The sequence below is a fragment of the Cervus elaphus genome, chromosome 32 (genome assembly GCF_910594005.1).
Source record: "Cervus elaphus chromosome 32, mCerEla1.1, whole genome shotgun sequence".
In the NCBI taxonomy this organism is placed as follows: Eukaryota; Metazoa; Chordata; class Mammalia; order Artiodactyla; family Cervidae; genus Cervus; species Cervus elaphus.
In genome coordinates this window covers 31,538,435-31,682,613 of record NC_057846.1, presented here as the reverse complement: position 1 = coordinate 31,682,613, position 144,179 = coordinate 31,538,435, and the positions used below count along the sequence as shown (strand labels likewise).

General features: G+C 41.8%; 1 protein-coding gene, 2 long non-coding RNA genes and 1 other non-coding gene across 4 annotated transcripts; 2 read left to right on the top strand and 2 right to left on the bottom strand.

Moving 5' to 3' along the window:
* Positions 1 to 24,853: 24,853 nt before the first annotated feature.
* LONRF1 (LON peptidase N-terminal domain and ring finger 1) lies at positions 24,854 to 69,921 on the bottom strand. Its single transcript, XM_043893677.1, has 12 exons — positions 69,086 to 69,921; positions 46,781 to 46,899; positions 45,306 to 45,428; positions 42,194 to 42,343; positions 41,419 to 41,659; positions 41,221 to 41,317; positions 39,246 to 39,360; positions 36,133 to 36,254; positions 33,567 to 33,725; positions 33,291 to 33,453; positions 28,597 to 28,749; positions 24,854 to 26,215 (listed from the first exon to the last, which is right to left on the bottom strand). Exons 1-12 carry the CDS (start codon positions 69,804 to 69,806, stop codon positions 26,057 to 26,059), a joined length of 2,322 nt encoding a protein of 773 aa, XP_043749612.1. The 5' UTR covers positions 69,807 to 69,921; the 3' UTR covers positions 24,854 to 26,056.
* Positions 69,922 to 72,434: 2,513 nt separating this feature from the next.
* LOC122688020 lies at positions 72,435 to 92,447 on the top strand. The gene is made up of 3 exons (XR_006339304.1): positions 72,435 to 72,545; positions 84,403 to 84,580; positions 92,420 to 92,447. It is a non-coding gene; the product is annotated as an uncharacterized LOC122688020 (long non-coding RNA).
* LOC122688019 lies at positions 79,980 to 124,520 on the bottom strand. Its single transcript, XR_006339303.1, has 4 exons — positions 124,412 to 124,520; positions 115,835 to 115,890; positions 92,918 to 93,024; positions 79,980 to 80,165 (listed from the first exon to the last, which is right to left on the bottom strand). It is a non-coding gene; the product is annotated as an uncharacterized LOC122688019 (long non-coding RNA).
* TRNAR-UCU lies at positions 99,720 to 99,792 on the top strand. The gene has a single exon. It is a non-coding gene; the product is annotated as a tRNA-Arg (tRNA).
* Positions 124,521 to 144,179: the final 19,659 nt, after the last annotated feature.

The window sequence follows — 144,179 nt, the reverse complement described above, 5'->3', positions numbered from 1 at the left end:
GGGGGTCAGAAAATGAGGGCCTGGAGGTGGGAATATTCTCTTGGGATTTTTCTGGACATAGAGTAGGGTGAGAGACTAGACAGCAGAAGAACCCAAAACTTTTTCCTCTATCTTTTCGGCACATATGATAAAATTGGAGAGGGCCTGATGATTCTATCTTGCATCAATCAACCTATTCTTAATAAAATGTGTCTACCTAATTACATTTAATGCAACTTTATAAAACCCTGACCACATAACAAACTTCTTTTCTCAATGTTCCTCTTTCACAAACCTTCTGCTAATTTCTCTAGCCATACTTTGTCCCTTATTTTTTTCCCCATTCAGAGATAGCCAGTTCCAGGACAAGATCACCCTTTTCCCTTTCAACAAAATACGTTTCCTTTCCTCATACCTTCTTCTCTGAAAACACACACCCTACTTTCCTTAAACAACAGTGAACTGTCTTCTACATTAGCATTGTATAGATTGGTAAAAACATCTCAAGGTGACACAAATCATTTTTAGTTTTTCTCTCACAGGAAACAAAAGTTGGCAAATTTGGACCTGTTTAGCAATTAATATTCCCAATAATTTATTTTATTTGAAATGACCTGGATGCTGAATGAATTCCTATCATTTAACTTAATGTAGTTTCAGTTTATCAACATTTGAAAAGTATTTTAGATAATTATTGCTACAGAGTTCGCCAAAAAGTTCTTATTCCAGTTACTAAAAATTTTAATCATATCAGCTTATTTTCCCTGTTGACGAATTTCACAACAGACAGAATATGCATTTATTATACTCAGTAACCCTACATATGATAAAATAATTGTATTTAATGTTGATCACTCTAAAGTCAGGTCTGCATTAATTAAATGCACAAGTTTAAGCTAACTCTAATACCAGATATTAATTAAATGTTGGCTGTTTCCCAGATCACATGAACCTGAAATGTATCCTGGGAGCCACTTTTATATTTCTGAGAATGTATGTTAACTTTCCTTTTCCTTTAAACCAATTGAATACAACTCATTTAGAAGTTAATTTTTACGTAAAGACAAAACCAGAGGTCTCATGGTTTTCCTCCTTGTGTATAAAATGGCTCTTTTTTTTCCATCTCAGTCTGGGGAACTATGGATGAATCAAGTAGTTCCTGAGAGCCCAGGCAGAATAGTTACACAGGAAAAGCAGAGGAGGGATAAATGTAAGAACCTTACTATCTTTTTGTTCTCTAAAATCCCACCAACTAACTCAGGGCTGTTGTTGTTCAGTCTCTAAGTCAAGTCTGACCCTTTGAGTTCCCGTGTACTGTGGCTAGCCAGGCTTCCCTGTCATTCACTATTTCCTGGAGTTTGCTCAGACTCATGTCCATTGAGTCGGTGATGCTATCTAACCATCTCATCCTCTGCTGCCCGCTTCTCCTCCTGACCTCAGTCTTTCCCAGCATCAGGGTCTTTTCCAATGAGTCGGCTCTTCCAATCAGATAGCCAAAGTATTGGAGTTTCAGCTTCAGCATCAGTCCTTCCAATGAATATTCAGGACTGATTTCCTTTAGGATGGACTGGTTTGATCTTGCAGTCCAAGGGACTCTCAAGAGTCTTCTCCAACACCACAGGTCAAAAGCATCAATTCTTCGGCACTCAGCTTTCTTTATGGTCCAACAGTCACATCCTTACATGACCACTGGAAAAACCATAGCTTTGACTAGACGGACCTTTGTCAGCAAAGTAATGTCTCTGCTCATGGGCTGTTGAGTTGTGGCACGTGGTTGCTCTGCAGCATGTGGAATCTTAGTTACTCAAGCAGGGATTGAACATGCATCCCCTGCATTGCAAGACAAATTCTTAACCGCTGGACCACCTGGGAAGTCCCTGTCTATCCTTCCTGAACAAGAGCTTTAAGTCTTGGAGAGGCTCACTCAAAAAATCCACCTGGAGTTTTCAGGTTGTTCAGGGTCCTCCATGTCCCGTGGGGTCTCAGGGAAAGGGGGCGATTCACAGAAGAGCTAGAAGTGAGTCTTTGGATTCCTGTAACATATCAGTGGAGGCAGGTTTAATCCTGGGCAGATGAACCCAGCTGGTGGCTCCCTGCAGTGTAACTGCTGTCCGATGCTCAGCAGGACTTGGTAAGGTCCCTTTCATTTGGAAGGAGATACTGGTCAGGGAAGTCATCTTTCAGGTCTAATAGAGCACCTGTTCCCCAGGGTTTACAAGTCTAAGCAAGGGAATTATATACTTTTTTAATTAGTTATTACAATAAATCAAAAGAATGTCTCAAGGCTGTAAAAATGTTACCAGACCCACTCCCACAATTTACATGTTAAGATGACAGGATTAGAATTTAACAGTAGAAAGATTTTACCAGACCCACTCCCAAAATAGACATTCTAAGATATCAGGATTAGTCAGAAGGTTTTCAGGAAGGAGAAACTGTCCTCACTCAGGATACATTGTTGTTATATAATCCTTAGTACAGAGTTTAAACTGAGTTGTTGTGTAATCATCAGTTCTGGGCTTAAAGAAAAAAAACGATTTATGTGACTAAGACTAAGGAATGTAGAGGGAAAAAAAAAAGATGTTTGTCCTTTCCTCCTCCTTGAGAATTCCAGACCCCTATCTCCTCCTTGAGAGCCCCAGACCCCTTTTTCCTCCTCGGGGACCCTGGATTTCTTATCAACCTACCTAGGAATTGACTCTCTCAGAATGGCCTTCTATAGGTTGTTTCAAAGAGGCTTAACTTAGTGGTTGTTTTAGGGGCTGCTCTGACCCTTACGAGAGCTTTGACAGTAGGCGTTACCACAGTTCTGATGTTTCCTGACAGAGTTTGCCCAGGGCTTTCTTTAGAGTATGATTAGATTGTTAGATTTTTCCTGAGGACTGAGGTCTCCAGGATGAATGAAGGTGGTAATCTGTAAAAGCTGGTGGGGAATTTCTGTTGCAAATGAGAGTCCACCGTTGCTCTGAAGATGGTAGGCAAACGGAACCTAGGAATGATATCTACTAGAAGTGCTTTAGCTGCTTCCACCGCCTCTGTCCTAGTGGGGAGGCCCTCTACCCATCCAGGGAAAATGTCTGTAAAGACTAACAAGTATTGAAGCCCTGGGGCTTGTGAGGGAGATCTATTTGCCAGTCCTCTGCTGGAGAAGTCTCATCTCTGGACTGAGCTAACAGGATGGGGAGGCTTGAGGTTGCCTCCTGGATTATGAGTGGAGCAGAATCTGCAGGTTTAAGTATCATTTTGGTTACATCTGGGAGCCCTTTCCCTGTAAAAGGACAGATAACAATTGTAGACATTGCATTTCTCCCCAGATGGAATCATCTGACCCTTCAATAATTTTCCACTGGGAGAAAGAAGTATGAGTGATTTCTGATGAACATGTTACTCCTTAGTTCCTCCTTCATCTCATGAGCAGGTCTCTTTGGAAGTTAAGTATCTGAGAAAAAGGTTAAAAGGGGCAAGAGGTGGGGTCAGCGCCATTTCTGTTATGGGCATTAGGGCTGTCTTCTTTGCTTCTCAACCTGCCCCGTAGTTTCCTTGGATAATTTGAGAAGTTCCCTTTCGGTACCTGTGGCAGTGAATGAATGTTACCTGTTTTGGTTTTTGAGCTGCTTTTATGAAATGTAAAAATCTCAGCCTCATATTTTATACAGGAATTTCTTGTTCTTAAAAGTTATATTTTTTCCTGACAGCTGCATGGGCATGTGAAGGAAGGAAGGCATAATTTGAGTCTGTGTATGTATTTATAATTTTTCCTTCCTCTAGGGTTCAGGCTTAGGTGAGAACTATCAGGTCATCCTTCTGGGCTACAGTGTTGGGTGGTAAAGGTTTTGCTTTTCTGATACTATGAGCGCTCACAATAGCATTCCCTGCCCTCCTGACTGTGTCCTTCATAAAGCTGCCACCATCAGTAAACCATTCGTCTTCAGGGTTTTCTATGGCCTAGTCTGTTAGATTAGACTTACAGACTAATTTAACAGAACAGGCAGAACAGGTTCAAGGGTTCTGAGACAGGAGTGTGTTGGCTCTGGGCTCTCATCAGGCGTTAAGCGTAGCCAGGACGAGGTTGTGGTAAGTTTTGTAGGTTAGCTCTTGGGAGTGAAGGGGCACAGTGTGATGTTAGTAAGACGGCCTTCAGTTAGCCAGTTGTGGTGTTTAATCTTGGAAGCCCTTACTCTTGATGAGGGGTCTGGACTTCCTGTGGCTGTCCAAAAGTAAGCTTGTGAGCTTCTTCCACTAATAAAGTGGTGGCAGCTCCCGCCTGGAAGCAGCCAGGCCAACCTTGGGCCATGAAATCGAGTTTTTGGAAAAATACCCAATAGGCTGAGGAACTTATCCAGTTTCTGCATGAGAACTCCAGAACTGTGCCTTGCTTTTCAACTGCATACAAGATGAATGACTTTTTCAGATTGGGGTGACCGTGACCAGGGGCTCTGGTGACATCCTGGTTAATATCATTAAAAGGCTTTTCCTGTTCTTCATTCCAAAGTAATGATTCCTTATCTGAGTCTTAGTGATTTCATATAGAGGCTTCGCCATTAGCCCAAATTTTGGAATCCAAATTCTACAAACTCCTACCATGTGCAAAACAGTACAGACATGTTTCTTCGTTGTTGTTGTTTAGTTGCTAAGTCATGTCTCACTCTTTTGAGACCCTGTGGAGCCCAGCAGGCTCCTTTGTCCATGGAGTTTCCCAGGCAAGGATACTGGAGTGGTTTGTCATGTCCTTCTCTGGAGGATTTTCCTGACTCAGGGATTGAACCTGCGTCTCCTATATTGCAGGATGATCTTTGCAGTGCTTTAGCCTAAATATAGCTTGTTTTCTATATGGATATAACTGTCTATTTCTGTTTGTAATATATCCCAGATATTTAACTCATTGCATTGAGATTTGTTGTGCCTTTGAGAGGCTCTGTAGCCCCCCCAAAACTAAGGACTTAAGTGGTATTTTGATCTGAGACCTCCATGGTGAGGTACATATTATACCATGTACATACAGTAGAATCACCCATTCTTATAGGTGTGTCTCCCATAGTTGTTTTCCTGGAGCCTGGGGGAACCAGTGTGTGCTACCCTGAAAGCCCTAAAGTCATACTGTTCAGGGGTGCTGTTGCATTTGGCCTGAGTGGTGGTTAGTCCACTCGAAGGCAAGCAAATATTGTGAGAACGGACTAAGATCCAAAAGAAGGGATCCTTGAGTTCGAGCGCAGTAGCGCATTTAGCATCCTCAGGGCTCTGAGGTGATATTTTATGAGGATTGTGCACAAAGGTGTGTAGGGACCACAGCATCATTTACTGCTCTAAGCTCTTGTACCACTCAATATTCCCAGTAGACTTAACAACCGGAAAAACAGGAGTATTGCATGGAGACTGGCAGGGCATGTGTTAAGAATTTATCTACAAAGGCTTGTAACCCTTTCTTTGTTTCCAACTTTACTGGATATTGTCTCTTACTAGGGCAAGTGGCTTCTGGCCTAAGACTAATTCTTTCAGGTTTGGTATTTAAGGCCCTCCTGGGTCCTCCTAGGTCCCCAAAGGCAGGTTCACTCCTTGTAGAATATGACTGGGAATAGGACCTTGCTCTTGGTCTGATGTAGTCAGAGTCAAAATGTGGGGCTGCCATATGTCCTACTTGTTTAATGGTCCCAAGGGAGTCGAGAAGGTCCCTCCCCAGCAGTGGGTTAGGACACCGAGGTACAACCAAAGGGCATGTGGGATTGAAACCCTGTTCACTTTGTCAAGGGAGAGGACAGTGAAATAACAGGTGGGAGGCTTTCCATCGATACCAGTCCCTGTGCAGCTTTTAGAGGAAAGAGGCCCAGTGTGAGAGATCAGGACAGAGTAAGTGGCTCCCTCAATTAAAAACAATCAGTCTTCTTCCCTCCATGTCAGGGACCACCGGGGGCTACTTGATGGAGACAGACATCTCCCAGGCTGCCTTAATTGTGCAGCATCTTGCTAGTGGAAGCCCCCCACCCTTTCCCCTTCCAGGCCAAGGGCAATTCCTCTTCCAGAGACCTGCTTGTTTGGAGGCTGGGCATGGTTTAGGGGGCTCTTTCTGGCTTTCTCGGTTGTGCCAGCAGGAACTGTCCCTCAGGAGTGGAGGGGTCACTATTATTGGGGTCAGTATATTTTCTAAAAGCCTCCACAAGCTGTCCCTGAAAGAGGGCTGGATTTTCTTTTTCTTCTTGCGTCACTCCTTTAACCCTTTATGCTTCCTGACTCTGTTCCCTCCCAGAAATTATAATTCCAACAGGGCTCCTGACTTGGGACGGCATCTCCATTCATGACAGAATGTTTGGGTGGGCCCCTGCCAAGCTGGTCACAGTGCCCCTGGGCTACTGCCCATCTTCTCTGTTTTTCCTCAGGAGTATGACATCTAGATAGGACTAATTGGGCATCCTTCCAAGTTAAATCAAAGGCCAGAGTTAGGACCTGAAACCCTTCAGCCAACTAACTAGCATCTTCAGAAAAGCAACCCAGTCTCTGTTTTTGGAGGAAGGGAATGCATTTGAACGTCAAAATGGAGTAACTATGCCAGAACTAGGGCTTCCCCGGTGGCTCAGCAGTAAAGAACCTGCCTGCCAACGCAGGAGCCACAGGAGACCCTGTTTCAATCCCTGGGTCGGGAAGATCCCCTGGAGGAGAGCCTGGTAACCCACTCCAGTATTCTTGCCTGGAAAATCCCCTGGACAGAGGAGTCTGGCGGGCTACAGACCATGGGGTCACTCTTTGTGGACACAACTAAAGAGATTGAGCACACAAATCAGTTAAAGAATAGGGCACACGTACTCTGTCCCTGCGCCATTTGCCACTTCCCTAAGAGGTCATATTTCCCATGATCCTAGATGATACAAAGTTCCACTGCGAGTTACCCCAGAGGGACCCGTCTCTTCTTCTTGGGGTAATAGCCAGTCTGCCCGATACTGGGCGGAAGCTCCAAAAGTTACAGTTTGAAGGAAAAAAAAAAGTTAAAGTTTGGCCCACAAGCCCCATGCCCACACTCCTAGAGGTGGCCTTTGCGGTACTTAATAATCAAAACCATGCTGAGGAGGAAGAGAGAGTTATAGGGAGAGACATAGGGACGCGGAGTTGTGGATGGGTCAGAGGGGCCCAGCGAGGTGGGTGAGCCCAGAGAAGTGAGTGCTCTGAAGAAGGAGGGGTGCTTTCAGGAGTAGGGGGAGCTCAGTTTCTCCTCAGGAGTTGGGGGGAATTAGAAGGGGATCATCTCAAGAGAGTTTTCCGGTCCCCTGGGCTTTTGCTTATAAGAGTTCGGGCAGAATCTTGGCAAAGGGCCATGAGGGCTTCAACATAGGGAATCTCAGTCCACTATCCTATCTTTGGGCAATAAAGATCCAATTGCAGAATGGTGTTGTAATTTAGAGAGCTGTTTTCCAGCCATTTTTCTTCATTGCTGAACATATACCCAAGCAGTGTTGCAGCAGAATTTGTTTTCCCTCTTTTGTTGTTGTTCAGTCGTTCAGTGGTGTCCAACTCTTTGTGACCCCATGGACTGCAGCACCCCAGGTTTCCCTGTCCTTCACTATGTCCCAGAGCTTGCTCAAACTCATGTTCATTGAGTCAATGATACCCTCCAATCATCTCATCCTCTGTCATCCCCTTCTCTTCCTGCCCTCAATCTTTCCCAGCATCAGGGTCTTTTCCAATGAGTCGGCTCTTCCAGTCGGGTGGCTAAAGTATTGGAGTTTCAGCTTCAGCATCAGTCCTCCCAATGAAAATATTCAGGGTTGATTTCCTTTAGGATTGACTGATTTAATCTCCTTGCTCTCCAGGGGGCTCTCAAGAGTCTTCTCCAGCACCACAGTTTGAAAGCGTGTCTATTTTAAAAGTTCCCAGTTCTTATGCATACATCCAGAGGGATTTCTTCCAGCAGGGATGGGCTTCCTCCCATGTTGGGTAACCTGCAACTGAGAACAAAGGAGCTCTCATGGAATCCAGTGCCCTGGGAATGTCACGAGGAGGCACCAGAAGGAGATTCAGAGCATCCTCTACATTTCCTTTGATCTTACTGCAGACGGGATTTGGAGTGTCTTCTACTTCCCCACTGATTCCTAACTAGACATCTCCGGTCATTCTTGGTACCTTGTGCAAGGTGTCTCCTCATGTGGCCAAGAGAGGACATTTGAATCAGTGCCAATCTGTTGCCAGGATTCCACTGAGGATAGCTCTATTGTCTATAGACTTTATGTCCTATGACAAGTTTTCCTACACTGGGGTGTATTCTTCATGGTTAAGCATCTACCAAGTTTATAATGAGAACTTCTGGGCAGCGGCCAGCCTGATAGGCTAGGCATGGCAGTGTGTAGGCTGCCAAGGCCCCGAGTCTGACAGATGCCAAGAGGAACCCTTGGAGAAACTGGAGTTAGGTGCTATAGATGATGACACAGGGTTCAAGACCTGGGAGCTGGGGCGTAGAGAAATTCTCATGGTATGTATTTGGACACTGAGTGAGCTGAAAGACCAGATGGCAGAAGAACCCAAAATCCATGACCCTACTATCTGGTGGCTAAAATAAAATCATCAGGAGCTTCCTAATTTCATCTGACACAGGCAACAGTGATTCTGGCAGCAGCAGGGACGCAGTTTAGGAATAAGGTCCAGAAAATCCTTCCCTGAAAGTGCATGGGGATACAAAGTGAGAATACAGTGCAACAGAAAAGCACAGACAGGGTGCCATATGGGGCAGAGATGTGGGGAGAATTATACACAGAGAGACCCCTTGGGCTCCTTCCCAGTCAGAAATCACATTTCTGTCAGCTCCCAAAGGACAGCATCAGCAGTCACCCAAGTGTTGTTCGGATCCACACGGCCTGGGGGACATCCCTGGCCACCCTCAGTTGACAGGAGTCATAACATAGGGAGTGGGCTGAGATCATGCCCCGTGGGTCTTGAAAACAAAGCGAAGCAGAGCGTGAAAGAGGGCAAGAGCGAAAAAGTCAGGGGCCTTGAGCTACGGCCAGCGAAGCCCACAGTTTACCTTGGATTCTCAGCTTTTGGCACCACAGATGCCCTTGGGTGGCCTCCACCTGCCACAGCCTGAAGTGGGATCTCAGTATCCTGACCAGGGACTGAAGCCAGGCTTCCTCGCCACTAGACCAGGAGGGCCAGTGGCCAGTTTCAAGACCCTGGGTCATGTGCTTTGTGGAAAGAAATTTCAACAGAGATGGAAGGTAGTGAGACAAGTAAATTGTTTATTGGTGTTGGGGGAGTCAGGAAACGTACGTGTGGACAGACACGCGGGCAGACTCAGAAGAAGTTGCACTCTTAGAGTAGTTGAAATCACTTACGTGGGTCGGTTCTGGGTTCCCTCTGGCCAACCATCTTGCCTTGTCTAGCTCGGAGTTCATGTCTGGTCCACCTCAGGGTCCCCTCCTCATGCCTGCACATCTTTTAGCCAAGATGGATTCCAGTGTAAGGGTTTCTGGGAAGAACATATTATGGTCTGGTGCTCCCTGCTTTCCTTGACCTCTGAGGAAGCTTTCTGTGTATGTGTAGTTTGGGAGGTCTCCTTGACCTAAAGACTGAGAAATGTGTGGTTTCTTTTTCTTCTCTCCAGAAAGGACTCAGATCCTCCTTGCTCCTGCCATTATCTTTATCCTGGAGTATCTGCTCGCAGGGGACAGATTCCAGCTGCTCAGCCTGGGGCTCATTATAACTTCTGCCTCACTGAGAGTGGACATCCTTGTCTTGTTCGTGATCTTAGAGGGAAATGATCTCAGCTTTTCATCATTGAGAATGATGTTAGCTGTGGATTTGTCATGAAAGTGAAGTCGCTCAGTCGTATCCATTCTTTGCGACCCTATGGACTGTAGCCTGCCAGGTTCCTCTGTCCGTGGGGTACTCAGGCAAGAATACTGGAGTGGGTTGCCATTTCCTTCTCCAGGGGATCTTCCTGACCCAGGGATCGAACCTGGGTCTCCGGCACTGCAGGCAGACACTACCATCTGAGCCACGAGGGAAGTTTGTATGTGGAGGTAGTTTCCCTCTATGCCCACTTTCTGGAGATTTTTTTTTTTTTTTTTTTTCATCATAAGTGGGTGTTGGGACTTCCCTGGTGGTCCAATCGCTAAGAATCCAGCTGCCCATGCAGGCAATGCAAGTTTGACCCCTGGTTCAGAAAGATTCCACATGCCGTGGAGCAGCTAAATTTATGTGCCGCAGCTACAAAAGCTTGGGCTCTTGCGCTCCTAGAGCCCGTGCCCTGCATGGGGCCACCACAGTGAGAAGCCCGCACCCTGCAACTAGAGAGCTGTTCGCCACAACTAGAGAAAGCCCTCCTGCAGCAACAAAGACCCAGCGACAGCTGAAAATAAATGGGTGTCGAATTGTGACAAAGGTTTTTTTTGGCATCTGTTGAGACAGTCATATGGTTTTTATTCTTCCATTTGTTAATGTGGTATATCATACTGATTGATTTTGCTTATACTGAAGAATCCTTGCATCCCTGGGATAAATCCCACTTGATCATGTGTATGTTCATTTTAATGTACTGTTGGATTCAGTTTGCTAGTATTTGGAGTTCTGTGTCTGTGTTCATCAGTGATATTGGCCTGTAATTTTGTGTGTGTGTTATGGGAGGGGGGATTTTTGGCTTGGTATCAGGGTGATGGTGGCCTTAAAGAATGAGTTCAGGAGTGTTCCTTTCTCTGCAATTTTTTGGAAGAGTTTCAGAAGGATAGATGTTAACTTTTCCTAAATGTTTGTAGAGTTTGCCTGTGAAACCATTTGGTCTTGGGCTTTTGTTTGTTGGGAGTTTTAAAATTACAGTTTTAGTTTCATTACTTTTTATTGGTCTGTTCATATTTTCTATTTCTTCCTGGTTCATAAATTGACTTTTGAAGTGATCATTTTTAAAGTCAAGTATTTATTCTAATAGTGTTGCCATTCTTAGCATATTTTTTGTGCACCCACCCTCTACCCCTGTGAGATATGTTTAACTACTAGATAATATATAGTTATTATTTTCATCATTTTATAGATTAGAGAAGTGAGGCTTGGAAAAGGTAAATAACTGATCAAAGATTTCACATCTGGCAAATAGTAAAAATACTCATTTGTCATTCAGGCTTTAAAGATTATGGGTAAAAAGTGTTCCCCTTCTAATATGGATGATATTTTTCTGGAATAGAAAAAAACACTGTGGCCTTATGTAAGAGCAGGTGTTTTGTCCAAATGAGAAATCCTTAAGAACAGAGATCCAATTCCTACTGAAGCGGAGGTGACTGGCCTCATTTTATCTTCCGGTGAGGCAGCACCATCTAGTGGCGAAGAAAGACATAGCCCCAGTGAGTGGTTTTCCTCATTGGACAAAGTTAAAAAAGACAGTTGCTTAGTTGTATCTGACTCTGTGTGACCCCATGGACTGTGGCTTGCCAGTATCTTGTGTCCAGGGAATTCTCCAGGCAAGAATACTGGATTGGGTTGCCATTCCCTTCTCCATGGGATCTTCCCTACCTAGGGATCGAACCTGTGTCTCCTGCATTGCAGGCAGATTCTTTACCATCTGAGCCACCAGGGAAGCCCCATTCTTTGTTCTTCATTGGACAACTAACCCCATTTTTAAAGGTTACAGAGATTTATTTCAGACTTCCAATTCAAAGTAAAATGACCAAATATGTTAATCATTTTTACGTGGAAAAGTTTCCCAACGAATACTAAGAGGGGATGACTGAACAGAAGTTCAGGCCAAAGGCTTGCATTATGGGAGAACTGATAACTGAAGATGGCCCCAGGGGCCCACAGCTTAGAGGTGGAGGCGGTCTGGTCTGTGAAGGGAGGCATGAGGCTGGGGGCTGGAAATGGGGACCAGGGGGAATTAATACCTGTGGGAGTCAGGAGGGTTACACTTAGGATTTGATCCCAAGGTGCCATGGACATCAGACCCCATGTCGAGCAGAAGATAAATAGAGGAGAGGTGAAGAAAAATCCAGACCATGAACAATGAGCCCTCAATGTCATTCCCGCACTTGGCACCTGCCTTCTGCTCTGGAGACAGGAAGGACCTTGGAGAAAAATGCAGCTATGCAAATCCCTCAGGAAGAAGGCTGTTCGTCTGGTGTCTTCTGTGAAGGCAGTGTGGACCTGAGACAAACACATGGCTCTTTCTCCAAAGATAGGTTCATTCAGGATCAGCAGGGAATTGCACGTAAGGGGCTGCAACCATGGCAAACAGCATGTGAGTCTCCCACATGGCAAGGGCAGAAGAGCACTTTTACAGGGGGGGGGAAGAACGTTGGGAGGGCTCCAGCAGACAGAATCCACGGCTTTTCCTTTTTTGTTGTCCAGTCACTAAGTCATGTCCGACTCTCTGCTACCCCATGGACTCCAGCATGCCAGGCTTCCCTGTCCTTCACTCTCCCCCGGAGTTTGCTCAGATTCATGTCAGTGATGCCATCCAACCATCTGTTGTCCCCTTCTCCTCCTGCCTTCAATCTTTCCCAGCATCAGGGTCTTTTCCGGTGAGTTGACTCTTCGCATCAGGTGGCCAAAGTATTGAAGCTTCGGCTTCAGCATCAGTCCTTCCAGTGGATATTCAGGATGAGTCCTTACCAGGAAAGAAGAGATATTTCTTTTTCCTGTCAGAGTCTGCTCTTGTCACAGGACCTGAGAGCTTCCCTCCTGGTCTCCATACTCTATTTAATAGAAGTTTCTGTTTATTAATTTTTTATACCAGCCTTTAACAAACCCAGGACATGGGGTCTCAAAGAGTCGGACATGACTGAGCGAGTTCACTTTCACTTTTCACTTTTCAAACCCAGCCCTACTTGTTTGAGTCTCTCGAAAATATGAATGGATGGCCAAAAGTCATCACACATTCAAGGAAAAGCACTGGCATGAAAAATGAAGACCAAAACCAACAAATGGGGAAAAGAAGCTGAGTGGAAATAGGAGATGCAGGAAGGGAACAAAAGCTATAGTTAATAGTATCAGAAGAGAGTGTTGGGGGGGGGGGGAGGAGGGGGGAAGAAGAGGAGGAAGGGGAAGATAACAGGAAAAAAATCTTTGAAATTTATAAAAATGGTAACTGAAATAATTTGTGATTAAGTTTTGAAGGCTAATGTTGTGGAAATTCCAGGGATGTTGAACGTTAAGGAAAAAAGGAGATAGAAAATAGGAGACAAAAGAAAACTAGAAGTTGAGAACAAATCTAAGTGGAGAAATCCATCTAAAGGAATTTTCAGAAAGAGAAGCGAGCAAAGAGAGGTGATTGTGGTCCTGCAGTGGTGTTATCTCGGCAGGTCCTTTCCTATTTATTACGATGGGTACTTAGTAGGTCTCTCAATAAAGCCATGGGTTATCCCATTCTGGGAAATGTTCTGGGAGGGCTCTCCATGTCCACAGAAACAGAGGTTATTCTTTTTAAATGCTTCATAACATTCTGTTGTCCAGAACTAATAATAAATAGTATGTTAACTACCTGTTCTTCCACTGGTGAGCATTGAGGTGTTTTTTGCGTCTTGGCATTACAAACAGATTACTCTGTAAGCTCTCTCCTTGCAGATGCTCGGCTATTTCTCTTACAAATATACCTCAAGATTTCTAGATCACAGAATGAGTATTTTTAAGTTAAAATTCAAAGGTTGCCCCATATGACAGACCAATTTATGCTGTCACCAGTTAAGCTTGGGGGTGCCATCTCCCCACACCTAATAATGGATGCTAATGCTCTACTGTTTTCTAACCTAATAGGCTTAAAATGACATCTCTTTATTATCTTTTTTAAAAACTTTATTTTTGGCGCTGTTGGGTCTCTTATGCACAGGCTTTCTCTAGTTGCAGTGCACAGGCTTCTCACTGCAGTGGCTTCTCTTGTCGTGGAGCACCGGCTCTAGTGCAAGGGCTCAGAATTCGTGGCACACGGGCTTAGCTGACCCGTGGCATGTGGAATCTTCCTGGGCCAGAGGAAGACAAACCCATGTCCCCTGCATTGGCAGGCAGATTCTTAACCACTAGACCACAGGGAAGTCCTCTTTATCATCTTCATTTGCATTTTCCTGACGACTATTGAGGTGCCACAGTTTTATGTACTAGTGATTTGTATTTCTTCTTCCCGGAACTGGCCATTCATCTCCTTTGAATATTTATATTGGATTATTTGCTTTTTCTTACTGATTTATAGGAGCTATGTATATATTCTGGACAGAAGTTTCTATCTCAGAAGTTGTCAGTATTTTATTCTAATCAGTTTTGTCTTTTAACTTTGTTAAACATCCGAATTATAAGGAGAACTTCCTGAAGGCAGGGACTCTGTGTTACTCATTCTTGTTGCCAAGCATCTGGCCGGACACATTCGATGTTCATTGTGTGAATAAAAACGGAAGTGACTGTGGCTTCGCAGTCACCCTGAAGGGATGTTGACAGAGGGGGCTCTGTAGCCAAAGCTCTCCTGGGTCTCGTGACTTCTCACACTGGGGGAGGGAGGCAAAGACCGGCTTGAATTTAAGATGTAAGTGGATCACAGGTATGCCAGTTACATACACTCCCCATCGTTAAGAGCCACAAAGAACCATGATAGGCATGGATCGCTGAGAAAGCATCCTCTGGTTATCTTCCTCAGCCTAAAACCAGGATCTAGTCAGTAGTCTAACATAGTCCAAGGGGGTATCTGTGTGGTTTGACTAGCTTACAGAGATGCATATATCTTTAGCACCAGAGTCCTCATGGCTCAGACGGTAAAGAATCTGCCTCCCATTCAAGAGACCTGGGTTTGACCCCTGTGTCAGGAAGGTCCCCTGAAGAAGGGAATGGCAACCCACAGCCTGGAGAATTCCATGGACAGAGGAGCCTGGTGGGCTACAGTCCATGAGGTCATAAAGAGTTGGACACAACTGAGTGACTTACTGTTAAAAAGTTTGATTTGACAGTGGACTCATTGTCCCTTTTCATATTTCAACACCAACAGGAAGAAAAGTCAACCAAATGGGGGGAGAAACTGATAAAAGATTGTGGTGAGGGTGAAAATTCACTACATATAATCTTTATGTGGTATCGTTTTAATAGACAGCATGAAGTTTGAGATTTGGCATTTATTCATATGTTAGTGTCAATTGTTACAAATTTTGAATCTTTGAAAGCTCATGAGTGGAATTTTTAGATTTCTTAATTGAGACTTACTTCTACAACTGAGGAAATGTGACAGATGGAGCTTCCTGCTACATTGTTGTTGTTTTTTTCCAATTTTCTTCTAATTTAGCTTGAAAAAACCTCCAGCAAGCTTCTCCTACCTAAAAACATGTCCAAACAGTGAACAGAGCCCTTACGGAGCTGGAAAATTCGAATGCAGGGAAGAAATGATGAGGAAATTTTGCTTGTTGCTTATTATATGTATTACTTAATTTTCATATAAAAATGTGTTATATATTTGTAATTACATTAAAACCAAGCCACCAAAAACAATGATCTAAGTCTATATGGTGAGCAGTCAGCCTAACCCTTGTTTTAAGGTTTGGGCAGTATTCTTGGCTGCATTTGCAAGTCTTTCTGGTAATCACTGTGAGGTAGGAAAGGAGGTGTGAGCTTTGATATTTACAAGCAAGTCCCCCTATTTCTTTCATTTCCCCCCACAGGACTGTGCAGGAAAGTAGTCTAGAATGAGCCTTTCCTAAAACCATGACATCTCAGATTGCAGTTATCTTCTTGGCCACCAGGGGATGCTTATGTGTCTCTACAAGGGAAGAGATTTGAGTTAACAATCTAGACAGAAATTTTTAGAAATTCAGGATATTTAACAAATTACCAGATTATCCCATGCAGAAGTGGAGTATAGGTGTTCCTTGACACATCTTTATTAACAGATCAGAAAATTTTACCTTGCTAAGAAATTGTTTTCTCCTTGATTAAGAAAAGCTGGCATGGTGTTTCAATCTGAAGATCCCCGTATCTAAATCTAAACTCACAGTTAAGATTGTAGGTATTAGGTTAACAATCAAAACATGCAGAGTTTATGCATATTTATTTCACTCCAAATCGTAGGTTGACCCCACGTAGGTAAAAAGTCAGACATCTCTCAGACTTGCCCGTGCCTACAGGATAACTGAAAAACATTTGCTTCCTTCCTAATCCTGGGTTACATTGCAAAACAGTATTCCATTAATTTAATATAACAAAATGGCACAAAACCCAAGGCCAGCCAATCCTTGGGTTTTCCTAGCAGTCGAAAGTGATTCCAGCACACTTAGCCTCACAGCCTTTTTTAACCTCCCCAGCGTGTTTGTCTTCATTAAGATACATACACAAATGCATGACTCAAAATAGCAAAAAAAAAAAAAAACTGAAAATAAACCATGTCTATCAATAGTAGAAAAATTTAAAAATCGTGGTAAGCTCATAAAATAGTATGACAAAGAAAATGAAAAAACTATAATAATGATTGAAATAAGGCAAGCACAAAGAATAAATATTATGGAATTCCATTTATATAAATTCAAAAACAGTGGTTTTAGAAATCAGCTTCGCTGGTGGTTCAGATGGTAAAGGGTCTGCCTACAATGCGGGAGACCAGGGTTCAATCCCTGGGTCAGGAAGATCTCCTGGAGAAGGAAATGGCAACCCACTCCAGTATGCTTGCCTGGAAAAACCCATGGACGGAGGAGCCTCATAGGCTACAGTCCATAGGGTTGCAAAGAGTCAGACATGACTGAGCGACTTCACTTTAGAAATCAAGGTAGTAGTTACATTTGGGGAGGAGGTGAGGTAGCAATAATTTGGAAGGAGAGCAAGAGGCATTTCTTGGTACTAGCTTTATTCTATTGCTTAAATCAGATATCTTCATGGTGTGATAGTTCATTAAAGCTTTATATTTTTGCTGTGTACACTTTAATTTTTATTTTATATTGGAGTATGGTTAATGTTGTGTTAGTTTCAGGTGTGTAGCAAAGTGAATCAGTTACGCGTATACCTATCAGCATTCTTTTTTTAGATTCTTGTCCCATATAGGCCATTCCAGAGTCCTGAGGAGAGTTCTCTGGGCTGTACAGTTGCTCCTTTTTAGTTATCTGTTTTAAATATAGTAGTGTGTATATCTTAATTCCAAACTTCTAATTTATCACCCCCTTTCCCCTTTGGTAACCATAAATTTGTTTTCTACATCTGTAACTCTATTTCTGTTTTGTAAATAAGTTCATTTGTACCCTTTTTTCTAAGATTTCACATATAAGTGATAGCACATTTGTCTTTCTCTGACTTCACTCCAGATGCCAATCTCTAGGTCCATCTGTGTTGTTGCAAATGACAGTATTTTGTTCTTTTTTATGACCACTCACACACACACCACATCTTCTTTATCCATTTCTCTGTTGATGGACTTTTTGGGTTGCTTCCATGTCTTGGCTATTGTAAATAGTGCTGCAATGAACACTGGGGTGCATATCTTTTCAAATTATGATTTTCTCTGGATATATGTGCAGGAGTGGGATTACTGGATCATATGGTGGCTCTATTTTTAGTTTTCTGAGGAACCACCATACTGTTCTCCATTGTGTATGGTGTTAGGGAATGTTCTAATTTCATTCTTTTACATTTAGCTGTCCAGTTTTCCCAGCACCACTTACTGAAGAGACTCTCTTCTCCACTGTGTAGTCTTGCCTCCTTTATCGTAGATTAGGTGACTATAGGTGTGTGGGTTTACCTCTGGACTTTCTGTCTCCTGTTGATCTATATTTCTGTTTGTGTGCCAGAACCATACTATTTTGATTACTGTGGCTTTGCCTGTATCTTTCTGAATTATGATTTTCTATGGATATATGTGCAGGAATAGAATATCTGGATCATGTGATAGTTCTACCCTTAGTTTTTTTTCAGGAACCTCCATATTCTTTTAAAATTATTATTGTTTTTAATTGGAGTGTAATTGCTTTGCAATGTTGTCTTAGGTTCTGCTGTATAACGCAGTGGATCAGTTATATGTATACACATCCCCTCCCTCTTGAGTCCCCCTCCCACCCTCCAAGGTCATCACAGAGCAGCAAGCTGAGCTCCCTGGGCCACACAGCAGCTTCCTCCAGCTGTTTTACACTTTAGTGTCCATGTGTCATCCTAATCTCCCGCTCTGACTCACCCTCCCCTTGCCCCAGTGTCCACATCTGTTCTCTGCACCTGTGTGTGTCTCTTTTCCTGCCCTGGAAAAAGGTTCATCTGTACCATTTTTCTAGATTCCACATATATGCATTAATATATATTTGTCTTTCTATTTCACCCTGTATGACAGACTCTAGGTCCATCCACATCTCTACAAATGACCCAATTTCACTCCTTTTCTATTAAGGAAAAAATTTATATTGGAGTATAGCCGATTATCAATGTTGTCATAGTTTCAGGTGGACAGCAAGGGGACTCAGCCATACATACACACGTATCCATTCTCGCCCAAATTGCCCTCTGATCCAGGCTGCCACATAACATTGAGTTCCCCGTGCTATACAGTAGGACCTTGCTGGTTATCCATTTTAAATATAGCAGTGTTTACATGTTTATCCCAAACTCTGTAACTATCCCTTCCTGCCTGGCAATGTTCATTCTCCAAGTCCATGAGTCTATTTTCTGTTTTTCAGAAATCATTTCTTTTTAGATTCTGCAATTAAGGGGTGTTGTATGACATTTCTCTCTGTCTGACTTCCTTCACTCAGTATGACAATCTCTCGGTCCATCCATGTTGCTGCAAATGCAATTATTTCATTCTTTTTAACGGCCGAGTAATATTCCATTGTGTATAGGTATCACGTCTTCTCTACCCATTCCTCTGTTGATGGACATTCAGGTTGCTTCTCTGTCTTGGCTACTGTAAACCGTGCTGCAGTGAGCACTGGGGCACATGTGTCATTTTGAACGAATGGTTTTCTCGGGATATGCCCAGGAGTGGGATTACCGGCTCATGTGGTAGTTCTACTTTTAGGTTTCTAAGGAACCCCCCAACTGTTGTCCATAGTGGCTGTATCAGTTTACATCCCCACCAGCAGTGCGAGAGGGTTCCCTTTTCTCCACAGTGAGAGGAGGATTTTCTTGTCTGTGTGTCTCGTGTTCACTGGTTCTTCTGAATGGATCTTCCAATAGATGTTTCTGGAGTCTTCAAGGCAGAATTATTTTGAGTCTCATCTGTTGATTCGTCTTTAAGTCCCTTCCTTTCTTCATTTCTGGCAATTTTGCCTACAAATTTCCCAACTCTAGTTACTAGAATCAATTATGTCTAAAAGATGAAGTTTTCAGCCAGTTTCAGACCCACTTCCATATGGCTTTTGCATCAGAATTCTTGTCAGTCTGAATTGAATGCTGTATTAATGTCCTGAGATTGTGGTACAAACCATCACGAACTGAGTGGCTTTAAACAACAGAAATCTATCCTCTACATACTAAACCAAGAGAGCCATCTTCAGAGTTCATGATGGAGTGGAGCGTCTCCAACTGAGGGAGCCCAGGATAAGAGAGAAACCCCCTTATTCACCAGGTAGGTAAGCACTGAAAACTCATCCACTGCTATAAACCCAAGCAGCTGGGAAAGCATAAAACACCAACACGAACAAAAAGCCTCCAGCAAGCTGTTGTGATTTTTGTTAAATTTTAACAATTGTTAAGTAGAGCCTCGGTACTGAGTCAAAGGATGAACCGTAATCTGATAGAGACAGAAAGGGAAAGTGAACCAGAGAAGGTTATGACTCACAGGTCCTGGCGGAGGTCCACGGCAGCCTCCGGGGGCCACGCGAAGAGGCTGAGGCCGGGGGCAGGCAGAGCGCCAGCAGCAGAGGACCGGGGGCGCATGCCGTTATTAGGGTCCACAGGCGCAGTGCTTTGCAAGCCCTGGGCTAAGGCTGGATCATTTCATTCAAACCATAAACAGCAAGGTTGAGGTAAGTTCCAGGGGCTCTTAGGCACAAGTGGAGAAAGCTAGGAGGCAGGAAAGACTGTTTATCAGCAGTCACGTCAGGAACTTGTGACTCCAAATTGCTGTGCAGAGCACACACTCGTGGGAGGGCTAGAGTCCATTCAAGGCCCCTGCTGGCTGCTTAGCCACACAAAGGGATGCCAATACCCCAAGTGTGACAGAGTAGCTTAGTGAACCCCTCAGCACAAACCAATGCCCAAACTTCAAGACAGATCAAAGCAAATGATCTCAACTGAAACACAGAGGAAAGAAAGGGAAAGTACAACAGAGCATCAAAGATCTATGAAAGAATATCAATGGGCTAACATACATGTAGTTATCAAAAAAGGGAAAAGAAAAATGTACATATGGAAAGATGCATATATATATGTGTATATATATGATGTGTATATATATATGTGCATTGATAGCATAGTTTGATAACTTTACAGTGAAATACTAATACTGAAACTGAATAGAATTCAACTATTGTGCATACTGAGAGAACAGGGAAGTTATTAAAAAATTGAAGTGCCCAGGTAAGAGTCTAGCTCACTTAACGAACAGAAATTGGGTTTGCATTAGGCTTTCAGCAGCAACATACATGCCTGTGCCTAGTATGGGCTCTGGTATTTCAGAGGAAGCCAATCAAAGGCTGCTCACTGAGACCTGGTTATCGCCATGTCTATTTTCACTTGCCACTTACCACCCTGTCTTGGGCTTGAACATTTGAATCCAGGAGGTAATTCCTGAGTCTCTTCTAACTCCACTGATGTGGAAACATTCCCGGAACTAGAAGTATGTTTTTCTTTCACTCACTGGCTTGCCCAAGGAGTTATGACAACCTTTCACCTTGTCATTTTCTTTGTTGTCCTTATATAGATGTGTTCTAGCATGTTCCGCCGTTCAGTGATTTGTTTCTGCAGCTTGCCACACTGTTACTTCTCTGCATATTCAGTTTGTTAGTGATGATAAAATTTAATTCAGGAATCTCACATGCACACTCCTTCCTTCCTCCTTTCCTTCACTTTTTGGAAGGGTCCATAGACTTACCTTGGCTAATTTCAGTGACTCTGGTTTACAGTTAAATCAAATGTGTTAAGATTTGGGAATCATTGAATACTTAGCAACAAAGGTATTTCAAAGAATAGAGATGATAAGCATGGGGTACATAAATAAGTATATGAGATTTTTCCATTGTTCTGAGTTTTTAATTTGGGTCTCTGCTACTTGAAATAAGGTAGGATAAGAAAACCCCACAGGCCAACATTAGGCTGAAGATTGTTTTTCAGTAGCTAAGTTGTGTCTGACTCTTTGAGACCCCATGGACTGCAATATGCCAGGATTCCTTCACTGTCTCCCAGAATTTGCCCAAACACATGTCCATGGAGTTGGTGATGTTATTTCAACCATCTCATCATCTGTCACCCCCTTATCCTCCTGTCCTCCATCTTTCCCAGCATCAGGGTCTTTTCCAATGAGTCGGCTCTTCGTATCAGGTGGCCAAAGTACTGGAGCTTCAGCATCAACCCCTCCAATGAATATTCAGGGTTGATTTCCTTTAGGATTGAAGATTAAGAGCATTTTAAAGATCTGTGATATACATACCCTGCAATACTACTTTCTAAAAAGGTTGTTAGTAATTTACACTGCTCCCCAAAATATAGGGCTGAGCCTGATCTGGCTCTCACTATCTTGGTGAGGTGTTTAGACACAAGTTCTAATGCCATTACTGTAAAATGCACCCCTCCCCCGAGTGGAAAGCCTCTAAGTCAGAGAGTCACTTCAGTCACTTTCAGACCTTCTTTGATGTCTCAGAACTTGATGGTGGGGTTAAGGTTGAGCCAGACTGCCTGGGTTTAGTCAGTTCTACCATACATTAGCTGTGTGATCCTTTGACAAGTTACTTAACTACTTAAGTGTTTGTTTCTTCATCCTTACAAGGACACTACTTCACAGGACTTTTCTGAGGATTAAATGTTGAGTGTCTACCACATTTTGAAATGAAGCCTATATCCTTTTCAATATCCTACTGTGACAAAAAAAATTTCCTCAAGGATACATTTAAATTTTGGTGAACAGCCAAAAACTATTTGGAAGCAGGTCTCTAAGAGAACTCATTTATTAAGTTGGTCATAAATTTCTCTTTAAAAAAAATGTTGGCATTTACATGTTGGCTTAGGAAGAAAATTCATCTCATTGAGCTGGCCATCTCCCTGTGGATCGATGAGCCAATTTGAGTTATTGCTATTTTGTCTGTTCTTAGTCACCTAAGTTTGCCTTATTGTCCTATTTAAATGGATGAACTCCATTCCCCAAGAAAGCCCAGAGGTTATTTTATTACTCTCGATTCAATTACTTGTTTCTTCTCTGCTCTTCTTAAAGTTGTACAGATGGATGTGAAAACTTAGAATCTCTCTGCCACGTCTTGATCTTTCCCTCCTGCTTTGCTCTACTGACCTCTGCAGTGTGTTTTGGAAAAGACCCCAACCCACCCTCCACCTCATCCCTTCCTCCTCTGTCTGAATTCATTCTTCTGTTTAACTCACCTGCTTATTTTTATGATTCATTCACTGATTCAAAAAACTAGGCTTCCAGGTGGTGCCAGTGGTCAAGAATCCACCTGCTATTGCAGGAGACGCAGGTTTCATCCCTGGGTCAGGAAGATCCCCTGGAGGAGGAAACGGCACCTCTGTCCAGTACTCTTGCCTGGAGAATCCCAAGGACAGAGGAGCCTGGCAGGCTACAGTCCATGGGGTCACAAAGAGTTGAACACAACTGAGCACCTTCACTGCCTCTGCCCACCTCTGCACTGTGTTCTGGAAAGGACCCCAACCCACCCTCCGCCTCATCCCTTCATCCTGTCTGAATTCATTCTTCTGTTTAACTCATCTGCTTATTTTTATGACCCATTCACTGGTTGCCAAGGACTGTCTGAGGAACATATTTTAGATCCCCAGGTAGTTTTTGGAATTGCACGTCCTCCAACCAAAGGGCACTGGATTTGTCGCTTTGTTTAGAGTGTTTTTCCGCAAATTCGTAGGAGTTGACTGTCTGCTCGCCTTTGTTCCTTCCTGTGGCTTCGCTGGTTCAGTCCCAGGCAGCCTGCTTCTGCTGACCGTGGAGAAGGCTAGAACACAGCCTACGTGAGGGAGGTTGGTAGCTTGCTGTCTGTGCCTGAGGGCTCGCCACCCCATTGGGGATCTGTAGCTATTTATGGTTTCGTGGTCTTCTCTGGCCCAACGCCCACATTCAGTGCTCTGGCCTGAGAACAGCTGCTGTTGCTGCCTGCTGCCTAGGCCAAGTGGGGACAGGCCAGACTATCCAGCCATCTCCCCAAGGAATCTGCCCGAGATTCTCTACCAGTCTGGGGCTCCCCTGTAGTCCTCCATTTCTATAAAGCTATGTTCTCCTCTGGTCTTCTATATCAGATCCTGTTTCCAAATCTCAGAAATTCCCCCAGAAAACACTGACTTTGGTTTTGCAGCTATTATATTTCATTTTCTTTACTGTCACTGTTTTGAACTTGGGGAGGAAAACAAGACAAAGGTACTTTCTCAATCTAACCATCTTTATCCAACTTCCTTTTTAAATTGGCATTTATTTCAACTCTGTTGAGTGGTCAACCTATGTCTTGGAGATTAAGTCTGTCTAAACTGCTAGACATTAGTCTCAATACTCAAAAAGAGGCTTTATGTATTTAATTCCGGTATCCCCCATAAATGCTATAAGTAAAGTATAAGGAAAGTGTTATGGATTGAGGGTTCTACCTGAGTGAAGGCATTCAAATTGACCTTGAGGAATAGAACTGCACATGTAGAGACAGGTGTTTAAGAAGGGAAGCGCAACAACCAGCTACCTTGGCTTGAAATATGGAATTCATGACAAAAGTTAGTCACTTAAAGTGACAAGAGAAAATATGTCAGATTCTTCTGCTTTTTATTTTTCCTGATAAACTGAATGGAATTTATAGGAGGAAAAAGATTTCCAAAGATTAAAAAAAAAATCTATAGACATAGTAACTATCGGAGATCATTTACCACAAAACCAGGGTCAATGATAAATAAAACCCGTAAATTTCCATTAGAAAGCATGTGTATATAGACAGAGACCATGTACTGCTGCTGTGTGTGTGGGGACACACTGCAGAAACATATCACAGATGGAGATCTAACACCAGGCAACTCCTACTGCCATGTGATACATAATTTGAGAACTATATAGGTAAACTCTTCATTGATACCACCCAGACACTATTTAAGTTATTTAACAGACATTAGATAGTTTATTACAAGAAAGTTCAATCTAATACTTCAGAAACTATTCACATGGTACTTTTGGGAAATTGCTCATTCGTTGAACATTTTCTGTACAACTATTCAAGATTCTTGAGTAGCATAATTGTGGGGACAAAGGGTGGCCCTCTATCTAGGCAGTCATTTCTGCCTTTTTGAAAAATAAAAACATTTGATATTAAGATGACTTATTTATATTTGAAAAATTCTAGCTGAGAAACTGGAGACCAAAGGAGTTAAAACTGTTTAGTCGAGAGGAGTCAGTAAGAGTCTTATCTTTATCCTTAAGGGACATAGATATTTTAAAAAATTATTTTTAATTGCAGGATAGGATAATCGTTTTACAATGTTGTGCTCATTTCTGCCATACATCAATATGAATCAGCCAAAGGTATACATGTGTCCTGTCCCTCTTGAACCTCCCTCCCACCCTGACCCACCCTCTAGATTGTCACAAAGCACCAGGTTGAGCTCCCTGCATAATACAGCAACTAGGGACAGATCTTTTAAGAGGTTGCAAAATGTGTTTTAGAGGATGGGACTAGAGCTTCCTTAAGACACTTCACTGTTTGGTCAAAAGATGACCAAAAAAAAGTATTTCAAAAATATTTTGAAAGCTGTATTATTTACATCTCATAACACAAAAACAGTAAAGAAAACTCATGTTCTTTTTTGGACATTGACCTAATAATTAAGAAAAAAGTATTATGAATTTAGCTTTTATTCAAAATTAAATAAGCAAAAGCAAAATTTTTAAGAAACTTTTTACAAATTACTTACATAAAAGAAAGTTAAGAGGGACAGTCACAAGTCTGCAACAAATAATTACAAAAGTATCTAGGGCAGCATGAATACAGACCATGTCACAGCATAGTGACCTAACTGTGATATGAATAAGGCATAACTAACATTTGCACCAAGACCAGGATTAAAAAAAAAAAACACACATACTTAAAAGCTTAGTTCTACATTAAGCTTCTTCTCTTCCCTCAGATCCTTAATGGGTTTATACTATGTAATTTTTTTAAACACATCATGTCAAACTATAAATTACACAGATGGGCAGTTAATGTGAAAAGCCCCCCCCCCCCCCCGCTAAAATGTACAAACGAACTGGTACTGAACTGAGTTCTCCATTTACCTTTATGTACAGTTAAGTGTAAACCATATTTTCACAGTTTTAAGTGTTTTATGAATAGATGCACAGTACCAAGTCAGGTTTGCAGTTGTTCCTGAAAACTGGCTCTAGGTTCTGCATCCGATGCCCGTCGGCTGTTGGGATGCAAGTATTTACATAAATAAGAAACTGTGTCATAGTCAATGGTCAAGACGGTTCAGCAAGAGCGGTATTTCCGACAAAGAGTGATACTCGATACCATAGCTTAAATACTTGTGCAAAGTAAGCATTAGGACAGAGAAATCTGAGGCAAATTCAATTTGCAAAAACTTATGTATCGCTACTGTTGTAAACTTGGGCAATAAATGACCCTCGGCAAGTACTGCTCTCTATGGCTTTTTTTTTTTTCTTTTAAAATTTTAAAGCCAGAGAAAATGCACTCATACTACTCACACGTGCAGAGACACACACACGCACACACCCACCCCACATACACACACACAGTTCTCATTTCATTTAGAGTATGGTACATAGTGCAACTTCATCACAATGTAGAGGTTTAACACACATTCGGTGTGTGTTTTTCTGTGCAAGTTCTTAGTGGTCTAAATCCTAGTTGAAGGTATTCATTTGCAGAACCACATGACTCAGGAGGTTGAAGAAAAAAACAAAAAACGAACAGTTTCCTTACATTTCTTAAACCAGCACTGGATGTGCAAAGGCAGCGGACAACCTGGCCGTCACCCCAGCCAGATTAGGATAATTTTAGAGGAGGATCCAAGCAGTTGGTTACTTAGATTGGTCTCTGGAAAAATAAGTCAGTATATGCTGTATCTTTGTCAACCGTTCTTTCAAAGACTTCATTGACAAGACCGACAGCTGATAGCGGGGGTCAACAGGAAGGACAGCAAGAAGCCACCAACACCAGGCCGGTCCATTAGGGATTGCCTAAGAAGAACCCACATTTTATAATGTTAACAAAACAAGTAGTTATGTAGGCCCAGCAGCAACATACCACCACCAAGCTAATCTGGATTGAGCAGTTCACAGTGTCAGATTCTCTAAATAAAATCTCCCTACTGGTTTCCATCGTGGCTGTAGCAACTATTACATTCCCACCAACATTCCCTTTTCTCCACTCTCTCTCCAGCATTTGTTATTTGTGGCCTTTTTAAATGATGGCCATTCTGACCTGTGTGAGGTAGTACTTTTGATTTCCTCATTGACCGATTGGTTTTTTAGTAGCATACTGTTCAGTCTCTATTTAATCATTCTCACTTCTTTTCTTGTAGTTGATTTCTGATTTCTATACTCTTATTTGTTGAAAGAGGTTAGTTCTGTGCCCTGCTATGTGCACTTGAAGAGAATGAATTTTTTTTTTTTTTGGATGTCTATTCAAAGAAGACTTTTCACTATTTCTTTTAGGATAGGTTTAGTAATTGCTGTATTCTTTTTACTTTCCTGAGAAATTGTCTTTCATTCTATTCTAAATGATAATCTTACTGGGTCGAGTATCCAGTAGGACACCCAGTACTGGGTTGAGTAACCTTGCAGGTTCTTCCTTTCAGGGCTTCGAATGTATCTCGCCACTCCTTTCTGGCCTGCAGTATTTCTGTAGAGATATCAGTTGATAGCCAAATGGGGGGGGGGGGGGGGGGCGTCCCTTGTAATAAACTGTTTCCTCTTGTTACCTTTAGAATCCTTACACTTTTGCCATTTTAATTATAACATGTCTTGGTGTAGGTTTGTTTGGGATCCTCTGTGCTTCCTGTACCTGGAGATGTGTTTCCTTCTTTAGATTTGGAAAGTTTTCAGTCATAATTTCTTCAAATACATTTTTGATCCCCTTTTCTCTTTCATTCCCGCCTGAAATCCCCACTTAATTTTATCCCATAGGTATCTTATATTGCTTTTTTTTTTTCATTTGGTTTCCTGTCTGCTGTTTTGTTTGGGTAATTTCCATTATTCTGTCTTCCAGAACACTTATTCTTTTCTTATTCTCACTTCATGATTCATTCTGCTATTCATTGCCTTCAGCTTAGCTTTCATCTCAGCAAATGAGTTTTCTAATTTTTCTCAGCTCTTTATAGTTTCTAGTTACTTTCTAGAACAATCTGCATTTATGTTGATAGCCCTTCTTAATTCCTTCAATTATTTTCACTGCCTCCTTTCTGAACCTGGTGTCTACTAGACTGAAGAGGCCTCTATTTCATTGTTCTCTCAGGGAATTCGCTTGGATCTGTTTACTGTGAGTGCCTCCTCTGCGTCTTCATTTTACTTACAATTTCTCTTACTCTGGGTTTAGGAGAAACAACTAGGCACTGTAGTCTCAGATGGCTATTTACAAGTGGGAGCACCCCTGCACAGCTTGTGTGGGTTTAATAGATTTTGGCTGGAGCACTGTTTGGTTTGGACGCCCGCTGCCTCTTTCCTCAGGCTGACTGGTCGTCGCCCCTCAGTGGGGGCGCGCAGGCACGCGGCTCGTGGATGCTTCTGGAAGGGCGGGGGTTGGCGCCCAATCAGGAAACCCTCGGCGGCGGCAGCGAGTGCGGCCACCTCCGGAGTCCGGGACAGCGGTCGCAGCTAACACCCCCGGAGCTCGTGTAGTCAGCCCCTACTGCCTGAGAGAAGCTCCTGTGGTGGTCCTGCGCTCCCCAGCGAGGGCGCCCTGCCTCTCTGGCAGCCAGGCTTCTTTCTGTGCTCCCCCGGCAGGGGACACCACACCCCAGCCCCTTCAGGCTCTCCCCAGGCAGCCAACCGCCGTCCTCCTCGCAGGGTCTGACCTCCGAAACGCCCTCTTTTCCCCGCTGGTCTCCCTGCCACTGAGGGACCTCCCAGGAACCGTTCCTCCGTCACGACTCCCTCCCAGGGCCGCAGGTCCCATCCCAATTCCCTTCGCTTTTTTTTTTTTTCTTTCCTGCCTGGTTATATGAGGATTTGTTTGCCTCTTGGAAGTCTTTCTGCCAGCATTCAGTACGTGTTCTGTAAGAATTGTTCCATATGTAGCTGTAAGTTTGATGTGTCTGTGGGATCTTGATCCGACCTCCCATGTCCCACATTTGATTCCATATCCCTCCTTCTGAAAAATCCTCACTATAGGGGCTTTCTCCTTCTCTGACACTCACTCCTAACAGACATCTCAGCTCACACCTGTTTCCTTTCTCTTCCTATATAAGATGCAGTGGGTACCACTGTGCTAGAAATACACGGTCATGATTCTAACGACAAGACAAAGGAAATGTTGAATAAGATGAAGAAACTTAAAAATCTTCCAATTTAGGTTTACACACAGAGTGAAACTTTTGGAAACAGTATCAAAGTCATCCTACCTGGAGGTTCTCCTCCCGCCCAGGCATTGATCCAAAGTGCTGAAGAATCTGGCTTCGAAATCTGTCTCTTAAATTCTGAAACCAGCTGCAGGCTTGAGAGTAGACCAAATCGTGAAGCTGCCGGAGGTTCTCTATTTCATCTTCATTCTCAACCTAGAAATACAACAGTAAGATGTCTGTATTTAGTCTTCCCATCCACACTACCAATGTTATAGAAGTGGCGGGAAAATATTTAAAAAGGAATACCTGTTCCAATGCTGGATTAGAGTTATTTTTTTAAAACTTTCCATTTGTTTATAGCTGATTAACAATGTTGTGACAGTTTCAGGTGGCCAGCAAAGGGACTCAGCCATAGGTATACACATATCCACTCTCCCCCAAACTCCCCTCCCATCCAGGCTGCCACATCACATTGAGTAGAGTTCCCTGTGCTCTCCAGGAGGTCCTTGTTGGTTATCCCGTTGTAAATAAACCAGAGCGTACATGTCAATCTCAATCTCCCAAACTATCTCTTCCCTCACATTCTTCCCCGCCCCTGGAAACCGGAAGTTCATTCGTCTCATTTCTTTTTAGATTCCACATACAAGGGATGTCATATGATACTTCTCCTCCTCTGTCTGACTGACTTCACTCAGTAAATAATATTCCATTGTAGATATGTACCACTTCTCTGTTGATGGGCATTTAAGCTGCTTCCATGTCTTGGCTATTGTAAACAGTGATGCAGTGAACACTGGGGTGTATGTATCCTTTCAGACCATCTTTTTCTCTGGGCATATGGTCAGTATTATTCTTATGAACACTGTAAACCTCACACACCATACATTTCTGCCTCGCACAGTACCAATAGGCCAGACTAAAAAAAGACAGCAAGGCCTGACCTCCCAGCACTGCTAACCTGGCCTTGCTGAGTTAGCAGTACAACACTGCAGAACCCAACTAACAGCCCCAAGCTGGGAGGGGTAAGATGGAGAGTGAGTTCTCAGATAAAGGTCTACAGGGACTGGGAACTCATCTCTATGGATCAAGGGCCTTTGAAAGCAGTGGAACAAAAAAGCAGAAGAATACAGTTGCTACAATGAAAGGAAAGATTGGGGGAGGTCTCAGGTACAGATCTGCTGTAGCAAAAGTAGGAAGAGAACAGAGGAAAAGCGTAATTACAACTTTTACCAGGGAGTTGGGTCAAAAAAACAAAACAAAAGATGCAATAACTTAGCATAATAAAGCCAGAATATCAAACGATAGGGAATACATTATGTAATGATGAAATTCTGCTGTAAAGTCCTACCTTCATCCCCTCTGTATGCCCTTTGGACTACTGGTTCATCAAACTGCAAATACAAAATTAAATGCTTTGGCCTCCAGCCTAAGATCCAAAAGACTAGGCACATAAAACACAGGTGGGAAGACTGAGCATTAACTCATCCATCTCTCTTTAACACACACGCCTATCCCACTTGCTCTGTGCCAGAGAGCACTATATTTCACATACATTAATGCATCTGAACAAATACTGCCTTAGTCAGCCTTTCATATCTCAAGGATGACTCAGTATAAAAACAATGAGAGTCTAAAAAACATCCTGATAAAGGTAAGACTATAGTACACAAGAGACAAAAGAATGTAACTTTTTATTTTTCATCTCAAGTTGTTAAAAAATAACCAAAGATGAAAAAGCATCTGCTTTTTCACAACAATGTGAATGTGCTTAATGCCACTGAAGGGGTATTGGTACAAAAGCAGACATATGGATCAATGGAATAGAAATGGAGAGCCCAGAAATAAACCCAGAAACCTACAATCTTTGATAAAGGAAGCAAGGGGTATTGGAAAAGTTGGACAGCCACATACCCTCTCACCATACAGAAAAATAAACTCAAAAAGCCTTAAAGATTTAAACCTAAGACATGACACCATAAAATTTCCTAGAGGAGGTCATAGGCAAAACATTCCCCTAGGTGTTAAGTCAGTCTCCCAAGACAACAAATAAAAAGACACTCATCACTGCTAATTATTAGAGAAATGCAAATCAAAACTACAATGAGGTACCACCTCACACTGGCCAGAATAGCCATCATTAAAAGTCTGTAAATAAAAGGGAACCCTCCTTCATTATAGGTGGGAACGTAAGTTGGTACCGCTACTATGGCAAACTGTATGGAGGTTTCTCAGAAAACTAAAAATGGAATTACCGTATGATCCAGCAATCCTACTTCTGGGCATACCTCCTGATAAAACTATAATTCAAAAAGATACATACACCCCTATGTTCACAACAGCACTGTTCACAATAGCCACGACATAGAAACAGTGAACGGATAAAGATGTGGTAAACACTGCTGATGTATAACCAACAAGGTCTTACTGTATAGCACAGGGAAATCTACTCAATATTGTGTGGCAGCCTGAATGTGAAGGGCGTTTGAGGGGAAATGGGTGTATATATAGCTATGGCTGATTCCCATTGCTGTCCACTTGAAACTATCACAATATTGTTAATTGGCTATACTCCAAAATCAAATGAAAAGTTAAAAAAAGTGGTACATACACACAATACTACTCAGCCATAAAAAACTTAAAAATGCCATTTGTAGCAACATGGCTGCAACTACCGTAAAGTGAAGTAAGGCAGAAAGAGAAAGACAGATACCATATGATATCACTTACATGTGGAATTCAAAATGACACAGATGAACCTATGGAACAGAACCATGGATACAGAGAATACACTAGTCGTTGCCAAGGGAGAGGGGACCGGTGGAGGGATGAAGGGAGAGGTTAGCAGCGGTTAGCAGATATGAGCTTTTATATACAGAATGGATAAACAAGGTCCTACTATATAGCACAGAGAATTATGCTCAGTATTCTATAATAAAAATGGAAAATATTTACATTTTTTAATATTTTATGTATAAATGAATCACTTCACTGTTCAGAAATTAACACTGTAAATCAACTATACTTCAATTTTTAAAATCTTGATTAAAAAAATAAACATGTTACTTGTTAAAACTATTACAAAAGAAAAAAGGATCTAGTTTCCAGCCTTATAAAATTCAAGGGGCCAAACCATGAACTTTGGTAAACAAGGAATGATAAAAATCATGAGTTTGGTTAGAAAAAGGAGCTAAAAAGCTGGCAGAAGTTTTAAAGTTATGGAATTTCCTTGCAATAACAGAATCTAAAATGTTATTGAAAGACAGAAAACAGAAGTACAACACCAAGGGAAAAAATACCCTTGATATAAAAAACAAATTTGAGAAGCTTTCCCAGAATGAACAAGAAATCATTACACAGATGAAGCACTAAGATGAAGAAAAATTATTAGACATTCCTAAAACTACAACATACAGAATTCAGTTGTCTAAACATCAAATCCCTAACACTTTCAATATTCTATCATACTGTCATATTTGTATTTCATATACATATATGGTCAAGGAATTTTGTCAGCAAATACAATATATGGAGATGTAAATTAGTTTTACAAAGAATATCACCTTTAGGAAATGAGTCCATTAATCAAATATGCTAAGGCACAGACTATATCAATCAACTCAAAATTCCAACTCAATACTTCTAGCTCACTGCACAAAGTTTTCCCATAGCATCTTTATAATAAAATAGGATAGGCAGTATCAGATTTAATGAAGTTCATCAGCAGAGAAGCTTATCAAGAGTGCAATGATAAAACACAGCACTTGAAGCTAGAAAGCTGGCTTTAAATTATCGTCTTGGCCTGAATCCTACTTTCCTTACCTGCTATCTGACTTTTGAAAATTCAGTGAGCTACTGTTTGTAGAAATGCCCAATGCTAACACTCAGTAAGTGCTGCTTGGGACGATCAAGCAGACCAATGAACAACTGATAATACAAGATTTTCTGATTTTTATAATTTTCTAATGCCCTTCCAAAGAAAACTGCCTTTAATTTGATACTTATAATCTCTCAAATCATTTTTCTGGTACCTAAACTAACTGCAGATGCTAAAGCGGGTACTAGAAATATCAAAAGGGTAGCATTAACCCTATTCAAGAAAATTATTACACTAACCCTCCCCAGGTAAGATATCACCTATAATTATACTGACAGTACTGTATCTGTGATGGTCTATAGAGTTTGTGTGTATGTTATCACTGAGGTTATCTTAGGCATATCTTAATATATATAGAACCATTCAAGGATTTCATGTTTACCTTTACATCAAAGTTCAATCTACTGCTGACTGTATCAGCTTTGACTACCAATTAATTTAAAAGGGCAGGAATTAGCAGGTTTCATAAGTCAGATTGGAAGTTCCATTCAACACCCTGCTTTTGTTAAGTAACTACCATTCAGCTACACATGTGACTACATTCTAGGCACGGTGGTGGGTGTCAAGGCAGTAGAAATGAACAAAGTCTAGGTTATGGTCTCCCAAGTTCTCTTGGAACTCACAGTGATTAAGAGCAAGATGATATGAAGGTCCACCTGAAACTGTCACAACATTGTTCATCAGCTATCCTCCATCATAAAATAAAAAGTTTAAAAAAAAAAAAAAACAAAAAACGAGAAAAAGGTAACAGAACTAATTTGCCTAAGTACTGATGAGGGTCTCTAACAGGAAGAACTGGTTAACGTGCCTAGAAAACTGCAGGCCTGTACAATGCCTAGGACAGAGTACACCAATGCTGAAAAAGGGTAGGTTTTAATACCTTAATATCTTCCAGGTATTCAATGTCTGCAGTGCAATATCCATCTTTCATTCCTCTTTTTAAAACCCTAAACCGCTTTCCTCCAACGGTATCGACCACAGACCTTCCATCAGGCAAGAAATGTACATTTCTAATTTGTAGCATACAACCATAATCTGCAAAACTAAAAGAAAAACTCCAGTTAGTACCCAAAGTTCAAGCCACAAGCACGCATGTTCTCAGCAATATTCACAGATTATTCAAGAATCAATAAAAACATTTAGACAAAAAGCATACCTATTCTGTGTATCACTGACGCACATCCCAAACTGTTTAGTTCCAGTCTGTATACTTCTTCGAATCATCAATCTGTATCTTGGCTCAAATACATGAAGAGGGCAAGGCACAGTGGGATAGGCCATAGTGCAAACAAATATTGGAACATTCTTGGTCAAGCTGAAGAAGAAAATTGCATTATTGTATATCAGAAGATACAACAAAAATGAGCGAAATTTTCAGTAAGTAATAGAAAACAAAAATTTACTCTAAAAGCAGGTAATTTTTATTCTTGGAAGGAATAAGAATCAGCATCCCCTTCATTTAAACTTATGTTGATACAATATTAATCCTAAAACTGTTTGTAATCCTCTTACAAGTAAATTTGAATTTACAAAGTTATCACTCAGAGCTATGTACTTTTATGAAAAACAAAAGCAATTGATTATAACTATTTTATATTAAAAATCTGTTTAAAATATTTGTAACATGACAGAGTTATTATCCATAAAACACTCTTACTCTTAATAATAAGTGAGCTCCTGCAAAGGACAAAAACCACATCTTTAAAAATTTTTAGTCACTAACGTATTTTCTCACTAACAAAAGCAGGTAATTCAATGGCATAAATTTTTTTCCAGATAATTAAAATGATGCATTTTAATTCCCAGATTGGCAGGAAATATGAAGGATAAAGGCAGCGCTCAGTTTCTCATTAATCTAGAGAAACCCTTTAGCAAGGGTAAGGGGAAAAACTGGCAGCTGACGGGGGCAGTTTGAAACAGTACAACCATACCGAAGAAGAATTTGGCTATATACATCAAAAATTTTTAAAAATATTCATATCCTTTGAACCAACAGGTGTACTTTTTCCTGCAAGTATTGTAAGAATGTTCAACGTGTATAGTAGCCAAAACTTAGAAGCAAAAAAGAGGCAACCAGGAAAATAAATTATGATGTAACCATAAAATGAGATACTATATTTAGACTTTAGATTAATGAGAAAAGGAAGGTATTGAATAATAGGAGTAAAATAATCCCATCTTTGTTTCTAATGTATTTCTATATATTAAAATTGGGAAGGATATATGCCAAAATGCCAGTGGTGATTACCTTTGAGTTACAGATTATGGCTCTCCCTCCCCCAACCCCAACTAATATTTTCTACTCTTTCTTCAAAAAGACCACAATGTGAAGTCTATATGTAATACACGTTTAATATACAAGTCCTAATTCCTCTACTTTTAAAACTGTGTTTTATCAACACTAACAACTCTTATGAACATAAAAACGGGGGAGGAAAAACACAACCCAGTATATCTTTTAATTAGCAAAACTTGTAAGCACCAGAGAGTGAGCTACTCTTAAGAAAACAGCCCATTTAGTACACAGCAAGATTCCTGAGGCTTCTCTCCATCACCCAGCTTCCCTTGCATCACTACTCCTGTCATTCATAAAGTCCACTCTTTGTGGGGGGTCTGGTCCTGGCATTGTGTTTAAGTATTTCAAAAACATATCTGAAACTTTCTTGTATCCAGCTTTTTGCAGTGTTGGTCCAAAAGGTGTATAATCCACACATTAGAATATTTTCTATCAACAAAGGCACAATAAAATATCAGTTCCATCAGAAGACAAACCACTATCAACTTCTATAAAGAAAAGATAGAAACCTTTCTTATATTGAAGGCCACCGACTCGATGACATTTGGTGGACACATACTAAAAACAAAAAGTCTGTGAAGCACAGTTACTTTTTTCTTAGTGAGATAAAAAATGTTTATATTTAAAAAAGAAAACTAGAAACAGCATGTAAAAATTACACTTCTGGTCTTCAGTGTCCAGTTAAAAGAAAGTAGGAACAGAAAAGAGTTAAGAAATTAGAAACCCAGTAAAGAAACTTGGAGACTGAAGAAAAGGGTGGAAGAGGTCAAGTCATGGAAGGAAGAGAAAAGAAAAGCGTGAGAAAGCAACACGGAGAGCAACAAAACCAGGTCCAGATTACCCAGCCCTGATCAGCTTTTTATGTGCTCCCGGTAGTACCCTGTACCACGGAATCCCAAAGTTACACCAGGTTTTCCACCTTCCTGATACTAAGTCGAGTATATGAACGGTCAGTATCTTCATTGAGAATTTAGCCCCTAAGTCACCCCTTCCAATTTCCGTCTCAGGTCTCAAGGTCCCACCCCTTGCAAACGATTGGCTACTCCCCCTGCCAATCCAGGCCACTTACCCTCTACTTTCTCCGGTGGGCGGGGACTGATGGTTGAGGGCCGCAGGTCCCAGCAACCACCTCCACCAGCCTGATGTCCCTGGGGGAGCCCCCCACCCCCACCTAAAAGACTGCTTCAGTGTGGAGAGCTGTCAGGAAGTCACTCCAAACAGAACATCTGAAGTTACCAAATAAACCTGAACACTTCTGAGTGTTGAAGACAGGGGAAATTAACCAATATTTGTTTACGATATGCCTCTGACTAGACTGGGGTGAACTCCAGACAGAACCCAGCTGGCTGTGAGGAGGATTCTCCTCATTATTTCAAAGGGTAGTAGTTTGATTTGATTATGTTAATTTGTATGAGAAGAAACTTACTGTGAGAGTTCAGCAGTTTCTTCATCATATATTTTTTTTCTCTCAGACAGCTCATCAGGCAGATACTTCACTATTAAATCTTCCAACAGCTGTGTGACACAGTACCTCCTATCTGCTAGATACTGAAAGACAATATTATTTTACATTCCAGCACTTTTTTTCCCCTACAGTGCAAAACAGGTAAAACAGTTTAACTGATATAGTAAAGCCTTTATTACATATTTATACAGTCAGTTCTGAATTCATTAGTGAGGGGGAACAGTACAATGGATGATGCTAAACTGGAAAACCTGCCTGAAGCTTAGCTCAAGAGCATTCAAGACACGTCTGCAACCTGAAACAAGTTCTGCATAAGATGACCCTTGTCTTGCTATGATCACACACCATTAAGAGCAGTCAGCACTGCTCCTGCTGTCTCCCACACCAAAGGTAAGTTCCTTCTGACAGTGCATGTGTATCTGAAATTAGCATTCTAATTGAGAAACAAGGAATAAAAATAATGCATTTGCCTTATTTAAGAAAAGCAAAGCTGCTCCCTTTTTTTGTTCCCCATTTCAGTGGCAGAGTTTCCAGATAACTTTTCTTTCAGATTTTTCTTCTGTTGTCATCCCACGATGACTACGGATGCCCTTATCAAGAGGCTGCTTTTCCTATGTGAGCCACCCTCTGGGTAAGGTGGTCCATTTGTGCCACTCCCATAATGCTCTGAACGCTAACACCCTGATACATTTTTGTGTTACTTTCTCTTCCAACTGCCAAAAGCCATCTGACTATCCTTCAAGGTCTGGCTGCAATTTTACCTTTTGCATAAAGTGTTCCTTAATTATTTTTCTGTCTCCTAGGAATAACCTTTAATGTATAGAAGGCAGCTACCATACCCTGCACTATATTAGCTGGACAGAGATATATTATATCTCTGCAACTAAACTAACAACTGCATAGGGCCAGGGACCAAGTTCAGAGTCTGTACACACAATTCTGAACAAACATATATGTATCTGTGTGTATGTATATATATGTCCAATGCCAATTTGCTTAATAAAAGTAATGAGGAAAACTCTTGTGAGACAACCACAAGATAAAGAGAAACCAGCTTTTCCTCTAGATCCAGCAAAAATAAGGGTTTTGTCAGTATCTAATGAAGTACAGAGTAGAAAATATGAATGGTGGGTAAATGGCTTATACTTGTGGTTTTTAAACTTGAGCATGAACCGTGGCTTGTTAAAAATGTAGACTGCTGAGCCCTCACCAGGGTTTCTGATTTAGTGGCTCTGGGGAAGGGTCTGTGAATCCGTATTTCTAACAAATTCCTAGGGGATATAGATGCTGCTGGTTGGGGGACCATACCTTGAGAACAACTGGGCTATTGACTGGAGAGATGTACTCTTGAGCAGATAATATATACATATACATAGATAACTTGAGTTTATTATAAAATTAATCAAATTAGAGATATAAAAGCAATTTCAAATTAATAAAGATGTTTTAAAACTTAAGACTCACGTATTAAATTTGGGAATATGGCCTCTCTTCCATTACTGGTAAGAATCTAAATTTCTACATTACTTGGGACCTAGGCAATCTGGCAATTGGTTTTAAGAGCCTTAAAATATATGGCCTTTGATTCAGTAATTCTCCCAGGAATTTATCCTAAGGAAAGAGTCAAAGACACTGACCATAGTATACTTTAAAAAAAAAAAAAAAAACTTAAATGCTCCAAAACAGAACAATGTTGTATCATTGGACTAGTATGCTGCTATGAAAAATCACATCTTGAAATGCATTCAGATGAAAAAATGAGCAAAATAAGTAGGAAGAGCAGAAAACTAGAGCATATCCATTTGTCCGTGTAAATGTATATTTAGACTTTACCAATTATACATGGTGTCTTCAAGTCAGGACAAAGGATAAAGTTGTTTTTAAATAGTATGTTAGTTACGTTTTTAAATAACATCGTAACTCTTGTTTTCCTTAGAAATTCAGACATTCAAGGTGCAATAACTCTAAATTTAAAGCATAGTAAGTATATAAGCATATCTGAAAACTCTGAAAAACCAGGAAAGACAGCATGTTTTAGACTCTGTTTTCAGATAAGCTACTCTAAAAGTTGGAAATGTGAAACTCTTTAAGAATAAAGATTTTAGGTTTCCCAACTGTAAACATTGTTTTTTGTGTTCTACTACATATAGGGTTGCTATGTTGTATGAAATGTAACAATACATATACATGCTATGTACAGAGCTATGCTTTTTACATAGGAAATAAAAATAGCAAAATGATTTTCATCAAATTTTTACATCGTATTTGCAAGACACTTTTTTTCTTAAAATCTAGAGACAGAATCACTCTCTTGGATCAATCTACCACTGCAACAAGAATTCTAAGGCTCTGGCCTCACCTTTGAGGACATCAAGCAGGACTGAAGAGGGTGCTGCCCTCCCACTGGTTACAGAAGAGACCCACCTGAGATCCAGCTGTTTTCCTAGTGCAGGTGATCAGTGCAGACCACCTGCCAGACAAGGAGGGGTGTGGGAAGCTGTGCCTCCCGCTCCTTGCCAGGCTGCCACTTTCTACAACTGCGCTGTCCAATGTGGGAGCCACTACTCACACGTGCCTACTTAAATGTAAATTAATTAAAAGTAGTCCCTCCCACACATGTGGCCAATAGCTACCATATTGGACAGCATAGATACAGAGCATTTCCATCAATATAGTAAGTTCTGCTGGATAGAATTGGTTCAGATGTTAAAGGGATTGACTGAGGCCTAAAATCCAACCTTTTAAAAATGGGGGTGGGCTGCAGGGCAGTTGAGATTCCCCAGTACTGTCATTAAAATCAACATATTCCTGACCAGGTACTTGATCACACCTCATCTGTTTAAAAAATTAAGTATGGGGATTCAGTCTTCAGACTCTGCTTTGTCCCACCCTCTCCAAACTCACCTTCCTCCAATAGTAGCAGATGGGTAAAGAGACATGCATGATCCCTTTGGGTCAATCAATATGTATAATGTAATTTATTCTGAACCTAATAATCATTATTTCTATGGCTAAATAGAAATCAAACCATGTTGCTACACTGAAGAGCAATAAACAAATACACAAATGCTTACCTCTTTTAAGCTTTCTTTGCAAAGAGGACAATATGGTGTGTGATCTAAACAACGCTCAAGACAGTTCTTACAGAATGAATGTCCACAAGGGGTTGTCACTGGCTCAAAAAACAACCTGAAATCAACCGGAATACATGTTTGTTTTCACCATAAGCTGTCCACTGGAAAAACTGAACAAATAATGTAACCATAACACTAGCTTCTGTTTAGAAGAGGAAGGAGAGTTTGACAGGCAGGAGAGGAGGGAAGGAGCAGTGGTAAATGCCAGGTACAGCCTCCTGAACTGGTTAAAAGTTCACCATCATCAGGGGTACCCTGCTTGGAACTGTACCGACTAATATAACCACCACTCACAGGGGCTACTGAAGCCTTGAAACGGGGCTGGTCCAAACTGAGATGGGCAGTACTTCTGTATTATTACTTATTCATTTGTTTTTGTATACACTCATCACTTTAAAACTGGTTTTCTTAAAAAGCTTATAAAAGCCTTACTATATGAAATTCATTCAAAATAATCCACTGAATATTACCACTGAATCCTAAAGAAAACTGATGCTCAAAATCAGATGTGATACTCAAACAATATGGAAAAACTAATTTTCCTTACATTTTAGTTATTTCCTAAAACACAACAGTTTGGGAGTTCCCAGTATTGTTAGATGTATAGGTACTTCAGAAATCATCAGGGTCTGATCCCTTCACCTCAAGATGAAGCAGCCAAGGGTTAGAATCAAGAGACTTGGCTCAGAAATAGCTGGTGTGGCCAGTTCCAGGTGCTTTACACACTTTTCCCTTGCCTCCACCACAATTTATATAAATGGGAAATGTTCTTTCCAAATTATCAGTCTTAGAATTACAAGCATTCACATAATGGAGATCCTTATCCAATGTTACTTAAAAAGGATTTTGGAGTTAAGATACATAAACAAGATAAAATCACATACACACAGTACATCATTGTATTCTTACCCAAATCTAAAACCATGGAGTCTCAGTAATAACATGTATAGCTTTTATAGTACAATTCCTCAGATACTTTTTATATTTTAGTCATTTGATTCTTATAAGTCTTAAATATAGCATGGTGGTAAAGACTGCCTGCCAGTGCAGGAGACATAAGAGATGTGGGTTCGATCCCTGGGTTGGGAAGATGCCCTGCAGAAGGAAATGGAAACCCACTACAGTATTCTTGCCTGGAGAATTCCATGGACAGAGGAACCTGGTGGGCTACAGTCCACCGCGTCGCAAAGAGTCAGACACGACTGAAAGACTGTGTACTTGTGCACGTGCACACGCACACGTGCGCACACACACACACGCAAATCCTAACACCACTTTCTAAGTAAGTGAAAAGTCAAAGTTAGTTGCTCAGTCATGGTAAAGAAAAGGAATGGGCCCACCAGGGAAGCCCCTTCTAAGTAAGGAAAAGCTAAATAAGGGTCAGAGATTGTTATTTGCCCAAGATGTGAAAGGAAAACCGAGCACTAAAATTCTTATCTTTTGATTTTTAATTCACTACTCTGTTACTTCACACTGCTTATTCTTAGGGTTCACTTCAGTCGCTCAGTCGTGTCCGACTCTTTGCAACTCCATGGACTGCAGCACACCAGGCTTCCCTGTCCATCACCAACCCCTGGAGTTTACTCAAACTCGTGTCCATTGAGTTGGTGATGCCATCCAACCATCTCATCCTCTGTCATCCCCTTCTCCTCCCGCCCTCAATCTTTCCCAGCATCAGGGTCTTTTCCAAGGAGTCAGATCTTCGAGACAGGTGGCCAAAGTACTGGAGTTTCAGCTTCAGCATCAGTCCTTCCAATGAATATTCAGGACTGATTTCCTTTAGGATAGACTGGTTTTATCTCCTTGCAGTCCAAGGAAGTCCAGTTCTTACAGAGTAGATTACCTTTATCTACTCTGTGCTTTATTTATTTACATTAATATAAAATATTCATCTCATAAAATTTGACATACTTACCTCATGCAGAGAGAACACTCAAAATCTGAGACATCTATTAATTCTTCTGGGACATCACTGTAAGTTAATGAAAACGTACAGACTTCAGTGGGAATTTCTATTAAAACAAAGAGAGGGGGTTATCTTTTTTAGGAAAAAAGTTTGGAAGCCATTCTGAATAAATCAATGTGTTCTGTGTGAATGTAGTGAAATTTTTACCTCCCTGTCTTTTCAGCTTATTTCTTCCATCTTCATTTACAATCACATCCTGGTCTAAGAGAGACAACTTTCTTTTCAGCAGAACACCTTTCTCTTGAATACAAAGTGAGGGTTCCGAGGACACTCTTTTTAAACAGTCCCCTCTGGCAGGCATGTCTGTTGAATTTATAGCCTGTGCTGACCGAGCACGGTTTAGGCTTCCTTTGACAGGCTCTGAAGTGACCTCTGCTATTTCTTCATTCTACAAAAAATGCAACAAATGAGGGTAACTGACTATGTTTTTACTATCCTTATTGCTCTCGCCAAGAACCAAACTGAAATGGAACTGTGATGTCTTGAAAGGTTTATTTTATTGTTCATTTAAAACAAAATCAACTTTTAATTCTAAAACCCTGGCAAGTAAAGGATTTTTGCCAGGACTTAGGGAGCCCTGGACATCAAGCTGACTTCTGTCATAATGAGGTTTAAGTAGTTATGCTAATATAGTTGTTTCTACCACAAGGAAAGTAAGGTAAATACAATGTTCTGGTTTTTTCCAGGAGACAAACATTTCTGACATTCAGGTGATGTAACATTGTGATTAATGAGCAGATATTTCACATAAAAGTTTTTAGTGTAAAATAAAAGGTCACAGATGGAATCCTATTAAGACAAGCCTTACTAAGCTGAAAGTACCTACATAGATTTTAGTATTAATATTTGAAACTAGGAAAGTGAAGATCTTGTAAAGAAAATGGATACACTAAGCCTATGACCGTCTCTTCTCACCTCTTACCTGCTCTGGGCTCAGCTCACTGGCAGAGTGAGACTCTTCCATCACTGAAGGAAAACTGAAAGGTTTGTTTTTAATACATGGTAATGAACTCCAGGAAGAGTCCTTCAGGCCTTCTTTTAAGTTTTCAGGTGATAATAAATCACATAAAATCTGTAAGGAAGGTATCATAAAAGAATAATGAAAAATATAAAATATTTTATTAAGGATAATTTACTTACTTAATATTTAAGAGGGCTTCTCTTGTGGCTCTGCTGGTAAAGAATCTGCATGCAATGTGGGAATCCTTGGGTTGGGAAGATCCCCTGGAGAAGGGAAAGGCTACCCACTCCAATATTCTGGCCTAGAGAATTCCACAGACTGTATAGTCCATGGGGTCGCGAGAATCAGACACGACTGAGTAACTTTCACTTACCTCACTCACTCAATATTTAAGAATTTCTGGAAAACTTCATATGGAGTATAAACTATAAAAATATCCAATTACTTTGTTGTACACTTGAAACTAATAATACTGTAAGTTAGCTATACATCAACTAAAAAAAAAAAAAAAGAGAAAACTTACAGCTAATATTATTTTTAACAGGCAGGGAAGGAACAGGTTAGGTGAAAAAATCAAGGACTGCCATGTTGATTTTAAAAGTCCTGCCAAAACCAAGGTGTGCCTCCAAGGGGGTCAAACCACATCAAAGAAATGGTTCAAAAGGAAGCTTGGGGGTGATAAGACTGGTGGCCTGAGAAGATGCCCAAGGTAAAGGCTGACGTGTATATATAAGGTTTGTAGAAAGAAGAGATCTTAAGAGAAGTGGAAAATATTTACCTCTGACCATCAGCAAGTCCCATCCTGTCAATATAGTTAATGGTTCATCCGAATGTATATTCTAAGGCTGAACTTAGACTGTTTATGTGAACTTGGACCTTTAACCACAGAACTAAAATTCCATGTGTTTACAGTGAATTTAGCTTCTCCCTGAACCAGTGACCTGTATGGTCAGTCACCACCCCCGGCATTAACGGGGGCATCGCATGGCAGCCAGCCCAAACGGAGGCAGCTGCAGTATCTAACCTCTGGGTGCTTCTCTCAGGAACACCTCAAACTCTCCAACAAGGGGATTACAACAGAGGAACAGACTGGCTACAAAGGAATGAGAGGGATTCAAATTTGTTTGCTTGTCAAATAAGCTGTGTGTATATGTACCGCATATACACATTTCTTAAAGTCTCACTTTGGAAGTTTGGTTTTTCAGCTGTCCTATCTCTCAAGGCACAAAAATCAGAATTTTTCACGAATCTTTACAATGTAAATAAAAAGGAAATCTACATGGTATTAATGAAAGTGTGTATCTGTAGGTGCTCAAGCAATAAACCATTTAATGAACAATCACTAAAAAATTTGGCTATGTTTTTACATTTCCCCTGATTAAAAAAAAAAAAAAAGTATTGACTCCTAGGTATTTACTGAAGAGAGATAAAAACGTATGAACACAAAATGACTTGTAAAAGAATGTTCATGGCATCAATTAGAAACAATCCAAATGAAAATCGCCACTAACTGTTAATATCACAAACTGTGATGTGTTCATACCACAGGATACCTGGTGAACAATAAAAAAGTAAAAAATTACCGATGTGTCTCAAAAACACGTTGAGCAAAAAAAGAGTATATACTGTATGTGAAGGTCCAGAACAGGCAGAACTAGTCTGTGGCGCTAGAGTTCTGAGCAGTAGCTCCCTCTGGAAGCACAGAGAGAGGGAATCTGCTGCAGAGGAGATGAGGGAGCTTTCCAGGGTGATCTGAAATAGTCTGTGTCTTGACTGGGGTGTAGTTACATGAATGTATAATTTCTCAAAACTCACTGAACTATAAAACGCCTTTTAGTATATGTAAATTATACCACAATTAACCCAAAAAAAAGAAAAGAAAAAATAGCTCAAGGCAGTAGGTATTTTGCATTCACCTGACCTTACTAACCAACAAATAATTACAGAAAAGTAAGGATACCCAGCAGCAGGGAAAATGCAAAATTATAAGCCCTTATAAAGTCTGCAGTCTCGCCAGGGAGATCACTCTAGCAAAGACAGCACGGTAAGAAAAGACACAACAGTAAACCATTTTTTGTTAAATCAGTGGGCTAGAACATGTATGCAAACAAGCCTTATGGAGGATGTTGGCTTATTCATAAAGCATTTGGAATGCAAGAAAAATTCCAAAGTTCTCTTACTTCAAGGTACATAAGAATCTCCTGAGATGCTTGTTAAATTATACTCTAATTCCAGAGATTCTAATTCCAAAGGTCTGTGGTGGGGCCCAGGAAATCTTTGTGTTTACCATGCAACTGAAATGACTCTGACAAAAAGCCACATGCTGAGAAACACTACAAACGCAATCAACGATGTGGCCTCTTTGGGGGACACTGCAGGGAACAAGATGACTGGGCACTGAAATTGTATTAGGGTAGATTTTCCCAAAACAGTTTTCAGAGACTCTAGTCTTCCCAGATGTTCTGTGAGTAAATCTGGCAAAAGCTGAACGCTGTTGTCATGCTAGCAAAGCAAAAACTCTTCGAGAAGGGCTGAAGAAATCTGTTTGACTGGTTTAACCCAGTGTTTCCCAGAGTCATTTCCTTTTAATTAACACCTACTGACGTACCACTGAAAAAACTCTGGAAAGGGATGTATGGAGTACTGAGAAAATTAAGGCAAAAAATAAATTGAGTGGGGCAGTACTATTGGCAACCACAGAAAGCAAGCAAAGTTGAGACCTGAAATGAAAGGCAAACGAAGCCAATAAAAATTCCTGAGCAGGAACATCATGACAACAATGTTTAATTAAGAATGACTGGTCTGGCTCCCATGGAACAGACTATTAGAGAACATCTAAATTTAACTAGGCAAAAGTAATGCATTTAATACTCTCTCTGAAATGTTCTTATTTCGGTAAGAACTCAGTATGCTAATAAGTATACTGAACCTGAAAACCCCTTGTCAGACGGCTACTAAATCTGACTTATGGACACCCCTTATGTCCTTACCCCGAGATTCTAACTGGCCTTGATAAAAAGACCTCTGTTGTTGGGAAACTGACTGGAAGTGTTACAGTTGGTAGACGGATTACCTTTTCTACTTCTAGCTTTGCAGGTGCGAAATCTTCATCAAGCGCTAAGCACTGAAGAAAGAGTTGTAAGGCATCACCTAGAAACCCAGCATCGTAGAGGACTTTTCCTTTCCTGAAGTAGACCTTCAACAAAAGCACACATACCCAACTGTTAGGGATGGAATTGTTCTTTGAAATACCAATATCATGTAAGGTTAAAAAAAAAAAAAGTTCTGCTTGGAAATGTTCATTTTGAAACTCTAAATAACTCTCAGGAGCCCAAAGCATTTTAAAGGCATATTCACACCCTACCCGGGAGATGCACCTCTGATTATGAGGTCCAGAAAATGACTCCAAAGCTACATTTCTAATTATATCCTGTCAATGATAAGTCCAGAGGGTTCTTTTCTGTTTAATGGTTTTAAGAGCTTCCCTGGTGGTTCAGTTGGCAAAAGAGTTCTCCTGCAACACAGGAGACCTGGGTTCGATTCTCGGGTTGGAAAGATCCCCTGGAGGAGGGCATGGCCACCCACTCCAGTATTCTTGCCTGGAGAATCCCACGGACAGAGGAGCCTGGTGGGCTACAGCCCGTGGAGTCTAGCAAGAGTCAGACACGACTTAGCGACTAAACCACTGTCGCCGCCAAAGCTGTCTGTACAAATCATTTTCCCTCGTATTCTTAACACTGATTTGACTTGTATCAACGGGTCATGTCATCATGGGATTCTGATTCATTTTCTTTATTAATTTATAAATTTTAGAGCATACTCACTATATAGTCCTCAAAGGCATAGCTTTGAATGCAGAAAAAAAGTCACATTAAAAGATGACTTTTAATTTAAATAACATATATGGGAGATGGACTGATTTGCCTTGACAGTACCGGTAAAAAGGAGAATTCGTAAACCAATTATATAATATATACATGCCGCAACTCTTTTTTCAAAAGAGCATGGGCAAGGCCCCCATCTACCGTATTAAATGACTGCCTCATCACCCAGTTCCCACCACAATGCCTCAGTCAACTGTTCAGCCACAGAACCTCTCCTCTCTCCATTAATAAACCTCCTCCACTGATAACCTCTTTGGGTCCGTCTCTGCAATAGGGCCAGGTGTATGTCTTTGAGGAAATGCTGTATATTAAGGTCTTTTTTTTTTTTCTGTGCCTCGATTCAAGTTGTTCTCTAGTTAGGAAACAAACATTTCTAATAATAATAATTTATATAAATAAATTCTATATATATAATATATGTATATATAAATATAATAAATTATTATATATACATTATATAAATAAATAATAAATAATTTCTAATAAATAACTGTCAGATGACATTCATCCACTCAAAATATTGACCTTAGACTTCCAGAACTATTCTACATATTTAAAAGAAATCGCCCAATCCATTTCATTATAACTTACAATCATAATTGAAATCCATATTCCCTACAGTTGAAACTTTTAAATGTATGCAAATGTAAAACAGTAGTTTTACCTCAGGCCAATTTGGCAGTTGAAAGAGAACTGCATTTAAATCTTCTATGGCTGCTTTAAACTCTTGGAGACCAGCATACGATTCAGCTCTGTAGATTTTCAGAGTCAAGTCGCTGGGCTCTGAAATCAATGTTATGAAGGTTTGATTATTTTTAAAAGATTACTGTATAATCCACGGAAACATCATACTAGAGTAAGAACTGACTGAGCGATTCCAGTCAATAACCACAGAAGCAAAGGCAGAGAACCAAGCCCGGTACAGGTGCACCCACTGGCATGTTGAGCTTCTTTAAGTTAGAGCAAATCCTTATGATTAGATTAGTTCAGTGGAGAAAACTCAATTAAAAAAAAAAAACTGAAAATATTTTATTTTCATAATATGATCACCCCTAAGAAACTGAATGTTTTCCTAACATAGGCAAAGATTCAGAAGATGTATCTTAGATGTTTAGATTTGTCTTTTTGTGGTAAATTTTTTTTATACCTGATTTTGAAAACTTTATCAATGACTACATGTGTAACTGCTGCATATGGAATTCCCATAGTTACAAAGACTGACCGAGGCATGGTCTTATGAGAAGACACGGTGAGAAGACACGGTGGTCCTGTTTCTGGAGGAAATGGGTTGACAAGAGTCAGGTTTCTTAAGATGGAAAATTTTTTTAATTCCTGGCATTAGTAAGAACAGGATTGGATAGCCCCCAAAACAGATTTAATTTCAAGTATTTGAGGGTAAAAAGCTTTAGGTGATAATTTCACTATGCTTTATGTCTCTACTTGAGAACCAAACTAGTAACCAAAGGCAGTAAAAATTTCAGACACTTGGTTGGTTCATTTATGATACTATAATCAATTACTACAGGTCATGTGGAATCTAGAAAGATGGTACAGATGACCCTGTTTTCGTACAGACTCAGACGTAGCGAATGGACATATGGACACCAGAGGGGAGAAAGGGAGGGTGGGGCAAATTGAGAGATCAGGGTTGACACATATAGTCTACCATGTGTGAAACCGCCAGTGGGAGCCTGCTGAGTAGCACCAGGAGCTCAGCCCGGTGCTCTATAATGACCTAGAAGGGCTGGAGGCAGGTCCAGGGAGGAGAGGATTTTGTATACTTAAAGCTGCTTCACTTCATTGTACAGCAGAAACACAACACTGTAAAGCAATTATATTCCAATAAAAAAGGTTAAAAAAAAAATTACTACCGTTACATAGATTCTGAAACTGAAGTCTAAGCCAGAAATCAATTTTCAGTATCTATAGATGACATTAACTTGACTCTTCTTTTTAAAGCTATTATTCATCTTTAAAGGCTTCCAAAATGTATGCTTATAAAATAAAGCATTCATTGTGGGAAGGGCATAAAGACCTTACCACCCGCCGTCCTGGGCAAACAAAACAAAAACTATAATAAAACTCCTTAATAGCTTCCCGGTTTACTCTAGTTGTTAAATGATTGCTTTTTTACAGATAACTCTCGATTTATCAATTAATTAGATAGGCCTTTTCCAGTTGCTGGTACTTGAGAACTCGAACTGTTACCTCAAAGTTATACCAATGAAAAAATTTTAAGAATAAAATTAGTATTTCATGAAAATATTTCTTACTTCTTAAGCAGAAAAAGACATGTCTGGAACATTTCATCTTTTGTTTCTTAAAGCAATATAATTGTAAATCATTATCTGAACAAAAACTCATAGAAACTGAAAGCTGCATGTGATTAATCAATCAAGAATGAGGAGTCTCAGCACCAAGCTAGACAGATGCTGGAGGGGTTGCAAAGATGTTACTTTCTCCTTGTCTCTGAGGAGCTCACAGTCACATTAGGAAATCCTCTTTTCTTGTGAAATGACACCATGTGGTCCTAACTGGACAAGCAGTCGGAGTCCGGGAAACAGGGAGCAGCAGGTGCCCAGCCGGTCCAAGGAGTGGTCACCAGGGCAGCGTCCAGCTCCCTGGGCTGGAGAGGATGGGGACCACGTCGGGCACAGCTGGGGTGCTGCCAACAGCACCCCTGGGACCCGCCTGTGCTCCGGCAGCTCCAGAGAGAGGGGGTTCAGTCACAACAAACAGTCCCCTCCACACTCGGGTCCCCTACTGGACTGTTTTTCTTCTCACGTGTTTCCTTCTACAGCAGGTCCCCCCGCACGGCCTTGGAGGCAGTGCCCATGGGGACCTCGTGCGTACCGTACCCTCTGATCGAGGTCGTCACCGCTGCCCTTTACGCAGCTTCCCCAGGGCAGCGCTGCGGGAAGGGGCTGGGGAGACCCCCGTCTTTAAAGCGCCAGGTCAGTCCACCACGCGTCTCCCCTCCGAGGGATACAAACAAGGAGCTCAAGCTACCCAGGCTCCCTGGAAAGCTGGTGTCTACTGGGATGAGAAGCGTGCTGGACCCGTGAAGGAGATGACAGGAGGGTCAGATCTTAAAACTCTTGTTCCCCGAATCCTTGTAGGTTCTGTTCTTACTGAGCGTTTCACATGCCAGTGGAATAGTGATTTTGAGTGACTCTGTTGGGGAGGGGGGAGCCTCATCACCCAGTACATTATTAAAGAGATTAGGGCCACCCCACTTGTTTCCTTCAAGTCCTTCCTAATTAAAAAACAAAAAACCACCAATGCACGTCTGAGGCCCTCTGAATAGTACGAGGATAGAGAACATCTGCCCTCTGTGTCCACTTGTGGGAAAGGCAACTGCGAAAAAGATGCCATCAGCCAGGCTGTGTCATTAACTCAAGTGTTTAACAAGCGACAGACATTTACTGTCTGCTCCGTTCCAGGCCCCGCGGACCCTGGGATGCACCAGTCACCTCACTGCACGAGGCACCGGGAGGGCCCGCCTCAGTCCACGGCTGCAGGTACGCAGCGCCTTGCGCATCACAGACTCGGTTTGTTGGAAATATGCAGAAATATAAAGACGTGTCAGGGCCGAGTGTACTGGGCAGGATTTAATTCCTACCTCTCCTTTTTTTCACCCTACTTCCAGCTGCATCAAATTTCCAACAGCCAGCTGTGCTTTTCCTCAGGCTGAGTACACTTCGCACACCTCCAGCCACCCCCCCCCCCCAAAAAGGATATGTGTGCTGTATTGTGAGTAACACTGACTGTCCAAATCAAACCTTCACCACAGTCAGTTTTACCTCCTCTAATATTTCCCCAATCCATCCCTGGTCTTTTCCAACCCAACTGCTAATAACAACATTTTGAAAGCCAAAATTAAGCTAAGGCTATTGTAACAGCTTGCTAACTGCATACCCTGCCTCCAGTTTTACCTATATCCTCACCATCCACAGATACAGTTATTTACCACAACATCCAAGTTCCTGCGTGCCTGGGACCTGCCCATCTCTCCAGCCTTATTTCCCATCAATATGAACCTCCCAGTGAGTCCAACAGGACCTAGCTACTCACTCAGCCCCACGCACGCCTTTTTCTACTTCATGCCTCCTTCCTTTTCACAGAGCTTCCTCCTTGTGAGACCACCCCTACCCAACTCCCCTCTGTCTGGACAACTTTTTCAGCTCACCAACCTCTTCTCCAAGATGCTTTCCTTTGCATCTCCTGCCACTTGGCATTCCAGAAGGATTCAGAGCCTGGAAGCCAGACAGCCTGGCTTCAACTTCTGCTCCTCCACTCACTCACTGTGAACTGAGGCAAATTACCTCTGTACCTCAGTTTCTTCAGCTATAAAATCTGAGTTTTCTTCCACCTATGGTCAATTAATCTACAGTAAAGGAAGCAAGACTATACAGTGGAGAAAAGACAGTCTCTTCAATAAACAGTGCTGGGAAAACTGGACAGCTACATGTTAAAAATGAAGTTAGAACACCACACATAAAAATAAGCTCAAAATGGATTAAAGACCTAAATGTAAAGGTTCATAGACAAGCAAAAGTTAAGAGAATTCAGCACCACCAAACCAGCTGTACAGTAAATGTTAAAGGAACTTCTCCAGGCGGGAAACACAAGAGAAGGAGAAAACCCACCGACATACATATTGATAATTACCTTGAATGTAAATGGATTAAATGCTCCAACCAAAAGACAAGGGCTAGCTGAATAGATACGAACACAAGACCCATATATATTTTGTATACGAGACGCACTTTAGACCTAGGGACACATACAAACTGAAAGTGAGGGGATGGAAAAAGATATTCCATGCAAATGGGAATCAAAAGCAATACTCGTATCAGACAAAACAGACTTTAAAATAAAGACTGTTACAAGAGATAAGAAAGGACACTACAGAATGTTCAAGGGATTAATTCAAGAAGAAGATACAACAACTACAAATATTTATGCATTCAACATAGGAGCGCCTCAATACATAAGGTAAGTGCTAACAGCCAGAAAAGGGGTAATTGACAGTACCACAATAATGTGGGACTTTAACACCCCATTTACACCAATGGACAGATCATCCAGACAGAAAATAAATACAGAAACACAAACTTTAAATGACACAACAGACCAGACAGACTTAATTGCTATTTATAGGACATTCTGGGGCTTCCCTGGTGGCTCAGGCAGTAAAGAATCCGCCTGCAATGTGGGAGACCTGGGTTCGATCCCTGGGTTGGAAAGATGCCCTGGAGGAGGGCATGGCAACCCATCCCAGTATTCTTGCCTGGAGAATCCGCATGGACAGAGAAGCCTGGCGGGCTATGGTCCATGGGGTCGCAAAGAGTCAGACACGACTGAGCGACTAAGCACAGCACAGGGCATTCCACCCGAAAGCAGTAGAATATAGACATTCTTCTCAAGTGCACACAGAACATTCCCCAGGACAGATCACATCTTGGCTCACAACTCAGGACTAAGAAAATTTAAGAAAGCTGAAATAGTACCAAGCATCTTTTCCAACCACAATGTTACGAGATTAGAAATCAATTACAGGGGAAAAATGAGAAATTACATCGGACACTGCAAAAGAACTGTTAAAAAAAACAAACAAACACAAACACAGAGGCTAAACACCATGCTACCAATAACTGAGAATCACTAAAGAAATCAAACAAAAAAAAAATACACAGAAACAAATGACAAAGAAAACAATGGGGTTTTTCCGGTGGCTCAGTGGTAAAGAATGCACCTGCCAAATCAGGAGACATGAGTTTGATCCCTGGTCTGGGATCCCACATGCCCTGCAGCAACTAAGCCAGTTCACCACAACTACTGAGCCTGTGCTCCTGAGCCCGGTAGCCACAACTACTGAAGCCCGTGCATCTAGAGCCTGTGCTCCATAACAAGAGAGCAGGCGCCACTCGCTGCAACTAGAGAAAAAGCCTAAGCAGCAATGAAGTCCCAGCACAACCAAAAGAAAAAACCCCACGATGATCCACAACGTATGGGACGCAGCAAAAACAGTTCAAACAGTTCTAACAACCTCACCTTAAGAAACAAGAAAAGTCTCAAACAGTCTAACCTGACATCTAATGCAACCCAAGAAGGACAAAGAAAACCCAAAGTCAGTAGGAAAGAAATCATAAAGATCAGAGCAGAAATAAATAGAAAAGAGGAAAATAATAGCCATCAGTAAAACTAAATGTTGGTTATTTGAGAAGATAAAACTGATAAACCTTTAGCTTTAGCCAAATTCAAAGGAAAAAAGGGAGAGGATGCAAATAATAAAATTAAATGAAAAATGAGAAATAACATCTGACACTGCAGAAATACAATGATCATAACAGACTACTATAAGCATCTACATGCCAATAAAATGGGACAACCTGGAAGAAATGGACAAATTCTTAAAAATATACAACTCTCCAAAACTGAATGAAGAAGAATTTGAAAATATAAACAGACCAATCACAGGTAACGAAATTGAAACTGTCATTAAAAATCTTCCAACAAAGTCCAGGACCAGACAGTTTCACAGACCAATTCTTTCATTTATTTAGGGAACTAACACCCATCCTGCTCAAACTTGTCCAAAAAAATGTAGAGGGAATTCGTTCCATGAGGCCACAATCACCCTGAAAACAAAACCAGACAAAGATATCACAAAAAAAAGGAAATTACAGACCATCACTGAGGAACATAAATGCAAAAATCCTCAAGAAAATACTAGCAAACAGAATCCAACAACACATTAATCAAACACCATGATCAAGTGGGGTTTATCCCATGAATGCAAAGGTTCTTCAAAATATATACATCAATATGAAACTCCATATTAACAAATTAAAGAATAAAAAAAAACATGGTCATTTCAATAGATGCAGGAAAAACTTCTGACAAAATTCAACATCCATTTATGATAAAAACTTTCCGGCAAGTGGGCACAGAGGGAACAGATGTCAACATAATTAAGGCCATGTACGACAAACCACAGCAAACATCATTCTCAATGGTGAAAACTAAAAGCATTTCCTCTATGATGAGGAACAAGACAAGAATGTCCGCTTTCACCATTTTTATTCAACATAGTTTTAGAAGTCCTAGCCATGGCAATCAGAGAAAAAGAAATAAAAGGAGTACAAACTGGAAAAGAAGAAGTAAACTGTCACTGTCTGCAAATTCCATCATACTATACATAGAAAACCCTAAAAATGCCACTAAAAAAAAATACTAGAGCTAATCAATGAATTTGGTTAAGCTGCAGGATACAACATTAATGCACAGAAATCTCTTGCATTCCTATACACTAATAACAAAAGATCTGAAACAGAAATTAAGGAAACAATCCCACTTACCATTGAAACAAAAAGAATAAAATACCCAGGAGTAAACCTACCTATAAAGACAAAAGGCTTGTACTCAGAAAACTATAAAACACTGATGACAAAAGAAATCAAAGATGACACAAACAGATGGAGAAATATACCATGTTACTGGACTAGAAGAATCAATACTGTGAAAATGATTACACCACCCAAAGCAATCTACAGATTCAATGCAATCCCTATCAAATTCCCAATGGAATTCTTTACAGATTTAGAACAAAAAAATTTACAATTTGTATGAAAACACAAAAGACCCCAAATAGCCAAAGCAATCCTGAGAAAGGAAAATGAAGAGACATCAAAAGCAGAGACATCATTTTGCTGCAGAGTCAAAGCTATGGTTTTTCCAGTGGTTGTGTACCAATATGAGAGCTGGACCATAAAAAAAAAGTCTGAGTGCCAAAGAACTGATGCTTTCAAACTGTGGTGTTGGAGAAGATTCTTGAGAGTCCCTTGGACTGCAAGGAGATAAAACCAGTCAATCCTAAAGGAAATCAACTCTCAATATTCATTGGAAGGACTGATGCTGAAGCTCCAATACTTTGGCCACTTGATGCGAAGAGCCAACTCACTGGAAAAGACCCTAATGCTGGGAAAGATTGAGGGCAGGAGGAGAAGGGGATGACAGAGGATGAGATGGTTGGATGGCCTCACTGACTCAACGGACATGAGTTTGAGCAAACACCGGGAGATAGTGAAGGACAGGGAAGCCTGGTGTGCTACAGGCCATGGGGTCACAAAAAGCTGACTGAGTGACTGAAAAACAAGAACGACAACATGCAGCTCAATATCAAAACATCAGCCCAATCAAAAATGGCTGGAAGACTTAAACAGACATCTTTCCAAAAAGACATATCGATGGGCAAGAGGCACATGAAAAGACACTCAACATCACCAATTATTAGAGAAATGCAAATCAAAACTACAATAAAGTATCAGCTCATACCAGTCAGAATGGCCATCATCAAAAAATCTACAAACAATAAATGCTAGAGAGGGTGTGGAGAATAAGGAACCTTCTTGCTCTGTTGGTGAGAATGTAAACTGATATAGTCACGGCAGAGAATTGTGCTGAGGTTCTTTAAAAAACTAAAACTAGAATTACCATATGACCCAGCAATCCCACTCCTGGGCATATACCCTGGGAAAACCCTAAGTCAAAAGGACACATGTACCCCAATGTCCATTGCAACAGTATTTACAATAGCCAGGACATGGAAGCAAAGCAAATGCCCAAAAACAGATGAATGGATAAAGATATGGTACATATATATACAATGGAATATTACTCAGCCATGAAAAGGAATGGAACTGGTTCACTTGTAGAGGTATGGTTGGACCTAGAGCCTGTCATACAGAGTGAAGTTAAAGAGAAAAACAAGTATCATGTATTAACGCATATATGTGGAACCTAGAAAAATGGTACAGATGAACCTGTTTCCAGGGTAGGAATAGAGATGGAGTCACAGATCATGGACACGTGGACATAGAGGAGAAAGGGGAGGGTGAGATGAGTTGGGAGATTCATTTTATTGTACAGCAGAAACTAATATAACACTGTAAAGGAATTATACTCCAACTTAAAAAGAAAAGACCTAAATGTAAGACCTGGTATTAGAAAATCCTCTCAAGAAAACATGGGGAGAAAATACTCTGACATAAATCTCAGCAATATCTTTTTAGATCTGCCTCCCAGAGTAATGGAAATAAAACCAAAAATAAATGGGACCTAATCAAACTCATAAACTCTTGCACAGTAAAGGAAATCATGAACAAAACAAAAAGACAACCCACAGAATGGGGGCTTCCCTGGTGGCTCAGTGGTAAAGAATCCACCTGCCAATGCAGAAGACTCAGGTTCAATCCCTGGGTCGGGAAGATCCCCTGGAGGAGGAGCTGGCAACCCACTCCAGTATTCCTGCCTGGAAAATCCCATAAACAGAGGAGTCTTGCGGGCTACAGTTCATGGGGTCTCAAAGAGTTGGACACGACTCAGCGCGCATGTGTACACAGAATGGGAGAGATTATCTGCAAATGAAACAACTGACAAAGGATTAACCTCCAAAATCTACAAACAGCTCATGCAGCTCAATGTCAAAACAAACAACCCCATCAAGAAATGGGCAGAAGGTCTCAACAGACATTTCCCCAACAAAGACATACAGATGGCCAAGAGGCACATGAAAAGATGTTCAACAGGGCTAATTATTAGAGAAATGCAGACCAAAACAACAATGGGATATCACCTCTCATCAGTCAGAATGGCCATTATCAAAAACAATAAATGCTGGAGAAAGTGTGGAGAAGAGTCAAACTTCCTACACGGTTGGTGGGAATGTACATTGGTACAGCCACTATGGAGAACACCTCCATACTAAAAACAGAATTACCGTATGATTCAGCAATCTCATTCCTTAACATGTATCCACAGAAAACCAGAATTTGAAAAGATACATGCACCCCAGTGTTCACTGCAGCACTATTTACAATAGGCAAGACATAAAAGCAAGCTAAATGTCCATCTACAGGTGAATGGATAAAGAAGATGTGGTACATACATATGCATTCAGCATACATATCATTCATAAAAAAAGAATGATATAGTGCCATCAGCAGCAACACGAATGGACCTAGAGACTATCATACTAAGTGAAGTCAGAAAAAGACAAGAAAACACCATATGATATTGCTTATATGTGAAATGGGAAAAAAAAATTGATACAAATGAACTTATTACAAAACAGATATAGAATCTGCCTGCAAATGAAGGAGACCTAAGTTCAATTCCTGGGTCAGGAAGATCCCCTGGACAGAGGAGCCTGGCGGGCTACAGTCTACGGGGTTGCACAGAGTTGGACACGACTGAGAACTAAACCACCACCACAGTTGAAACAGATAACCAATAAGGACCTACTGTATAGCACAGAGAACTCTGCTCAATATTCTGTAATAAACTAAATGGGGAAAGAATTTAAAACATAAAGAATAATACATATATATATAACTGAATCAATTTGCTATATACCTGAAACTAACACACTGTCAACCTAACTCCAATAAAAATAAAACTTATTTTTATTCAGAGGGTAATTGCTTTACAATGTTGTGTTGGTTTCTGCTGCACAATGAAGTCAGTCCGATAAAGGTATGCGTGTATTCCCTCCCTCTTGGACCTCCCTTCTGCCACCATCCCACCCCTCTGGGTCATCACAAAGCATGTGAACTGAATTTCCCGGCTATAAAGCTGCTTCCTGCTAGTTCTCTAACACGTGGTAGTGTGCATTTGTCAATGCTACTCTCTCAACCCGTCCCACCCTCTCCTTCCCCCATGGTGTCCACAAGTCCATTCTCAAGTCCGCGTCTCTATTTCTGCCCCGCAAATAGGTTCATCAGTACCATTTTTCTAGATTCCATATATGTGTTAATACACAGTATTTGTTTTTCTGACTTACTTCACTCTGTACAACAGGCTCTAGGTTCATCCACCTCACAACAACTGACTCAAATTTGTTCCTTTTTATGGCTGATAAAATAAAAATTAAAAAAAAAAAAACTACCCCCAAAGGAAGAACTGAACTAATTTTAAATAGACTTTTTATTTTTAAAATGCAAAAATACACACAAAGGAGCAAAGGGCAAGAATTTTAAATATGTGAGATGATAATTTTTTTTCAGTTAATACAGTTATTTGGTAACAACAAAAACTATTAACTGTTCTAAATGATCTACAACCTTCAGAACAATCCTATGTGGGTCTAATATTGTTCACATTTTTGTAAAGAATCTGAGCACAGAGAGTTTAAGTATCTTGCCCAAGACCAAACAGCTCGTAAGTGAAGGATTCTAGATGCTCCCTCCAGCCACCTGAGTCCAGAGTCCCTGCTGTTTGCCTCTGCTATTAACAGGGCTCACAGGGCTCCTCGAGAGAGAGAGGTAACACATGCACAGTACTTCCAACAGGGCTTGGTACATTATAAGCTCTATTTAAGTGTTTGCTATTATGATTGTGTTCCATCCCTGTATGTGCGTAGCATATATTTAATTATTTAAAAAAATCTGTTTTTGAGCTCCCTCCATTATTTACTGTCCCTGTATCCTCTATTCCTGGCTTTGATAAATGTCTGCTGAAGCAGGGGAAATTCATTAAAATCTGTCCCCTTGGGCTCGTCAATTCTTGCCCTCATTCCCTCTTCTCTTTGACACAGTGGTATTGTGAGTACTTAGGTAAATAAAACAACTGAAATAAAACTCTGCTACACATCTGAGGAAACTAGTTTTAAGTGGTCCAAGGTACCGCATGGGCTGCGGGAAGAGAGTTCTCCAGAGTGGGGACTTCTCGTCTGTTTTCCAGTAGGTGATGGGTAGTAAGAGGTGTGTATACATCATTTATCTCATCTTCAAGAAACCTGTTTTGAATAACAAGCATTATAAAATATTTACCTATAAACTTTGGAAAATACAGAAAATTAAGAACCAAAGATCCTTTTCCCACCACAAAGCAATTCATTAAAATCTGTTGTGTTAAGCTCAATTCATGCTCTCATGAACTAAGAAATAACCGGTGTTGGCATATAACCTACCCACTCATCTGTGTGGGTAGATTACATTTTTAATGTATAGTTTTATGAAATATACCCTATATACTGTGTATAATCTGCTTTTTTTGTCAATGTGATTATATGCACAGGATACTTAATGGTTGTAAAGTATTCCATTATATATACCATCTATGTAAAAATCCCTATTACTTCTAATTTTTGCTACTATAAAAAGTAATGCAAAGAACATTTATCTATAAGCTTTTACATTTCAGCTTATTTCCTTATTTTCTAGAAGGTTGAGTGACTATGTAGAAAGCTGCTGCTGCTGCTGCTAAGTCGCTTCAGTTGTGTCCGACTCTGTGCGACCCCATAGACGGCAGCCCACCAAGCTCCTCTGTCCCTGGGATTCTCCAGGCAAGAATACTGGAGTGGGTTGCCATTTCCTTCTCCATGTAGAAAGCTATGTAGATACATTATACAAAGTCTTCAATATATTCTGCTCATCCTCCTTTTATAAAAATTTTACACTCACAGAAGCTGTTTATTTTCGTTTCCTAGAAAAATACAAATGAAGAAGGATGTGTGCTCATCTCCTCCTGTGAGAACACCAAAATCACAACTAGCTGTTGAACCACCATCGACAGGAGGACACTGGAACCTACCAAAAAAGATACCCCACAGTCAAAGACAAAAACGAAGCCACAGCAAGACAGTAGGAGGGGCACAATCACGATAAAGTCAAATCCCACACCCACCAGGTGAGTCCCACAGAATGGAGAAGAAGAAGAACCATAATACCAAAGAAGTTTTCTGACTGTTGTGAAGGTCTGGAACCCCACGTCAGGCTTCTCAGCCGGGGGACCCGACAAAGGGACTGGGAATCCCCAGGGAATCTGACCTTGAAGGCCAGCAGGATGATTACAAGACTTCCCCAGGACTGGGGGAAGCAGAGACTCCAGTCTCGGAGGGCACAAACCAAATCTTGTGCACACCAAGACCCAGAGGAAAGGTGTAGTGACTCCATGGGAGACTGAACCAAAACTACCTGCTGGTGTGAGGGTCTCCTGTGGAGGTGTGGGTCAGCAGGGACTAACCACAGGGACGGGGACACTGGATGCAGCCATCTAGGAAGGTCCTCCTTGGTGTAAACCCTCTAGAAGGTAGCCATTAAGCTGACTGTAGAGCTGAGGGCTGGATTGCCTCAGGCAACTACCAGGGAGGGAGCGAAACCCCACTCATCACTAGATAACTGGATTAAAGCTTTACTAAGCAAGGGCCTCCCCACCAAGAGCAAGACCCAGTTTTCCCTACCACCAGGAAGCTTACACAAGCCTCTTAGCCTCCTCCATCAGACGGCAGACAGAAGTAGTAAGTAGAACCACAATTCCACAGCAAGTAAAACAAAACCATATTTCAGAAAGTTAAGGACTTCCCTGGTGGCTCAGGTGGTAAAGAATCTGCCTGCAATGTGAGAGACCTGGGTTTGATCCCTGGGTTGGGAAGATCCCCTGGAGCAGGGAATGGCAACCCACTCCAGTATTCTTGCCTGGATAATTCCATGGACAAAGGAGCCTGGAGCCTGGCAGGCTACAATCTATGGGATGCAAAGAGTCGGACACCACTGAGTGACTAACACATAATCAGCATGAAAAAGCAGAAAGTTATGTCCTAGATGAAGGGACAAGATAAAACCCCAGAAAAACAACTAAACAAAGTGGAGATAGGCAACCTTCCAGAAAAAGAATTCAGAATAATGATAGTGATAATGATTCAGGATCTTGGAAAAAGAATGGCAACAAAGATTGAGAAGATGCAAAAAATGTTTACCAAAGACCTAGAAGAACTAAAGAACAAACAAACAGATGAGTAGTACAGTAGAAGAAATTCACAGCAGAATAACTGAGGCAGAAGAATGGATAAACGAGCTGGAAGACAGAATGGTGGAAATCACTGCCACAGAACAGAATATAGAAAAGAGAATGAAAAGAAATGAAGACAGCCTAACTGACCTCTGGGACAGCATTGAACAGACCAACATCTGCATTATAGGAGTCCCAGAAGGAGAAAAGAAAGGACCTGAGAAAATATTTTAAGAGATAATAGCTGAAAACTTCCCTAATATGGAAAAGGAAATAGTCAACCAGGTCCAGGAAGCAGAGAGTCCCAGGAAGGATAAACCCAAGGAGGAACACACCAAGACACACAGTAATCAAACTGACAAAAATTAAAGACAGAGATAAAATGTTAAAAGCAACACGGGAAAAAACGACAAATAACCTACAAGGGAATTCCCATCAGGCTATCAGCTGATTTCTCAGTAGAAACTCTATAATCCAGAAGGGAATGGCATGATATATTTAAAGTGATGAAAGGGAAGAACCAACAATCAAGAATACTCTATCCAGTAAGACTCTCCTTCAGATTTGATGGAGAAATGAAAAGCTTTCCAGACAAGCAAAAGAGAACTCAGCACCACCAAACCAGCTTTACAACAAATGCTAGAGGAACTTCTCTAGGCAGGAAACAAGAGAAGGAAAAGACATATCTACAGAAAATAAACCCCCCAAATAAAGAAAACAGTAATAGGATCATACACATTGATAATCACGTTAAATGTAAATGAATTAAAAGGACCAACCAAAAGAGATAGACTGGCTGAGCAGATGAACACACGTGCACTTCCACTTACCACATCACTCTGCTTGACCCCCAAAATTGTTATGTATTTATTTCATATTGTTAGGTTAGTCATGTTTCCATTATGGCTTGCAATTGTAATTATCTTTTCTTTTTTGTCTGGCTGTTGATTGTGAGAACTGATAAACACCTTTAAGTATTGTGATTATGTAACTATTACCCACTTAATAACACTGTATCATGATTGGTCAACAGAAAAATAGAATTCTGTATCACCAAAACTACCATTTAATAGGAAAACCCATAAAAACTTTTTAAAATCCAGATGCATATCAGAATTATCATGGGATTTTGTGGCGGGGGGGGGGGGGGGGGGGGGGGATGCCCAGATATTGCTTTTTCTTTTTTGCCAGAGCTCCAGATTATGTTTCTAACAAGCAGCCATGTTTAAAAACAACTGGACTATATGAGGAGCTTTTACTTTTATCTAGTTTGCTTCACTTTTTCTAGTTCATATTCAGTGCTCCCATTTCATTTACTTTATGATTTCCAATTTCTCCATCTCTCCCCCCTTTTTTTTTGATGTTCTTTCTCAAGCACAGTAGAAAAGCTTTTGTATACATATACATAAATATGTATAACATATTTTAGAAAATGAATTTTTGCCTAATTAAAAGATTTTTTGACATTTTGATTCCATTTGTTCAACTTATTATGAATAGAATGCTAGATTTCTAATTTTAAAAACATGTTTTTAAAAACATGTTGCAACAAGCAACAAAGGTTTACTGCATAGCACAGGGAACTATAGCCAATATCTTATAATGGAAAATTGAAAAAATAATATGGATATATATATATAACCAAATCACACACCAAGAATTCTACTTTTTGAAATTTAGTAATGTTTATCTTTCTGCCAGTTTTTCTAAATCGCCTATGGACATCTAATAACAACATATGAGATACAAAATTTTAAATATATTTGTGTATGATATAAGATTAATATATATTAAACATAAATCTATTACATTCAAGTTATTAACGACATCATTCAAGATGTTCTCTTATTTTTTCTGCACTTCATAAAATATTCTTAGAGAAAAGTTTGTATATCTCATTATGGTTATGTATTTTTTCTTTTCCCTTATATTTCTTCTGATGCACCTGTTTCTTTGTTACTAGGTGTCTAATGGTTTTACATCTATCTTCTTTGTGAATTGCACTTTTTATCATTAAAAAATATTCATTTTTCATTTAAAATAAATTAATTTAAAAATACAAATGAAAAACAGCATCATTATTTTAGTGTACCTTTTCTCAGTGAGTTTGACCTTAAAACTATTTATTGGCTATTTGAATTATTTATGTGTAAGTATAAAAATTCCCTGTTCATTTCCTTTTTATCATCCCTCTTGAGTGTCTTTTCTTTTTATATTTATATGTTCAGCTAGTTTAAGAATTCCAATGGCTAACTTAAATACCAAATTTTTTCTATAGAACTTGGTTATCACAGTTTCACTAAGAGCTGCTGACTGACAAGTTATTAGCGATTAATAAAGTCCAGGAATAGCAGTTTGGCATACTAATTAAGATCATAACCACTGGATTCAGAAGATCTGGGTTCTGATCCAATTTTAACCATTTACTTAACTCTTTGAACCTCTGACTCCTTATCTATAAAATGCTCAAGATACCAACATCTTAAGACTGTTGTGAGGGGACTTACCTGGTAGTTCAGTGGCTAAGACTCTGCTCTCCCAATGCAAGAGGCATGGGTTTGATTCCTGGTCAGGGAACTAGATCCAGTCTGCCACAACTAACGATCAAAGATCCTATGTGTGGCAACTAAGACCCGGTACAGCCAAATAAATAAATAAAATTTTTAAGGGATGTATGTTAACAGTTAACACAAGGCCTGGCACATAAGCACTCAATAAATAACAGTTATTGTTAATATTACAAAATATTTCAAAACAAGTTGATAAAGAAATGAAATCAGTTCTTAATACAAGGTATCAGAAGAGTATTTTCTACATCTTTTACTCAAATAAACCTTAGCCAGATAAGAAATATCTTTGGGCTTCTCTGATGGCTCAGAGATCAGTCCTGGGTGTTCATTGGAAGGACTGATGCTGAAACTGAAACCCCAGTACTTTGACCACCTCATGTAAAGAGTTGACTCACTGGAAAGGAGGGATTGGGGGCAGGAGGAGAAGGGGACGACAGAGGATGAGATGGCTGCATGGCATCACCGACTCGATGGGCATGAGTTTGAATAAACTCCGGGAGTTGGTGATGGACAGGGAGGCCTGGTGTGCTGCTATTCATGGGGTCGCAAAGAGTCAGACATGACTGAGCAACTGAACTGAACTGAACTGAAGGCTCAGAGGATAAAGAATCCACGTGCAATGCCTGAGACCTGGGTTTGATACCTGGGTCGGGGAGATCCCCTGGAGAAGGGAATGGCTACCCACTCCACTATTCTTACTTGGAGAATTCCATGTACACAGGAAATATCTTTAGGGATTAGTAATGCAGGTTGGACAAAAGGAAGGAAAGCAAAAAAGAATGATCCTATGCTATTAATACCCCAAGAAAAAGAGAAAAAAAAATTGAACAGAAACTTCTGCTTAGCATTTTAGAGTTCTCTTAAATCATTCACCTTCTATAGTAAAACTTATTGACAATTTTGAAAAATATCTTTATAATGCAAGAGGCAGTAGTGAAAGTCTCTCAGTCATGTCTGACTTTTTGCGACCCCATGGACTATATAGTCCATGGAATTCTCCAAGCCAGAATACTGGAGTGGGTAGCCTTTCCCTTTTTCAGGGGATCTTCCCAACCCAGGGATCAAACCCAGGTCTCCTACATTGCAGGTGGATTCTTTACCAACTGAGCTACCAGGGAAGCCACTAGAGGCAGAATATCATACAAATACATTTAAAATTATACTTGAATACATCTAAGCCTGCAGAAATATTTCACTAAATATAAAAACAATTCTGAGTAAACCAAAGTTTAATATACAAATAATGAGAAATCTGTGTTAACTGAGCTCTGGTAAATTTTTCATCATTTGCTTGATGAATAAAAGGTAAAAACATAGAAATTATTTTAAACAGACCACTTAAGAATTATTTATATAACCTCCTTTTTCATTTTCTATAACAATGAGAACTTGCTGTTATAATAGTGACCCTGAGGCACTGCAAAAATCCTAAAAGTGGACTTCTGAATTAAAGGAAAGATGAATCAGAGATATACAAGATATACACTCAGTTTGTTAGAAATCAGTTAAGCAATAAGCCCCTTTTCTGACTGTTTTCAATAAATACCAATTTGCTGCAACTTTAGGAGAAACAAAAAATACAAACTCTCTTGAGGACAGACACCTGATTTTGTTTACCTCTGTATTTCTAACACCTAAAACAAAGCCTAGTATATAGCAAGCACTCAATAAACACTTGTTAAATAACAAGAACACTTAAGATTTATGCTTTATATGATCATTTTAAAATCAGTCTCAGAAGCAATATTCATAATGCCCACTTTCTGCTTTCAGTTGTAACTTGGTTACTTGCTTGCCTTTAAGAAGTCACTTTCTTGGAGCTCTCTTTTACATTCTGTGAATTCAGGGTACTAACACATGCTCTTCTATCTCGCATGATCTTTAGTAAGACTCAGTTAAGGAAGTGAAAATGTGTTATGAAGTTATAAACCACCATATAAATGTCACTGTTTACTGTTTCAAGTATCTGGCAGAGTAAGTTAGGGCATACATAAGTTTGCATACTAAGTCACTTCAGTCATGTACAACTCTTTGTGACCCTATGGACTGTAGTCTGCCAGGCTTCTCTGTCCATGGGATTCTCCAGGCAAGAATACTGGAGTGGGTTGCCGTGCCCCACTCCAAGGGATACATAAGTTTGAAGTGAAGCTTGAGTGTCGCTCAGTCTTGTCCGACTCTTCGCAGTGATAAATTCAAATCTCTTCATGTTAACCTGACTAATAAAATGTTAAAAACCTTCTACATTTTCTTTAAATGTATTCAGTATTTACCTACAATTTGACTAATCTTTTCTCCCTGGTGGCTCAGATGGTAAAGAATCTGCCAGCAATGCAGGCATAGGTCAGGAAGATCCCCTGGAGAAGGAAATGACAACCCACTTCAGTATCCTTGCCTGGAAAATTCCATGGACAGAGGAGCCTGGCGGGCTATATAGTCCATGGGGTTACAAACTGTTGGACATGACTAAGTGACTAACATACACATAATATGACTAATCTTTTTAGTAGGAAAGCCTTGCAGCATCTCTATTTTATTGATGTATGCTAAAATGTTTCTACTAATTAACATATGTAGGCCAGAATCAGGATTTAACCCTCACTCTGTTAATATTCCCTGGTGGCTCAGATGGTAAAGAATCTGCCTGCAAAACAGCAGATCCAAGTTGGATCCATGAGTTGGGAAGATCCCCTGGAGATCGGAATGGCAACCCACTCCAGTATTCTTGCCTGGAGATTCTATGACAGAGGAACTTGGCAGGTTACCCACCATAGGGTCATGAAGAGCTGGGCAAGACTGAAACAACAGCCCACACACATGCACTGGTAATATTAATGTGGTAGAGAAAAAAGAACAGGACTTGACATTATAAGATTTAGATTTCAATTTGAGCTAAATCATCTTCTAGCTGGGGCGCAAATTTTACATTTTAAAAATATTTTAGTTAATATTTACTGGGTATTTATCTGCCAGGCACCATTCAGAGCACTTCACATGTTTTGACTCTCTTAATTCTCACAACAGCCCTAGGCTGGTGTTATGGTTGTTATCTATCTATGAGGTAGACACTCTGCTCACTTTTCAGATAAGGAAAGCAAAACAGGGAGGTTAGACACAGGCCCAAGGCCCGAGAGCAGGTGGAGACTGCACTGGGATTCGAACCCAGGCCCTTAGACACCAATATGCACAGCTCTAACTACCAGGCTGTACGAGGCACCCCAGGTGCCTCGATTTCCCTCTGAGGATAATCGTACTCCACAGGATTCTTTGTGACAATGAAAGGATATAAAACATTCTGAAATACCTGACAAGGAATACACAATTAATACTTAAAACAGAGACTTCCCGGTGGTCTAATGGCTAAGACTCTGCACTCCCAATGCAGGGGGTCCAGATTCGATCCCATGTCAGGGAACTAGATACCTGCATGCCGCATCTACAGATTCCAAACGCCACAACTAAAAACAAAACAAAACAAAAATGAACCCACATGCCTCAACAAACACAGAAGATTCTGAACGTTGCAAATAAGACCCGGCATAGCCAAATATTTTTTTTAAATATTAAAAATAAAACTTCTTTTCCCCAAGTATTTTAAATAAAATGTTCTCTTCCCTGTGACTTTTATTTACTTTCTAACCATTTCAAATTATAAATTATACTGTTCTGTTGGTCTTCTTTGTGGGGAGAGTGGCAAGTCAGTGTAAAAATTCATTAAAAATCAAACAAAGAAGAGCATAGGTGAGTGGGATCATTTCAAGAGTCTTCAGTATAAAGAACCAATGCAGAAAAGATCTTTACATAATATCCTTGAATACTAAAAAGACAAAGTTATGAAACATCTGAGAGTTAATACCAAAAGATCAATGGATTAAATGTTATCTAAATATATTTCAATTCAACAGAAACTTATGTAATCTCAATGGGAACGTTCTGATTCTGGCAGAGGTTTTCTAGCTTTCCTTTCTTGTTGAAAGGGCTTAAATTTGGATGTGTGTGGGCTAACTGTAGACTGATTATTTTTTCTAGTTAATAGTATTTACTTGTTTCACTGTTAAGAATTATACGAAAAAATTATAGTCTTTTTCCACTGTTAGCAATAATGAAGTTATCTTGGGTACAGCTGTCCAATTACACAAACACATTTCAAATGCCTTTCTAGCTAACCAGCTCTCAAAAAGTTAAACCTTAACTGCACAAGTAGATTTATAACTCTACTAAACCTTTTTATTTACGCTCATAAACTGCTAAACACATAATATCTGCACTCCATCAACTATAATTTGTTAGCTCTAAGATTTTTTTCTTCTTACTCTGTACTAAAAATTCAAAGGATGAAAAAACTTATCCTCATTAGTACCAATCAGAAAAATTTTGGAGTATGGAATTAAAAGATTTTTCAAAGACCTAAAAATGAGGAGAAAATGGACGAGGTCAAAGGAGTCTTGGGTTCTAGTCCTGCAAAAGTAGAATGCAAAAGCTGAATGGACAAAATTCCCACATGTAGTCTATGCAAATTGAAAAAAAGGAGAACGAGTAGGTATTTCAGTCTTTTCCTGTTAAAAATAATATCCTCAATCCCAGGCCCCAAATCTTCTTTAATTAAAAGATTATTGGTCATAGAACGCTAAGCTAGATCTTAATTAGTAAATGTACTCCTTGTTCTTCTGTGGATTAGGACCTGAATTTTTTCAAAATTCCTAATTTAAGCGGTCAAACCATTTAAATCAGTGAGAGTTAATAATGAATAGGGCTGTCAGTAAGCTTCTCCTTTATTTCACACTAGCGGCAAAAAGCTTCCTTGGTAATTGATGTTACACATTTTCACAGGATGAGCCATAACAGTAGGATGAACCCTGGTCCAACATTTAGGAGAAATAAATGCAGGACACAGTGTTTACTCCACACATCAGCTGGCTGTGTGGCTGGTGACAAGTCATGTCACTGCCCCAGCTTCTGCTTCTTCATTTTGAGGAACGTGTCCTAGATGGTCTGTCCTTCGTTGACCATTCAAACTCGATTCATCCAGAGAGACTGAGCTGTTGAGGAATTTTGTATTCCAAATAGTTCTGTTTTGTTCTGGGTCTATCATGCTACTTCTGTAACTGCTACTCCCCATAAAGATACTGAAAGCATATGAAAGCATGCCAAGTTTGCGGTTTGAATTCTAAAGGTATTAAACGACTTAACATAGTGACTACTTCAAAATGACTGAGTGCTTAGGGTTTAAAAAAAAGCCTCCAAGAAGATGATTTCAGTTATAGTTTATAAATGCACCTCAAACCTCACATCAGTTTATCTTCTGGATACCTACTTTCTTGGTGATTAATTCTCCAAGTATTATTCCATTATATCTTGAAATATGCTTATTTCACACAAGGTTTAACAGGGACAAAACTGACACTGGGCCTTGATCATTGTGTGGGAAACTGTCCCGCGCATCACTGGATCCTCAAGAGCCTCCGTGGCCTCTGCCCACTATTTGTACCAGCACCACTCCACTCGCACAAGGGGTGGCCACCAAAAATGTCTCTAGATATGGCCCCTGATAACGTCCCAGAGGTGGGGGTGGAGGGAAACCCCAAAGTAGAAAACCACCGATTTAAAGAACAACGCTTCATTTTACACAGCTAACTAACTCCGCCAAGGTCTCCACAGCCCAAAACCACCTTAAGAAAAGTGGCTAGCCTAGGTTAGCAGCCTGACACTGCTTCTTGGCGGCGAAGGAACAGACCTAAGATCTTCAGAGGCCCTTCCCCGCCACAGCATGATCAAGAGTGTGGAAAGGCAAACACAAGCGTGGCCACGAACTCCATCAGCGATTACCTCTATTATCTTCACCGTGAGTTACGTGCATTCGAAAGGAAGCACACGCGTTTCTGAAATAAGCACGCTGTGAAACAGACAGGTGGAAACCATCAAGAGGCAGCAAGTCTCCGGGCGTTCCCATTTAAGACTGGGACAACCCTGGGCAGCTCCGGCCGGGCCTCCGGGTGCGGGGTGCGGGCGCCCAGCTCCCGCCACGCCCACCCGACGTCACCCGTTACACAACGCCCTCCACCACCCCCACCCACCCCGGCTTATGCAATTCTGCCTCCCGCGGCTTCCAATTGCCCCGGTGACTTTTGCGGGAGACCAAGGTATATACGTTGCACGCCCAGCCGCGGCTGGGGATCCTCTTCCCCGCCCCGGCAAGGCGTCTCCCCGCCGCGGACCCGGCCCGGGCGGCCAATTACCGGAAAGAGCGCGGCAGGAAGCGAGCCGACGCTCAGGCTCGCCCAACTCCCTCCCCATCCCGCGCTCGCGCGGCCTCGCCCGGCGACCCGCTCCGCGCCGCTCCGCTCGGGGCGCGCCCGCCACAGCGCCAGGCCGAGGCGGAGGGAACCCCGCGCCGCGTCACAGTCAGCTCGAGGGCGATCCCCATTGTGACCGAAGCACCTCGGGGCGCCGCCCCTTCCCACACACACCCCCCTCAAAACACACACCCCGGGACCCCGAGATGCAAGCCCTGGGCGGCAGATGAGCTTGGGGCCTGGGGCGCAGACGAGCTTGGGGCCGCCCCGCGCGTCGGGGAAGGAAGGGTGCGGTCACGGGGCCCGCGCGCTCACCTGCTCGCAGCTCCTCGCAGGCGGCGGCCAGGGCCTCCCGGTAGCGCCCCTGGTGCAGCAGCTCCCCGAGCCGGCCGGCCGCCCGGGCTCTCTCCCGCTGGCCCGGGAACCACTTTTCGGCCAGGTGGTTGAGAACGACGCTGGTCCTGAAGCCGGAGGCGGCGGTGGCGGCGGCAGCCGGAGGCGGCCGCGGGGAGGTCCCCAGGGCATCGGCGGCCGCGGCGGGCGGCAGCCGGTCCCGGCAGAGGCGGCAGCGCGCGCGGAGCTCTCTCCGCAGGCAGCGGCGGCAGTAACTGTGGCCACAGGGCACCGTCACCGGCTCGCTGAGGAAGCCCCGGCAGCCCAGGCAGCTGAGCAGCCCGCCGGCGCTAACGCCGCGGTGGGCGCCCCCCGCCGGGCTCGCGCTCCAGCCCAAGCCGTGGCGGAGCCGGTAGTTGAACACCAGGCAGTCCACCAGGGTACCGAGGCACTCGGGCCTGACCGGGGCCCCACGGCGCAGCGCCGCCGCGTACGCCTCCAGCGCGCCCTTCAGGTGGCCGCCCAGCGCCAGCAGCTCGCCTCGGCGGAGCAGCAACTCCCAGCGCTCCGACTCCGCGGCCGCGCGCTCCAGCCGGTCTCCGCCGCCGCCGCCCACTTCCCAGAACCGGCCCTGCCTCTGCGGCCGCGAGTCCACCTCCTGGCTCCCTCCCGGGGAGCTCCTCGCTACGGCCGGGAAAGACATGGCCCGCGGACGGCTGCTCTGCCGCCGCCGCCGCCGCCCGCCGCCACGGTCCCGGAGCCTCCGGGGCGCGCGGCTCCGCACGCGGCCCGCGAGCAGGGGGGCGTGGCGCGCGGACACGGCGGGGCGGCGCGCGCCCGGGAAGCCCCGGGGGCGGGGCGCGGCGGGCGCGGGGCGGGGCCGGCTGCGCGGCGGCGCCCGGGACTCCCCCGCACGGCCCGCGGCCGGGTCCCGGAGGAGGCGACCGCCAGCCCCGCCCCTGCCGAAGCCCCTCCTGGCGGGAGACGCGAGGTCAGATGATCCCCGGCGGGGATCTAATTGGCTTCTCCGGAAAGAAGGGCCTGGCTTGTAACAACAAAGCACAGAGGAGCCCGATGCTCCATCCCCCACCTGATTGCTCTGCCGGGGCCCTCACCGCCACCCCCCAAGTCATAGATTCTCCCCTAACCTCTGCTTCGTTGGCACATCTCCGCCGGGCAGCCGGCCTCCCTGGACTGAGGCTCAAAGCGCCATCCCTCTCCTGACATAAACGCCCACCTAATTTGGGACCCGCACCCCCTGTTCCTGGCCCCTGGGATCTTCCCAGTGTAGTTTACCACAGGTCAGGTGCTCATCTGCATGTTTACTCGTTTATACCCAACTTACAGATGGACACATAGAGGCCGAGGGCTCAGGGACGGGCACAGTCAGTGGGACGACTCTGTATTTCCCTAAGTCTAGAGTAGGTCCATTTTAGGAACGAAATGTGGCTCAGATGGTAAAGAAATCTGCTTGCAATGCGGGAGACCTGGGTTCCATCCCTGGGTCGGGAAGAGCTCCCCTGGAGAAGGGCATGGTAATCCACTCCAGTATTCTTGCCTGGAGAATTCCATGGACAAAGAAGCCTGGTCGGCTGCAGCCCATGGGGTCACAAAGAGTCAAACACTCAGCAACTAACATACTACATACACACTTCCTACACCCGACACAACTCCCTTAAGGGTGTAAGACAATTTTGCCTGGTGCCAAATTACCGCTGCTTTTCTAGTTTAAAACTCGTCCCCCATCTCGAGGGAGGAAGCCCACAGGTTCCTCTCCACATTTCATTTACTACCGCACAACTGGCTAAGGCCTACATTAGGCATTTTTTAAAGAGAAAACGCCAGGATGAATATTTTTCACGGGGCAGTTACCGTATCACTGAAACCCAAGCAAGGTCTGCAGTTTTGCCCACAGGAGAAGGAAAATGATCTGGTTTTTGTATAATGGGTTATATTTCCTTGAAACTTGGTGGCAACCAGTTTAAAGCTCTCCGTTGAAAGTATTTATAGATTTGATTGTAGGGTACTAGATTGTTAGGGGCTTCCCTGGTGGCCCAGGCAGTAAAGAATCCACCTACAATGTGGGAGACCTGGGTTGGATCCCTGGGTGGGCAAGATCCCCTGTAGGAGGGTATGGCAACCCACTCCAGCATTCTTGCCTGGAGAATCCCCATGGACAGAGGAGCCTCACGGGCTACAGTTCATTGGGTCACAAAGAGTTGGACACTACTATGCTACTAAACACAGCACACAGCATAGATTGTTAAAGCTGTCCTTTTTTCAAAGGTTAGAAACAATGGCCCAGAGAGGGAAAGCTATTTGCTCAAAATCACACAGCTAAAAATATACCACGGTTTAAAATCATTTTACTCTTTCTGCAATTATTAGATCTTAAATAAAAATATTTCACATGAGATTTTCAAATCAGCTAAAGGGAACATTAACCTGAGCATGCTATGTCCAAACCTGACTAACGTTCCATCAGCATCCCTCTTTATACAGAACAGGCAGTTAGGCTCAAAACTGCTTTGAGTGACACGTATTTCTACTACACAACTAGCAAATCTCCCAACTTCAGAGTCAGAGATACACTGACCCCAAGGCAACAAGGAAAAAGCCGAGGCTCCTGTTCCTACAGGGTGCAGAGTTCACTCATCATCCACACCGAACCTAAGCAAATTGCAGCTGAAACCCCAGTAGCAACTTCCAATCAATTGAGGTGGGGCGTACTGTGATTGATTCACAAGCACAACCTTGAATCTGATTCCACGCCCCTGAGTTAGTGCCATCTTTCAATACACTGAAGAATAACATTAGTCAGATACCCACAAACTCATCTGAAACTTGAAAAGGTAAGTAGTAAAACAAATATCCATATGCCCATGGGCATTTACTTTTGTGATATATTCCTATCCTTAACAGCCACTTGCAGAATATACAACAGTAACTACTTAACACAGGGTGTTCATGATTACACAAAAAAGTGTACGCTGATAAATATGCTTATATTTCTTATCAAATATAATTCAGGTTTAACTAGGGAATTTCCCCCCAAAGTAAAATATAATATTCAGAAAATAGTATGAAACATCATTTGTCCTTTGGAATTTCTTTCCCCAATAAATGTGACAAATAGCCACATCTGATTCTGGTGTGAAATAAAATAGTACAATTTTGATAATATGGGGGCAGGGGATGGGACTGTAGGAGGACTCTTGCTGTGTTCTCCTTGGCATTTGTGAATGGTTATAATTCGTATTTGCTGGTTTATACATTTACATAACTGGTTCTCATTTATGTAACTTATTTATGTAAGAGGTTGTACTGCCTCTGTGGCCTTTGTGTGCTGCACAATTTCCCTCTGAATCAGGAAGTCTGGGGCAAAACTATCACCGGCTCGAAGACAGGTTACTTGCCTGTCATTCTGTGCCACCGCGAGAGGGTATGTACTTTGATGTGGCTGCGTTTTCAATTCAGAGGAAAGAAAAATTAGTATCTTTCTTCATTCATTTTTTAAAAAAAAAATTTGGACTTTGGTCTCTGACTCACCCAGCAGCCTGCCAGGGAAGAGAGGGAATCCTGTGTGTGTGTGTGTGTGTGTGTGGTGGATGGGGAGGGGGGGCGGGTAACCTCCAGACCAAGAGGAATAGGATGGGGTAAAACTCTCCTTTCTTTCCCGTCCAGCGTTACTTGCTTGTGCCTTTGCTAACAAAGTAGTAAAATGATGAGATTTGTATTTCACTTCAGTTTTTTTGTGTTGTCTTCTAAAATAGATCAGTTATGTAAGAGTAGGAAGAAAAGCATATCTGTTTCCTAATTTGGAAAATGCTTATCACCATCATTCCCTGCGTATCCCAGCCCTCCCCCGCCCCCACTGCGCCAGAAGGAGCCTTTTCCTGATATAGTTAGGTAAACTATTTAAGCATCACGTAACACAGTGCTTTTCTTGTGCACGAGTCAGCTGAAGATGTGTATCTGAACCTCCTTTTTTCTTTTGCTTTTTTTTAACTGTGGGTGAATTTACCATTTGTTTCTTCACATTCTTACCATTAAAAAAGAAGGCAGAATTTAAGCTTTAAAGAGCCAAGCAAAATTATGTCCTCTCCTTGATTCATTTCAGTTAGTAACATTCTGGTCAATGCATTGAGAACAGTAAATTCTAAAATGAAATATAGTCAGTGGGTAGCCAATGGCATATTGATACATAAGGCCCAGATGGAAGGGAGTTTAGAGGCCACCTGGCACACCCCTCGTTTTACAGCCGTAAGGACACTGAGTCCCGAGCAGCTGCTTGATTATAAAAGTCACATCAGAGAATCCAGGGATCTGGACCGCGTCTATGCCTCTGTACCAGGGAGGAAGTCCCCTGGCCCTGCTGAGCCTCGTCTGCCACCTGTAAAATGCCAGAACTGGAACTCTCGTTCAGGTGCCTTCTGCCTCTGGAGCAGAGTCCTAGGAGTTGGTTTGAACACAGAGAGAGGAGGCAGATGGTCTCCCAGACACAGGAGCGCAGCAACGTGACACCTGATGAAAATGTAACAGCAGAAGGTGAAGGCTGAAAAGCAGAAAGGAGGGATGAGAAACACACTTTGATGGGTGCACACCCAGCCGTGTCCTGAGGAGGGAGAACCAGCCCTGGGACGTGAGCGTTTTCAGTTGCCGGACAGAGATCCCCCACCACACACACCTCCTCGCCCCTTCTAACAGTCTCTCAGAGGCTGGAGGAAAGCCTGGGGGAGGGGAGCTGGTTACATAACTTGGGCATTTGTGGGGAAGTTTATATAAGATGCTAAAAATACAGTATATGATTGCAGTAATGGTGTTCTAAGTGAAGAGCCCTAATGAGGACAGACTCAGTAGGTTAAATAGAGGTGATGGGAAGTAGATGTCTAAACCCAGTTGCCTGCAATGACTACTGTCTCCCCAAGTTTATTGCCCAGTATTAAAATAGCGTTATCCCTGGTAGCTCAGTATGTAAAGAATCTGCCTGCAGTGCAGGAGACCCAGCTTCGATCGCTGGGTCAGGAAGATCCCCTGGAGCGGGAAATGGCAGCCCACTCCAGTATTCTTGCCTAGGAAATCCCATGGACAGAAGCCTGGTGGGCTACAGTCCATGGTCACAAAGAGTCGGACACGACTCAATGACTAAACCACCATCCCCGTGGGGAACACAGTCAAAGGGCTCAAGAGCACCATCCTTAATTCTTTTCTAATACTCTGAAGAACATAGAAATGCTAAGGATATAACCCATATTCTATTTTACTGGTAGTCAAATTGATAAAATGAATGCATTTCCCAGTATCGAGCTGTTAAATAGAAATAGACATAGGAATAAATTACACACATTATTTAACAAGCTCTGAGAATTAACTACATACAAATCTCCTGGTATTATCTATGCTCCTTCCTTCTCCTCTCACCCCTCACCTTAGCACTTACTGTCACCTGAAATTATATATATACACATAGAGAGAAAGAGTGTGTATGTCTGTCCTCCAAAATGTAAGCTCCTTGAGAACTGGGATTTCTGCCTATCTTGTTCACTGATGTGTCTCAAGCATTCAGGGCATTAGATAATAACTGCTGAATGAGTCACACACAAATTAATGCTATCACCTAATACTTACTCCTCACCCTAATCAGAGATAAGAAGACATTACCATTAACACACTAGGACAATTTATATTCTTCATTTCTCGTCTTTCGTACACCCAATCAGGCCTGCCAGAAAATCCTTGTAGTTCTGCTTTCAGAATATATTCAGACTCTGACCCCTTCAACTCTGCTCCCTCTGTTTCCCAACTGCCTGCCACCCCCACCATCACCCTGGCTCAAGCCATCAGCATCTCTCCTAAAATAACATCCTGGGTTTTGGTACTCTAGGTAACAGAAAAAATTTTGCAGGTGGAAACAGATAAAAAGAAAATTATAACCAACAAAAAATATATGTATATATGTATACATAAATCAAGAAAACAGAAATACCTAACAGTCTAACATAGTAAATAAAGCTTTAATAATTTGAAAATTATAAAGCACTACTCATTTGGCATTATTACTACTACTGTTATTTGTAATGCTTCCTAAACTCCTGGGTGTATCAGAAAATTTTTGAACATTTGAGAAGATCTGTTGGGATGCTTATATGGATCAAAAAACAATCTTGGGAGTCATCCTCAACTCCTCTCTTTCACTTACACTTCATGTATGGAGGGCCAGAAAATCCTTTGGGTTCTATTTTCAGAATATATCCAGACTCTGACCCGATCTCACTCCTCCCCTGACACCGCGCTGGTCCAGCCACCAGCAGCATCTCACACCTAGATTCCTGCCACCGGCCTCTGCTGTTGTCATGACACCCTCTCATTGTTATCAGCACCATATTACACGAACCATGTGCTCCTCGAAACACAGCAGGTATTTCTCATTTTAACTCAGAAGAAAATCCAAAGTCTCATCCATGACCCAGCAGTCAGTACTTGGTCTGTCCCAGCCTCCAGCCCGTCTGCTCTCCTCTCTCACACTTCCCCAGACCCACTGGGCTCACCAGGACCTTGGTCCTTTCTGTTCTCCTGCTCAGGGATACTCTTCTGCCAGAGATCTTCCAGGCTGCCTTTCTTTCTTCCTTTAGACTTTTGATCAAATGGCACCTGTGATGTCTTGCCTAGTCTCGCTATCTCTTTTTCCAGTTTTTTATCTTTAGCTTTTATCCCTAATATAACTGTTATGTTTTCTTTTTCTTATTTATTGTCTGTCTCCCTTGAGTATGAGTTCTACAAGGGAAATTTGATGTAATAAACTGCTTTATTCTCTGTTGGATTTTCAGTGTCTAGAACACATAAATAGACCCTCAATTTAAAAAAACTGTTGAAATGAAAGAACAAAGAAGGGGCTCTAGTGCTCCACACAGAGTGAACATACACGTGTGCTCTGGGGCTCAGCTTCTGTTTGTGATGGCTTTGGCTGTTTGTGCCACAGCTGGAAGTCTATGGATTTAAGGATACATAGTGCAAAGTACGAACCACTATATGATCACGGCTGAATTTAACGATACAGAATGGAACCTCTAACATGGTTTCTTATGACAGGATCTGACAAAATAATATTTGAGCTAGAGAAGTAGAAGTAGAGTTATAGCATCAGCATACTTGAAAAGAAACAATACCCAGTGAATTTACTCCTTGAAAGTTCATGAATGGACCTTCAGTCTGGTAAAGTCCTCAGGCCCATCAAATGCAGAGGGGTCTCTGCTCCCATCTCTTTCCCATGTGGTTTTGTTTCCGTTATACATTTCTGAGGTTATACAGCTTGACTGGGCTGTCACCTGGTTTAGAGGATAAAGCCATGCGGTGCACTTTAGCTTGAGTCATTTTCAGCTCATATGTGACTTTTTAAGAATCTGAGTTATTAGATAAATCATAAGGATTTGAGGTTGCAATTCATAAAATAATGAGTGACTTGGATAAGGTGAATATTTGCAAAATTTCATCTGAGACTGGAGTATGTTAGCTATATGGGGAGGGCATTGGAGCTGGTGAAGGAGATGGAAGCATGTGAGATAGGAAGATACCTGTGACTAGGTTAGGGCAGTGATCTGTGTCCCAAGTGGTCCACAAGGTCAGTGTCACACAAGGAGAGATGATGACCTCAGATGATGGAAGAGTTCTTAACCAGGAGGTGAACACATACAGGTCAAAAAGTCAAGACAAGGCCACAGTGGTAGAATGAGCAACCAGGTTAGTTGTTAAGAAAGTTAAGAGAAAAAAGAGGAGAAGGAAGACATGCAACACAGGTTGATATACATTATAGGTGATCTTTATTCAATGTCCAGCACATGCCGCAGGTCAGGTTAGTTTAGGTAAATGCAACAGAGAGAAGAATCTCTTTTCTATTTTTTTTACCATTGTAACGTATCTAGATGAGGAGGCAGTCTTTCAAACTTAAATGAGAATGGATGCTCTTTCAAACATAAGTGAAATAAACAAGATAACTCTTTCAACTAGCATGGAACACTAGTTTTCACAAAAATTAACAAAATATATTAAAGGGTTGTAAACAAGCTAAAGAATGGGTACATTAAAATACTACTAAAGGAGGTCAGACTCTTGCTCTTTAGTCCCTAATTCGTGTCTGACTCTTTTGCAACACCATGAACTGTAACCTGCTAGGTTCCTCTGTCCGTGGAATTTCCAGAGCAAGAATACTGAAGTACGTTGCCATTTCCTCCGCCAGGGCATCTTTCCACCTCAGAGATCGAACCTGAGACTCCTGAATTGGCAAGCAGGAGTTTCCAATGGTTCTTTATCATTGAGCCACCAGGGAAGCCCAAGTCAGACTCTACAGAAATTTAATTTATTAAAAAAAAAAAAAAAGGATGCTTTCCCAAGATCCAGCCTTTGAGTTTTCTGTTAGTAACAGGATCCTGGGTTGAATGTTCCAGGAATCTCACCCAGTAGGATAGCTCCCATATTCTTATGTCTCTACTTAATTAATCCCATTGACTCCATTACGAAACCAAATAAAAAACACATGATAATTCTGAATAAAATGCCTTGTAATCAGAAACATCTTGATCATAGCTCTAAGCAAAACGTGAAGCACAGGGTATGTTTCGGTATACAAGTGTCAGTTCTGATGATCCTTCCCACTGCTAGCTGACTAGCTCATAGGAACCCCCAGAATTCTGGCCACTAATTTAACCTGATTCTGACTCTGGTTTTTGTCTGTGAAAATTCAGACCTGAAATCTCTGACTCACATCTCAAGTGACAATACTTCTGATCCAATGTGGAGAGAACCAAAGATTCCCACCGTCACATTTATGACCAAGATAATGTTGCCACAAGTGCCTTTGGCCTTAGAAGATTTATTAATCAACTACATCAACGTCCCCTATTACATCAACAGAGGTCTAAAAAAATTAAGGTCTGTCCCTTAGGCAGGCTTCTTTAGATTGAGATCAAACCTTTCTGACCAGAAGGGGTATTCTGAGTAACTAAACAGCTCCCTTTTGGTTTCCCTTAAATTTGATGTAGCCAAGTTATCTGGCCCCAAATATAACTAGATAACAAATGCAATCAGCAAGAGCTGAGTTTATGAAGCTTTCATTTATATCTATTTACATAAGCAACTTGCTTTAAGAATGTCTTGGAATTGTTTATATGACAAATCAAAGCTGCTTTGTGTTTCTCCGGGGGGAAAGAAATAGAGCCACTTAAACACGTAAGAAAAGTTTGCAACTGCCGAGACAGTGTGAGTTAAAAGACACTGCTACAGGCACTAATGGCAAAAACTGTTTTACCCAGAGGGTAGGCCACTGGGAGGGTAAGCTTCCCCGGTGGCTCAGATGGTAAAGCGTCTGCCCGCAATGCGGGAGACCTGGGTTCAATCATTGGGTAGAGAAGAACCTCTGGAGAAGGAAACGGCAACCCACTGCAGTACTCTTGCCTGGAAAATTCCATGGACCGAGGAGCCTGGCGGGCTACAGTCTATGGGGCCGCAAAGAGTCGGACACGACTGAGCAACTTCACAAGCCACTCGGACACTGTGCACCCACGTGCGAAGTTTCTCCAATTCCGAGTATGATGAGGGAGTTTGATCTATAATTTCTAAGTTCCGTTCCAGCTCTGAGAAGCTGTAATTTCTGAACAAACACACCCTTGCCTTTTTGATATTTTTCCAGTGGAAAACCAAGTCGTTTTGGTCCATATGTGAAACCTGCTTTTATAATTAAGGCCTCCACTGGGCCCGCCCACTGAAGAGTGAGCTGTGCCCTATGGAGGCGGAGTCGCCGCACGCGCACTATGCTTCCTCCCCGGCATCGGGGCCATCGCAGGGTTTGGGGTGGAGGGTGGGTGGTGGATAGTGTCCCTACCCCGAGGGCCGGGAGGGGGTGGTTAGTGGGGGCGGTGTGACGGCGCTAGGTCACAACCCCGAGGGTTAAAGGTGCCCCCCCCCCCAACCCCGGGTGGTTTAGGTGGGGGCTCAGAGGAAGTCAAGCAGTTGAGCATCTCGGCCCAGGGTCAGGAATGAGAGGGTGAAGGGGCCTTTCTATGAGGCCGGGCGAGGTGGGGGGAGGCCCTTCCTGAACGCCCCATCATGTCTCTCTCTGTGCCCTTGGATGCGCGCGGTTCAGATCCAGACTCCTGGCTTGTACCCAGCTGGCTGTAAGGGCAGAAGGGTGGGTAGTCAGCGCCCCCATCCCTTCCAAGCTGCCCCTGCCCGGGTGCTCTGGAGCAAAAGGGAGGCCCTGCACTCAGCCACCTGATCGCCAGGCCTGCTGAACACCCTGCGGCCTGAGATATGCGGAGCCACGGCAGAGCTGTATTGAAAAAACATGGCCATGAACTGTGCCTCCAGGTTACCATATTACCCAGGGGAAAGCTGCATGCGGTAAGCGTGTCGTGCTAATTCAAGTACACACTGATTTTTAAGGGCGGCTCTAACCAGACCAGCAAAAGAGAGGTGATCAACGGACACGCCAGGTGAAAATGCTGACTGGGAGCCTCGTATCCACCAGTGCCAGCCTTGCAAGACCTGGTGCTATACGCTGCTGACCCAACCAGTTGTGAGGAGCGTGCCAGGTGTGGTAAGACACCCTGGGAAGCGGTGGGGACCTACAAAGACCTTGAAGCTAACCAGGCAGCTTCTGCTGAAGTGTGTAAAGATAACCATCTACAGTCAGAACAAACAACAGCCCCACCTGAAACTTGGCACTGGCCACTCTTTTCCCCTTCAACTGTGTTCCCGTCAGTTCCGAGAGATCACTCTACTCACCGGAAAAACCTTGTTTAGCCCCAAGACCATCAGTGGAGCCTTATACTTGTACCCAGGCCATCCCAGCTGAGGAACACAAGCGACTTACCTGTGTCTGAAGCCAAGCCCAGCAGCCATGGAGCTCCAGGGAGAAGGCGATAGCACCCAGGTCTGTAGCAGCTGCCTTCCCACGGTGTCTGGGGCCACCTTCTCCATTAACACTGAAGGTGAAGGAGTCCAGGATGCCGCCTGCACATCCTGTGTCCACGGAAGCACACCGTCTCTCCTGGTCACAACACCTGTGTGCCTAACAAAGGAGCAGTGGTGTTAATGGCATCAAACCCACAGTGGCAGAGGGGAGCAGGTGGAGGTCACCTCTTTATTCTTATTCTTCAGAGAATGACCTTAGTAAAATATACAGCATGCACCAGCGTTATAGGGCTTTATACAGTTGTTGAAAATATAGACATTAATAATATAAATATAAGTGTGCCATGAAATATGTAAGAAAAGAATATTGTTTTTCAACAGTGAGTGGGAGAGAGGTTGTGAAGTGGTGGCTACATAGGAAAATTACAGGACTTCCCTGGTGGTCCAGGGGCTAAGACTCCATGCTTCCAGCACAGGGGATCTGGTTTTGATCCCTGATGGGGGAACTAGATCTCACATGCCACAAGTAAGAGTTCACATGCCGCAACTGAAGATCTGCATGCTGCAATTAAGACCCAGTACAGCCAAAAAAAAAAAAAAATTCCTGAGTATTTATCTGAAGAAAATGAAAATACTATTAGAAAAGATACATGCACCCACCAATGTTCAAAGAAGTATTTACGATAGCCAACATATGGAGACAACCTAAGTGTTAATCAGCAAATGAAAGGATATGGAAGAAGTATCTATATACCCAATGGAATATTACTCAGCCATAAAAAGAATGAAATTTTACCAATTGCAAGAGCATGAATGGACCCAGACCTTTGTAAAATAAGTCAGACAGAGAAAAGACACTTAAATGTGGAATCTAAATATAAAACAAATGAATAAAACAAAATAGAAACAGGCTCACAGATACACAGAACAAACTAGTTGTTTGAAAGGAGAGACGGATTAGAGGAGGAAAGAGGTAATGTAGGAGACTAAGATGTGCAAACTATTGGGTATAAAAGAAATAAGTTACAAGGATGTACTGTACAACACAGGAAACATATCAAATGCTTTATAATAAGTATGGAGTATAATCTATAAAAACATCAAATCACTAAGTTGTACACCCAGAACTAATATAATATTATAAATCAATTGTATCTCAATAGATAAAGAAGACAGTGTGATGCTACACAGTAACATAATCCCAACAAGTAGCAAAGAGGAGGTCTTTAACCTCCTGAAGGCAGCATTGTGGTTGGGTGACTGCCTTTGCTCATTTTAGTGACAAGGTACCTTCAAAGTACTCCCTTAAGTGAACCACACAACCCAGCTTATACATCATCAAATGCAACTGGGTATTCCATTGTCAAAGTAGATGCCACTTATTAGCTACTATGTGACACAGGCATATACATTATCTCCTTCCCCTTAACAGTTTTTGAGACAGTTACCATTATCCACATTTTACCGATGACAAAACTGCACTGAGTAACTTTCAAAGCTGCACAGCTAATAAGAGGTAGAGCCTAGATTCAAACCCAGAGACAAGGTTCTTAATAGCAACCAGGATGTATCTGGGCATTCTGGGGGGAAGAAACTAGAGAAGGGGGATACTCTGGACAATAAAGAGATAAGTCACATCTTTCATACAAACATAAACAACTTTGTTTTAGAGGTAAAGAAAACAAGCATACACCATTAGTGTCTAGGCAGAACACAAAGGATCCCTGCAACAGGAAGTGACATCCAGTTAAAAAAGATGAAATAAATGCATAGATTCAAAGCTATGGTTCCAGTAGTCATGTATGAATGTGACAGCTGGACCACAAGGAAGACTGAGTGCCAAAGAATTGATGCTTTTGAACTGTGGTGCTGGAGAAAACTCTTGAGAGTCCCTTGGACAGCAAGGAGATCAAACCAGTCAATCATAAAAGAAATCAACCCTGAATATTCATTGGCAGGATTGACGCTGAAACTCAAGTTCCAATACTTTGACCACCTGATGCGAAGAGGTGACTCACTGGAAAAGACCCTGATGAAGACTGAAGGCAGGAGGAGAAGGGGACAACAAGACGACGAGATGGTTGGATGGCATCACCGACTCGATGGACATGAGTTTGAGCAAACTCCGGGAGATAGTGAAGAACAGGGAAGCCTGGAGTGCTGCAGTTCATGAGGTTGAAAAGAGGTGGCCACAACTGAGTGACTGAATGACAACCACATTGTGTATTTTGATGCCACTCTCCAAAGAGCTTGCAACTTATTGTGCAAACTTATTGAAACAGGATGTTGTGTTGTATATAAAGCACAATCCAACAGATGCATGCTCTGAGGGAACTGACTAGTAGCCAGTGTTGCACTGGTTATGAGTTTATCTGTCCTTTCCTTACATAAGCATGTTTATGCAACATCAGTACGCAGAGCAATAGCCAAAAGATGCTGTGATAACTGATGAGAACAAAGAAGTTCTGCCCAGCTCAGCACTTCCGGACAGTGCTGCCTTATGAAGAAGGTATTTCTTAGTAAGAGCTGCTCACCTTGAGAGCACACCTCCTAGAGATGCATAGTCGGTTCATTTATTTTTACTGCTTCTTTTGGATAGTAGTCTGTCTTTAATTTCTATTTATGATTATGTTTTTCTAATTAATTAATTAACTTTTTATTTTTGGCTGCACTGGGTCTTTGTGGGTGTGTGTGGACTTTCTCTAGTTGCAGTGCACAGGCTTCTCTTCGTGGTAGCTTCTTCTGTAGCATGGACTCTAGGGCACTCGGGCTTAGTTGCCCCGAGGCATGTGGAATCCTCTCAGATCAGGAATCGAACCCCTGTCCCCTGCATTGACAGATGGGTTCTAAACCACTGGACCACCAGGGAAGTCCTATGGTTAGGTTTTGATTTAAGGAACGATAAATTTGTCAAAGCTTAAAAAACTGACCTGGCTGAATACCTGGTCACCTTCCTAAAGGTCTCTTGAAAGAATTCTTTGTTAGGAAGTATTTTAGACATAATGATTTATAATGGTATTCACAGAGCTTAATGTTAGGTCTGAAGGATTCACTTGTAAATTATGTAGATTTGAGTTACATTCATGCTAATTGTGTTAGTTCAGAAAAGTGTTTATATAGACATTAAATCACTGTGTTTTGGGAGACACTGTTCCACTAGACCTGCCTGTGGTTAGACCTGATTACTTCAGTCTTCCTCACCACTTCAGCTCTTACTTTAATTGGTGTTTATGCACACCCCATAAGTATATAATTATCTGTACGTATCTGCTCTACACCCTCTAATTTGCTTTGACTCTTTTTTTTTTTATTGCATTGAAAGTTTTCTTTTTAGTGTATATATATATGTCTTCCCCCTCCCCAAGCCTCCAAACTCCTAGCAAAATATTGTGAACACACAACAGAATTTTGTCTGACGGTAGAGTTCCAAGTCAATTAGTGAGTTTTGAGTCTTGCAGCTTTGGAGATGTCTCAAAGGAATCAAGCCTAAATGATTCCTCCCAGATACCAGTCATCTCTTGGGTGGTTTCTTGTCTTTCAATTACTTGTTTATGTAATCAAATGGCCACGGGCTCCTCTGAGAGCCTGTGTTAGAAGGAATTTCAACATCTAAACGAGCATTCATCTGTAAAGGATCTTACTGTGTCTAGAGGCTAAGAGAGTTTAAATGCATATCTATTTCTATGTTATTCACTTCCTTTCTTATTCACTTTTTTCCAGGCTTTTCCCTCAGATATATCAGTAATACCTCATTTCCGCAAGCCCGTGTCTACAAGTATCTTTAGAGCTCTTTTGTGTCCATCATTTACCTTGTTTGTTGAAAACCAAGTATTTTCCACTCTGAACTTCTCTAATGGTTCAACTGGGAGAGTGATTATTTTCCATGGCAAAGCACTCTTCACTTTACAAAGGAGACCAAGGACCTGTCATCTCTTCTTTGTATAAATACGAACTGAGCCCATTTTGCAGGATGAAAAGAGTTCTGGGGAGGGATGGTGGTGATGATACTACAATAATGTGCGTGTACTTAATGCCACTGCAGTCTACACTGAGAAGTGGTGAAGATGGTGAAGGTTATGTTAGGTGTCGTTCGCCCTGACTGTACAACGTCTGCTCTTGCGCATTAACTGTGGCCTGCACCGCGTGTGGTCCCTGCTGCGGCCACGACAGTGAGTGACAAGAGCCCGTCACTGCCCACGTGGCCCGGTCCAGCGGGGCCGGCTGGTCGACTGACCAGGTCGTGCTTCCATGTGGCACAGTGCTGGGCAAGGTGTGTAAGCTATGTCCCTGGAACTGAAAACCTGGCAGTGAGCACCTAATTTACCTACAGGGACTCTGAGAAAGACTAACATTGGAAGGCGATGTTAACATGAGATGGGTTTGGTTATTTCCAGTTGGCAGAGAAGAGTTTCAGCACTGAGGGATTGGCCGAAGCAAAGGGTACGAGGTCAGAATTTACAATTCTATGTGTCTGAGCAACGGAAGGAAGACCTGGCGTGGCTGAGGAAATTCATGCGAGTAAAGTATGGAAGGACAAGAAGCTAGAGAGGAGCCAGCATCCGGATCTTTCAGGTAAAAAAAGATTTGGATTTTACTTCAGGTAAAAGGAAAGCCACTGAGAGGTTTTAAGCAGGGGGCTGGCCTGGTCTTATTAATATTTTAAACAGAACACTCTGACTGCAGTATAGAGGCTGGGTTGAAGGGGGAAGAGTTGGAGAAGAGAGGATAAATAAGAAACTTTTGAGAATAAAAATATAGTTTAACTTAAAAATTCAATGGAAGGGACTGTGCTGGTGGTCCAGTGGCTAAGACTCCGTGCTCCCAATGCAGGGGGCCCACGTTTAATCCTTGATCAGAGAACCAGATCCTGCAAGGTGCAACTAAGGATCACACATGCCACAATGAACACTCGGCATAGCCAAATAAATATATATATATATTTTTAAAAAATGCAATGGGAATTATATTTTTAGGGGCTACCTGAAAGGTAACGCAAATACATAAATGCAGAATACATCTATCAGTATTGGTTTGCTTTGCTGTAAGAATCTAAACTTTTTCTTTGACCCCGTTTTTTTGTCAGTACACTTTAATTTGCTTTTCATTGTATTGTTCCTGAATATATAGTGAATGATTTTTGACCAATGAGAGAATTTACAATAAAGCTATTTGTAACCACTTGTTAAAGCTCAACATTCAGAAAACAAAGATCATGGCATCCAGTCCCATCACTTTATGGCAAATAGATGGAGTAACAGTGGAAACAGTGGCAGACTTTATTTTGGGGGGGGCTCCAAAATCACTGCAGATGATGACTGCAGCCATGAAAAAGACTCTTACTCCTTGGGAGAAAAGTTGTGACCAACCTAGACAGCATATTAAAAAGCAGAGATGTTACTTTGCCAATAAAGGTCTGACTAGTCAAGGCTACGGTTTTTCCAGCAGTCATGTATGGATATGAGAGTTGGACTACAAAGAAAGCGCTGAGCACTGAAGAATTGATACTTTTGAACTGTGGTGCTGGAAAAGACTCTTGAGAGTCCCTTGGACTGCAAGGAGATCCAACCAGTCCATCCTAAAGGAAATCAGTCCTGGGTGTTCATTGGATGGACTGATGTTGAAGCTGAAACTCAACACTTTGGCTACCTGATGTGAAGAACTGACTCACTGGAAAAGACCCTGATGCTGGGAAAGATTGAGGGCAGGAGGAGAAGGGGACAACAGAGGATGAGATGGTTGGATGGCATCACTGACTCAATGGACATGAGTTTGAGTAAACTCCGGGAGTTGGTGATGGACAGGGAGGCCTGGTGTGCTGCAGTCCATGCGGTCACAAAGAGTCGGACACGACTGAGCGACTGAACTGAACTGAACTTGTCCCACATCACTCATATGTAATGTATTACTATTGTGATTATTTAAATACTGGATGATGAAGATAATGGAAACAACATTTCACTGGCTGAAAAGATGTACAAAATTATTGACTCTGGTCTTACCCTCAGAGGTTGCCACTCCTTATGTGAACCATCTTGATTCTTCCCTGGCTGATGAACTCCGGAGTCCGAAAAGAAGGGACCTGGAGAAGGAGCGTGTCTTTGGAGTGGGCCACATACTTCAAGAGGTGTCTGTTTCAGCATTAAAGAATTAAAATGCTTGAATCACCCGAAGCCAAGGATTGGCAGAAAACACACACGGAATGAGGGCAGATTTCCCATCACCAACAAGTGAAGATAAAGTTGCATTGATAAAAATGTCACGAGGCATTCCTGGCAACACTGGGTCCTCAGTCTTCATCTCATGAAGCAGAAGGATATAAGAACATACTTCATAACTGTGCCTACTGCCTGAGTCAAAACCCTCACGGCTGTTCAAACTAGAGAACGGGACTCTGTGTCCCTGCCCTCGGGGTGGTGATCTCAGCACCATCATCTTCCTGGCAAACTTCCCACGCTCTTCTCTGGGGCTCACCGGCCCCATCCGCCTCTCCACGTTGCTCTGTGTCTCTCCAGATCCAGTCACTCTCAGAAAATAACTAAGAACAAAGTGTAGATGGAGGAAGGTGCATACTGTTCAAGGATATTAACTGCTAAAACAAAAAAATTTCCCCTAACCTTTCAGTTAACATAATAGTTTTCCCTCACACAAGAGTCTAAACTGAGTTGGAAGATGGAGATGAGGGGATGGGGTTGGATCTGCTGCACAGAGTCACTGGGGAATCCAAGCTGCCAGAGGCCCTGCCCCCGTACACAGGTGGCTTCTTGGGGAAGCAGTGGGAAATGGAAAGTTGTTGTTCAATAGGTATAAAGTTACGGTCATACAGAGGAGTTAGAGCTCTGTAGTATAACATAGTACCCCTCCTTAGCGATATGGTATTGTGCACTCGAAAGACCACATGGTCTTTTCTTTCCAACGACTGCAGCAACTTAGCACAAGGCTGACATATATTTCAGATTATTTTTCATCATAGGCTATTACAAGGTATTGAATACAGTTTTCTGGACTATATGGTAAGTCCATATTGTTTATTTTATGTACAGTAGTGTGCATCTGTTACTCCCATACTCCTAATTTATCCCTTTCCCCTCCCCTTCCCCGCTGGTAACCACAAATTCATTTTCTACATCTGTGAGTCTCTTTTGTGTATAGATTAATTTGTATCATCTTTAGATTCCACATCTAAGTGATACCAAGTAACACTTGTTTTTTTCTGTCTGACTTGTCTTGCTTTGGATTATTCTTTCAGAGAAGAATGTATGAAATAGACATTTGCAGCTCTAGTGAAGTCAAAGTGAAAATTGCTCAGTCGTGTCCGACTCTTTGCGACACCATGGACATAGTCCACCAGGCTCCTCTGTCCATGGGATTCTCCAGGCAAGAATACTGGAGTGGGTAGCCATTCTCTTCTGCAGAAGATCTTCCTGACCCAAGGATTGAACTTGTGTCTTCTGCACTGCATGCAGAATCTGCTGCAGCCTTATTACTCTTAATGTCTTTTGACTCACTGGAATTGGCGATAATCTAAGATCTACAAACTCAAAACAGACTTTCAGTTACTGATGCTTATCAGACACCTGTATTTTAATTTTAATACCATGACTAAAATGAGGGAGTGTAAGGGGAATCCCCAGCACTCAGATGAAACTTGAATGCTTCAAAAAACAAACTGATTCTTTGGGCTTCTTTTTTTGGTAATAATTTTAAACCACTTTTATTTATGCTGTTTTTTTTTTCTTTTTTTTTAAATTAATTAATTTATTTTTTCAGTGGGTTTTGTCATACATTGACATGAATCAGCAATAGATTTACACGTATTCCCCATCCCGATCCCCCCTCCCACCTCCCTCTCCACCCGATTCCCCTGGGTCTTCCCAGTGCACCAGGCCCGAGCACTTGTCTCATGCATCCCACCTGGGCTGGTGACCTGTTTCACCATAGATAATATACATGCTGTTCTTTCGCAACATCCCACCCTCACCTTCTCCCACAGAGTTCAAAAGTCTGTTCTGTACTTCTGTGTCTCTTTTTCTGTTTTGCATAAAGGGTTGTCGTTACCATCTTTCTAAATTCCATATATATGTGTTAGTATGCTGTAATGTTCTTTATCTTTCTGGCTTACTTCACTCTGTATAATGGGCTCCAGTTTCATCCATCTCATTAGAAGTGGTTCAAATGAATTCTTTTTAACGGCTGAGTAATATTCCATGGTGTATATGTACCACAGCTTCCTTATCCATTCATCTGCTGATGGGCATCTAGGTTGCTTCCATGTCCTGGCTATTATAAACAGTGCTGCGATGAACATTGGGGTGCACGTGTCTCTTTCAGATCTGGTTTCCTCAGTGTGTGTGCCCAGAAGTGGGATTGCTGGATCATATGGCAGTTCTATTTCCAGTTTTTTAAGAAATCTCCACACTGTTTTCCATAGCGGCTGTACTAGTTTGCATTCCCACCAACAGTGTAAGAGGGTTCCCTTTTCTCCACACCCTCTCCAGCATTTATTGCTTGTAGACTTTTGGATAGCAGCCATCCTGACTGGCATGTAATGGTACCTCATTGTGGTTTTGATTTGCATTTCTCTGATAATGAGTGATGTTGAGCATCTTTTCATGTGTTTGTTAGCCATCTGTATGTCTTCTTTGGAGAAATGTCTGTTTAGTTCTTTGGCCCATTTTTTGATTGGGTCATTTATTCTTCTGGAATTGAGCTGCAGGAGTTGCTTGTATATTTTTGAGATTAATCCTTTGTCTGTTTCTTCATTTGCTATTATTTTCTCCCAATCTGAGGGCTGTCTTTTCACCTTACTTATAGTTTCCTTTGTTGTGCAAAAGCTTTTAAGTTTCATTAGGTCCCATTTGTTTATTTTTGCTTTTATTTCCAATATTCTGGGAGGTGGGTCATAGAGGATCTTGCTGTGGTTTATGTCGGAGAGTGTTTTGCCTATGTTCTCCTCTAGGATATTTATGCTGTTTTTAAGTCCTCCTGCCTAAACCTACTGAATCAGAAGTCTTGTCTCAACAAGCCCTTCAGGTGATTCTGAAGAATACTAACAATAGAGAACCACTGCCTTAGAGACTAGCTAAGTGAGGATCCTTGGAACGCTGGAGTTCCACTTTTGATTGTCACAATGCCGGCTGATTCTGACTATTAAATATCGTCTGATTAAATGGCTTTATATTCACCGTGCCAGTACTAAAAATCATATCTTTGGGAACTGTTCTTCCAGATTCCATCCAAACGTCAAAAGAACTCAGAACAGGTTAAATCATTACATTCTTCTTCAAACAATGCATGCAAAATGCCAGCCTAAGAAATGTACAAAGGTTGTAAATCAGCTATATTCCAATATAAAATACATTTTTTAATAAATAAGGCAAAAAAGAGAAATGTACAAAAGTGAAGTGTCCTGGTTGTGACTAAGGGGTGATGGTGGAGGACCTAGAACCTTACTTGTTGACCTTCCCAAGCCCTAAATCTGCCCCTCCGCCAGCCCTATAATGGCCCTGGGGTCACCTCTGTGGAGTTTCTGTAGGAAGTCCTTTTTTAAAATTTTTATTGGAGTACAGTTTATTTACAGTGTCCTGTTAGCCTCAGGAGTACAGCAAAGTGAGTCAGTTATTAATATATCCAGTCTTTTATTATTATTATTTTCCCATATGAGCCATCACAGTACTGAGTAGAATCTCATGTTCTATACAGCAGGTTCTTATTAGTTACCTATTCTATTAATATATATTGCTTGCTTGTTCAGTCACTTCAGTCGTGTCCAACTCTTTGAGACCCCATGGACTGTAGCCCACCAGGCTCCTCCGTCCATGGGATTTTCCGGCAAGAGTACTGCAGTGGGTTGCCAGTGCTTTCTCCGAGAACTGTGTATATGTCAATACTAATCTCTCAAGTTATTGCCACCCTCCACCCCTTATTCCCTCGTAACCATAAGCTAAACCTCCACATCTGTGACTCTACTCCTGTTTTGTAAATAAATTCATTTGTACCATTTTTTAAAAAAGATTCCACATAAAAGTGGTATTTTATGATACTTGTCTCCTCTGTCTCACTTTACTTCCCTCAGTATGACATCTCTAGGTCTACCCATGTCGCTGTAAATGGAGTTCTTTTTTTTATGGCTAAGCACAGGATACACTTTGAAAATCATTTGCTTTTAGACTAGTCATCTGGCCTTCCATTACATACTGCCTTGGCCTTGGATCCAAGCTTCTCACGCTCAATTGTCTCCTAGAACCATTGGCAGAACTCAGGGAAGCTCTTTATTACATTTGTCAGTTTCTTTTAAAGGCTACGTACGACTCAGGCACAGACCTATAGAAGAGAATCAAAGGGCGAAGTGAGAGGATGAGGGAGGGGGCGTGGGGCCCTGCCCTCTCTCAGTTTGCTGCCCTCACTGAACCAAGACTCATCACCCACCAGGAAGTTCTCTGAACCCTGTGGTTTAGGGGGTTTTAGGCAGATTCCATTCTGTAGGATTAGATCAGTGAACTCAACGTCTGAATGTCCAGCCCCTCTGTTCTCTCTGGGGCTGAGAGTTCCAACTCTCCAATCACACAGTCTGTTCCTCTGGCAACCAGCCCCCCTCCTGAAGTTACCAAGGGATCCACCAAGAGTCACTTCAGTGGCATAAACTCAAGTATGGTTGAAAGGGGTTTGGGCTAAATAACAGAATACACTCCTGTCACTTCTCCCCCTCAGGATATTTCAAGGGTTTTGGAAGATCTGTGTCAGGAACCATCGACAAAGACCTAATACATAGTTCTTAAAGGATCACACTTCTTATACTTTCCTTTTGTGTTATTTTATCATTGCTTTTTGTTCATTTAATTTTTGCATGGACTCAATTTCTGAGTCCTTTCATGCATAAAGCAGAAGAAAAGATCATGAAGCACTAAATAATGTAACAGGCACACACAGCACACATATAATCAAAACCAATATAGCCAATAAGGTAGCCAGGAAACTAAAGGCATGGGTTCCGTGTGCAGGGCTTCTTGTATTTTTCATAGTTCTTGTATTCTTCCACGTCAACTAAATGGAAGAAGGAATATAACTGGCACATGGAAGACACAGCCCAGCAAGGTGGCAGTGAGAGTCAGCAGCTATTCATGTGGTTTTTGACTTTAAAACAAAATCATATAGGACCTTTATTTCTCTCCAATGGACCCTATATTTAGGACGATTTTATTCACTAGACCAACTTACTAAGTAATAAATTATTTCTCCAAATTTTCATCATGTAGATATAGGTCATGCATTCTCAATGGGGGCAAAAAATGGTTTCTATGGAGTGGCTGAAAATATCTTACTCTTCTTATATATAAAGCACAGATATATATGGACACAGAGATATACACAATGGATAAAAACATACATAAAATATCTATGATATTAAAGTGTCATAGGAGGGTTATTAGGAACAAAAATACATCTAAAAAGATTCCTCAGGGGATAATAATGGGGAAAAAGGTAATGATGCATTCATATAGGGCTTCCCAGGTGGCACTGACTATAAAAGATTCCTCCTGAGATTCTGGGAGACTTGGGGTTGGTCCCTGGGTCGGGAAGATCCCCTGGAGAAGGAACTGGCAACCCACTCCAGTATTCTTACCTGGGAAACTCCATGGGCAGAGGAGCCTGGTGGGCTACAGTCCACAGGGCCACAAAAAGTTGGACACAACTGAGCGGCCGAGCACAGGCACTCATATAAAAGACTTCCGAGCAGAAGATTTGATCTGTGAGACTTACCTGTATTATCACACTCAGTTGGAATTCCAGTCAAAAGTAAATAAATGTCAGGACTTCCCTGATGGTTCAATGGCTAAGACTCAGTGCTCCCAGTGCTGCAAGTCTGGGCTCAATTGCTGGTCGGGGAAGTAGATCCCACATCCTGCAGCTAAAGATCTCATATATCCCAATGAAGAGGGAAGATCCCGTGTGCTGCGACCAAGACCTGGTGCAGCCAAATAAATAATAAAAGAGAACAGCAGGCAAAAAAATGGCAGTAGGGGTCACAAAACCACATCACTGAGTAAAACAGGAAGCCTGTGGAGGGTTTGAAGAGAGGAGTTCATGATGTGATTGTCACCTTCAGAGGTTGGCTATCTTGCAGAGAACAGACCTTGGTTTGGTAAGCATGAAAGAGACCAAACCAACTAGAAGACTAATGCAATAGTTCGAGCAAGAAACAGTGGAGGCTGGCCTAGGATATTCTGATTTGGGATATGTTTTTACAATATGTTTTTTTTAAATCCAAAACAGCTCAATATCCCCATAATAAAAGTTTTTAAATTAGGAACTGCAGCATTATCCCAAAGTTCTAGGTCTTACTTGGGGGGAATCTTTGGTGATTCTTCAGGTTGGCAAAAAATAAATCGGCAAATCTCACATCTTCTTTCATAGGAAAATTCTGTTTGTAGCTGGATTGAATTACTACTTGGACAACGAGTGACTCTTATTAAAAGACAAGCTTCGTATGTTTTATACGTGTATGTGTGCTCATTCACTCAGGTATGTTGACTCTTTGTGACCCCATGGACTGTAGCCCGCCAGGCTCCTCTGTCCATGGGATTTTTGAGGCAAGAATAGTGGAGTGGGCTGCCATTTCTTTCTCCGAGGGATCTTCTTGACCCACGGATTGACCCGTGTCTCCTGCATCGGCAGGTGGATTCTTCACCACTGTGCCACCTGCGAAGTTCATTTTGCTACATGAATGTTCCTTTATTTTGGAAGCTGTCAGTATTTCCCAACTAAAGGTAGTCTAAGTTGACGTAACATGCTATACCCTGTAGCTATTGAAGTACATTTGTATTTCCAGAGCTCAGAAAGTACACAGTGAGCATTAATGAATCTTTCTAGGCAATTTTTAAACTTCTGGCACTGATCAACTGTTACACTTACTGTGGTGAAACTTTCTTCCAGATAAAATCCGAGTTTGGCTCTGAAGTCTGTTTTCCAATCCTATTAATCAATTTTGCAAGCTGCCTCAAATTCCTTTTGGTGAAAAGCTGTCGTAAATAAGTAAAAATAATCATTGGTTAGTCCGGAAGTGGGGAAGTACAAGCTAGAATACACGCAAGGCATCAGGGTTGGGACATAGTCAGCATATGAGAAAGATGGTTTCTTCTCTGTGGTTACAATGGGTCATACACTTGTTTATCATCCTCTCCCCAGGCTAATACAAAAGGCTGTAAGGAGCATATAATCCAAGAGTCTACTATCAAAACAAGTCTACCTCATGAAATGTGAGCTTCCACTTCATTTTAGCAATGACTTGAGATCACTTGTGAGGAGTTATAAAGCATGTTTTCAGAATGGGCCTGTATTTCTTACAAAGAATAGAATTTATAGAGGAAAAATAGTAAGACTTTTAAAATAGAGACTTAAACTGGCTTCTTCATTTCTTGAGTGAGAGTAAATATATTGCTAAGTCATATGTGGGTTTCCCAGGTGGCTCAGCAGTAAAGAATCAGACATGGGTTTGATTCCTGGGTCAGAAAAATCCCTTGGAGTAGGAAATGGCAACCCCTCCAATATTCTTGCCTGGGAAATCCCATGGACACAGGAGCCTGGCGTGTTACAGTCCAAAGGGTCGATAAGAGTCAGACACAACTGAACAACTGAGAAAAGTATTCACAATATTCCTATATTTGTAGACCCCAGAGAACTCAAGACACCCAAATTGTTGATGTTTAGGAAGTCAGTTCTGATCTATACCAGCCAAGACCAGGAGCCCATTTACAATATTTGAAAACTTAATGGAAGTTCTGACTAGGTTTGCAGCTCTAGAGATGAAATAGTACAGGAAAAGTAGTTTAAAAGTCAGCAAGGGCCTACAAATGTTAAGGGGTCTTCTCTTTAAGTCTTGCTCTTAAGACTAACTTTTTGTAGTTGTTTAGGTCCTTATATGAAAAAAGAATGTATTTTGTTAGAGAAAAACAAAAATTGAATTTATGGCTAATTTCTCTCAATAGTCTTTTTCTACAAGACCTTATTCCAAGGATATTCAGAGAAATAACATTCCAGTTCCAGAGACAGTTCCCAGAGTCAGACACGCTACAGAGTCAACATATTTCAACTCTGGGTTGCATGTTTTAGCATTCTAAACTGCCTTCTTTCCAACACAGCTGGGCACTAAATTTCTTTCTCAGGAGGTGATTGAAACAGTTTGAGGATCATGGTAATATTGTATCACTGTTATTCCTGGATTTGCTGGCTGTCCTTTGGTTACATAAGAGAGTGCCTTGTATTTATGCGGAAATGTACACTCAAATAGTCATAGTTAATGTGGTGGCATGACTACGATTTACTCAAATGGCTCTGGGGAAAAATAAAAGCAACAGAAAGAGAATGATTAATCAAATGTACAATGTTAATAACTGGGTGATGAAATGAGGAAGGTTTTTTGCATTGTTCTTGCAACTTTTCTGTAAGCTTGAAACTATTTCAAAATAAGAAGTAAAAAACTTTCAAAGGGCACAGTTTGAAGAGCCTCCAACTGGCCAAAGTTTGCACTATGTGAAGCTCAAAAAAAAAAAAAAATGACTGTAATTTTAATCTGATGAATAAATAAGAATCTATGAGTCCACAGTGATATTTAACAAAGGCTGAAAGAAAACAAGAGAAAGGAAGGGAGAAAACAGGAAAGAGAAAAAGAAGTGGCGGTTACTATTATTCCAAAAGTTTAATTTGAATTTTTTTAGAGAAAAAAATTAAGCATTTACTCTGCCATCAGTGCCAACAATCAATAAACAGTGTGTCCTAAGAAGGTTGATGTTTGACAGAAAACAACAAAATTCTGTAAAGCAGTTATCCTTCAATTAAAAAATAAATAAATTATAAGAGAAATATGAGAATTTTATGTGAGCCAAGCCAAGGAGTATAGCCTGGGAGACATGGATTCAAGAACCACTTGAACTGTGTTCTGCTATACTACAAAATTGGGCAGGGGGCAAGGGAGGGTGGGCTTATGTAGGCAAAATCTGCTGAGTTACATAAATTATTTGTACAGAATTAGGACTGGAGCTGGCAAGAAGTGAGAGTGCTTGTTAAGCAAGGATTGGCTGGGATCCAAATGGTTGCACAGTTTATAAAGGGAGACCTTGAGATCCTAACTTTGCAGCTGCCAGCAGATACTCTTTCGAAAATGCCTGGTGGGGTCCTTGAGTTTGACACAGTTCACAAAATTCAAGTTCTCAGTGATACAGGAACATGTCTGAACAGTGGCCATCTGGCTCCATTCTGGATGCCTGAACCATAGTTACTCCATTTTGATTTTTAAATGATCTTAAATAGGTTGTCACTGTCTTTTTTTTTTTTTTTTTTTTTGATGTGGACCATTTTTAAAGTCATTATTGAATTTGTTACAATACTGTTGTTTTGTTTTGTTTTGTTTTGTTTTGCCCTAAGGCAGGTGGAATCTTAGCTCCCAGACCAGGGATTGAACTCGCACACCCTTTATTGGAAAGCAAAGTCTTAACCATTGGTTACCATCAGGGAAGTCCCTCACCCCTCATCATGATCCCTCATCACGATCTTTTAGAGATCTTTTTGAGAAGAATTATCATCATCACCAGTTGCTGAGTGAAAGGAATATTTTCTTTTAGGAAGAATGTCCACTCACATGTTAAAGAAATGATAGACTAAAAATCACCATTTAACAGCCACTATATGTGTACCTATGGCTGATTCATGTTGATGCTTGACAGAAAACAACAAAATTCTATAATCCTTCAATTAAAAAATACATAAATTGAAAAAAACAGTCAGCAAAGAAATAATCAGTCATGCAAAGATCATCAGTGCATGCTGGGGGGAAAAAGTGTGTGTATGTGTGTGTGTGTGTGTAAATACACAAGTAAAAAGATAAAGACAGTAAAATAATGATATGTTATTGAATCTATGATGTGTGTACAAACATTCTCTGTATTATTCCTTCGTCTTCTTTGCATGTTTGAAAAGTTACAAACGTACAAAATCCTTTTCAATATCAGTGCCACTCTATATTTGACTAAAGTATAGAAATCAGGAGAGAATCCATCCTATCAGTTGTTAAAAGACTGTGGAATATTTACTGCTTTGCTTACCCCCTCAACCACAAAATATATCATTGGAGGGGATTTTCTCCTGGCTGCTGAATTTAACTAAAGACCTTAATCTCTGAGAGCTGCAAGATGATCTGCTTGGCAGGTGCACAAAAGTGTTCAAGAAAACCTGGCATGGGGGATTTGTCCTTAAGTCCCCCAGTGATGAGTACTCCTGGCACCAACCACAGAATCAGGCTGATTGATATTCTGAAACTAGAAATTAAATCTCTAGCTGCACTTGAGACTTACCATCTGAGAGTTGGTATTATTCACATACTAGGATAACTGAATTCTTCCTTATTCTCTACCCTTATTAATATACACCTATCTCAAGAAAAGTCTGAGGAAACAGTGAATATTAAATTATGTCTTGTATTCATGAATACTCACTCTGGTATTCTCTTCACCTGAGAACTGGTGGTACAGGGCAAAGAGAAAGCTCAGGATTCCCCTGGTGGTCCAGAGGCTAAGACTCCACTTTTCCAAAGCAGACGGCCTGGGTTCAAACCCTGGCCAGGGAACTAGAGCCCATGTGTTGCAACCAAGACCCGGTGCAGAGAAATAAATAAATATAAAAACAACGTGGAGAAAGCTCATTAATTCTAGCAAAACTTTAGTGAACCATCCTCAAATGAACAAATCCACTCATAGCTCATCTCCAAAGAAGATGTCCAGCTTCTAAAGCCATTCAATATAAAGCTCTCACAGTAAATACAATTTTCTGCACAAACATAGCAGAGTGATTTCTAATGTTTCTATTCTTGTTGCAAAATATATTTAAAATTATTTTAATATCTAAATCTCTGAATCATACCACATCTAAATATGACATGTCTTTGTGGATAAAAACAGATCTGACCTACAACTGTGCTGTTTATGTGGCCACATGGCCTACTGCGCCCTGGGGACCAGAGGGTCACTTCAGTGACGGTATTTAGCAAACTGAAATGAATTGCTATCATATGCTAAAACTGGGCCATCTATCATAGGCCTGCCACAAACTCTAAGATGGAATAAGCCAGCTCTACAATCATGTGCAGCAAAACTCCCAAATGATACAGGAGAACAGTGGAAAAACAGAATTGCATTAAATTGTAAGTTCCAGGGAGAGTTTGTTGGGGGTAGGCAGCATAAACAATTCTGCAAAAAAACTTTCAAGGATCCTTGCTTTAAATACATGAATTGTTAAAAGGATGGGTTTGGATGAGCTCTCGTTTTAGCATCTAGTAACTCTATAACTGTACCTCAAGGGAGTAATGGGGTCTTCAAACTGGGGTGCACACTCTTCTGGATATGTACAAGAAGATTCACTGGAGAAGTTCTATTTACTTTTCATCTAAATACAAGTAAGCTTTACTAATACTTAATATACAGGCCGACACTGGAAGCATCCCTCCAGCTACATGTTAAGCTGCTATTGACTTATGACCTATGGACACCAAGGAGAACCCAATGGGACACCGCACATACGCTGACAAGCACTGTCAGGGTCCAGTCTATTCGTATAGAAAGCTGTTTTGCACGACCCAGGGAAGCTGGGTCATGTGTTACCAATGGATGGCCTTGGGAAAAGAGTTAATATAAAAACAAGTGCAAACAACAAGGTCCTACTGCGTACCACAGGGAACTACATTCAGTAGCCTGTGATAGACTATGTGGAAGTGAAAGTCGCTCAGTCAAGTCTGACTCTTTGCAACCCCATGGACTACACAGTCCATGGAACTCTCCAGGCCAGAATACAGGAGTGGGTAGCCTCTCCCTTCTCCAGTATAATGGAACAGAATATGAAAAATAATATATATGTATAACAGAGTCACTTTGCTGGACAGCAGAAATTAACACAGCATTGTAAATCAACGATGTTTCATGAAAATTTTAAAAAATCTGAAATAAAGGTAAAGATATGTCATAAGCCAAGACCCAACTGAGCAGTGAACCCATAAATAGATGTCATTTTTCAAGGCATTCAGATCTAAAGAACTTACAGGTAGTAGAACTACTTCTCAGTGGGCTGAATAACATTTATTATCTCGCTAATCTGCAAACAAAGATGTAAGTTTAAATAGTTGTGAACTGTACGTGGTTCACTAAATGTGGGTAAATTTCTATATTGAAGGGACAGGGGCATGATAACTAATTATAAGCAGGGAGTGAGTCAGTTCTATCGAATTAGCTGATGTGTCAAACGAGGGAGCCCTGAAATTGCAGTTCTCACGGGAAGAGGCTGCAGGAAAGCCAATGCCTTGAGAAGCACACGAGGCCAGGCCAGCTGACTTGGTGACCCTCCATCATACTTTAGGTGCTCTGAGCAGCTTTTTGGATTTGATTTCACTTGAGACACTGAAATCAATGCAGTTTACTCTCTCATCTAGGCATACGTGTGGCAAGAAACATTTCCCATTCCAACCAGAGGTTCTCAAGAGTTTACATACTCTAAGACCAACTGTAATAGTAAAACAATGAAAAATTACCTGATATTGCTCTACGAATGTCACTGTGGTCAGTTTATATGCATTATCTATATCATTACACAACGGTTCTGAAGAAGTTTTATGACTCTGACCACACCTTATCTTAAAACAACCATGACTTAATATCTTAATTTATATAAGCCAAAGACACATGCAGACTTTCTTTTCCCTGATAACCATTAAAAAGCACAAGCTTTCCTTATGCAGATATTTCAGGCTTGTTTTAATTGAGTTCAGTTCAGTTCCATCGCTGAGTCATGTCCAACTCTTTACGACCCCATGGACCGCAGCATGCCAGGCTTTCCTGTCCATCTCTGACTCCCGGAGCTTACTCAAACTCATGTCCATTGAATCGGTGATGCCATCTAACCATCTCATCCTCTGTCATCCCCTTCTCCTCCTGCCCTCAATCTTTCCCAGCATCAGGGGCTTTTCAAATGAGTCAGTTCTTTGCATCAGGTGGCCAAAGTATTGGAGTTTCAGCTTCAACATCAGTCCTTCCAATGAATATTCAGGACTGATTTCCTTTAGGATGGACTGGTTGGATCTCCTTGCAGTCCAAGGGACTTTGAAGAGTCTTCTCTAACACCACAGTTCAAAAGCATCAATTCTCAGTGCTCCGCCTTCTTTATAGTCCAACTCTTGCATCCATACATGACTAAGGGAAAAACCATAGCCTTGACTAGACAGACCTTTGTTGGCAAAGTGATGTCTCTGCTTTTTAATATGCTATCTAGGTTGGTCATAATTTTCCTTCCAAGGAGTAAGCGTCTTTTAATTTCATGGCTGCAATCACCATCTGCAGTGATTTTGGAGCCCCCCAAAATAAAGTCTTCCACTGCTTCCCCATCTATTTGCCATGAAGTGATGGGACCAGATGCCATGATCTTAGTTTTCTGAATGTTGAGTTTTAAGCAGACTTTTTCACTCCTCTTTCACTTTCATTAAGAGGCTCATTCATTCTTCTTTGCTTTCTGCCATAAGGGTGGTATCATCTGCATATCTGAGGTTATTGATATTTCTCCCAGCAATCTTGAATCCAGCTTGTGATTCCAGCTTGTATGTTTTAATTATTCCAGTAGATCACTAAATCTGTTTCCAATTCCTTCAGTGTGAAGCTTTTCAAAATGCCATCTATGAGGGACTTCCCTGGTGGTTCAGTGGTTAGGATTCTGCACTTCTACTGCAGGGGGCTTGGGTTCGATCCCTGGTCAGGGAACTAAGATTCCATATGTCGTGTGGCATGGTCAAAAAATGAAACAAAACAAATCATATTCAAGACCCATTCCCTGTATCTCTGTGCTTCTGATTAAAGCCCAGCCCAGGGACTGCTGAGGTCTGTGGTAACTCTCAGTACCCCAGGGCCCTCCTGGGATTTCTCAGAAGTGCAGCTTGAAACAAGAAGTTGATGCCATTTAAAGCTACCTCCTGGCTCAGGGGGGACCCTCCAGGAAGATGGAACATATGTTATCTCATTCCAAATTTTCTTTTCTGGAAAGAGGAAAGAGAAGTGTAACAACCATTCATGAGAACTTAATATGGGCCCTGTGGTTCGCTAAATGCTAATATATTTGTTCCCTGGAGACACAAATGGCAACCCACTCCAGTGTTCTTGCCTGGGAAGTCCCATGGACAGAGGAGCCTGGCGGGCTACAGTCCTTGGGGTCACAAAGAGTCAGACACGACTTTGTGACTAAACAACAATAATATATTTGTTATTTTCCATGTTGGCAGGCTCCAGAGTCACAGGACCTCATTCACACCTTATTACCCCATTTATGAGTTATTTGGGTCTTGGTTTCCTCATCAGGACAGAAAGGATAATAATAACACCTACTTCATAGGATTGCTATGAGGATGAAATGAATATTTTTTTCTGGATAAAGTGCTGAGAACATGACAGTTACACAGTAAGCTGTCTAAGAAAACCACTCCTGTGTTGTCTACCACAACACACTCCACTCCTGTATTTTCAGTTGGAAGGACTGACTGCTGAAAACCAACCCATAGAAAGGTGCTCTTCAGCTGAATTTGGACTTTATTCCTTTGATTTCCCCTCTGCCTGGAACAACAGTGTAACTAACCTATTACTGGCTTGAAATATGTTATTTCTTTATTGGTTTATGAAATATTGGCTTGCAACATATTATTATAAATGATAATTCCTGTAGTGAACCTGTGTTAAATAAATTACTGGTGAAGACAGTCTCTGAGAGTAGTTTGCCTCCAAATAAAACATCTGTGCTTCTGACCGACCATCCATAAATCAAAAGTCCCCATGATCCCTTCCTTGGGTTTGACTGATTTGCCAGAGTGGCTCACAGAACTCAGGAAAACAGTTTACTTACTAAATTACTAGCTTATTATAAAAAGATATAACTCAGGAACAGCCAGATGGCATAGCTGCAAAGGGCCAGGTACATGGAAGGGGCTGAAGCTTCCACATCCTCTCTGGGTGTGTTACCCTCCTAACACTTCCACTTGCTTACCAGCCTGGGAGCTGTCTGAACCCCATGCTTTGGGGGTTTTACAGGGTTTCCTGAAGTAAGATGACCAATGAAATCTTTCGCCATCTATGATGGGGCTTCACAGGTGGCTCAGACGGTAAAGAATCTGTCTACAACCAGTGCATCCTAAAGGAGATCAGTCCTGGGTGTTCATTGGAGGGACTGATGTTGAAGCTGAAACTCCAATACTTTGGCCACCTGATGCGAAGAGCTGACTCATTGGAAAAGACCCTGATGCTGGGAAAGATTGAGGGCAGGAGGAGAAGGGGACGACAGAGGATGAGATGGTTGGATGGCAACGCCGACACAATGGACATGGGTTTGGGTAAACTCTGGGAGTTGGTGATGGACAGCGAAGCCTTGTGTGCTGTGGTTCATGGGGTCACAAAGAGTCAGACACGACTGAGTGGCTGAACTGAACTGAACAATGCAAGAGACCCAGGTTCGATCCTGAGAATGGCTACCCACTCCAGTATTCTTGCCTGGAAAATTCCATAGACAGAGGAGCCTGGCAGGTTACAGTCCACGAGGCTACAAAGAGTCAGATATGACTAAGTAACTAGCACACATACACACACATAAACGGAAGATTCATCCCCCAGCCCCTCTCCACTCCCTGGAGGTCAGGGGGTGGGGCTGGAAGTTCCTACCTTTTCAGTAACCAGTTGGTTCCTCTAGTGAATAGCATTCATCCCTAGGGGCTTTCCAAAAGTCACTTCACTAACATAAACTCTGGGTGGTGAACAAAAAATGAATAACAAAAAACACCTTTCTCACTCTTATCACTCAGGAAATTCCAATGGTTTTAGGAACTGTGCCAGGGATAGAGTCAGAAGACTAACTACAGATTTCTTATTATTAAACACAGTATCACAAAAGCATTCAACACAAGTTGGTTGGTTTAATCTAAATTCTGATAACAACCCTACAGGGTAGATAATAGTAATTCTCCTTTTGCATGGAAAAAGTAAGCTCAAAGTGATTAAGCAAATTTTCTTGGTCCCGCAGCAAGTGATGATGCTGGTATATTTGTACTTGAGCTAGTTGGCCTGACTTGACATTTTAAGCTCTTTTCTGTCCACCACACAGCTTCAAAGAGAAAAATCTATATGGCAGAAATGAGAACCAAGCAGAAACTTATGAAACAGAGCATCACCCTGTGGGGCCCTCCCAGGGAACAAAAGCTTTTCTGTGCCCCCTGTTTCTGGTGTGTAGGAAAAAGCCTTCAGCCTTCTAGACTTTCCTTGAGTTCCAGAGGGCAGATCTGAGCCATTACTAAATAGGGAAGGTGGGGGGTGCAGAAACAAAGGAAAAGCAGTCAGGAAACCACAGCGCAGCATGAAGACAGAGTTCGAGTTTCTTCTCCAGGGATATATACAACCATCTGATGCGTATCTTCCAGTTGTTCTACAGGAACCAAGGGCCCCACCCAGGTGGAGGATGGCAACTTGGGGCTGAGCAGGAGATTCCTGGAACACCGCCCTGTTACCTCACCAGCAACCAATCTGAAGGAAGTCATACCTCCTTCAGCCCAAATGCTGCCTTTAAAAAATCTCCCCTGAAAATCATCCAGGAGTCTGCCTGGGTCTTTCGAGCACAAGCTCCCCATTCTCCTTGCTGGGCTCTGCAATAAACCTTTTTCTGCCCCAAGCTCTGATGTTTTGGCTTGTTTAGCGTCCCTGTGCATTGGGTACGTGGCCTTGGGTGTGACAACACTTACAGAACAGGGGAGGCTATCCAAGTCATGTCTGTCCTTCATTCCTATTTTGGTCAAAATATCTGGAGATCAGATTTGCTCTAAATTCTTTCCAGAATATAATGATTATGGTAATGAACTGTGAACTCTAAATTCTGAGGAGCTATTTTATGAGTTGTGGGAAAATCTAATTATTTCTTCAGTGATATGGAATAAGCTATGTATGGAATGTGGCTTTGGAGTTTCAAGTTTAACCGTAAAACTGTTATTCTTGTTACTGTTTATACAAGAACCAATTTAAATACCTACCCAAGTTCTGAACTACTTACTGCCTGTACCTCAGCTTTCCCCCTCTTCCCTCTTCCGTTTACTTCTACATATGTTTGTGCAACAGACACTAGAAAAACTAAGCTTTTTTTCTCATTATTTTTTTTTTCCCCTTAGTAACTGATATGCTTTACTTCTATAAGTAAAGGATCCCTTAACATTGAGAGAGCTAGCAAGGAACAACGACACAGCATACTTTTCTTTTTTCCATGCTGCAGGGAAGTGGGATAGTTCAGGCACCACATCTAATCTCTTACATAAGACTTATGCAAGAGATGTGAGCCAGTTTTTTCCTGAAACAGTGCCAGAGCTAATTCAGATATTGAAGGGCCTCTGCTTCCTAATATTCCTGGTAAGCATGGCATAAGCTTACTTTACTTAGTTCACTTAGGTTATTTTTAAACCACATGGGTAAACACACACATACACACATTTTAAAACATCCTTGCCAACACAGGGCAAGCTCATACTGTATTTGTTCAAGTGTGCTTAGCCTGGATGGGGAAGGGGAATGGAGAACGTTTTGGGATGATTCATGCTACTTTTTCAATCTTTCGTAGAAAAGTACACAATAATTGAAGACATTTCAGAAACAAGCTATTGATACTCATCTGGACTTTGGTAGGACGTAACTCCAGTGTGGAAGGCAAACAGTCCTGGCAAGTGGCTCAGGAATTGGAGGTCTGTTACTTCAAGTGTGGGGTTTCCCAGGTGGTGCAGTAGTAAAGAGTTAGCCTGCCAATGCAGGAGACTTAGGAGACACGGCTTTGATCCCTGGGTCAGTAAGTTCTCCTGGAATAGGAAACGGCAATGCACTCCAGTATTCTTGACTGGAAACATTCCATGAACAGAGAAGCCTGGTGGGTTCCAAAGAGCTGGACATGACTGAGCATGCATACACGCAGTTTAAGAGTTGTGGGAGTTAGGCAGCTAAAAGTTGACTGACTCTGCCAAAGACAAAGAGGAAATCAGAAGCAGAGGTAGATCAGAGATCCCTTTTGGTTGACCAGAGTCTCTGGGAGTGTTGTGTGACAACCTTGTCTTTTCTCTAACACGTGACTTGTGTCGGCTGGCTGAGCAGAAACAAGTCCTGTTAAGATATATTAGGTGGGGCACCCTTTTTCTCACATTGCAAGGTAGAGTACACAATCTCAAACCCAAGTATCAACTGACAGTCGAGCCAAGCAAAATAGCTATTGTAAAATATTAGTAAACAAAAATCTCAATTAAATAAAATCTGGAGACCAGAATGGGGAGCTCTCAGGCCCTGTGATGGCAGCAGAGACCAACGTTCTTTCCTGGCAAGGACTCAGCCAATGAAGAGCCATGGACTCTTTGTTTACTGTAGTTTCCCCCAATTTCCTTTCCACCTTTATATAAGTACTCTTCCCTTGCTGAGTGAGGACTTGCCTGTGGCTCAACAAGTGATTACAGACCCTGAGTTATAATTCTCTACTGATCCCAAATAAACCCATCATTTATTTTCCAATTATATATTTCTTATTTAATTGAAGGATAATTGCTTTACAAAATTGTGCTAGTTTCTGCCCTACATCAACATGAATCAGCCATAGGTATACCTATGTCCCCTCCCTCTTGGATCTCTCTCCCACTTCCCACCCCATCCCACCCCTCCAGGTTGTCATAGAGCACCAGTTTGAGTTCTCTGAGTTATATGGCAAACTCCCACTATTTATTTTACATATGGTAGTGTATATGCTTCCATGCTACTTTCTCCATTCATCCCACCCTCTCTTCCCCTCCTCCATGTCCACAAGTCTGTTTTCTATGTCTGCATCTCCATTAGAAAGTGAAAGTGAAAGTGAAGTCGCTCAGTCGTGTCTGACTCTTTGCAATACCGTGGACTGTAGCCCACCAGGCTCCTCCGTCCATGGGATTCTCCAGGCAAGAATACTGGAGTGGGGTGCCATTTCCTTCTCCAGGGGATCTTCCCAACCCAGGGATTGAACCCAGGTCTCCTGCATTGCAGGCAGACATTTTAACCTCTGAGCCACCAGGGAAGCGCCTTTGCTGCCCTGCAAATAGGTTCATCAGTACCATCTTTCTAGACTCCATACATGTGTGTTAATATATGATATTGTTTTTCTCTTTCTGACTTACTTCACTCTGTATAATAGACTCTAGGTTCATTCACCTCATTAAAACTGACTCAAATGCATTCCCTTTTATGCCTGAGTAATATTTCATTGTATATATGCAGCTTCTTTATCCATTCATCTGTCGATGGACATCTAGGTTGCTTCCATGATCTAGCTATTATAAATAGTGCTGCAGTGAACATTGGGTACCTGTCTTTTTCAATTATGGTTTCCTCAGGGCATATGCCCAGGAGTGAGACTGTTGGGTCATATGGTTAGTTTTATTCCTAGGTTTTTAAGGAATCTCCATGTTGTCCTAAATAGTGGCTGTATCAATTTACATTTCCACCAACAGTGCAACAGGGTACCCTTTTCTCCTCACCCTCTCCAGCACTGATCATTTGTAGATTTTTTGATGGCCATTCTTAAATGGCAACCCACACCAGTATTCTTGCCTGGGAAATCCCATGGACAGAGGAGCCTGGCAGGCTACAGTCCATGGGGTTGCAAAGAGTCAGACACAACTGAAGCAACTAAGCATGCATACACGCATTCTGACCATGGGGTCACAAAGAGTCGGACATGACTGATCAATGGAACAACAACAAAAACAGTTCTGATGAGTGTAAGGTGATATCTCATTGCAGTTTTGATGTGCATGTCTCTAATAACAAGCGATGTTGAGCATCTTTTCATGTGTTTACTAGCCATCTGTATGTCTTCTACAGAGAAATGTCTGTTTAGGTCTTCTGCCCACTTTTTGATTGAGTTGTTTGTTTTTATGGTATTGAGTTGCATGAACTGCTTGTATATTTTGGAAATAAATCTTGTTTCAGTTGTTTCATTTGCATTATTTCCTCCCATTCTAAGGGTTGTCTGTTCACCTTGTTTATAGTTTCCTAAACCCATCACCAACTCAATGGACATGAATTTGAGCAAGCTCCAGGAGTTGGTGATGGACAGAGAAGTCTGGCAAGCTGCAGTCCATGGGGTTGCAAAGACTTGGACATGACTGAGCAACTGAACTGAAATCCATGTTTACTTAAGAAATATTTAGCAGTCTGTTCGATTCAGGTCAATGCTGTCTATGAATAGAAATGACGAATAAGATATCTATTCATCTATTTATGAATAGGAAATGAATTTTAACCAAGATTTTTAAAAAATCAAGTAATTAATTGAAAAAGATGAGTTCACACTATACATCATGAACTATATACACTTAATTAGAGTTTAATAACTTAACTGAGCAAATTATAATACATGGTGAGAATTCTAATACCACTTCATATCTATCCTTTCTTCCTGACAAGTGTTGAGTTGTTGACTTCTTTCAATGTGACTGGGAGCATTGTTTCTGTTCTAGTTTAGTCAGAATTCTCATCTTACATTGAGCCTCCAGGTTCTACTGATCTTTTTATGTATCTTCTGTTGAGTCTAGACCCAGGGAGTTTTGTTCTGAGTTTGTCACTCTTACGTATTAAAGCAGAAAATAGTCTCTTGTATTATGACTGTTCAAAGTACTAGTTTTAGGTATGGTCTCCACCAGCTATATTTAAAGGATTGCAATTCTCCAAGGATCCCTGTGGAATACTTGCCAAATAGTGGAAATGTCGTCTCTCTTCATCATGTGACCTCGCACCCTCTCTCTCCGGAAACACCTTCTGTATTCTGCCTTATTAGGGCAATGAAAACATTGAAAACAGCGATTTCAAGAAGGAAGAAGTAATTTCTGGATCAGATCTGAGCATATATGACCCCTCTATTGTTCTAAGTCAATTAACATCCTGACACTTTCAAATCATTAAGAGCTCCACCTGGGAGCAGAACTTCAGTTTAACTGTTTAACCACTTCAAACTCACTAACAGTTGGGCCTTATTAGAATCACATGGCCTATAACAGGAGCAGAAAACACTTTTTAAAAACTTCCCAAACAATAAATATAACTGCCATATTTTTCTCTCAAAATTTGATTCCTCCAAGAGATATTTCATGTTTTAATCTATCCAGTTAATGGAGTCAGAACAGAACCAGCTATGGACAGAGGAAACCATGGAGCCACCCAAATACCATGGCTTTTTAAAGAGAACAGGGTACATTCTGCATCTTTAATTCTCCTCCTGAAATTCTATACTGAGAGGTATTTCAGTCATTACTTTGAATGTGAAAACTAAGTTATTCCTGTGAAGGGTTATATGCTCTCAAAGGTTAATATCTGAGCTGAATTTAGTGAATAGATACCTTGAAACAAGACAGGCTCTGCTAGGTGCTGTAAGAACAGACAAATGTGCCCTGGCGCTTTGTGCCACGGGATGAGGGAGCAGAGACCCTGAAGCCATTAACACAGAGGGGAAGGGGAACTAGACACTGGCATTGGCCAGTTCCCTGAGCCGTGAGAGGCTGCCTAATTCCAGACTGTTGCCTTTTGATGGGGCAATGAAGCCTACAGAGAATCTCTGGGTCCAGACCAGCACCGCCCAATGGAGCTTTCTGCAACGATGGAAATATTGTCTATTTGTTCTATTCAGTATGGTAGCCACTGGCAACATTTGGCTTCTGAGCATTTAAACTGCGGCTAGTACAACCACAGATTTAATTTAAATTTTTAAGTATAAATAACTACATGAGGCTAGCGTCTGTTGTATTAGACAGTGCAGGTTTAGACCATGTTCCTTTTGACAGTTCTGCCTATATGTTGCCAAGACCAAATATAATTCTAATTCTTTAGTATCCCTCCTTCTTCATTTTTTTTAATTCAAAGAATATTTTCAATTGAGATATATCAAATTAGTATTACTACTAATTATTACTTTCATATATTAACTTCTTACTAAGTACTGAGTTCATTTATTTTAACTCTAACAACAGACCTTAAAGATAAATGTTAACTTTTTCTTAGCAGATTAAATAAACAGGTTCAGAGAGGTCATAAAGATAGGAAAGGACATGTCTTTGGATCTGTCTTTGAGGTATTTATTCTTTCCCCTACTCCACACTAAAGGCACCAAACATATAAAATATTTTACAGTTATTTTTCTTGATCAAACCATAATTACATTTTATTAGCATGAATAATAAAATTTATTCCCCCTCCATCACTTTCTGAACCTATGTCTATTTGATACAGCCAAAGAGAGCTGAATTCACAAGAAGCAATATTAATTTTAGAAAAGGCAGAAAAACACAACACAGTTGTAAATGAGAACCCAATTAATGAATTTTTAAGTGCTCTTTTCAGCTGTCAGATTTAGTTTTCTCAAACCAGAGTTTAGATGGTGGTAAAATGAGCAAAAGTGGAAAAAGAAAAGACTGAGTATCCAGTCAAAGCCACAGTGTCAAGAGAAAGCCAGATTTTTGAGCAAGCAAGGTCAAGGCTCAGCTGTTTTAGGAACAAATGGCACCCAGCAACGTGAGCTGAAAACGAACTCTTAAAGCTAAGAGTTAGTCCTCAGGAGAAAACCAGGCAATACACAAAATAAAAGCCCATGGTAACTGGCAAACTGAGAGTGGGTCAGGTATTCTTAAAAAGCCCACATGGGTGGGCAACTGGCATGGCTAGGACAAAGGCTGCTACAAGCAGGGAGAAAATGAAGTCAATAATGGAACAATTCAGCCACCAGGAAGACTACTACCATACAAGACAAGAAATAAAGTCTCTGAGAAGACAGTATATGGTGCGGTCTGAATGTCTGCATCCCCCTCAAATTGCTATGCTGAAATCCTAACCACCCCCCCAACCCCACAGCAATGATGTTACACAATGGAGCCCTTGGGAGGTGCTTAGGTCATGAGGGTGGGGCCTTCATGAATCGGATTAGTGTTCTTATAACAGACTCCTCTGAGCTCCCTCACTCCTTCCACCATCTGTGGGTACAGAGAGAACGTGCCAGCTGTGAATTAGGAAGCTGGTGGAACACAACCGTGACTGGTGCCTTGATTTCTGCTCCAGAAATGTGAGAAAAGACCTTCTGCTGTTTGTAAGCCGCCCGGACTGTGGGATTCTGTTCGAGTAGCTTGAACGGACTAAGAGCGTACAGAAGCCTAACTACTGAAGAACTAGGGTTGCATACAAGAAGCCATTTGTGTAAGCCCTGAATATACAGCTGAGAGAGAGCTAGAAGCATGGCTGACTCATTGCTGAGCAAGCAAGCCGCTCCCTCGCAGTCAGCGGACAATAACGTCTCAGCTAGTGTAGGGGTGTAGCTGGACCAAGAGACGCCGCCATTCAGTCTTTAAAGATGGTGTGACCACTGATGTGTAACCTTCTTGAGAAGATATCATGGCTCTAGGAAACAACACTGAACACATCTTTTCTTGTGGCTCACTGGGCAAAGGTCGAGGTGCCAGTTCCCTTATATGCCCATGAACAGACACGAACTGGGGGCAGTGGAAGCTTGGAAGGGAGCAGGGAGCACAGTAACCTAATTCTTACCTTCCAGCTTCTCCCTAAAGGCATAGTTGGAATTAACCAGCAATTTTCACCCTGATGGTGTAGGAACACCCTTTGTAACACAGGTGTTTTCTGATGGCAACAGCAGATGGGCCTCTTTTCATTTCACTGTCCCCTTTCTTTCCTGTGAGAAGCAAATGCTACAGTGTCTTTCTTGGGTCTTTCATACCCAGGAAAACTGCAGAATGTTCCTTTTATGTTTGCTCCAGGGATGGGAAAGATGGCGGGTACAAAAGGCCACGTTTCTCCTACAGTGCCTGATAACATGTCTCCGATGAGCCCTGCCAGTGAAGGGCACACCCTAGAAAACTCACATGTCTTGATGCTCTTCCACTGGCAGGCATTTAGACCCTTTCAATAGGTATCTATTGTGTCTCTCCATCCACGTGTATAAAAGTCATAGGAGTTGCGCTTAAGTGTTTAGCTTGCTTTTATTTTATCTGATAGGGAATATGGCTTCTGAAAGGAGCCAAGGATGGGGAAGAAATGGGGAAGGTGTATTTTGGGGCCCACTCTCCAAAAGGTGGCAGGGAAATCTGCTTTTGCTCTTTTCCATCTCAATTTTTCACTGTTTTGCATGTTTGATTCTCCCTCATAACTCTGGGGTTCAGTTTCTTTTTGAAACTATTAATTGGGCTAGAATCACAGAACACTGGAGCTACTTGGCAAAGAATCAATGTCTCATAATTATCACAAGAAAAGCATTAAAACGAGCAAAACCTATTAAGAATATTCCTGTAGACATTTATAGATACTTCCTGTAATAAAGAATGAAGTTTATATTCTGTCTGGTAGCACAATATGCCCAGGAGGAGGCAAAGATGCTATTGAACAGTGAAAAAGAACATTGCAGAGAATTTTCCAGTCACATGGTTTTAAGGATGATATTGTAAGACAGGGATAAATCTCACGATTGGAATAATACTTTCTGAGACCTAATTTTAAAAGTTTAGGCTTCTGGAAATCTCTTACTTGTTTGTTTACAATTATTCTGAACATTTGTTTTCTGTTATCTATGATGAAATTTGAAAAGAGCTGGATCCTAGACTAGGGGACTGTCCTGCTTTTGCTTAAAAAAGCCTTGTTGAGTAGCATTTTTCCATGACTTCTGAACGTTATTAGAAGTGAGAAAGGTAACTGAAGCTTCTGGAATCACAAAAAACTACAAAAGAAGCTCATTTTTATAAACAGTATTGTCTTATGTAACCCCCTGGAAGACACCCAGTTCTCACTTCTGAGAGCTCTTATGAGTCAATTTGTCATTTGATATTTTGTAGAGTTTGCAGTAAATTGGAAGAAGTGAATTCTTCCATTAAACTTCTATGGTAAACTAAATCAACACAATTTTGTACTGCACTTCTGTGAGGGAAGCTATTTTATCTCCTGTCCTTGCCCCAGCTGGTTCCCAACATCGAAAACAGTTTCTTACATGTGCTACAGGCCCAATAAGTATTTGCAGCATGAAATTGAATTTTGGAAAATTTTCCTTCTTTGGGGTATGGAACTGAAAAAATTATGAAGCCAGAAAGTTTTGCACCCCCCACCCCCATGAATTCCCGGCGCACCAACCCCCCACTACCCCTCACAAGTATCTGCCTTTCGTGGGGCTGGTGATGAGAATAAACCAACAGGAAAATAAGATGCTGATTTATTAATAGCTGGGCAAGGACTCAATCATTCCAACTCAAGGCAGATTTGGCGAATAGGGTTTAAGTCCTGGGCAGCTCAGCTGGTAAAGAATCCACCTGCAATGCAGGAGACCCTGGTTCAATTCCTGGGTCAGGAAGTTCCCCTGGAGAAGGGGTAGGCTACTCCTCACTCCAGTATCCTTGGGCTTTCCTGGTGGCTCAGATGGTAAAGAATTCACCTCCGATGCAGGAGACCTGGGTTCAATCCCTGAGTTGGGAAGATCCCCTGGAGGAGGGCATGGCAACCCACTCCAGTATTCTTGCCTGGAGAATCCCCATGGACAGAGAAGCCTGGTGGGCTACAGTCCACGGGGTCACAAAGAGTCGGACACAACTGAGTACAGCATAGCACAAAGAAGTCTAAGAAAGGCTTCTTTTTGTTTGGCCCCTGAGTCTAAGATGAGCAGGAGTCCACTTACTGCCAAGATGCATCAAGATAGAAGAAGGTCTTAAGGCAAGACAGCAGCACCATGAGGGTCCTGGCTAGAAGCACAGAGCTGACCGTGCGGACACAGGAAATGACGCAGATGAGGTTGTCCTTTAACACACCGACATTCTGACCAGAGTTAAAAAGTGGCCAGTGGGAGGCTTATGTTCTCACCAACCAGGAAACCACTGGTTCTACTCTGGGTAGGGACTAGTGGAGGACCGGGTGGGGGGCAGAAGAGTGGCGGTGTCTGCTCTCCTCCTGGACAGAGGTGGGGAGCGGGAGAGCGAGCTGAGGGTCCCTGACAGGGAAGCACAGACACAGGGGTGGAAAGTGAGCGTTGAACTCTCTTGTTGGACTCCTGTGGAACTCTACTCACCAAGGAAACCAGGCCATAGAGATGAGATTTTCGCCCTGGACCCAATTCAATACATGAATGGTCACCATTGGACTTCCACTTGACACCCCCAACCCAGCTTCAACCTTTCCATTTTATTTCCCGCGACTCAGTAAGCTGCCACTAAATTAGACTTCTTTTCAGTTCCTTAAACAGCCTCTGTACTTTTCTGTCTCCACATCTTTATTTTATTCCCTTCCACCACTCTGTCATAAACTTGCACAGTGGGGCCTCCATATCCAAGGGTTCTGCATCTGTAAATCTGACCAGCTGTGAATGGAAGATATTATTTTTTTAATTTCAGAAAGTTTGAAAAGGCAAAACTTAAATTTACCTAGTGCAGGTAACTATTAACAGAGCAGAAGCCTGGAGTGCTGTAGTTCATGGGGTCACAAAGAGTCAGACACGACTTAGCGACTGAACAACAACAAGTAATGTAGAGATGATTGAAAGTATATGGGAGGACATGCATTCATTATATGCAAACACTGTACCATTTTATATAAGGGACTTGAGCGTCCGTCCTAGAACCGATTTCTCCCAGGCACTGAGGGATAACTGTACATCCTTCAAGACCCAGCTCGGATAACACTTCTCCATGAGTCTTTTGACCACCCCAACCAGAAACAATCACGCCTTCATTGGTGTGCCCAATGTGCGTCTTACCGTGCAGAGAGCAAGGACCTAGCAGTTTGAGTCTGAAACCTGGCTCCCCAGGCTTTTAGTTTTGACCTTGAGCAACTTATCTTTTTTCATTACTAGATTTCCTCATAGTATTTTATGTAGGGAGTTGCCATGTCATAGTGATTAATATCATGTGGTTTTTCCAGTAGTCATGTGTGGATGTGAGAGTTGGACTATAAAGAAAGCTGAGCACTGAAGAATTGATGCTTTTGAACTGTGGTGTTGGAGAAGACTCTTGAGAGTCCTCTGGACTGCAAGGAGATCCAACCAGTCCATCCTAAAGAGATCGGTCCTGGGTGTTCACTGGAGGGACTGATGCTGAAGCTGAAACTCCAATACTTTGGCCACCTGATGTGAAGAACTAACTCATTGGAAAAGACCCTGATGCTGGGAAAGATTGAAGGCAGGAGGAGAAGGAGACGACAGAAGACAAGATGGCTGGATGGCATCACTGATTCAATGGACATGAGTTTGAGTAAGCTCCAGGAGTTGGTGATGGACAGGGAAGCCTGGCATGCTGCAGTCTATGGGGTCGCAAAGAGTCAGACACAACAGAGTGATTGAACTGAACTGAACTGAACTGAAATTCATAATGCCTGGCAGACAGTAAGTCAGTCTCCAAAAAGGAAGCCTACCATTACAGGTGTAGCCATCCTTAGCATCAATTACAAGATATGGTGAAATTATATTTATGTGTAGACCTGAGTTATCTCCTCCTACTGTGTAATTCACCTGCTGTGGGAAGGAATTCACAGCTTCCCATTTCTGTATCCCTCCCACCCTCACCCCAGCCTCTCGCATGATGCACACACACAACATAGGTGATCAACAGAATGGACTTAAATGCACCAAAATAGACTTGGCTGTCTATTGTTGTACATCAGTTCATATCAAACTCAATCATTAATTGCTGCTTACCTTAAAAGGGCACCGTATAACCTAATTAGTACTGCAGAACACTACATATATTCATTTACTCAAAGTATCAGATGACCAAAGTTTGTATTTTTGCAATCAGATGTTCTTTTAAAAACAGAGCTTTGTTTGAATAAAGAATTAGAACCTATTAATCTTTTATCCTAACCGTTTGCTGAGCCCCTGCCAAAACTTCAGGCTTTGCCAACCTTTTTTCCCCCACCTCTTTAACAATTATTTTCTTTAGAGCTAATCTGATTTTGCTGTTACAGCACACTCATCAAGATCGCGGAACAGACTCCACAAAACGAACAAAGATTGATGAAATGCTGTTCATCATTGAGGGTAATGACGATTCTCTACAATCTGTACCCTGTGTCTCTCTGTTTTACCAGGGCAGGCTTGTGCCACAGCCCCGCTGGAACCGTGGCTAAACTTTGTGGAGTAGACAGACCATCGATTCAAGCATATGCCTCTTAAGCTCAGCTTGAAAAAAAATAAAATTAGGAAAAAAAAAAAAACCCAAAAACCCAACCTGTGAGTATGGGAAGTTTACATGCCATGAACTCTACACCATCATTAAAAGCAGAGTTCTTCCAGAATCTGGAAGTAACCAACAGGGCCCCTTTGTTCCAGCCCTGCAGTCCTAAAAGAGCAGTTCCAAGCCAAACAGCTCGGAGGGGCACCCGGTTCGCCCTGGGCACGGCTGCCAAACAAACGCCCAAGACGGTTCCCAGGAACCTTCCGCGCCGGCTGAAGTGTTGACAGGCTTGCGAGCAGAAAGATCGGGCTGTTAATACGAATCTACAGCTCAAAGAGTCAGAAACCAACCTACTCATATTTCCCAGCCCATCCTCCACTCCCTTTCTCTCTTCTCAACAGTCCAAGTACAGATTCTTTTTTTTAAAAACCTTCTTCAGTAAAGTATTTACGTCCCCTGCTTCCCTCCACCCGGAAAAAATATAAAAAGCTGTTAAGGTTCTTGATGCCAAGCGGAGTCAGCTCAGCTCCCTCTCTGCCCGCCAGCCCCACCCCCACCCCAGGTTCTCGCGGATTCCAAGGGGCGGGGGGTGCGGGGCGGGGCGGCCTTGGCAGCTGCACCCGGGCCGGGTCCGCCCTCACCTCCTGCTCGGTCATGTCTTCTTGGGGCCTCATGGGACATGGAAAGTGTCTTTTGCTTACAGAGAATGCGGGAAGCCCGGCAGCCGCCCGGCAGCCCATGAAGCTTTTCATTTCACTTTCTTCTAAAAAGCCTTTTATTTTTCTAAACACACCTCCAAGACTGGTCTGATGGTTTTAGAGACACCGGTCCCTCCATTCACAAGATATTAATGCTAGCTAATGAAGCTCTGAGTTGGTAGACTTAAAAGTTTAATGAGAGGTCAATTAGACCTCGAGAAAGCTGGAGGGAAAAGTTAATGAGTCAGAGAGAAAGAGACCGAAAATGCTAGCTGCTCCAATACTGATCTTCCTCTGTTTCTACAGTAATAAAACCCTTGACATTGAGCTGACATACCTGACCGCCTAGAATAGAGCCTTCCTTCCTCAGGGTCCTCAGCAGCTATGGGAGGCCATGTAACTAAATTCTGGACGATGGGATGGAAGGAGCAGCTCTAAATGCTCTTTGCAGAGCACTTTCCTGAGTCCAGCGCAAGCCCATTCTTCCAGCCCTTCCTCAATCCTGCTGCTTGACCAGGGACCTGGTGCCAAAGACAACACCCCAGGAATGACTACCGGGAGTAAGAAGACAGAGGAACCTTGCACGATGCAGCCACACCACCACCCCTGGAGTGTCTATCCCTGGACTATTGCATGAGAGAGAGAGAGACATTCCTATCTTGTTTATGCTACTGTTCATTTGAGTTTCTATTTTATTTCATGTAGCCAACCATAATTTAAACAGAGTTGGGTTTTCCATGAAGCGAATGAAGTGTAAAGTCAGAAAGCCTCACTTGTCTGGGATTATTCCAAGGCTGGGAGGAAATTTAGTGTTGTTTCCATGGTCATTTTGTATTCTTTTCCTTAATGGGTTCCCCTAAACTGCATAAGCCCCACAACCCTGAATCTTACCTCATCTTCAGTAATTCAATGAAGCTCTTCGTGCGCGTCTCTTCTGGTAAGTCAACCTGAAATAAAGAACAATAAATATGTCAGTTTTTTCCTGCATGACGTAAACTCCAACATACTTGGTGAGATTTAAGAATATTACTGCCCACTGTTTCTCAAAGTATACATTCCTAGATATTAATGATTGCTATATGAAAAAAGTTTTATGATCAAGTCATTTGGGGAAATGCAATATAAGCTAAAACATTTGTGTCTATGATTTTAACTTGAACATCTCTCAGAGGATTTGATTTGCCAGTGTAAATAGGGAATCTTCCTGAGAAAGAGAAGGCTCTGTTTTTGAAACTTGAAAGTGAAAGTACCTCAGTTGTGTCTGACTCTTTGCGACCCCATGGACTGTATAGTCCATGGAATTCTCCAGGCCAGAATACTGGAGTGGGTAGCCATTCCCTTCTCCAGCGGATCTTCCCAACCCAGGGATCAAACCAGGGTCTTCTGCATTGCAGGTGGATTCTTTCCAACTAAGCTACCAGGGAGCCCAGGATGACTAACCATCTCTCCCATCTAAGGAGTAGCCTGTGGGCTAGTTTTCTGTGGAGCAAGATTCAGAAATTCACCAGGTCTCAGCTGGAAATATTTTTATGTTTTATTTTTTAATATTTATTTTTATTTATTTGGCTGCACCAGATTTTAAGTTGCGGCATGCAAACTCTTAGTTGCCGCATGTGGAATCTAGTACCCTGACCAGGGATCAAATCCAGGCCCCCTGCATTGGGAGTAGGCAGTCTTAGCCACTAGACCACCAGGGAAGTCCCTGTGTTTTATTTTTATAGCATTAGTGGAACAAGGTGATTTTTCTTCCTCATCTTTTTTTAAGTTGCTGTCTGAAGTTTGTTGTCCAGTAAACATGAATGCCAACAACACTGCCATTTTTAGATTGACACTGGCTCATCTCTCAAGTCTCCAACAAAAGCTAGGAATATTATGTACAAAGTATTAGATCACCTCTGCAGGAAAGGGTGTGATTTCAGAGGAGCTGGGGTCACACTGAGGTTTTATCTCCCATGAGGAGGTTTTTTTGATAGTGAGGTACAAAAAGCTACAACCACAGTTGAGAAGTAGTTTGCATAAAATATCTTTTTTTTCCCCCTTATGTCAATGCTTGTAGAAATGTCCCAGCTCATTTGTGAGTTAGAATCTCATTACAGGGAAATAATTAGTCCCCATGCTTCTTGCCTTTAACTAAAATTTTAGCATTCACACTTGTATTTGTCTTCTCAAGTTTCTGTAAGAGTTCCACAAACTGGGTGACTCAAAAAAATAGGATTTTACTTTCTTGCAGTTCTGGAGGCTAGAAGTCTGAAATCAAGATGTCAACAGGGCTGTTCTTCCTCTGAGACTCGGGAGAATCCTGCCTTGCCTCCTCCTAATTTCTGATAGTAGCCTTCAGTCCTTGGGGTTCCTTGGCTTACAGCTGCATCCTACAATCCCTGCCTGTTTTCACATGGTTTTTCTCTTTTCACAGAGGTTAGAACTTCACCATATCTTTTGGGAGGATACAGTTCAACCCATAACAACACCAAAGAACCCTTATTTATCTGTGGGGCAGCATGCTGTCATAGTGCACAGAGCTCAGAGCCAGGGGTCAGAAACTCTGGGCAAATGTCTAGCCTACATTTTCATACACATGCTGAGAATAATAATACATGCCTTGATGTCCATCTAAGGGTTGTGACAAAGATTTGGAAAAGTGCTTTGTGGCCTTTCAATGATAGTAAGTGCTATCGCTATCTTTAAGGAGAAACATGGCCAGTGTGGGCAATCATCATTTAGTACATAATCCCATGGGCTTCCCAGGGTGCCTCAGTGGTAAAGAATACACCTGCCAATGCAGGAGACATGGGTTTGACCCCTGGGTCAGGAAGATCTTCTGGAGGAGAAAACGGCAATCCACTCCAATATTCTTGCCTGGGAAATCCCAGGGACAAAGAACCCTGGTGGGCTACGGTCTGTTGGGTCACAAAGAGTTGAACATGACTGAGTACACACACGGCAGCATATCATCCCATACCTAACTGTAGACAATCATTTTGACCTCTATCTCATTCAGTTACTTACTAGACAAGGATAAGATTTTTTTCCCCTTTTTTTGCTGCCCGTGCATTGTTAACCAAGCAAAGTCAGGTGGTGAGGTGAATCCTTGCAAGTGCAGCCAACTCAGAAATTGAATATGAAGCACTGAGTAATGGGAAAATGCCCATAATGCTTTAATAAAATTCTCTGTGTTTTAACTCAAAGGACTGAAAAATGTCAGTGAAAGGTTTTTTTTTTTTAAAGACTAGATATTAATGAGTATATTCAAAATTCCTCAGCATTCATTGTCTATAAATGGCAACCCAAAGTTTTTGATGCAATAATAATAAATCAGTAGAGCCGACTCCTTAGAAAAGACTGATGATGAGAAAGGTTGAAGGCAGGAGGAGGAGGGGACAATAAGAAGATGAGATGTTTGGATGGCATCACTGACTCAATGGACATGAGTCTGAGCAAGCTCCGGGAGATGGTGATGGACAGGAAGCCTGGCGTGCTGCAGTCCATGGGGTCGCAAAGAGTCAGACATGATCGAGCGACTGAACAACAGCAGAGAAGTGGTTCCTAAACTGAGGTCCTTGATCTCTAGAGACACTGGAGATAGTAATAGGAATTTGCATACAAGCTTTAATTTTGCCTAAGTCCCTAAAATCATCTTTTCACTTAGTTAAAGTTATCATAACTAAAACGTTCATCTTTTTTCTTGGGTGTGAATTTATTACATAATTTTGACTATACTGGTTTTCTCCTGTTGGGTAGATGTTCTCCTTGGCAACCGTATACCTTTTTAGACCAATACAAATGAATCAATTATGATGACACATTTAAAATCATTTAAAGAATTAAAATGGAGTAACTGGTTCAGGCCACCAACATGGAGCTGGGTGGCTCTTATGGATTTGGTTTCAGACCCAGTTTCGGCATTACAGAGAACCTGAATTGTCTGAACTGTATCTAACTTGTGGACACCACCAGCATTTTCAAAATAGTATCTGCTAGCAGCTGCCAGCTACAACCTTCTGGTCTCAAGGTTGTAATTTATAACTATGCAACCATTTCAGAACACAGTCAATCCTTGCTTAACATGCACTCTTACTTCTTGCTAGCTCCAATCCTATTTTTTGACAAACATCTTATGTAACTTTTCAGTTCAGATTGTTATTGATTATCTACATCAATGTTTATATGTGTAGTTATTTTGGTATACAGAATCTTAAGAAAACATGAGAACAAAAGGAGATTGAGATCTTAAGAAAGGATTCTCAGTAGTTAAAATGTTGAGAAAAGGGTAGATTAAAAAGGTGGCTACTGATCATATGACCCCCCTTTTCAAAACAAAGGCAGTCTCCCAAACTCTGTTCTATTTTGACTTAAAACCATTACTTGACTTAAATGCCTTAAAACCATTACTGTGACCTTCTAGAATTTCCTGAACAGTTTTCTGCTATTTAAAATGTAGTTGACTGATTCCTTTCACATTTCAGAAGTTTCCTGTATCATTTTAATGATTATCTAGAGTATGACTTTGCTCTCAGCATTATTAAGTAAACAGAGACAAAACACTAGGAAGAAAAATTTATATATTTAGGCAAAACCTTAGAGAGGGCAGAATGCTTTTATGATGTGTGGGTGCATGGGTGCTCAGTCGTTCACTCATGTCCGACTCTTTGTGGCCCCATGGACTGTAGCCCTCGAGGCTTCTCTGTTCAAGGGATTTTCCAGGCAAGAGTACTGGCCCGGGTTGCCATTTTCTCCTCCAGGGGATCCTCCCCACCCAGGGATTGAACCCACGTCTCCTCTGTCACCTGCCCTGGCAGGCAGATTCTTTACTACTGAGCCATCTGGGAAGCTTTTATGACACAAAACCTGAAGCAAGACAAAGTCTGGGAAGGCAGAGTCACCATTCCTGAAAGGTCTCAAACCCCAAATCACAATACTCTACACAAGGAGCCAATGGTGTTCTAGTAGATTTAGTGACGCGATCTCCCTTGTTTATGACGTGAAGATCCCATGTAGTCCCCCATGCTGTCTGGAATCCCTGAGGAAATCAATAGAAACTACATCCATGACCATTCTTAGCTGGTTTCTATCACTTTCCCTAAACTTTAATTTTATATGATCTTACGAATCATACAGGTTTTCCTTGTGTGTGTGCGCTAAGTTGCTTCAGTCGTGTCCGACTCTTTGCAAACCCACGCACTGTAGCCCGCCAGGCTCCTCTGTCCATGGGGATTCTCCAGGCAAGAATACTGGAGTGGGTTGCCATGCCCTCCTTCAGGGGATCTTCCCAACCCAGGGATCAAACCCGCATCTCCTGCATTGTCAAGAAGGTTTTTTATCACTAGTGCCACCTGGGAAGCCCCACAAGTTTTTCTTAGAACTGCATAGATCTTTACAACAAAGCACTTTTCACTCCCTGGGGAAGATGTTCCGAAGGCCAGGGTATGCTTTCCTTTCATCCAGAGACTCAACTTTAAGCAGCTCCTCATCTCTACCTTTTCTAATAACTTGTTTTAAAATCAGTTCATTTTCTTTCAAAGTGGGGTATCACATAACATTCTCCGCTGGAGGGCATATGCAGTGAGAAAAATCACTCCTCTAAGTGATTTTCAAAAAATGTATCCTTTCTCGTAAGGTATATCTTACATACATATCAGCATGAAGGGCTCTGCTCAATGACATTTTACTCAGTGAACCTATTTGTGGGGCCAGAAATAGAAAAAGAAATCAAAGTTGGTCAGCACTCTAGGTGCCCCTCTAAAGCCACCCCCCAGTCACTCCCAACCCTACTCCACCCCTGAAAATAACTTCTAAAAAATTTTTTTATCACTACAGATTAATTAGTCTGATTTTAGTCAGACTATATCCATCTGTACATGACTCAGTTTCCTATTTGTTGAGGCTGCTGAAGCAGTGAGTGGTTCATTTTTATTGCTGACTCATACTCTGGTATGAAAATGCAACAATTTATTTTTTTGTTCTTTCTCGGATGAACCTTTGGGTTATTTCTAACATTTGACTCTTAAGAACACTGCTTCAATAAAAATTGTTGTGCGTGTCTTTTAGAGAACACACATATTTCTGTACATCACTACATTTTGCTATTATCTGTGCTCTCGATATTATTTGCATTTATTGTGTCTGTATGGCAGAATATAATATAATGGTGTCTTACTATGTATCTCTTCTCAACTCCTCATTCAGGAGCATCAGGTAGGTAGCATCACACTGGTTTTGTTGGCGATAAACACACCAATGAGACTGGCAATTACTAAAAGTCAGGACTTAGTGTTTTGTTCAAGACTTGTTTTGTTCTTGATCTTGTTTTGTTCAAGATCATCAAGACTTACAAAGATGGATAAAAATATTAATAATGCAGATTAAGTGTAAATGTGTATCATACCAGTAGTCACTGCATTGTTAATAGCATAAAAATAGAGAAAATACCTTTGAATATTTGAAAACCATTATTCAATTCAGCAAACAATTCTTCTTGTTATTGACAAGTGAGTGAAATTTCAAAACACGTGTTTTTGGTTTCACTTTGTTCTACTTGTGAACATAAACAAAAATATCAGTCAACATTTATGTTGGATATCCACTTGGAGAATGTTAAACATTTGTTAGACAATCTCTGGTCAGAAGGTACAATTATGTTCAGTTTTAGTAGAAAAGACCAAACAGTTTTCTAATTTACACTCTTATCAGCAGTACATGAGAGTTTCAGTTGCTCCTCACGTGCACATGTACTATTTCCTTCCAAGTACTTTTTTTTTCAGTTTTAGTCATTCTGATTCATCTGATATAGCACTGTTGTTCTTATTTGCATTTCCCTAATGACTAATAATGTTGAGTATCTTGTCAGTATTAATTAGTCTTCTGAATATCCCTTTGGGAAGTGTCTATTTTTATACCTTTTGTGCATTTTCTTGTTAGGTGGACTGTGTTTTTCTCATTGCTTTGCAGGAATTCCTTATATATTTTTTGTATATCTTGTGTCTGAGGTCTTCTATCTTCTATAGATCTTTGTCAAATATACATCTGACCATTTGCAGCTTAACTTTTCCTTCTCTTGATGGTGCTTTTAAATCTTAATTTTAATACAATCCTATTAATCAACCTTTCCCTTTATGGTTTCAGTGATTCATTAAAAAACATTTGCCTACACCAACGTCACGAAGACACTCTCCTAGGTTACATTCTAAAAGCTTTATTGATCTTTCATGTTTAGATCTATAGTGTGCCAGGAGTCAATTTTTGTAGGTGATGTGAGATGACCATTTAAATTGCTTTTTTCTACATAGGTTTCCAAATTCCATCTAAGTTTTCCAAATGGATACCCATATACCATTTGTTCAAAATACCATCTTACCCTATCGCAGCGTAGAGTTGTTCAGTCGCTTAGTCACATCCAACTCTTTGCAACCCCATAGACTACAGCATGCCAGGCTTCCCTGTCCTTCACCATCTCCCGGAGCTTTGTCAAACTCATGTCCATCGAGTCGGTAATGCCATCCAACCATCTCACCCCTTGTTGTCCCCTTCTCCTCCCACCTTCAATCTTTCCCAACATCAGGGTCTTTTCAAATGAGTCAGTTCTTTGCATCAGGTGGCCAAAATATTGAAGTTTCAGCTTCATCGTCAGTCCTTCCAATGAATATTCAGGACTGATTTCCTTTAGGATGGACTGGTTGGATCTCCTTGCTGTCCAAGGGACTCTGAAGAGTCTTCTCCAACTTCACAGTTCAAAAGCATCAATTCTTTGGTGCTCATCTTTCTTTATAGTCCAACTCTCACATCCATATATGACCACTGGAGAAACCATAGCTTTGACTAGACGGACCTTTGTTGGCAAAGTAATGTCTCTACAGTGTAGAGTAACTGGTCATAAGTTGAACAACTGTCTATCTCTTTCTGGACTCTGTTTTGTTCCACTGGTTTATCTGCCTTTCCATGTATCAAGCCCACAGTGTTTAAAATAAGTCTTGATATGAGGTTGTGTAAGTTCTGTAACTTGGTTCATCCTCAAGATTGTTTTTATTATCCTTGGCTCTTTATACTGTCATAAAAATTTAGAATTAGCTATTTCTTGAGAGAGGGATCAAAAGGGAGGGGATGCCACATAACATAATCTATTGGCATGTAAGTAGTGTGTAGTCTCTCCTGATTTTGATGATGCATTAGGCTTATGAGCTCCAAATTAGAATGACTGGGTCAGTAAGTAGTAGAAGACTTCAAATCAACTGGTTTAAATGTTAAAGCACTTTGTTATCTCAATAAACAAGATTTTACTTATGGTATGATCAATATCTCTGGGTTCACTTCCATATGATTCTGTCTTCCATGTGTTTTGGTTTTATCTTCAGGCTAAGAGATCACTTCATTTTCAAGTAACATGTCCATAAATAACAACATTCAAAGGAAGGAGCACTCTTTCTTTTTTAGGTTTTTCTCAGGACAAAAAGTTTTCCAATCAGACATCCCCCTCTTGCCTCATTAGCCAGAATTATATCCAATGTCTTTGCCTAAATCAATTACCAGTTAAGAGAATGGGACCCCCATGAATGACTCAGATAGGACCTTGGACTAGGATTATTTCTCATTAGGTACATGTTCTTGCCAAAGAGGGTGTCTATCTGAACAAAAACAGAGTGGAAGCTATGGGGTAAGTATATAAATATTTCTGCTACAATTTCCCTTTGGTTACTCAACATCCAAACACATTCTACTTCTTCTGTCTTCACTTCCAAAGATAACTATGCTTGTGTGAATGAACATGACTGCTTTCTTAGATGAAAATAACCCAGTGTCTCTTTTAGTTAATATGTCCAGCTCCAATTCTAGTGTCTCTAGATGTTGTGAAGTCTTACCAGAGCCTTCACTTTCCAAAAGAACCAGAGTGCTAGAAATCCTCTAACACTCTATCTCTTTGTAGTCATCTCTATGCAAATATAAGAGCAAACCTCACTGCAGTTAGGGGACATTCTGAAGGACTCTTTGCCCATCTCTTGATTTGACATCTGCATCGATCCAAGGTCCCTTATGTCAGGAGAGCTGGGTATCACTGAGCCCTTTGTACACATTTTCCTGACTCTCTCCAAGGTATGAACATTCAGTGATGATGAAAGTTTCATTATTGCTGCTCAGTTCCTGCTTATACACGAGACATTTTATGATTCCAGTTAATACAAGATAACCACTGCAGAACAGGAATAACCAACGCACTTAATCACTAGATTGAGCCTTCTGATCTTGAGAGACGATGCTTTCCTATTTTAACAGTCACCACCACTGCTGCTGCTGCTAAGTCGCTTCAGTCGTGTCCGCTCTGTGCGACCCCATAGACGACAGCCCACCAGGCTCCACCATCCCTGGGATTCTCCAGGCAAGAACAGTGGAGTGGGTTGCCATTTCCTTCTCCAACAGTCACCACAGGAAACCCCAAAAACAGTATTCAGAAGAGGCCTCCAGGAAAGCAGAAATACTCACGGAGTCTCAGGAGGACAGAGCAGATGCTGTGCTGACTCTATGAGTTGGTCAACAGGTACGAGCAGGGTCACGCTTCGATCTCATCCCAGCAACCCTGCTCCGGACTTGCTAAGAGAGAGGACAAAAAGAAACAGGGAGGGATAAAGAGAAGATCAGGACCTGTCTGAAAGTCACATGCTTACTCATCCCCATTTCCCAGACATCTTCCTCTGAATCATAGAATGGTGGAGAATCTGGTAAACGGGAAGGGGAAGTTCCAGCTAAGACACAATCTTTGTACATATTCGGTCAGCCGAGTTCAATGTCATTCATTTCAGTTGAAACTGATAACACTTTATTGAGGTGGTCCAAAGCAGACAGATCTGTATCTAAGCATCTTATTTTTAGTGACATATTTTTAACTGTGGGTGTGGCCTCTGGGAAAGTTATGTAACCAATCTGAGGCCTGGCACTAGCAATAACTAACAGTTATTCAGGACAGGTGGTTAATAGTAACTGATGCGGTATACGTGATGCCTGGCACATGGCAGTCAGTGCTAAGTGACATTGATTTTGTCTTCCTGATTACGATAAGGATGGTGTGTACGTGACAACAATAAAACAAAGAGCTTTGGCAGACTCAGTTCTCAGAGCCACAAATGGTATTAAGTACAAGAAAAAAAACTGGAACCTCTCCAAGTAACTGACAACACAATGTAACATAATAGAAAACAATTGCCAAGTGAAATCAGAAATCATGCAGAAAATGCTCTAACAAAAGTGATCTTGAGGGAACTGCTCACAGAATACACACATCACCTATTGATAACATTTGTGAGGTCAGGATAAAATATGCTATTTGTATTTCCAACAGAAGGATCATGTGAGCTGGATCACGGGAATGTATGTCAATGGTGCTCTGAAAAAACTGCCACTACACCACATCAGTTGTTGTTTAGTCGTGAAGTCATGTCCGACTCTTTCAAGCTAGTACTTGATGTTATTTCCAATAGGCCCCAACCAACCACATGTGTTAGCACCATAAATCAATTTTCCTAAGACCTCATAGTCTCTGGATTAATCACACTTTAAAGTTTTGAGCTGAGAGAACAAACAAAATACAAAGAGCTAAAAGCAACCATAAATCTTTCTGGATCAGCAAATTTGATATCAGTGCTATTCAGGCCCCTTCTTTAACATTTTTGTTTATTGAGCTAAATTACATCTAACATATTTTGAGCATTTTAAAGTATACAGTTCAATGGCTTTTAGTATATTCACAACCTTATACAACCATCACCATTATCTAATTCCAGAATATTTCCCTTACCCTCCAAAAGAAACCTCCTTTTTTTTTCCCTTTTGGCAGAGCCACGTGGCCTGTGGGATCTTAGTTCCCCGACCAGGGATCAAACCTGCACCTCCTGCAGTGGACGTATTGAGTCTAACCCACTGGACCACCAGGGAAGTCCCGGAAACCTTTCTTTCAAAGTGAACATACTTTTGGAGGAGGAACCTATTAATTTCAGTACTAACACATATATTTTCAGACTTAATTCCAAAATACAATTAAAAAATACTTAAATATACTAGGGAAAAAGGGGAAACAGGGAGAGAGAAATACGGTAGCATATTGTAAGCATCGATAGTGCATTATTTCTGGTGTGGCCTGCCTGCAAGGAGGCCTGCCGTGATCTCCGCCTCCTGACAGCCACGCCCTGCGTGACCCCCTCCCCCATCCAATCAGGACCGGCCGGAGGAGCCAACAGAATACTGCAGGCGGGATGCCGGGTCATTTCTTAGATAGGTTTATAAACCACACGGCGGTTTTCCCTTGCTCTGTCTCTCAGATCTCTCCCGCTGGGGGAAGCCAGCTGCCACGTCATGATGACGCTCAAGCAGCCTGTAGAGTGGCTCACCTCTCAAGGAACTGAGGCCTCCAGCCAGCAGCCATGGGCGGCAGCCATCTTGGAAGTAGGTCATCCAGCCCCTCAAGCCTTCAGATGACTGCAGCCCTGACCAACACCTCCTGAGAGAGCCAGAACTACCCGACCAAGCTGCTTCTGGACTCCTCAGTGTTAGACACCACAGGTGATAATAAAGGCTTGTGGTTCTCGTTACCAGAGAAATGCAAATCAAAACCACAATGAGGTACCATTACATACCAGTCAGAATGGCTGTCATCAAAAAGTCTACAAACAATAAATGCTGGAGAGGGTGTGAAGAAAAGGGAACCCTCTTACACTGTTGGTGGGAATGCAAACTAGTACAGCCACTGTGGAGAACAGTGTGGAGATACCTTAAAAAACTGGAAATAGACCTGCCATATGATCCAGCAATCCCACTGCTGGGTACACACACTGAGGCAACCAGAAATGAGAGAGACACATGCACCCCAATGTTCACTGCAGCACTGTTTACAATAGCCAGGACATGGAAGCAACCTAGATGTCCATCGGCACAGGAATGGATAAGCAAGTTGTGGTACATATAAACAATGGAATATCACTCAGCCATAAAAAAGAACGCATTTGAATCAGTTCTAATGAGGTGGATGAAACTGGAGCTAATTATACAGAGTAAAGTAAATCAAAAAGAGAAACCCCAATACAGCATATTAACACATATATATGGAATTTAGAAAGATGGTAATGATGACCTTATAGTCAAGACAGCAAAAGAGACACAGATGTAAAGAACAGACTTTTGGACTATGTGGGAGAAGACAAGGGTGGGATGATTTGAGAGAATAGCATTGAAACATGTATATTACCATATGTGAAATAGATGACCAGTGCAAGTTCGATGCATGAAGCAGGGCACTCAAAGCTGGTGCTCTGGGACAACTCAGAGAGATGGGGACGGGAGGGAGGTGGGAGGGGGGTTCAGGACGGGGAGATACATGTACACCCGTGGCTGATTCATGTCAATGTATAGCAGAGAGCACCACAGTATTGTTAAGCAATTAGTCTCCAATTAAAATAATTAATTTAAAAAATAAACAACAACAAAAAAGCAAAATAAAACAGAAAAAAAAAAGTTTCACACTGCTAAGTTTTGAGGTAGTTTGTTAACAGAGTACTAGAGCGGTGTCAGAGGAATGACTGAGCAAAGCTGCCAGCAGGAGGAGATGAAGTACAAGTGCTTCACAGAGCGAAGCACCTGAAACACACAGAAATACAGAATTACAGTCAATGCGCAAATCCTCTACCCGGCACTCAGCTTACGCAGGTGGGACCACAACTTCCCTTATGGAGTCCTTTCTCTGCCACCAGTGCCCTGTTACAACCTTTTTTCCCAATTAAGACAGTCCTTGTTCAAATAAAACCTAACTCATACCGAAATCAACAGAGGGGCATACACACTGTGATTTTTTTCTGCGCTCCATTTATGCCTAGAGATGGAGTACTTTTATCCCCTCCATCTTCCTAAGGATGGAGCTGAGAGAAGGCTGATAAGTATTTTCCAGAAGGTCCTTCTAATGTTCTCTGTGTCTATTTCCACTGGATTTTTTTTTTTCAAAGAGGTAAAACAAACAAAATGAAACAATTTAAAGTAAATGCAAATAAAACGGCAAACCACTTTAGAATAACTGGGGGGGGGGGCAGGTCAAGGAAGAGACAGCTTGAAAATGTTAAATCAGGTATTAATATCTTCACCATTCCTTAGTTTTCTAGAAAATGGCTGGTTTCTCCTCTCCTGCTCAAAAATTCACTCAGACTGTCTATTCTTTCAGTTGCGTAAACCACTCCACAGTGTTTTCTCCTGGCACCAAAATATGTTTGGATAATTCAAAGCTCTAGTCTGTTCAGATCTTGTTGAAACTTGTTTGCTTTGCTAACTCCTAGTAAAGTAAATGTACTTTTAGTGCTTGGTCATGGACTTAAGCCGCCAGATGTTTTTGCCTGATACCATCTATTCCTATCACCTTGTCAACAAGTTATCAGAGGTGGGGTTAATTCTCATTTTGCAAGAATGTGACCCAAAAATGTGTTTGGTGATCCTGGGTCCTGGTTATCTTGGATTTACAGCGGCTCTTAGATTACAGCTCTGAGAACAAGCCAGGTGCTATCCTGTTACTCCCCTTCAAGAGCACAGTGAAGGAGCTGGGGCAACTCAGTGAAGCTACGAGCCATGCCGAGCAGGGCCACCCAGGACGGACAGGTCACCCTGAAGAGTGCTGACAAGAATGGTCCACTAGAGGAGGAAATGGCAACCAACCCAGTATTCTTGCTTGGAGAACCCCATGAACAATATGAAAAGGCAAAAAGATAAGACACGGGAAGATGAGCCCCTGCAGGTTGGAAGGGAGTCCAATATGCTACTGGGGAAGTGTGCATGAGTACAGTCGCTCAGCCCTGCCTGACTCTTGGAGACCCTATGGACTGTAGCCTGCCAGGTTCCTCTGTCCATAGAATTTTCCAGACAAGAACACTGGAGCAGGTTGCCATTTCCTTCTCCAGGGGATCTTCCCAACCCAGGGATGGAACTCGCATCTCACGCATCTCCCGCATTGGCAGGTGGATTCTTTACAACTGTGCCACCTGGGACTCCCCATGTGTGGAGGGCAATTACTAATAACTCCAGGAAGAATGAAGAGGCTGGGCCAAAGCAGAAAGGACGCTCAGTTGTGGATGTGCCTGGTGGTGAAAGTAAAGTCCAATGCTGTAAAGAACAATATTACATAGGAACCTGGAATGTTAGGTTCATGGGTCAAGGTAAATTGGACGTGCTCAAGCAAGAGACAGCAAAGCTGAACATCGACATCTTAGGGAATCAGTGGTCTAAAATGGATGGGAATGGGCGAATTTCATTCAGATGACCATTATATCTACTACTATGGGAAAGAATCCCTTGGAAGAAATGGAGTATCCCTCAGAGTCAACAAAAGAGTCTGAAATGCAGTACTTGGGTGTAACCTCAAAAATGACAGAATGATCTCTGTTCATTTCCAAGGCAAATTATTCAATATCACAAGTCTATGCACCAACCACTGATGTCAAAGAAGCTGAAGTTGACCACTTCTATGAAGACCTACAAGACTTTCTAGAACTAACATCAAAAAAAGATGTCCTTTTCATCAAAGAGGATTGGAATACAGAGGTAGCGAGTCAAGAGATACCCAGAGAAACAACCAAGTTTGGCCTTGGAGTACAAAATGAAGCAGGGCAAAGGCTAAAAGAGTTTTGTTAAGAGAACATGCTGGTCATAGCACACATTCTCTGCCAACGACCCAAGAGATGACTCTACACATGGACATCACCAGATGGTCAACACCAAAATCAGACTGATTATATTTTTTGCTGCCAAAGAAAGAGAAGCTCTATACAGTCAGCAAAAACAAGACCTGGAGCTGACCATGGTTCAGATCATGAGCTCCTTATTGCAAAATTCAGGCTTAAATTGAAGAAACTAGGGAAAACCACTAGGCCATTCAGGTATGACCTAAATCAAATCCCCTATGATTATATGGTGGAGGTGATGAATAGATTCAAAGGATTAGATCTGGTAGACACAGTGCCTGAAGAACTAAGGACAGAGGTTCCTAACACTGTACAGGAGGCAATGACCAAAACCATCCCAAAGAAAAAGAAATGCAAGAAGGCAAAGTGGTTGTCTGAGGATGCTTTACAAATAGCTGAGAAAATAAGAGAAGTGAAAGGCAAGGGAGAAAAAGAAAGATATGCCCATTTGAATGCAGAGTTCCAGAGAAAAGCAAGAAGGGATGAGAAAGTCTTAATTGAACAATGCAAAGAAATAGAGGAAAACAATAGAATGAGAAAGACTAGAGAGCTCTTCAAGAAAACTGGAGATATCAAGGGAACAAGCATTTCAAGCAAGAATGGACACGATAAAGGACAGAAGTGGTAAGGAACTAACAGAAGCAGAAGAGATTAAGAAGAGGTGACAACTTAATACCCAACTGAATGCAAAGTTCCAGAGAACAGCAAGGAGACATAAGAAGGCCTTCTTAAATGAGCAATGCAAATAAATAACTTTGTTTTCAAAGAATTACATTACCATACAGTATGCCTCTCTCTCTTTTAAGTGGAGAAACTGCCTATCGGCCTATTATCACAGGTATTTTTTTTGGTAACGTAACAAAAATTAAATATTATAAATGTGACTATAATACTATGTGCCATAAACACTGCATAAAGATCCATTCATTGGTGTATATGTTAGAATACTGTGAAGCAATCTTATCCATTGCATTAGGCTACTATTAAGCAACTGCACTGCTGCTTCTTTAATTATCAATGTATAAATCATTATATAAAAAGAGGAAAAGAAATAGAAAAACAGGAAAACAATAGAATGGGAAAGACTAGGGATCTCTTCCAGAAAACTGGAGATACCAAGGGAACATTTCATGCAAGGATGGGCACGATAAAGGACAGAAACTGTAAAGACCTAACAGAAGCAGAAGATATTAAGAAGATGCTGCAAGAATACACAGAAGAACTATACAAAAAAGGTCTTAATGACCCGGATAACCAGGATGGTATGGTCACTCACTTAGAGCCAGACACCTGGAGTATGAAGTCAAGTGGGCCTTAGGAAGTATCACTACAGACAAAGCTAGAGAATATGATAGAATTCCAGTTGAGCTATTTCTAATCCTAAAAGATAGTGCTGTTAAACTGCTGCACACAATATGTCAGCAAATTGGAAAACTCAGCAGTGGTCACAGGACTTGAAAAGGTCAGTTTTTCATTCCAGTGCCAAAGAAGGGCAATGAAAAACAATGTTCAAACTACCATACAGTTGTACTCATTTCACATGCTAGCAAAGTTATTCTCAAAATCCTTCAAGCTAGGCTTCAGCAGTACATGAGCCAAGAACTTCCAGATGTACAAGCTGGGTTTTAAAGAGGCAGAGGAACCAGAGGTCAAATTGCCAACATTTGTCTGCTCATGGAGAAAGCAAGGGAATTCCAGAAAAATATCTACTTCTGCTTCATTGACTATGCTAAAGTCTTTGACTGTGTGAATCACAGTAAACTGTGGTAAAGTCTTAAAGCGATGGGTGTAACAGTCCACTTTACCTATCTCCTGAGAAACCTGTATGTGGGTCAAGAAGCAACAGTTAGAACTGGACATGGAAGAACTGTTGCTATTGTTCACTCAGTCATGTCCAACTCTTTGCAGCCCCATGGACTGCAGCACACCAGGCTCCCCTGTTGCTCACAATCTCCTGGAGTTTGCTCAAACTCATGCCCATTGAGTTGATGATGCCATCCAATCATCTTGTCCTCTGTCATCCCCTTCTCCTCCTGCCTTCAATCTTTTCCAGTATCAGGGTCTTTTCCAATGAGCCAGCTCTTCACATTAGTTGGCCAAAGTACTGGAGCTTCTGCTTCAGCATCAATCCTTCCAATGAATACTCAGGACTGATTTCCTTTAGGATTGACTCATTTGATCTCCCTGCTGTACAATGGACTCTCAAGAGTCTTCTCCAATACCACAGTACAAAAGCATCAATTCTTCAGTGCTCAGCCTTTTTTTGTGGTCCAACTCTCACACCCGTACATGACTACTGGAAAAACCATAGCTTTGATTATATGAACCTCTTTGTCGGCAAAGTAATGTCTCTGCTTTTTAACATGCTGTCTAGGTTTGTAACAGCTTTTCTTTCAAGGAGCAAGCATCTGTTAATTTCATGGCTGCGATCACTGTCCGCAGTGATTCTGGAGCCCAAGAAAATAAAGTCTATCACTGTTTCCATTGTTTCCCCATCTATTTGCTGTGTAGTGATGTGACTGGATGCCATGCTCTTCAAATGCCATGGTAGAACTGACTGGTTCAAACCTGGGAAAGAAGTACGTCAAGGCTATATATTGTCACTCTGCTTATTTAACTTGTTTGCAGAGTACATCATGCAAAATGCCAGACTGGATGAATCACAAGCTGGAATCAAGATCACTTGGAGAAGTATCAACAACCTCACATATGCAGATGATGCCATTAGGAACTAAAGAGCCTCCTGATGAGGGTGAAAGAGGACAGTGAAAAACCTGGCTTGAAACTCAACATTAAAAAAACTAAGATCATGGCATCCTGTCCCATCATTTTATGACCAATAAAAGGGGAAAATCAGATGCTGTGACAGATTTTATTTTCTTGGGCTCCAAAATCACTGCAGATGGTGACTGCAGCCATGAAATTAAAAGTCATTGTCTCCCTGGAAGGAAAGCAATGACAAACCTAGGCAGAGTATTAAAAAGCAGAGGCATCACTTTTCCTATAGGTCCACATAGTCAAAACTATGGTTTTTCCAGTAGTTGTGTACAGATATGAGTGTTGGACCATAAAGAAGGCTGAGCACAGAAGAATTGAGGCTTTCAAACTATGGTGCTTGAGAAGACGCCTGAGAATCTCTTGGACTGCAAGGAGATCAAACCAGTCAATCCTAAAGGAAATCAGTCCTGAATATTCATTGGAAGGACTGATGCTGAAGCTGAAGCGCCCATAATTTGGCCACCTGATGCTCAGAGCTGGCTCACTGGAAAAGTCCTTGATGCTGGGAAAGACTGAAGGCAAAAGGAGAAGAGGTTGCCAGAGGATGAGATGGTTAGATAGCATCACTGACTCAATGGACATAAATCAGAGCAAACTCTGGGAAATGGTGTAGGACAGAGGATCCTGGTGTACTGCAGTCCATGGAGTTGCAAAAAGTTGAACACAACTTAGGGAATGAAAAACAACTGTCCAGTTATTAACATCAGAAGTTGGTAACCCAAAGGAGCTCATCTCCTGTTCCATCAAATAAAAACACAACACAAATACACATTGTTAACTGGGTAAGAAGGTCAGACATTGGCTCCATGGGCCCAGTGGTTTATAAAACAGGCCAAAAAAGGTCATCAAGACACTGCTTTGGACTCTCAGAATTAGGTGTTAAGACAAAATTATAGTCTTTGAGCCAGACTCCTTTCTGCATCTTTCTTCTCTATTTCTATTGGTCTATTTGGACTGTGCTTTGTTGGTGAGCTTACTTATTAATTAAAAACTTTCTGTGGCTTACATTTTGAACTATTTCAATGATAAAGAAAAGCTCAGAAACAACATAATAGAAATCTGTGTATGCAATACCAAGACTGAACAAATGTTAAAATTTAGATTCTGTTTTTTTGAGAATGAACACAATTTAGACAAAGTCAAGACTCTCGTCCCGTGGTGGACAGGCCATCGGGTGGTACCCAACGACCCACACCTGTGTAAAGTCCCCTCTGCAGAACCTGTGACTTCTTTCTAATTGACAGAATGTGGCAAAGATGATGCAATGTCCCTCTTTTAATCAGATTATGCTACATGGCAAAGGCTAAAGGATTTTGTAGATGTGATTAAAATCACTAACTAGTTGACCTCAAGTTTACCCAAAGGGAGATTGTTCTGTTTGGGCCTCATTTAATGAGAAAGTAAAATAAAAAGTTAGTCACTCAGTCCTGTCCAACTCTCTGTGACCCCATGGACTGTACTCCACCAGGCTCCTCTGTCCATGGAATTCCCCAGGCAAGAATAATGGGGAGGGTTGCCATTTCCTTCTCCTGGGGATATTCCCGACCCAGGGATCGAACCAAGTTCTCCCACATTGCAGGCAGATTCTTTACCATCTGAACCACCAGGGAGGCCACCATTTAATGAGGGGGGGCACCTTAAAAAGGGGACAGGGGATAAAAGACATATAAAGACTGAGATCCTCTCTCCTCATCACTGGCTTTGAAAAAACAAGCCACCTTGTATTCTACAGTTGCAAGAAATGAACTGTGCCAATAACCAGAGGGAGCTTGGAAGCAGATTTGTTTCTAACTGAGGTTCCTAAAGAAAACACACTGTGGTTAACACTTTGATTTCAGCCTTGTGAGACCCTGCTCAGAGAACCTAGGAAGCTTTCCTAGAAGCTTTCCTAGGTTAGGTAGCCTCTAACCTACAGAGCTGTAAGAGACTGTAAACTAACTGGCGTTAGTTTAACCTATGAAGCTTGCAGTAATTGCTACTCAGAGATTTTAAAAAAAGAAAAAAAAACCTAATACAAGCCCTGATTTCATTTTTTCATCTCCTTCCTCATGGTAATCCCATGAAATGATGTTCAGCTTTACGAGAAGGAAGGGAAATACAAATTTAAATAAGGAGATGCCACTTCATACTCTAAAACTGACAAAAATCAAAATGCCTAACAATCCCAATGGAGTAATAGGAAGTGTTATGTACTGGAAGTGGGAATGAAAACTGGTAGAACCATTTCAGAGAGAGGTTTATGATGCTTTTGTGACTTAACAAGTTAACTTTTAACAGGTTTTCATACTTTTTACTACATGCATTCTGCATGAAAGTGAAAGTTGCTCAGTTGGGTCCAACTCTTTTCGACCCCATGGACTGTAGTCCATGGAATTCTCCAGGCCAGAATACTGAGGTGGGTAGCCTTTCCCTTCTCCAGGGGCTCTTCCCAACACAGGGATTGAACCCAGATCTCCCGCATTGCAGGCAGATTCTTTACTAGCTGAGCCACCAGGGAAGCCCAAGAATATTGGAGTGGGTAGCCTAGCCCTTCTCCAGCGGATCTTCCAATCCAGGAATCGAATCGGGGTCTCCTGCATTGCAGGTGGATTCTTTACCAACTGAGTCACAAGGAATGCCATAGATTTTAATGTATATTATTCAGAAACATTTGGTATTTTTGAGTGTCTTAAATTTTACATAAGTAGCATACTTTAGTAACTTGACTTTTTACTTAATACTCTGATATTAAAATTCATCTACTTTTATACTTAACAAATTCCTCTTTTTAACTCAGTAAAATATTCCATTATATTACAATATACCATAATTTATTGTTCTTCAAACTATACTGGGACAACCACACCTGTATTCATCTTAGGGACAGTTTCCCTAGAGATTACACTTAAAAGTGAAAATTTAAATAAGGCTGAGCATCGCTTTGTATGTTTTTGGTCATTCTATCTTCTTCTTTGCTAAATGCCTTTTCATGTTTTTTACCCATTTTCCTGCAGGGTAGTTATTATTCTCCTTGTTGACTTAAAGGACGTGTCTATATATTTTGGCTCTCAATCTCACCAGTTTTATGCATTACAAATGGTTTATCCACTCATTCCCTTTCAAAAAAATTTATTTACAGTGAACAAGGTTGTCTCACCTGAATAATGTGGATTATACCATGTACCTCACAGATAAATGACATGATATCCATGCAAGTTTCTGCTCCTGTGCCAGGAACACTTTAGATGTTCAGTGAATGTGAGTTTCCTCCATCTCCTCTTTAAGGAATTTCTGGATATAGGAATAAGGCAATGCCTAAGAGAATGGACTGGGATTGGACTGAAGTCTTGCTGAATCCCAGTGTCACCACTTGCCAGTCTTGTGATTCTGGACCACACTGCTTCAAGTCTTCGACGCGTCAGTTTGCTCATTTGTAAAATACAGATCCTAATGCTTGCTCTATAGAGCCACTCCAAGGAATAAAGCTGTCTTCCACAGTGCCTATGACACAGTGAGCTATCAGAACAACAACTTCTATCATTATTAACATTATTGTTAGGGAAGATGAGAATTGTAGAGAAATAACAAACAGAAGCTAGAAATGACAAAGTCTCCCTATGTGAGATACTAGCTAACTGGTATCACAAGGCAGAGGTGAGGGAGAGATTACATCCAGTCAAGGGTTGCTGGAAACTCAGGCAAAGTTTCACAGAGGAAATGTCATTTAAATGCAGCTTTGGGGGACCTCCTTGGTGGGCCAGTGGCTAAGACTCCGAGATGCCAATGCAGGGGGGGCTGGATCCCATCCCTGGTCAGGGAACCAGATCTGACAGGCCACAACAAAGATAGAGGATCCCAAGTGCTGCAACTAAGACCCAGAGCAGTGAAATAAATAAATAAAAGAATATTTTAAAAATGCAGCTTGGAAGAAGGGTGGGTGGGATATAGATAGTCAAACCTGAGGAGAAAGAAAATTTTGCAAATAAAACCAAAAAATGCCGGGGTATTAAGCAAAACAAACAAACAAAACACCTACTATTCCAGCTGTGCAGAAGTGTGGGATAACCTGAGAGGGGCTGTCGACATCCCGAAAAGGAGCATCAAGGCCAGATCAATGGAAGCTCTTGGATGGCTTAGGATTCTGAAGTCAGATGGTGATCAAAGAGCATTTAATCTTTGGAGATATCAAAGTACAATACATTTTGCATGAAATAGAATCCCATGCCCTAGAAAAGGCCCTTTCTGGGTAACTACAGAGGGCTTTGGGCTATGGGATCACACTTGTCACCCAGGAGTCTGTGAACGAGTGCCCGGAGGTGGCAGTGGGGAGGACTGGGGACAGTGCCTGTGACTGAGATAAAGGGGTCCAGCAGGTGTGTTCGTGGAAACAAGCCCTGGGTCAGCGGCCTATGGAATCCAGCGTGGAGCTGCTCATTGACTCCCATCCCGCACTAGGAGTCAACCAGGTATGCATGTTTCCTCTCTTACATGGGATCAGTTCCTAAATAGGACCCAGAAAAGGCAAAGTGCACAGTCTTCATATAGACAAACCTGGTGGCTCAGTCAGCAAAAGAATCCGCTTGCAATGAGGAGATGCAGGTTCGATCCTGGGTTTGGATGATCCCCTGGAGGAGGAAATGGCAACCCGCTCCAGTCTTCTTGCCTGGAGAATCCCATGGACAGAGGAGACTGGAGGGCTACAGTCCATGCGGACGTAAGAATCAGACACGACTTAGCGACTACACCACTTACCACCATGGGTCCAGGTAATAGTTTCATGAATATTTTCTTTTAAATGTGTGTGAAAGACATCTACCTTCAGGAAGTTTGGCTTTAGACAAAATGTGTGCCACCAGTTTGCCATTTAAATCATAGAATTTGACTGTACCAAAATATATTGGATTTACAGTGATCCTTGTTTCTTGTGTTTTATCTAGATATTTTTCCAGTTTACTATCATGTGATTGTTAACTTTAAAAGATGTTTTCGGTCTTTCTACATGAGGAATCTAAAATTTTCAAACTCAGAGGAGCAGAGGGTAGAATGATGGTTCCCAGGGGCTGGGAGGAGATGGAAATGGGGAGGTATAAGTCAAAAGGTACAAAGTTTTAATTATACGAGATGAATACATCTTAGAGACCTACGGTACAGCATAGAGCCAATAGTTAAAAAATATTGTACTGAAAATTTGTGAAGAGGGTAGATACTATGTTAAATGTTCCTATACAGAAAAAAATTATAAGTACAGCGGGTGAGAGGAAACTTTTGGAGGTGATGGATATGTTTATGACACAGATTGTAGTGATGGCTTCATCAGTTCAGTTTCAGTTCAGTCACTCAGTTGTGTCCAGCTCTTTGCGACCCCATGGACTGCAGCACCCCAGGCCTCCTTGTCCATCAGCAACTCCCGGAGTTTACTCAAACTCATGCCCACTGAGTCGGTGATGCCATCCAGCCATCTCATCCTCTGTCGTCCCCTTCTCCTCCTGCCCCCAATCCCTCCCAGCATCAGGGTCTTTTCCAATGAGTCAGCTCTTTGCATGAGGTGGCCAAAGTATTGGAGTTTCAACATCAGTCCTTCCAATGAACACCCAGGACTGATCTCCTTTAGGATGGACTGGTTGGATCTCCTTGCTGTCCAAGGGATTCTCAAGAGTCTCCTCCAACACCACAGTTCAAAAGCATCAATTTTTCAGTGCTCAGCTTTCTTCATAGTCCAACTGTCACATCCATACATGACCACCGGAAAAACCATAGCTTTGACTAGATGGACCTTTGTTGGCAAAGTAACGTCTCTGCTTTTTAATATGCTGTCTATGTTGGTCATAACTTTCCTTCCAAGGAGTAAGCGTCTTTTAATTTCATGGCTGCAATCATCATCTGCAGTGATTTTGGAGCCCAAAAAAATAAAGTCTGACACTGTTGCCCCATCTATTTGCCATAAGTGACGGGACTGGATGCCATGATCTTAGTTTTCTGAATGTTGAGCTTTAAGCAAACTTTTTCACTCTCCTCTTTCACTTTCATCAAGAGTCTTTTTAGTTCTTCTTCACTTTCTGCCATAAGGGTGGTGTCATCTGCATATCTGAGGTTATTGATATTTCTCCCGGCAATCTTGATTCCAGCTTGTGCTTCTTCCAGCCCAGCGTTTCTCATGATGTACTCTCATATAAGTTAAATAAGCAGGATGACAATATACAGCCTTGACGTACTCCTTTTCCTATTTGGAACCAGTCTGTTGTTCCATGTCCAGTTCTAACTGTTGCTTCCTGACCTGCATACAGATTTCTCAAGAGGCAGGTTAGGTGGTCTGGTATTCCCATCTCTTTCAGAATTTTCCACAGTTTATTGTGATCCACACAGTCAAAGGCTTTGGCATTGTCAATAAAGCAGAAATAGATGTTTTTCTGGAACTCGTTTGCTTTTTTGATGATCCAGCAGGTGTTGGCAATTTGATCTCTGGCTCCTCTACCTTTTCTAAAACCAGCTTGAACATCTGGAAGTTCATGGTTCATGTATTGCTGAAGCCTGGCTTGGAGAATTTTGAGCATTATTTTACTAGCGTGTGAAATGAGTGCAATTGTGCGGTAGTTTGAGCATTCTTTGGGACTGCCTTGCTTTGGGATTGGTTTCATCGGTGTATACTTACCTTGACACTCATCAGGTTGTATACATTAAATATGTATGAAAGTACTGTTGCTCAGTCATGTCTGACTGCAACCCCATTGACTGTAGCCTGCCAGGCTTCTCTGTTCATGGAATTCTCCAGGCAAGAATACTGGAGTGGGTTGCCATTTCCGCCTCCAGGAGCTCTTCCCAACCCAGGGATCAAACCCCCAACTCCTGTGCTGGCAGGTGGATTCTTTACTGTCTGAGCCACCAGGGAAACCTTGATATATGTATAGATTTTTGTATGTCAATCACAACTTAATAAAGTGGTTTAAAAATGCTTTGTTCTTATATTATTGTTTTCTTAACAACTGAACATTCCAAAACCTATTTATTTATTCATAAGACAACTGACTTTCAAAAGATAATGAGATCCAGCTGCAAAACTGTATGTATTCAAATTATGAGTCTGAGGTTAGAAACATGCCTATTTTTTTTTTTTTAAAGCAAGTTCTAGGCTTCAGCATGCTGAATGCCTTTTCTCAACAAGGAAATGATGAGTAGTTCTGTTAGCAAAACCAGAAGGGCATCATGCCACAAGAAATGTTTATCCCTTCACCTCCATCACCTGTTAGAAAAAAATCCAAAAACATTTCTAAAGGAAAGACCGGAGAGCGTTGACAATGAAGTTACCCTATCGCTGCCTTTCTTGGTCTAAAACAATTCTGCTGGTGTTTACTGCCCAGTGAGTGTAGATGGAGCTGAAACGATCTTTGCAAGACCAGCAGCTCTTCTTCATTTTCTGCCAGGACTTTTGTAGTATCTGGCAAGAAGTAAGTAAACAGCAGGTGTGTTCACCATTATCAATTGATTTTTGAGAGCCATTTCTTAAGAGCCATTTCAATGTTTCCTCTCTTTCTAACCTAACCAGTAGACAGTACAGGAAGCTTTTTAAAACAATGCTATTGTAATGAAAGCTATTTATCTGGGACTTTATGAACAATGATTAAAGTTTTTAAAATATTTATTTGGCTGTATCAGATCTCAGCTGCAACTCGTGTGATCTTCCTTGTGGTGCCTGGGCTTAGCTGCCCTGTGGCATATGGGATCTTAGCTCCCTGACCAGGGATAGAACCTGTGTTCTCTGCACTGAAAAGCAGATTCTTAACCTCTGGACCACCAGGGAGGTCCCCACAATGACTAATTAGTCTGAATACTGCAACGTTTTTTAAGACAGAAGATAAAGAAATATGAAACGGACCAGTTGATAGCTAGCTTTTAATTCTTTATCTCAAATGACTTTCTGGCTGGATGTTTCATGAAAACATGCTCTCTTTTACAAAAAAGGGAAATGGGTCTCTGAGAAGTTCCTTGCCTTCTCCTAGTTCAGATGTGATGGGTGGTTCTAACCAGAGACACAAGTCTTAGGACTCTTCATCATTTATATCTGTTGTCTGTCGATTTATGATTTGCAAAGGACACTTGGAATGCTATTTCTCATCAAGAGACTTTTATCTTTGTCAATAAATTAACTGAGGCAATTTTTAATATTCCTATCAATTTGCTGTAATTTTCCCCAAGTAGCTGCTCCAGATGGTGCGTTAGAGACCAGAACATAGGGTATGAAATGTTTTCAGGATACAATGCCATCTCTAATAATACTTCCTTCTAGATAACACGGCCAACCTTTTTCCTTCCTAATACTGTCTAATTAAACAAGAAGGGAGCTGCCAGTAGGAAAATTCCAATGTTCCCCTTCAGAATTAGGGCTCTTTTTTTTTTTATATATATACAGACTTCAGCACCTGCAAAGCTTGGGGAAAACACAGCTCACAGTAGTGAGCAATTTGGCCTTGCTGGTCAAGAAAACATAACACTTCTCATCAGTTTCATTTAGAATTAAACTCGAATCATTGTTTTGAAGATAACAACAAGCTGCGTCACTGATATTTTATGATACAGTTCCAGGGGGCACAAACCAGACACTGAGGCTCGGACACTTTCCTCTCACGTTCTGCTCCGTGTTTTGTTTTTGTCTTCCTTTGGTCCCAGTCCTAAGAACCCTTAGATTCAGCACAGGACTCTTTTGAAAAAGTCTCTGCTCAGATCTGGTTTATAGGCTCATCCGTGTGGTCATGCCCCGGACATTTTAGAAACAAGACGGCATATGTGGGCCCCTCTGGGAGCTGAGTTGCCCAAAGTCTTCTCAGGTTGCTTTCTGCAAAATTTCCCTAGTACTTTCTCTTCTTCCCATGAAATTCAACACTTTTAGCCTCGGGTCCTTAAAAAATGGAAAAGAGGCTTGTGGCTGGGCAGCATCCACAAAGAAGGAACTGGAACCCATTGTCTCCCATCCTTGGCCCCGGGCAGCGCACTCTCACTGCTGGCAGAGAGAGCTCGTGACAGATGGGACGTTCACCACCACTTTCAGAACACAACTTGGCTGTGTCCAGGCCCCGTTTTCAGTTTCTTGGCAGCTTGTTTTGGTAAAAATAAGTCATCAGCATGAGACGAATGTAGAAGCATCATATGAATGAGAAAGGCATGCACTGTAACTGCCTTGTCTGTGATCCAAGGTAAGATCTTGCATAGACCTTCTCCTTCCCCACCCGAATCTCTGATGTCATTTAAACAGTCTAACCTAAACACTGAAACAGTCCTTCTGGGATTAACAAACAATTCTCAGGGATTTCACTGACAGTCTAGTGGTTAATACTCCATATTTCCACAGCAGGAGTCCTGGGTCTGATCCCTGGTTGGGGAACTAAGTTTCCACCTGCCATACGGCCAAAAAAAAAAAAAAAGAATTCTCATTTGGACGCAAAGCCCTGCCTCTGACCATCCTTCTCTCTGGGTTGTCTCCTAAGATGGTGCTGTTGGTATAGGAGGTGGAAAGGGGTGGCCACACGACTTCTTGAGTTTGGGGAGAAAGGAGACTCTGGTCTTGTGTTGTATTTGGAGTGTGATCTAGCAACATCTTCCAGCCTCTGGCATGATGTCACTTGATCAACTGCTTCCAAATCTGCTGCCCAGGGCCAAGGAACTCATGGTTCTGTGTTCCGAGCAACGCTTCCAGGCAGCACTGGTCAACCCTCACAGGCAGGCTCGGTGTCTCTGCTTCTTCCTCTGCCTGTTGACTCCCCAGTCTTCCTTTTATCCTCCACGTGGTCTACGCTTAGCCTCTGTGTGAGTCACACTGCCCCATTCTACCAGCCCCATGGCAGCTCCACGGGCCCTCAACACGGGAAGGAGAGTCCCGTGGGAAGCCATTTTTCTCTTCCTGACCACATGTACCTCCAACTTTATTTGCATGGACTGTCCCTCGTCTAATATGTGACCCAAACGAACAAGAGTCCATGGGCTGAGTTTAGATAACAACTTTCCGAAGGAAAGCTCAGGACACGTTTATCCAGCCATCTCGCTCCCCTCTCTCTCCCTTTTCCTCAGCTCCTTAGGGCCTTTGCATCATCATCTCAGGGCTGGAAAAGGGCAGGTTTCCTGCTCCTCATCTGCTCTGCCTGCCCCTTCACAAAACTCTAAGCTGAAGAAAAAGATAAATGAACTGAGTTAATCCTTTCTTACGGCAGAATCCTTGCCAGAAAAGCCTCTGTTTTGCTTCATTTGAGTGACATGTCAAATATTTTTGAAAGCTCTAAGTGTTTTACTTCGTTTAGACTAAACCACAGTGTAACTGACAAAAGCTGAACATTAGCTGTCACTGTGTTGTTTGTCGTCAGTTTGTTTTCTGTTCCTTTTATAGAACATCTCAATCCCCTTCCCTCCCTCAGGCGGACGACTACCTGGAATGCCCTGGGAACAACGCCAAGCATTCGGAAAGTCAGAAGTATAAAAGCACATACATAATTGTTAAATTATTTCCCGCGTGACATCTATGCTGTCCCAAATCTTCCCGGAAATCTACCAGAACAGGTTTAATTTTTGATGCCATTCTCTGGAGGAGGAAACTAAGGTTCACCTTTTAAAACAGATTTCACCTGAATCATACTGGCTCCAAAGACCAGCCTCCTTTCCTGGGTGACGCGAAGTGAAAGTTGCTCAGTCGTGTCTGACTCTGCAACCCCATGGACGGTAGCCCGCCAGGCTCCTCTGTCCATGGGATTCTCCAGGCAAGAATATTCCAATGGCTTGCCATCCCCTTCTCTAGGGGATCTTCCCAACCTAGGGATGGAACCTGCATCTGCTGCACTGCAGGCAGATTCTTTATTGTCTGAGCCACCAGGGAAGACCAACCATGCTGCTTTTGTAGAATAGCTGGAAGTTTAGATACAGATCATGAGTGAAGAGTGGAAGGTCAAAAAAGAACCATGTAAATGACATCATCCATATGGACTACAGTGCAGGGACAGAGCAGAGACAAATGTGGCTCCCGATACCATGGTCCCAGGCGATCTTGGGAGCTTGAAGGTTTAAGTAAATACCTGGCCATTCAGTAGAAGATCTGATTGCTTGTTTAATAATAAAAACAGAATCAACCAATGACTTCATTAAAATGGGGCAGGCTTTGAGGCTCATTCTCTGAATTCTAGTTCATCTGGGAAGCCCAGCGATCGTTCCATAATCTTGTGGAGGGAGGAACAATAGATTTTGCTATTCTGATTTCTGTATCCCAGGCTTCCTACCAAGTCTCCGCTACTCAGGTCAATGTCCTACAATTGGAGTTTAGAGAATTTAAAGATTAATGGGTATCATCTTCATAACTAGATACTAGATACTTCATCTCAAGTCGGCTTCGTTTTAAGTTTATAAACACATGGTTGTGTTTTCAGTTGTAGAGTTTATTCCATGCCCATTTCATCCTCTGCCCTTGTTTTTAACTGATATTATAAAGAATGGTAATGAATGAACAAGAAAGCTGGAAAAACAAAGAGCACCCATCCGTGGACAAGGAAAGGAGGGCATTCCTGCATGAGCATGACCTCAATGGGGGCGTTAGAAAGGGGGTGAGGTGCGAAGGACAGCCTTGGGAGAGGAGGTGGCCTGGAGTGGAGTATAAGAGCCAGACTGGGTAAGAAGGGTATGTGTGTGCGGGGTGGGAGTGCCTGGGAAGTCAGAGCCCTAAGAACATCAGGAGGGGGTCTTCCAGCAGGGACCCGGGGGTGCCGGAGCCCAGGTGTGGTGGGAGAAGCATCCACATGGGGGAGAGGGTTATGACAGCAATC

Excerpts from the sequence above, each read along its gene's own strand:
- LONRF1 (XM_043893677.1), bottom strand. The coding sequence starts at position 69,806 with ATGTCTTTCCCGGCCGTAGCGAGGAGCTCCCCGGGAGGGAGCCAGGAG. Across the intron at positions 46,900-69,085 it reads CTGCGAGGAGCTGCGAGCAG|AGCCCAGCGACTTGACTCTG; the intron begins GTGAGCGCGCGG and ends CATTGATTTCAG. Across the intron at positions 26,216-28,596 it reads GGCGGGAGGAGAACCTCCAG|GCAATCCCTAATGGACCGGC; the intron begins GTAGGATGACTT and ends GGTTCTTCTTAG.